The sequence below is a fragment of the Thermobia domestica genome, chromosome 10 (genome assembly GCF_964235325.1).
Source record: "Thermobia domestica chromosome 10, izTheDome1.hap1.1, whole genome shotgun sequence".
NCBI lineage: Eukaryota > Metazoa > Arthropoda > Insecta > Zygentoma > Lepismatidae > Thermobia > Thermobia domestica.
In genome coordinates this window covers 36,731,854-36,876,032 of record NC_137463.1, presented here as the reverse complement: position 1 = coordinate 36,876,032, position 144,179 = coordinate 36,731,854, and the positions used below count along the sequence as shown (strand labels likewise).

At 36.6% G+C, this 144,179-nt stretch overlaps 1 protein-coding gene and 1 pseudogene across 1 annotated transcript; both read right to left on the bottom strand.

Annotated features, from left to right (window-relative positions):
• Positions 1-44,407: 44,407 nt before the first annotated feature.
• Positions 44,408-51,861, bottom strand: LOC145661432 (farnesoate epoxidase pseudogene; annotated as a pseudogene).
• Positions 49,011-92,461, bottom strand: LOC145661963 (methyl farnesoate epoxidase-like). Its single transcript, XM_081727311.1, has 7 exons — positions 92,334-92,461; positions 78,538-78,786; positions 75,843-76,261; positions 59,436-59,541; positions 58,335-58,515; positions 51,841-51,954; positions 49,011-49,040 (listed from the first exon to the last, which is right to left on the bottom strand). Exons 1-6 carry the CDS (start codon positions 92,419-92,421, stop codon positions 51,930-51,932), a joined length of 1,068 nt encoding a protein of 355 aa, XP_081583437.1. The 5' UTR covers positions 92,422-92,461; the 3' UTR covers positions 49,011-49,040; positions 51,841-51,929.
• Positions 92,462-144,179: the final 51,718 nt, after the last annotated feature.

Here is a 144,179-nt window from a genome sequence, read left to right as displayed (position 1 = left end):
GAACAGAAAGAACTACCTCTTACCAGGCTATATTCTCCTATCTCCTAAGATCCAAAAACAGCTTATAATTCATGCAAATTTAAACATAAATTAATACAAATTAACATACTTGATTAGATTTTCATCCACTATTCAATCAATATGGTCTCTAGACATAATATAAATATTTTATCTACCTATCAATAAAAATATCAATAACCAATACTACAACACAACAAGGACACTCTGTTCTTTCAACTACCAGTTAAGAGGCCTCCCTACAATAATTCAAATATTTTACCTTTCCATCCTATTATCAAAAATTTCATCTATCAAAACATTCAACCCTTGCGTACGTGCATCCAGTCACGTAGGCATTCCAACGACATTCCTGTCCTAAACAAAAAAATTAACATACAGCTGCGCTCCCTAAACAATTCCTTCTGTGTACATGCACTCAGTCACGTAGTCATTCCAACTACTTCTCTGTCACAAAGGATAAAGGAAGCCGGCATGTCATTGACCCTAATTTATTACATATACACACATCTGCGGCATCCATTGTTCCCACCTGCGTACGTAAACCCTCAAGGATAAACCACATTCCTCTTAACAAAGACCTATTGTCAGAACCTAGCCTCATTTGCATAACAAAGGACGCACATTACGTCTATCTCCTACTCCGTTAACAAAGGAATTCCTAGCATTCTTTAATGCACCTGTGTCTCCTTCCTCCCTCCCTTTCAAGGTAGTTTCTTCAAGTTCATTCACCTGCTCTTCACCGCTTGAGGGAAGGACAAAAAAGGGAAGGAACAAGTTTCTTTAGAGGCTTAGGAAGTTAACTTTGTATTCTCAACCATTTGTGTGTTTCCATCAAGGGTTACCAACTTAGATATCAAAGTATATTATCAAAAATATTTTACAATAATTTTTTGTTGTATGGCAACACTGAAAATTACTATAAATATGGCAAAAATATGATAAAAATCACCAAAAAACAGTATAAATTTTATCATAAAATCACCATAAATTGTATAAAATCACCATAATTTATACCATAAAATAGGATAAAATTAGTAAAATTTTAATAAAATAGTGCAAAAACAGATAATTTTATTTTAGGGGTTGGCAACACATTTAGGACATATATGCAGTCTCAACTACTTAGAGAGTCGGGACTTGTTCCGTCTTCTTTCATTTCCCAACAGATTTCCAACGATATGCTACTTGACCCACTTATCTTTTGCAATTTTTCAGTTGGATCCTGCCTGGGACCCTACGGGTGGCCCTGGAATAACATCTATTGCTTTGGTATGTTGTAGTTTAAAAATGATCAAACATGTGTTTCCCTATTTTGATATCTGTCTCATCGTTTGTGATTTCTAAGGGTGGAAACGGATTTTCTGGACACCATGTATATTATGCATGTTGTAAACTGGACGGTGTTATGTGTCAATTGACCGAGTGCCATTTTGCGATTTTCGAGATTTTTACATCAGTGAGTAGGAAACAATGTAAATAATGTTTTTAAAAAATGGTTTGAAACCCTACTATTTGTTTAAACGTTCAGGAAAAGCTATTTGACCAAGCGCCAAGTACTGGATCGTAATGGGTACATGTTTTTATTTCCTTGAGTATCTCAGAACCGTGTTTTGGCGCTTGGTCAATTGATGCGTAACACTGTCCAACTGATATATGTTAGTAATAATTAGGAACATGATTTGAATTATATTTCATGAAGTGAGAGCTTATAGTGGAAGCCAATATAAATTAGCTGTGGAAGTACAATGTTAATATTTTAACAAACCGTTCTTAATAAATTTAATTCGGCATTTTTACAGTTTGTGTCTGAATAATTAAACATTGCACACATTGACGGTGTTCAATAACTAGTGTAGTAACATAATTCAATAGGAAATCAATATTTGGAGCGTATGTTCACGTATAGGGACTTGGGAGTTATATTTAGCAGGGAAATGTCATTTAATAAAAACATTTTATTGACCACACAAGATGCCTTCAAGCAATTGGGGTTTGTAATCAGAAGCACTAAAATGTTTACTTACGTAAATGTCATTGGAACTATTTTTAAAAAATCTAGTACTGCCAAAATTGGAATATGCGTCATTGATCTGGGCAGCTAAATGTAAAACTCAGAAAAACCAGATAGAAACAATACAAAAAAAATTCAAAGATACTTATAAGAAAACAGGACAGTTTGCTCTTGTAAATAGGATATCTTCCTGTAACTTAATATGTGAATTTAATTATATTAACCTTTCTGATAGGTGTATTACCGCACAAGAAGTTTATCTACACAAAATAGTAAAATACATATTTGATAATAGTAAATTTTTGTAAAACATAGAATTTAATATGAGAGACAAAACTTTGAGAACAAGAAATCTGCTGTAGTATAAAACATCCAAAATTAATTCATACAATAATTCACCGTTGGCCAGAATGTATAAGCTGTATAACAATATAGCACACAGTGTAGAAGAATTTGATCTTAATCAGCAAGCGTTTATTATAATGATCAAAAATAGATTTTTACCGAATAATGGTACAGAATAAAATAAAAAGCAATGGGCGTAATTGTGAACTATACCTATATATTGATATCTTCTTGCTTGCATGTATATGTGGGTGTGCCTATATATGTAAGCATATACGAGGGTAGGGTGAAAAGTTCTCGGCCTGACCCAGAGATAGCACTCCAATAAGCAAAATATTATTGGTTTTGCCTGGAGGTGCTTTTCAGTTGTTCGTACAACAAGTGTCAACTTGTTCTCTCAAGTAGTTTTGTGGAGGCATTGTTGCAGTTAGACGTCTTGATTGTTGTGAAAATGGATAAACTTGAATATCGTGCGGTAATCTTTTTTTTTTTTTTTTTTTTTTTTGATGGATAACCCCTACGGAAATTCATCCGAAGTTGACAAAAGTTTACGGGGACTCTGCTCTTTCTATGTCAACCGTTGAAAAGTGGGCAGCTGAATTTAAACGTGGTTGCACATCCCTCGAAGATGACCCACGTGAAGGAAGGCCGAAAACCGCAAACACATCGGAAACAATCGTGCATGATATTGTGCTGGACGACAGGCGAGTGAAGATGAGTGAGATACTGAGAGTGTGGGGATATCGAAGGAACGGGTGCGAAACATCTTGCACAAAGAACTAGGGATGCGAAAGCTCTGCGCAAGATGGGTGCCGCATTTGCTGACTGCTGACCAAAAGCAAATGAGAAAACGATTTTCGCAGCAACCTTTGGACCGATTCAGAAAGGATCCGACTGACATTGTGCGGTGATTTGTAACAATGGATGAGACATGGGTTTAGCACTACATGCCAGAAGGTGGAAGCCGGTGGTGCAGCGCCGAAGAAAGCGAAGACGATCGTATAGGCCGGAAAGGTCATGGCCAGTGTGTTTTGGAATGCGAAAGGGATCTTGTTAATTGATTACCTTGCAAAAGGGAGAACAATTACAGGCGAATATTATTCCAACCTTCTTGACCAGCTGGATGCCAAAATTCGCGAGAAGAGGCCTGGCTTGAAGAAGAAAATCATCTTTCACCAGGACAACACACCTGTGCACAAGGGTGTGTTGGCAATGGGAAAACTGCGGGATTTGAGGTACGATTTGATCGGCCATCCCCCATATTCTCCTGATTTGGCACCATCGTACTTCTATCTGTTCCCAAACTTGAGGAAATTTCTTTCTGGGAAGCGCTTCACATCGAATGAAGAAGTTGAGAGGGTCCTGGATGACTATTTTCATAACCTTCCAGACTCACACTTCCGGGAAGGAATACTGGTGCTGGAAAAACGCTGGACCAAGTGTATTGAAGTTAAGGGAGATTATGTTGAAAAATAAAATCATTTTTGAACTGAAATTTGCAGTCTTTCATTGTCAGGCCGAGAACTTTTCATCACGCCCTCGTATGTAAAACCTATATACGTGTGTGGTATGTACTTAAATATGTGTATGTGGAAATATTGAGAAGCACATGCCTAACTGTTGTTTATAGTGATATTTATTATCTAGCTTTGTGTATCTGAGAAGAATGTTTCTTGCCATTTTTACATTTTTGTATTTTTATTTTCATTTTTTTCGTTTTTACTACTGTCTTTTTTCTTTTATTTTTCTTTTTATCACTTATCAATATAGCAATTGTTCCTCTATGTAATAGATTGTAAGGACTTTCTGTAAATGGAGAATTTTTATCTGTTGAAGGTAAGTAAATAATTTATGCCAGTCCCCGTTATCGCAAAATTAGGAGAACGGGTCGCGGGCATAAGTTCACCGACAAAACGTTTACCGGACATGAGCTCACCTATATTAAAGCAAAAGCGAACACAAGCTAACTGGACATAAACTCACCATAAACAATATAATTATAACAATAATTATGTTGTCAGAATCTACCCTAGTAGGAAGAAAGCTTTCGGTTAGTTGGCGCGTGCTTGGCTTTTGGCTCCTTATGCTTGTACTTGAAACGCATGTTTTCATACAATCTGTGTTTTGTTGTACTTGCAAGCGATGCTTTAGACCCTTCGCAGAGCGTCATAGCATCACTGCCCGTTCATTGGCTATTGACTTGACTTGACTTGTAAAACGCTTGCGTTAAGCTTAAATGGATCACTAAATGCAAGGTTGTCCCCATGCAACTTCGTTACTGGAATCCATTTTGCGGCATGCTTGCACGTTTTCCAATCAAGCTTAATGCAAGCTTGGCTGACTTGCAATTCAAGCTTACAGCAAGCGGTTTGCAAATTGTCTCTGCTACTAGGGTAATAATAATCAGCGACATAGATACAGAGCCCCTTAAAAAAAATCTATCGTGGTGGGAAGTCTCAGCATGTCATACGAAACAGCACAAATGTTTTCTTTATATTTTTCCTATACAATTATAGAGAGTATATAATTCACAATACATTATTTTGTACTGTATACCGTTCACAATATATTATCTCTGTAAAACGTAAGTTAAAATATATAATTGCAGCCAGTGATGTGTCGTAAACTATAATTTTACGTCTACGCGATTGTCTACTGTAATCTATACGTAATCTACATTACACCTTTTCCCGTGTAGACTATGTAGACAACCACTATCAAATGTAAGGAACAATTTCGTTGCTCGTTTGTTCATATTTCCTCATTCAGTTGTTTTGCTTCGGTGCAGCGAAAGATTAGGGAAACGACTAACATATAAAAAGTAGAGGGAATTATCTAATCTGTATGTTTACTCTGCTCTGCACATACCACTTCCTTAGATTTTCCACTTCGAGCACTGCTTTTATAATGAAATTTACAAAACTAATTCTCACTTGTGGGCTTTTAGTCTTGAATCTGCTGTATTTGCCAATTTTTTCTTGCATATTTTACAAAATGCATAATATTTTTTCATTTTCCTTCATCAAGACGAAACTAAGTATTCGAAAGTTACTATTCGCTGGTCTAGGCATTTTATTTTGTACGCAATTTCGCAAGGTAAAGACAAAATGAAAATAAAGCTCCTTTATTGTCCACGATGCCATGTTAAATTACGTGTTGTTGACATATTCTACATAGTCTACGTTGTTTACATTGTCAACGCATAGTTGACACGTAAACGTAAACTATCGTTTTTTACGCGTAGATGCACATCTCTGATTGCAGCATCTTTGTCGAAGTAATGCAGCATAGCTTTGCGTGCATCAAGATAACATCTTAAACTTCCAGTTTCCGATGGACTCTTCGGCACCATTTACGTCATTTCTGCAGAAACATTTTCGGCATTTCGGCACAGGGCCATTTTCAGTAGGAGGAGCTTAAATGATTTTCCGAAATAATTTCCTTCGTTAATATTGCATAAGAAATATATATTTATTTATCCTGCACTCTGTACTTTTAAACCAAAATATTTTTTTTTTTTTTAAGTAGTGGAAATTCCCAGTACCCAAGGAAGAAAAACACTCATTTTCCATACAAATAAATGTTTTTGTCGTCTAACAACGTTACACGTAATATGCTTAAGGTAGACCAGATGCTTTGAGACAGACCTGCCTCACTTTTCTCAAGGATATTTTTTACTGCATGTGAAAAACAGGTTTTTACTTGCTTTCTTGTAGAGTAATGGTCATATCTTTCTGTCATTGCTATTATTATTTAACGACGTAATTTTTTTTTTTTTTTTTTAATATGGTTATGTTGGAAACCGTTGTTTATTGTAGTTAAACATGGTGCTTTAGAGCTTTCCATACGATTCCATTTAAAAAAAAGATAAAGAAAGAAAAAGAAAAACAAAAAACAGTTGAATGAAAGCAATTCAAAACTAAACTAGAAAAAGTCCTCTGCTATTTATTCTATCTACGCTGACAGGTAATATTAAAAACAGTTGTATTTGCTTTTTCGATTGAATAATAATATGAAATTATACATAGGCTAGCATGAATATAAAAAGTATCTTAATACAATTAAAATTGGTTGTTCACACATTGGAAATCCAATGTAGTTAACTTGTAGAAAATCAATGTATATTTTTTTTTCCTATTCTTCTAAATAAAGAAATAAATTTCGAAATATTTCAGCACTTGTCACTTCAACAGTGGCGGCTCGTAACTAAATACAGCATGACTCGTGCAACTCAAAGAAATTTACCATTTTCTTGGAGGCTTCCAACTACCAAGGGCGCCGATCCTGGATAGGCCGGGCTTCCCCCCCCCAAAGCTCATGTGGGGCCCCCTATTGTATTTATGAATATACACTATTTAGCATAATTTGAATGCAATTTGTCTTAAAATCCTCATATATATATATATATACCTTCTGCATCTGAATGCCCCTCCCCCAAGTTTACAGAGAAATGGGCGCCCTTGCCAACTACATAATTTTCTGGTGGTTTCCATAACTAATAGGATATTGACATATATTGTGTTGTTATATATATATATATATATATATATATATATATATATATATATATATATATATATATATATATATATATATATAAGATTTCGGTTACTTTCACTTAGACACGTGCTTATGGCAATGAAATACATGTCAGGATATCTGTTTTACATACTAATCGAAAGCTTTGTTCTGCTCCTTCTGGATATATAGGCATAGGAAATATCTCTGTAATTTCTTGTAAAGAATAGGATGCCATTTTCGCAAAAGAAGCGCCTAAACAGCTCGAAACATTAATGGGCTGTGACAGTGTGAGCGAATATGTAATGCAAATTTAGCTCCAGAAATTCTATTGTAGTGATATATTTTTGGAAGATAAGAAGTCGTTCTGCTGTTGATGATGACGAATTGAAAGAGATAATCACTGAAACAAATCTGCGGAAATGACACGAGAGGATGCAGAGGAATCCAGTGTTGTTTATTCTACCGTAGCACTGCGTCTGGAAAACTATAAATAAATGATGAAAGATGGATAAATGGATGCTACATGAGTTGAGAGATAATAAAAAAAACAGTGTATTAAATTCTACTCTGCACTATTTTTGCTCTTGGGGTACGAAAATGATCCATATCTTGACCACATTCACACAGGACTTTGTAGCTGCACTTATTTACTACTTCTTATTCAACTGGGGCCGCTGTGGCTCAGTGGTAGAGCGTTCACCTCTGGTGCTTGGGGTCCCGGGTTCGATCCCAGCCCTCGCCAAGTGAACTTTGTGGTGGACAAACACCGTGTGTGTGGGTTTCCTCGGAGTTCTCCCGTTTCCTCCCACTTTCTTCATTCCACCATTTCATTCATTACTCATCATCACTGTATCCTTTAGCCTCACCGGCATGACCGTGGGACGTAAAACTTAAAGATTTCATTTCTTATTCAACTATGACACTCTATCCATCCAACTATGACACTCTATTCAACTATGCCATCACTTTCGAGAATTCAGAATGTTGAAAAAAATGCAACCTAAAACTGAAACGTCTATTTCAATTATAATCACTAGGGGTATTTTCAATCATATTACAAGTCAGCAATGAGAATAAATGACGCTATAAAGGTTAGATACATTGTAATATGAAATGCTTTCTATCCACCAATCCTTTCACCACTGACTTCCACCTTTTCCAGCATCTGGATACATGGGCGTCTCTGGAGGGGGGACGAGGGGGACGCGTCCCCCCAATATTTTGAACAACAAAATGTTCAATAGGGTGGATGTGCCAGTCTTCGACCACCCCCTAGTTGCCAATCACTTTTGACTTTAAAACCGTATATTAGGCTTATTTTCCGATAGAAAAGCATGATTTTCCGTTATAATTGAATTGCAGCTTATTCTGAACCAATCCTAAAGACACTGTCAAAATATATTGCACGTACATTCGGTAATAGCCAATTAAATGTATGCTTTCTGAAGAAGCGTTGAGTTTTCGACAGCTTTAATCCGTTGCAAATGGGAACGACAACGATCTGTTTCTCGTGTTTTTCCGTAATTTTATCGCACCAGGTAAGAAATGCACATACTATTCTGTTGCATGGAACTGTAGAGCACATTTCAATAACAAAATTTTAGTGATAACTGTAAGATTTGAAGAATAAATCTATAAAATGTAGTGGTCGGCAATGACTTACGAAATATTCTTTGTTAACTAGTGCTCGACCATGGGGTGGTCGAGCACTGAAAAATTGTAGAAACGTCAATAACGACTAACTTTCGATTCATCTGCATGAAATGAATTCCTAGTTACCAATTCTGAAGTTATAATGGTGTACAAAAACATTTACTAGTGTTCGACCACTACTTTTCATTATACATCTGTACTGGTCGAGGATTAACTTTTTTTTCAGTGTCCGATCATGCTTTACGTTTGTATTTTTTCGCAGAATTCTTTGATTCAAGCATTAATTAAGTGACCAGTTTACATCTGTATAAGCATCTGCTGAATCTTATTGTTAGTAATGGAATATTCACCGAACGGCCGTGGTTCAATGGTAATAGTCTCGGACTTCGGATCATGAGGCGGCAATCCACTGAGAGTTCGAATCCCTCTGAAGAGCAAGGGCGTTTTTAACTGTCCTTGATATTTGTGTCCGTGTCCCTGTCATAATTAGATTACGCCAAATTGGCGGAGGAGCCTTAAAGCTGAATGTCTCGGTTAAGACGACCTTTAAAAAATGGTAGAGCATTGGCTTAGCATTCGGGAGGCCCTAGGTTCAATCCCAGCGGCCGACCATCCTGACTGAGGTTCTACAGGGTTTTTCCTGTCACACCAGGGAAACGCTGGGATGTTACCTACAAAATAAGCCCTGGCCGTCTACCTACATCATCCTCTCCTCACCCTATCCTGATTGGAACCTTAGATGCCTAAAGGCCATAAAATAAATTCAAATTCAAGTTAACTGAGTGCAGTTTCCCTAAATTTTCATGCAAAATTAACGGAACTGTTAAGGTATGACATTTCATTTAAGTAATAAATTTATATTTGGTCTCATTTGTTTAATACTGAACTACATCATTCTTGCTTCGTCGTGGAACTGCATTCAAATATTAGCGGAATAGCTACTATCAGCCTGGAATACGCCTGTTTTCCTTACATGTTCTTAAGAATTTTCCTGTTTCTTTCAGAAACAATGAGTCTAAGTAGATCCTCTTTGTTCAAACGAAGATTTACAAAAAGCTCTGGAGGCTTGTTGCAAATAATAGCACTCCATACGAAAGGCATCAGCAATCTATGGAATCCCTCGGATAACGCTGATGAATAAACTTCATGATTGCAGTCTCGAAGAGCGGGGAATGGGTCCAGAACCACACCTAACACAGAAAGAAGAGGGATTATCAAACTGGCTCATTAATATGAGCAAATCTAAGTTTTGGATAAAATATAGATAAAATATAGCTTTAGGAACACATGTGAGCTAGTTGCATCCTCCTAAGTTATTCCAGTCAGTGAACAGCGATTAGGGACCATACGAAAATGAGTTAGGTGGTCGAGGACTGGCACATTTACCCTATTTTATTCTAATTTAATTTCTTTACTAACGACAGAATAACATATAAATAATTATGTCTATTTGGAATGTAGTATTCAGGCTGTGAAAGTAATATAAGTTCTTGACAGGCATGTAGCCAGGATTTCGTGATAGGTAGGGGGGTTCGTGAAAAATTACTGTAGTTATCCATCAGGGGTTCGATCATTCTAAACTATTTTGCTGGCAACATATATGCGTTCGTTTAGTCAGGATTCCGAAATGGGGGGGGGGAGTGACATGAAATACTACGGTTTCACACCAGAGGTCGATCAATCTAAACTATTTTACTGGCAACATACGCATATTGGTTTGTTAAGACAATAAAATGAGGATATGTTAGTAAGTATTTAATTAAAAAAAACTATGAAAAATATTGAGTAAAAGAATATAAAAGAGTATTGAAAAAGATATAGTCTTCCGAGGTCATTCGAACTCGGTTCTTCTTGTATTTTTTCTTCTTCTTTTTCTTGTCTTCGTTTAATACCGTCAAGGATAGCAACGAGACCTCTTTCGGCAGTAATAACATCCTATAAAATGGATTAGTGTTGCAGTGAAATTCAAAATGGTTCATATTATTTTTAATATTGGGCATTTCTTAAGTGCTACCTGAGAGTCTATCTGATCGAACATGTTTATCGATTGTCATTTGTAGTCCATAGGGAATTCGGAATGCTTCGTTACAATAATATCCATTTTCAACTTGACTTCGCTCTCTGCACACAAAACTCCTCATAAGAAAGAGTAGGGCTAACCAAACGCTTGCTGTAGCTTTATATTTTAGACGCTGATTCATCTTTTTCTCGCTTCTTTTTGTTTCATCCTTCCTTAATATTTTTCATTTCTTGACTCGAAGGGGGGGGGGGCGGACTCCTAGACCCACCCTTTGGCTACGTGTCTGGTAGTTGATATACCTTAGGAGGTCCATGAAGATAATCAGAAAGGTAAGAAATGAAATCGAAGATAATAAACAGGTTGGGCTAGGTAGTACCATTTAAATCACTTTCTTTGATGCCCGCCCCCCAAATTTTACATGCCAGAGACGCCAGGGTCTGGATATGTTCTTCAATGGACACGTCTTCAACAACCAAGAAGAGCACCCAAGGTGCCTTTGAAAAATTTATTCGCTCCTTAATTGCAAAGTTTTATGTAGCTGAGATTCTCGTAAAGTGATATCTGAAATGTATTGATGACGGGTGCTTTTATTTCAATTAATTCCGCTCAGCTTTAGTCAAGTTATGGTAGTTTGAGTTTGTGATTTATTAAATTCAGCAATTAAATTTACAATTATGCTAAAAGATTATGTTATTTATGTCACTAATAGAGATGAATGTAACTACAGTGAAATCTGTCTATGTTGGCCACCCTTGGTTTCAGTAAAAAGTGATCAACTTAAAGAAAATAACTGTGGTTAGTGTATGTTTAGAAAAGAATTTCTAGTATTACTTGATTGTAAAATTTTAATAAGCAATGGCACGACAGCTACTTTTAAATAATGTATATAGAGTAAGCGTAACAATATACAGTACTAGAAAAAATAGTACGTTTGTTTAATATTGTACTCCCTAATATTGTTTTGGCCCATATATACATTCTAATTTTGTAGTTAACTACCTCTTGGTAATGAGCTATAAGTGTTTCCCTCGGAGAAGAACATGTTTAGGGAAAATCTTAAGGGAAATCATATCTCAAAATCTCAGCTACCTTTCGAAAAGCCGTCAGGTGCCAATAGTTACAATTGAGATGGTTAGCTTTAACCTTGAGAATTTTCCGGAATTACTAAATCTCCCTACTCATGAAAGGAGACGATATAGCAAATGGTTTTACCAAAATATACAGTGTAAACAAATACGTGGTTTGGGTACAAAACCTCGCGGCGACAACCTCGCGGACCAAAACCTCTACAGAAACCTTATACTAGAAATTCTTTTCTAGCGGCCCAAAATCTCGCCTGGCCAAAACCTCGCCGCCCAAAACGTCGCGGGCCAAAATCTCGCGGGGCTAAAACCTCGCCACCCAAAACCTCGCGGGCCAAAATCTCGCCGGGCTAAAACCTCGCCTTGCCAAAACCTCGTCTTCCAAAACCTCGCGCCTCAAAATATCGCCATACCCAAAATCTCGCCTGACCAAAAGCTCGTTGTAATGATCTCGCGACACAGAATCTCGCCTGGTCTAAATTAAGCGAGACGTAGTGTCGCCTGGGAAGAAATGTCAGGATAAAACCTCTTCACGACGATTTCTTCAATGTAGAATGTTCTATATATCACTATATGTATATATTTAGTAACAGCAGATAATTACATTAAAATAATGACAAGGATTCTAATGCATGCTTTGGAAATCTATATATATAAAAATTAAATGACTATGTTTGTTACATTATACCTCTTGAGCCATCCTACCGATCTCAATCAAATTTTCAACATAGATGAGGATCGAGCCTAGGATGTCTTTTATAATTTCACTTTGTCGGCACAACAAAAGGGAGTGGGATATATATATACAGAGCCGTAGCTAAAGATTTCGGCGCCCGGGGCGAAGTAGAATTCGGCGCCCCTACTCTCACCACACCACCCTCTTCCTTCCTTTTTTTTCTTTTTACTTATAAGAAAAGCAGCAGATATTGTTATAATACACTGAATTTTTATTAAGCTGCCGGCGAGATTTTGGGCGGCGAGGTTTTGGCCACGCAATGTTTTGGGTGGCGAGGTTTTGGCCACGCGATGTTTTGGATGGCGAGGTTTTGGCCCGGCGAGGTTTTGGCCACGCAAGGTTTTGTCCCGCGAGGTTTTAGGCGGCGATGTTTTGGCCGGCGAGATTTTGGGCGGCGACGTTTCGGCCGCGAGATTTTGTCCGTATCCCAAATACGTACGACCATTTCCTGAATTCCTGTACGTGCTGTTCCTTAATTAGCCCTTCCATCATTAGCCCTTTATCATGGTAGTGTTCTGGCCATTGACATCCAAGAACAAATCGTCTGCATCCATGCTTCTTTGTCTCCAGTCACAAATACAGAACATCTGTCTCTCATATGACAATTCGAAAGAGTTAAGAAAAATAACAAAACGTTATTTTGCGTGGCCAAGATACACAGGTAAATTAATCATTATCATCATAGGATAAACATTGCTTCAATGTGGCCAATTTCCAAGATAGACAGGTAGCCAACTTACAGAGTAATAAGTAACGAATGTTTTACGGGAAAATTCAGGCTCAAGACGAACCAGGCCAAGATGAGCAGATGGCCATCTTAGAGAAGTGGACAAGTTGACAGGGCTTTACTGTAATTAGATGTCTTAAAACCTGATACCTTCTTCTAACGTATCAGCTTTAGACCCAAACCATAAATAATTAGTGGGTGTTCTTCAATTCGTTTCTACCAATGTAGAAGTGAGGTGTGTTAAATACAACACCGTGGTATTTCCTCCTTGTTAATCACATTAATTTTCACATTACTAGAGTTACTCAATCATACATAATTCTCTTTGAAAGATCCAATTGTTCGTGTCATCTATAGAGCAATTTACATAGTAAGCAACTAAACCTAATGAGAAAAATAGAAAGGTGCAATTTGTATACATAAAGAAAAAACTATAGTATTATGCAATATGCATACTGACACATTTTAATAACACAGTTAATTTGCTAGAAACATTTTAATTTATGCTTTCAATCAATATAACGCATTAGCCTATACTTGTACATATAGCCTACACATGTTTGTATAAATCATTTCTTTCAAGGTAGATCAATTCAATCATGTATCATATAGCAAAGTAACATGAGATTAATTTATTTCCATTGTGTGATAACGACGTTCCGCTTGTGGTTTGTATAAAAATCATAAATTATTCTGGTAGAAGCCTGACAAAAGACCTTTTGTGAATACCAACATTCATAATACCGAAAGGAAGAAAAGAAATAAACCAATAAATAATCCATTTAAAAACGTTATTACTGTTCACTGAGCAGCGTTGGTTTTGATGGTAAATCTGTGCATTGCTTGTGCTACTAAGTTCTATTCTGGTATTCTACCGATATTAGGTTTGTTATGATACAAACAAGAAATACTTACATGTAAATAATAGAAATGGAGTCAACTCATTCTAAGTGATCAAGCCTGTGCCGCTCGATAATCTCCAAAAAATCTAATTTTTTCATGAATGTTTATCCTATATTAGTATACTTCAAAACCACAATTAATTATTTTTTACATCCCATGGCAGCGGCTACTGCCATTTTCCGTTTCTTTCGATTTTAGGCGTTTACGTTGTTTTGAATATCTCAGTATGTATTTGTCCTACCAAATTAAAAATTGTTGGACGTCTCCAACTCGAGCAGAGCTAAAACTTTGATCTCTTAACATTTTTAACTAAAACCACTTGAAGGGGATGAAATCATGGCCTACAATACCAACATGTTTGGACATTGAAGACATGTTTGTTAAGAAGAAACAACTGACGTAGAGGTCTAAATTTGTGTGTGCATGTGGTCCGGAGTCATAAGTTAATACACAAAACTTTACAGACCTGTAACTGCTCTCAAAGGCCTGAAAAAATCGTAAAGTTGGGTAATTATGCAAATTTAGCATGTTTCACTGTCCAATATCTGCAATGGACCTGGATTTAAAAACCTGAAACTTTCGCAATAGTTAGTCCTTTACTATACAATAACACACAACAAAGCGAGTTTTGTGTTCTTGAGCAGAAGGAAGTCAAAGATTAAGTAATGACGTAATACTCTAGGAGGTGTTTTTTTTTACAAATTTAACTGGAAATTCATTGTTGTGAAGTGAAATAAAGTAGGATGAATGGTTAGTCCAGTCAAGGCTCTCAAGCTCGCTTCTTTCCTCTAGTTGTAACACTGTCTTATCACGCTCACAGCAGCACTGGTGAAGAATGCCGCTATCAGAAGAAGGGCAGAAATGCCAAAATGCACGCTTGTCAAAAAGTCCGTAAGTACTCATTGCTCTTGCTGTTTTCTATATCAGAGATATTCAAGGAGAACGGACAGAATGGCAGGGGGACATAATGGCAGGAAATAGTGGCAGAGGACAAAATGGCAGAGGACGAAATGGCAGGCGGACGAAATGGCAGGGCACAAAATGGCAGTCAGACGAAATGGCAGGAGGACATTAAGGCAGAAAGTATAGTTTGAATTCTCGTTTTTTTGGTCGGGGGTGATCCAACCATATTATAGTTCATTTGCAAGCCTACCTTGAAAATTTTAGGGGGCTACAAAAATTTAGGGGGGTCCGGCTCCCCTACACCCTCCTGGATACGAGCCTGCCTGGTATATAATTAGTCATTCTTACGACTGCAAAGTGTCTTTATAGTCTATATTATGATATATTTTGTTATATAAAATTAAGGACTATGTTTTAGTCATTCTTACGAGCACAGAGTGCTTTTACTACTGCTGTCGAAATCGGTTTTTGGAAAAACCGAAAACAGCTTTTGCTGTTTCGGTTTACAGAAAACCGGTTTTCTAAAAAACCGAAAATCGCAAACGTCAGAAAAAATCGTCAGCACTTGTTTTTACAGTGTATTCTAGGATATGTGTTATGGGATGTTTAAGACACTGTAAGTAACTAGTCATTCTTACGACTGCAAAGTGTGTTTATAGTCTATATTACGATATATCCTAACTATATATAAAACTACATGAGCTGACAAATTATTGAGCACTTCCTTTAGGGCTACAATGATCAAATTTGGCATGATTGTAGGTTTCCGGAATTAACTCACAGGAAAATTGCCAAAAGTGAATATTTTTAATTTTTAGAGGGTCTAAAGAGGGTATGAAGAATTTCAAAATGTTTAAACGGACGTTTTCTTGGGATACAAAATCTTATCTTTTAGATAGTTGAAATAGGAAAAGAAACGATAGAATTATGGGTTTAAGAGATGCGAGGCCGTAGGCCGAGCAAAGACAGTGTGTGGGGTCGAAGCCCCCGAATGGGCAGATTCAGGAAATACGAAGAGCAAGTTAACGAAATTCATTGTTGATGCAAAGGTCGATAGATAAGAAATGCGAAGCCGTAGGCCGAGCAGACCTGGGGGTCTGGGGGCAGAGCCCTCAGCTAGCCAAAGACTAGATTTGTTATATAAAATTAATGACGATGTAAGTAATTGGTCATTCTGATGACTGCAGAGTGTTCCTTATAGTCTGTTCTACGATATCCGTTATTATTGAGAATTAAGAAAGATGTACGTAATTAGTCATTCTTACAACTACAAGCTGTTTTTATAATTTAAAGGATATGTTATAATATTTTTTTTAAAAAAGAACTTTGTCATTCCTGTAACTGTAAAGGAATTTTATAAGTCTGTACTATGATATGTATTAGTATTGAAGAATAAATAGTAACCATTCTTTCAGTTTTGTACTTACCTTGTTTGCTTTCAATCTATATTTTCTTGTAGTTAGAATGGTTATAAGACCAAGATATCAATTGGAAGATGGTTACAAAGAAATATTTTTTTTTTTTAATAGTTAAGATTTGTTGTTAAGTTTCAAGTTAAGTTTGAATAACTGATATTTACCCTCTTTTACGCTCTTGGTTCAATTTAGCCGTATTTATATGCTTTGGACATTTGAGGCAGAAATGACTAAATCGAGAACTGCTACCTACTAGCAAACACAATAGGTGAAACCTAAAAATACGAGCCCTAGGAGTTATAATTTTTGCTAGTTAACTTCCTGTCATTCTGTCCTGCCATTTCGTTCGCAACCATTTCGTCCTCCTGCCATTTTGTCCGCCTGCCATTCCGTCCGTTGTCATTTTGTCCTCCTGCCTTTATTTTCTGCCATTATGTCCCCTGCCATTTTGTCCTAAATTCATATTCAATCTTATTTATTCTTGTTTTAACTGTCAACTCATGAGTGAGATTGTTGTCCTTTCGTTTGATCTAAATTCTCAAGTCAATGGACACTTACTCGCTGTAAACACTGACTGCGAAATGAAGATCAAACGAAAGGACAACTGTCTCCTGCATGAGTTGACAGTAAAGAATAAATAGGATTAAATATCATTTGATATAGCAAACAGCAAGAGCAATGAGTACTTACGGACTTTTTGACAAGTGTGCATTTTGGCTTTTCTCGCTTTCTGCTGGTAGCGGCATTCTTCACAAGTGCTGCTGTGAGTGTGATAAGACAGTGTTACAACTAGAGGAAAGAAGCGAGCTTGAGAGCCTTGACTGGACTAATCATTCATCCTACTCTATTTCACTTCACAACAATGAATTTCCAGTTAAATTTGTGAAAAATAAAAACACCTCCTAGAGTATAAAGTCATTACTTAATACTTTGATCCCCTTCTGCTCAAGGACACAAAACTCACCTTGTTATGTGTTATGGTTGTGTGTGTGGTATGTAAAGGACTAACTTATTGCGCAAATTTCAAAATTTTTATCAATACTCATTGGAGATATTGGACAGTGAAACGTGCCAAATTGGCATAATTCCCCAACTTTACGATCTTTTTCAGACCTTTGGGAGCAGTTACAGGTCTGTAAAGTTTTGTGTATTAACTTATGACTCCGGACTACATGCACACAGAAATTCAGACCTCTACGTCAGTTGTTTCCTCTTAACAAACATGTCTCCAATGTCCAAAAATGTTGCTACTGTAGACCCTGATTTCATCCCCTTCAAGTGGTTTTAGTCAAAAATGTTAAGAGATCAAAGTTTTAGCTCTGTACGAGTTGGAGACGTCCAGCAATTTTCAATTTGGTAGGACAAATAAATACTGAGATATTCAAAACAACGTAAACGCCTAAAATAAAAAAATAAAAAACGGAAAATTGCAGCAGCTGTTGCGTTGCCATGGAATGTTGTAAAAAATAATTAATTGTGGTTTTCAAGTACCCTGATATAGGATAAACATTCATGAAAAAAGTAAATTCTTTTAAAAAGGTCGAGCGGCAATTTTTCTTTTTTCTCGATCACTTAGCCTGGATTAACCTAATATTAAACTTGTATATCGTTCATTATAGCTTAGGAAATATTCAGCATCTATATATTAAAATGGTAGAGAAATTTGGAAGATACATGTTAATACATACAGTCAGGCAGTTGTTATGAATTACAGAAAAAAAATTAAAAATAATAATAAAAATCTAGCTACCTTTTACAGAGTTACGCCCTATTTTAGGGAAGTGGTGTGGGAAGACGTAGGTTTCAAGGTCTGTGGATGGTCTAAGTGCTGTAGTATATCTTTATTCATTTAATTGCTGCACTTAAGGAACTTTGCGTTCCCTAACATTTGGCGTGGATAAGGAATGATCACAATTGACAAACATTAAATACAGTGATGAGAAATTTATGTTTGTGGACGTTTATATGATTGTAGCCAATCCTTTCGACAGTGAGTTCTAGGGAACTATAGGCTCTAGAAAGATGCCGTTTTCACTGCTCGGTTGCAAATTTTGTGTAGATTGTTCAGTTCTAATTGATTTTTTTTAATGGCTCTTATTTCTTTATTACATTTTTAGGCGTAAGATGGAAGTGTTGAAATTTAAAAAAAAATAAAGTATAATATGTACGAGTTATACATTGCAACACCACATATTTGTGTACAGGGCTTGTATATCTCTCAGGCATGTGTTTCATGGCCAAATGATAATGAAAACGAAGGATAACCACTTCTCCAGTTTAAGGTGAACCTTTACCGTATTGTTTGGAGTGTTTCGCCCAATGAGCACCATATATCACTGACATTATAATTAATTTTGTATGTAATGTATTTGCTTATTTCACACTGCATGCAAGAAGAAAGAAAACGCTGGTCATAGATGAATTAGAAACTCCAACCGGAAGTAGGCTCATATCTTGCAAACGGTGCTAGATATTGAAAAAATGATCGAAAGAATCTCCCCTTTATAGGACCCCTTGCCGATTTTTATCACTTGTGTCTGTAAAGGGACATGTACAGATGTGGTAAGAAATGGCCAGGAGATTTATGTCCATATGTGAATGACGCGCTATGTGGAGAGTAGAGGTTATACTAAAACAGAACTGACCAAAACACTAAGTATATTAATAACCTTGCATAGAATTGGAGAAAGTGTACAACAAACACCTATTTACGTTTTGTGCAGGTGGATGCAAAATGTGAAAGGAATAACTTGATAAGCTGTGGGAAGAATGAGTGTAATCTCCTTCCACATTGTTTGTATTTAACTCTCAATACGTCTCCAGGTTCTGTGGGACATTCTTCTCAGCATTGCTGGAGTAACCGTCTAAAACAAGTCTTGCACCTTCTTTCAATTCATCAATCGTAGCATAATGCTCTGCTGCAACAATATTCTTCATCAATTCTCAGAGCGAATTGTCAAAGGTCGTGAAGTTCGGGTATCGTGGTGGCCAATTAAGTGGAGAGGGCAATGAAGGCGATCTGCGGATCCACCCAGCGTCCTGGAAACATCTCTGAGATATTCTCGAACCGAATTGGCAAAATTAGAAAGACATGCATTGTAATTTCGTCTCATATATTTACAATTTATATAATTACAGTTTACATAGTTCGATTATTTTATACTAGGGGATACCACAAGACTTTGTGCCCATCCTGTACATCTGTAGAATGATAGAAATGGGTTACTATTTGTGGTGTCTTTGTAGCAAGTAGTATACGTGTGTAGTCAATGTTCTTCCTTATTCGATTTCATACTTAACTTTAGTTTTTGTGGATACAGTCAGAAATTCTATAGCGGTGTCTCTGAACAAATAAACTTCAGATCCAAATTGAAACTGACTATGTTTGTGACTCTTATTCTCTTGAACCACCTAATCGATCTCGATCAAATTTTTGACGGTAGATGCAGCTCTGATCTAGGAGTGTTGTTTTAGCTATTTCCTTTGACTGTAGAACTTAGGGGAGGGGGAGGAGAGGGAATTATAAAAGAAATAAATAAAACTTAATAACTCTTGAAACAAACGACCAATCTCGATCAAATTTTCAACATAGATGACGTTCGTGCCTGAGATGAATTTTGACTTGACATTTTACTTTGACAGAACAACGTCGGGGATGGGGAGGAGGGGGAGATATACAAAAACCAATAAATATAAGAATAAAAGTGACCATGTTCGTGAGTTAATAACTCTTGAACTGCCCGATTGATCTCAATCAAATTTTTAACATAGATGAAGTTCGAACCTGGAAAGTTTTTTTTATTATTATTATTTCACTTTGATGGTAGAACTTATGGCAGGGGAGGAGAGGGGAGAGTAAATATATGAAAATGAATAAAACTTAACTCTTGAACCACCCGACCGATCTCGATCAAACTTTCAACATAGATAAAGTTCGGACCTGGGTTGTTTTCATCATTTTACTTTGACGGCACAATGTAGGGGAGGGGAAAGGGGTACATATATGTAAAAATAAAATAAAAGTGATCGTCTTTGTGACTTCATCACGCTTAAACTACTGAATCGATCTTAATTAAATTATCAACATAAATGAGGTTCGGACCTGAGACGGTTTTTATCATATGCATTTGACGGTAAAACTAAGGGAAGGAAGAGGGGAGGGGACATATATATAAAAATAAATAAAACATAATAACTCTTGAACCACCTGACCAATCTCGATCAAATTTTCAACATAGATGACATTCGATCCTGGAAAGTTTTTTCTAATATTTTCACTTTGACGGTAGAGCCTAAAGAAGTGGGAGAGAAAGGGGAGATTAATATATAGAAATATAAAAATAAATAGAACTTAACTCTTGAACCACCCAATCGATCTCGATCAAATTTCCAATGTACATGACATTCTGGCCTGGAATAATTTTATCATGCCTTGCCCCGCAATACGGGGAGGAAAGAGAGGTATTAAAATCACCGAAAATGACCAATATCAAAGTAAAAACGGAACATATTACTATTTTTCCTTAATTTAACCAAGCGAAATCGGGGTGCGTCTTAGATGGGAGGACGTCTTAAATTCGAGTAATTATTGAGAATCTTAATTAAAGATATTATTAACGTGTTATTAAAACTACTTTGCAAGCCATAAATATTTTTAATTTTGTACCGTATTCAATCATCCAGACAGTAATAGTGTCCTGCGCTTGCGCAGGACGTGCGGGTTTGCTAGTAATGGTTATTTCTAAATTGTGGCTTTTTTCAGCCCATAAAAGATTCTGAAACCTGTAAAATGCGTGAATAACTCATGATAAGATAATTGATATGCAATATCCTTTTCTCAGATCTGTAATCTTAAGATCTGTCAAACGAAACAAATTCATTTTTCAGATCTGAAATCAAAGAAATTGTCAAACGAAACAAACTCTTTTCTCAGATTTGTAATCAAAGAAATTGTCAAACGAAATAAACTCTTTTCTCATATTTGTAATCAAAGAAATTGTCAAACGAAACAAACTCTTTTCTCAGATCTGTAATCTAAGGTACTGTCAAACGAAAAAAAAAACATTTCTCAGATCTATAATATAAGAAATTGTCAAACGAAACAAACTCTTTTCTCAGATCTGTAACCTAAGGGACTGTCAAACGAAACAAAAATCATTTCTCAGATCTATAATATAAGAAATTGTCATGCGAAAAAAACTGATTTTTCAGTTCTGTAATCTAATGAACTATCAAACCAAACAAACTTATTTCTCAAATCTGTAATCAAAGAAATTGTCATACGAAATAAACTCTTTTTCTCAAATATGTAATCTAAGGACTCGCCAATCGAAAGAAGCTCTTTTCTCGGATCTGTAATATACTCCCGTACTTATAGGAATCCGTATAAAGTACAGCTTGGGCAAATATTAATATGTTCTGTGTAACAATGCTCATGACCAAGTTTGAAAACTTCAAGGTTCTAGGTCACAATGGCGACTGTAAATTCTAGTCCTGAGCTTAGCTTTTCTTAATGTTAGTATTATCAGTTTTTCGTACCAGTAGTTTTGATATTTATATTTTTGTGTTTAAAGTTACATTATAATAAATCTATATATATATATAATTGAAAATCACTATGTTAGTGACTGTAAATCTCCTGAACCACCCGACCGATCTCGATCAAATTCGTAACATGGATGAGCTTCAAGGCTGGGCTGGTTTTAAGCTATTCACTTTGATGGTAGAACTGACGGGAGAGGTACAGAAAAATAAATAAAACTTAACTCCTAAACCACGTGACCGATCTTGATCAAATTTTCCACTTGGGGAGGGGGAGGAAGATATATATAAAAATGATCGAAAATGGCCACTATCAGTGTCGAATTTATAGTTTTCTGGGTCGCTTAGATGAACAGTGATACATTTGATCCCGTTTAAATTCAAATTCAACCCCGCAACTTGGGGGAGGGGAGGAAGAGATATTTAAAAATGATCGTAAATGACCGATATTAGCGCTGAATCCGCATTTTTTGGGGTCGCTGAGATGAACGGTGACACTTCCGATGAGATGGGGAGGAACAAATATATATGGAATATGGAGATATATATATATGAATTTGGATTTAACCCTTAACATACCAAGCGGGGTCCTCTAGGGACCCCAGAGGGTGATATTTGGTGATACTGCTGCAACTATAAGAACCAATTTATTCTCGATTTTTATATTTGCCCTGCATATTTTTGAGATATCAGCTACGTAATTAGATCAATGATACGGTCGTTAAGAAAAGTGCAAAAAATAATAATAATAATAATAATAATAATAATAATAATAATAATAATAATAATAATAATAAGTTGAAAAATTAAAATAATACTTGGGGTCTCTAGAAGACCCCAGCTTGATAAACAAAGTTGACGTTTTAGGCTTGGAGCGTTAAGGATTAAACAGCATCAGAAGTGTCACTGTTCAGCTCGGCGACCCCAAGAACTATAGATTCAACACTAATATCAGTCAAGTCAATTTTGACTATATATATATATGACTGGTCTTTATATATATATATATATATATATATATATATATATATATATATATATATATATATATATATATATATATATATATATAGTCGAAAATGACTGATATTAGTGTTGACTCTATAGTTCTTGGGGTCGCCGAGATAAACAGTGACACTTCTGATGCTGTTTAAATCCAAATTCAGCCCCGCATCTTGGGGAAAGGGGAAAGGGAAATACGTAAAACTAACCCAAAAATAACCCATATTAGTGTCGACTCCATAGTTACCGGGGTCGCTGAGATGACTGGTGACACTTCCTTTCCGATTTAAAACCAAATTCAGCCCAGCAACTTGGGAGAGGGAGAGATAATAAAATGATCGAAAATGACATATATATTAGTGTGGAATTCATGGTTTTCGAGGTCGCCGAGATGATCAATGATCTTTCCAATGCCGTTTAAATCGATGCCATTAAACACGAAAACAACGTATTTCACGGGTACTAAACACATGAGATACGGAGTTGTGCATTCAAATTTTCATTTAAACCCAGCGAAGCGGGTAATATATGCTAGTTCCTTATAAAATTCCAATTTAAAACTTGAATCTTAATATGAATGGCTCACTATGAGAGGATTTTGTTCAATTTTGAAAAGTGGGCATGTGCTATTTCAGTGCTCAAACTTCAAGACATGTATGATAGACATAAATCACATACTGTTGTTTTGTAAAACTTCACTTATATTGCCTTTAATTCCTGTTAGTTTTAAGAAGTAGTCCGTACGCTACAGTAAGTTTGTATCTTTAAAACCAAGTAAAATTTAAGGCCATAACATGTATACCTATCTATTAAATTGTATTTATATTATTTTGACGAATGTTTTCAGAGCTGGCGCCTAGGTCAGAATAAAATTTTTCAAGCCCTGCTCATGGCAACACATCCAGAAATTTTGCTTGATTTCAGCAGCAAGGGAGGAAGTTATATCTTATAAGATGTAGAATATCGTAATCATAAAAGTATAAACAAAATACTTTTTTTTCTTTTTTCAGATCCAGGGAAAGGCTGAAATCGATTACGATGGTCTGGTCTATAAAAATTGAAACTAACTCGATAAATCTGGTTGTAATAATAGCCATTTTCTTATACCCAAAAGGGATTGAAACCACCTTTAACTTAGAAGAATCTTCCCACAATGAATTCACTAGTAGAATGTGCAATTTTATTAGTAAATATTTGTATCAAACGATGTCAGAAGCAAAACTTATTTCAGTTCTTTCAAATGGACATTCGAAAATTGTAAATTTTCTACTTCGAAAAATATCAAATGATGTTGTAATTCCAGCATTTGTTGTAAATATAAGGGATAATATACTTAGTCAACAGTACAGCTTGTCGATAAGACCTATTCCCACAGAGAATGATATTATAGTAGTGTTTTTTGAAAGTCAGTTGTACCTTAAAGCAATTATCGAACAAGGAAATACAGTATACTGGAATAATAGAGCAAATTTTGTTCTTGTCTGTACTTCTGTTGTCTTTAAAGACGAGAATGATGTAGAATCTATTTTTCAGAACCTTTGGAAAACTAGAGTGTTTAAAGTTGTCGTTATTTATGCTAAGGTGAATGAACTAGCATTTGGAGATCAACTACATAATTTTTCAAGCTATGTAATACAAAGATGCAACCCTTTCCTCAAAAGTTGCTTTGTAGAAACTACTACATTGGATTCTTCCGTCATAACTCAAATAATTGATGAATTTACTTCTTTAAAAAAGGCATTGGTTAATTTTCATGGTTATGTTATGCAAACAGCTTATGTTCAAACAAGACTGATGCCAGATTTTGCTTATTGGAAAAGAGAAAACAGTAATTCATATGTAAAAGCTGGATATTTTATAAACGTCTTGGAAACATTGCGTGAATATCTTAATTTCACTATGGAAGTTACTGTTACACATGGTTGGCACCAAATTGGTTTCAAACACCAAAATGGTACTTGGCTATATGCTTTGGGAAATCTAGTTAGAAGAGAAGTTGATTTGATTTATAGTTGCTTAGCATTTGATACAGAAAGGCATAAATTCGTTGATTATACTGATTACGTTGTGGTCTCATCTGAGTCTGTTTTGGTATCGCGTAGCAAACCTATTCCGCCATATTTGTCTATGTTGTTGCTTTTCAGTCGTGAAGTATGGTGCTGGTACATTGCAACAATGGTGCTGGTTTTCGTATTCTTACATGTTTTTCAAGGTCTTGAGTTAGACAAGCAACAGTTTGGGAAGACATTTTTACAGCAATTGGCAATTTTCTTGAAAATATCAATTTCTTTACCAACTGGTGATAAATCTCGCATTATTTTCTTTACGTGGATTTACGTTACGTTAATTATGAGCGCCATCTATGAAGGAAGCATTGTAAGTGTTTTAACTATTCCGAAGTATTATAAAGACATAGATACTTTAGAAGAACTCGCACAGTTGGATATGGTAATCAGTGGCATACGATCATACAAGCATCTTTTGGATGATCAGTCAAATAAAGTTCTACAGACATTGTACAATAGATTTCAACCTCATGGGGACTACGAGGAGCTATTTAAAAGTGTACTTGATGGCCAAAAATTAGCAGTTGCTGCTTCTGATAATATGCTTAAATACCATGAAAATAAATTCTATTCGTGTTTAAGTTGTGCGACTCCTTTTCATATTTTAAGCGAAACTCTAGGTATTCGTCCAATTGGAATTGGTGTGAGTAGACATTTCCCTTTCTTATTCTTATTCAACGTTCTGCTGGAACGTATGCATCAATCAGGACTAATTTTTAAGTGGGTTAGTGATGTCATTAGACAAGCTAGTGTGGACAAGAACTGTGAAAATGCTTGTAGTGGCAATAGGGTGTTACGTGTACAACACTTGCGAGAGTGTTTTTTTATTTTTGGAATTGGACATGCAATTTCACTAGTTGTGTTTGTAATAGAGTCAGTTTCCAAGACATGAAAAAGCAATGACGAATCAATTTCCAAGCCTAAATTTGTTACAGAATCAATTTCTGATATTATACTTTTTTTTAAATTGCTGTTGTTGAAATGTAACTCCCATTTCAGCACGATGGTTACACAAGGAATGATCTAAAAGTAATGATAATTGGACATTTGCTATACACTTTTTCTTCTTCTAAACCTTTTTCCCAGTTAGCTGGGATCGGCTTTTCGGATTGCTGTTCCCCATCCGTTTCTATCTTGTGTCATATCCACTGCAACACCACACTATATCATGCCTTCTTCTCACAATCTCCCTACTTCTTCTGTGGCCGACCTCACACTCGTTTTCCATTTAGTTTTATAGCATCCACTCAATTAGCTAAGTATTTTTAAGTTCTTCTTACATGCCCAAACCATCTCAGTCTACTTTCTTGTAGCTTTTCTACTACTAGACTTACCTTTACTGTTCCCCGAATTACTTCATTCTTAATTCTGTCCTTCCACGTCACTCCACATATCCACAGCAGTATCTTCATCTCCGCATTCAACTTCTGTTCCTTTCTCTTCTTCATCGTCCAACATTCTACTTCATACAATATGGCGGGTCTCACTACTGTTTTGTTTACTTTTTTTTATAGCGTATTGGTATCCTATATGGTCACACAATACTCCAGCAACTACTCTCCATTTTGTCCACCTGCTGTTAATTCTACTGTTTACAACTTCTTCTATTCACACGTTTTTGCGCAGTATTGATCTCAAGTATTTGAATTCCTCGTAATTATTGTGCTGCCTAAATGTCTTGAGCCGTGGCAAAAATGCGAACTAAAGCTCACACCCTCACACACCCACGCGTTGAGCCAATAAGGGTTCAGGTGTTGCTAAGCGAGAGAAAGCGAGTGGAATTCCTTCAACCGATAGCAGCGCTTGCAACGGAAGACTAGGGATCAAGTCAATGAGGTATATCTATACTACCTCTTCTTCGTCAAGTCGTATTCTTGTATTGTCGATTACATTTTATTGAAGGTATTGTTGATAAATCGTAGTAGAATGCACAGTAGTTTCTATTTGACAAATATTTTATACGATATTTGTTAGAGTATTGTGATTACCTTCCACACGATTTTGCACCAAAACTACAAAATTATTAGAAAACAACGGGTGCGGTATCTGTCCTCGTGAGAAAGGATTGTTGCTCTAATTACAGAAAAGGAAAGCAACTTTAGGTTTCTGAGACTTGTATGGCATTTCTGAAGCTTGCTAACTAGTTCCTAGTCCAGTTCATCTACCCACACTGAAGCATCATATTGATTCACAGTCATCTTCATCAAGTACCTCACGACGTCTCTCACCTTCAACACTGAAACCAGAAACCTTACAAACAATTCAACAGACACCAACAGTAACTCCACAAACTCCATTCGTGTCCCAGAATAGTCAGAAAGAAGATATTCAAGCTCTCCAATATCTATCTGTAGTTCCATATCCATAGAAAGCCCCAGTAAGTACCTCCATTAGCTCAGTCTCATTCTAATGGTCCTTGCCAAGATAAAAGGTTCAGTCAATTCGGCTTCAGATTTGCAAACATGAAAACAAACAACTCACAATCAACTTCCAGGATCAAGAGAGAACAGACAGCGAAAGTTATAAAAAAGATTCAATTTGCGGCTAAGCGAGACATCAATAATTGTGTGAAATGTTGGGAAAACTACTTCTTCATGGCTTTCAGATCTAACTGGACCTAGTGTTATTTTTTTTTAATGAATACACGAAATCTATATCCTGTATGGGACACTGTGTGTGAACTGTGAAAGAAACAATATTCATGCGAAGAACTTGGAGAAATGACTCAATACGGCATCTCTCTTTGTGTTTCTCATGACACTCAAATTGTAATGTTTCTGTAATTTGAAAAATATGTATTGAAATTCTTCTAATGGATGAAATTTACTTTTTTCTTAAAGTATATAATCTGTACTTACATTATCATGCAAATAAATTTCCACAAAAATAGAGACTTTTTATTATTATGCAGTTGTGAAAACATGCGGCGTCTCTCCTCGTTTTACCCTATACATACAACGTTTCTAAGTGGTTTCTATTGACAAAGATACAGGTAAAATACAACAAATGTGCTCGATGATAATAAGTCCTAGTGTTTTCCTTCTGATATCTTCCATTGTTTATTGAGAAGACGTTGAAGATCGATACTATTACTTTCACCACTTTACCACATTTTCAAATAATCGTTTCGTAAGATTCTTGCATGTATTTGTCTTGAAAAATATTCTCTCAGGTGTCGTTTAACGAAAATGTAATTCCGCCATCTCTATCCAATTAACATCCTCTTGTTCGTCGTCGTTCTTATTTCCGAAGATTCTCATTTCTTTGAACAAGGTCTTGAAATCGACGAAGTCAGTGAACTCTAAAGACTGAATGCTGTTCGGCTGCTCACGTCTAAAACAGCGTTTCTCAACCTTATTTTCCTTTGGAGTACAGCAAAGTACGTTTCAAACTTTCATGACACCCCTGCATGTGATTTTTTTCCTAGATGCGAAAAAACAAACATATAAAAATACATACAATACATTTGTTTTAACTGTGGGACGACTATGAGATACAAATCTCACAAGCAAATTGAGTAAGACTCTTGAATAGAAACATATTAACATAAGAGATACTTGAAGCAGGAATATGAGAAAGAAATATTACCATCAGAAATATAAGAAGACGTCAAACTTAAAACTATAATGAGATATTTGTCCCTGGCGAGATTTTTCCAAAAGCATATCAATGCGTGGACAAACTCTTGAAAACCTCGCGACACAGCGGTTCAGAAACGTTGGTCTAGATGGGTACAAGCCCTGAAGTGGCAAAGAGATCACCACTTTCCTCTCTAAATGTTCAAATAGTACTGTGTACTGAATCCCCCTTGTATCGTCCTTGGTAAGCCTAGAAAAAAATGGAACATAATCTCCCTAGTATTGATAAAAATTTTAGTGTATACAGAAACATTGCAGCAACGATTCAATTTTTATTTTGTTGACTGCATCTGTCGAAGAAACAAATTAACAATTTCAAGTTCTTGAAAGTCATAATGTTTGAGGGATCAATACAAACACGTTGAAATATCCAATGATCCATTTTGCTAACTCTCTCCTACCAAATATAGGCTAACAGGAACTCACAATTTAATATTTCACAAGGTGCACTGGTTCTTTCTTTCTGGTAGTGGAAGGATAAAAGTTGTCCTTAAGTATCTATTCCTGGCTTTCCATGTTTTGGTTTTGGTTTGTTTGAGTTTAACGTCCCACTATTATACCTTGTCGGCTATGGAGACGGGGCCTATGGAATATACTGGAATCCGAACCACTTGTTTCGTTCAACTGTACTCCTACCGGGAATCGAACCCGGGACCACGCACATCAAAGGCAAGCGTGCTAGCCACTTTTTTCACTTTTATTTTTATTTCACATGAATATTAATAGTACATTGTACAACACAACAAATCAGGAGAAGTAAATCACTACAGAGAGAAAAATTAAAATACTACATTATTGTTGGACAAGCAAGATGCGTAAGAAATTGTCAAACTTTTTTGTCTCTATTTGAGAAGTTGCATTAAACAAATGCAATCTCCGAGTTTGTAAGTACCAAATAAAATCCAAATATGACAACTTAGTAGTATATTGTAACATATAGTATATATAATTTCCATTCAACCAATTAATCGCATTTAGTTTGTTCTGCGGGTACCAGCGATAGTTTGGAAATCGTAAGATGGAGGGAGAGAATGTAGATGGTGGCTGGCGACAAAGAAGTCCCAGCATCCGACACAAGGCATCCCAAATTTGTCTTGTGGAAATACAGGACGTGATGCGATGGAGTAAAGTATCAAGCTGACCACATAAAGAACACTCCTCTTTCACTACACGATGGATAGCAAATAATTTCTCATTTGTAGGCAATAAGTCATAAATAAGGCAGTACCATGCACTTCTAACATCGTCTGTCAGACACTCTGAATTACAGTTTTTCCAGATACGTGGCCAATTATACTGCGGAAATTTTTGACACACTATTGAACTAGTACTCGCATAAACTGGTTATAGTAACAGCGAATATAGTTGTTTGGAAGACAAATCACGGGAATGATCTTGAATACCACTGTAAGCCCAGTATTGAATAAGAGTACGTGCATAATCTGGGATCAATTTATAAAAACGTATTAAAGGCGGATTATTCGGAAATATATTTTCTGCCCAAAAGTGGAACCACAGATACGTATGAGTCGTTCGGTCCATGTAATAGTGGTAGGTTGTTCGCATATACAGTGTCTGACATTTTTTTCTAATATTCACTAAATTGAATCCACCCGCAGAACATGGAAGATAAAGAGTATTTCTATGAATTCGAAAGAACATGTTTGACCATAGAAAAAAAACACATAAAGAATCCAGTTTTTTGCATACAGTTCTGGTAACGGGTATATATGTGCGACATACCAAAGTTTGGAGTAAATATACGTATTCAGGAACCAAGTTTTCTGCAGTAAATTCAGTCGACGAAACTTATGTTCTTTAGTTAATAAGCGAATCTGCTGTACGATTGGATCCCATATTAAATTGTAAGAGCATTGCAAATCACAAGAGAAACGTAGTCCCAATATCTTAACACTATCGGCTTTAGTATAAGTATCCATTAAAGGAAAATAGCCCAGGTGGGCATCCACATAATAAAACATGTTGATTTCATATAATTAATCTTAGCTCCACTCATTTTGGTAGTCGCATAAACAGTCTTGGAGATAACAAAATTGTTTCGGTGTTGGGCCGTTAAACTCACATCGTCGGCAAAAGCTTGCACATTGAGTACTTGAAAATCATGTGACTGAGGTTCATGGAGTTGCATCAGTTTTCGTAGTAAAACGTCTATAGCAAGACAATATAATCCCATAGATAATGGAGATCCTTGTTGGATGCCACAATTAATATTGAGAGGGGAGGTGAGATGCCCATTTATTTGAACTTTTGCTGTAGCATGTGTATACATTGACTGTACAACCTGGAGAAATGAATGAGGAAACCATATGCACGAAGGACCGCAAATAAGTAGTCATGAGATAGACAATCAAAAGGCTGTTTAAAATCAACGGATAAAAGAAAAGCAGGATTCCGTTTAAACTTATAGTATGCTGAGAAATCACGAATTTTACTAAGCACTGCAAACACATTATACTTCGGATTTAATGCGGCTTGGTAGTCACTAATAAGCAAAGGGTAGATCGCTTTAAGGCGATTATCAAGAACTTTTTGGAATATTTTGATATCTGTGTTAAGTAGCGTGATGGGACGATAATCATTAACAGTAACTGCTTTCCCTTTCTTTGGAATTAGTATTATTATTCCTGGATTATCGGATATGTTAGGTTGACGGAGCATTTCATTATATGATTCGCATAAAATATCCTGTAAAATCCCCCAATATTGCTTGTAAAGTTCATAAGGTATGCCATCAGGCCCTGCGCATTTGCGATCTTTACAACTGTTAAGCACACAATAAATCTCTTCTTTCTGTATAGGTGCCATAAGGGTATTAAATAAATGTGCAGGTACTTGAGGGAGTGACACTTGTAAATATTCACTAATAGTGCGCTGATCCTTGGTAATCGTTCCATACATGTCACTAAAATGATTAAATATAGTCTGATGAATACGATGAGTGTCTGTGAAAATCCTACCATCTGTCTGAAGAGAGTTCACATATTGAGAAAGTCGCTGTTTTTGGTGACGCACATAATGGTAAAGAGACGGTTGATCATTGGGAATTACATCACTCGTGTCCATTGTGACATAATATTTCTGAAGTAATTGTGATTGTATACTGAGAATGCGTGCTTTAATATGATTGATCTGTTGACGATTGGTAGGGGGGCTACTAGGATGATTCCAGAAGTCATTTAAAACACGGTAATAATATTCCAGTGTATTGTGTATATCCTGCCTTCGTTCACGACCTTTGGACTTGAAAAAAAACACCTATTTTCGGTTTAACATAACGATTCCACCATTGAATGATATTTGAAAAATATTTTCTTTGCTTTTGCCAATATGTCCAACGCATATGAAAGTCGGTACGCACATCACTATGTTGTAAAAGGGTAGTGTTTAATTTCCAATAGCTTGATCCGTATGTTGGTCTAATATAGTTCCGAAATTTTATAGTACAATAAAGGGCAGCATGATCACTGAACGGTGGAACAAGAATATCAATTTCGATTACCTTATACCAGGGACTAAAATTGAGTGGAGTACTCCACACTTTGTGGAACTATAGGAAAGGAGTGTGGAACCATAATTCTTAAAGTGTGGAGTGGTATTAATGTGAGTACCTTACTTTTCTCGGATTATGCATTTAAACGCGTTTAGGTGTCAAACTAAGTCTTACTGATTCAATACATTCATTATGCAATGGGGGGTTACTCAATTCCATATAACTGCCAGTATATGACATTAATCCAGAGTTAATACGTATAGGTGTCTCCTAGATGGCAGGGAAAACCATTGCCAATTTTGAGGTGAAGGAACTTTTTTTATTTATATTTAGTTTTCAAACGTTTTCGGTTGCATTCATATAATTTTAAAATATGCAACTAACTGCACGTTTATCTGTTGTTTCAAGAGGACATTACACTTTTCCGATATAATGAAATGTGTTGTTTTGTAGATAAAAATTGCACGATCCTTACAACCCGTTATAGAAATATGTACTACCAGAGATAACATACATCAATAACCGCCAAAAATTTAGCCGAAGCACAGCGTTACAAAAATCAGTAGAAAGAGTAATGTTTCCCAGAGTGACTTCGATAGGTACTGATAGTGAAAACATGAATACAGGAGAACACAAAGGAATGTGGAAATTGTTAACTGATGAAAGAGTGCTTCAGGTAAAACGTTGCCTCTGTTGAAACTTTGGTGTGCTGCCCATCGCATTAATTTAGCATGGAAAGATGTCACCAAGAATGTCCAAGAAGTTTCATCTCTCATACAAGCAGCATCTGGACTGTGTGCTTTCTATCACTCTTCAGGACAACGAACGAAAGGTTTAACGATGGTAGCTTCAGAAAATAATTTAGAAGTTTTGCACTACCCAGAATATTTTGACGTCAGGTGGACAAAATTTTCATTCAATATGCTCACTACTCTCCTAAAAAAAAAAAAATGCTATCCAAGCTGCCTTTACTTGTAAACGGAAAGCCATGTATGTAATGAAGCCAATGGTTATCTGCGTAAATGGATAGAAGTAGATCGCCTTCATCTTTTGTCTTGTGACAGACGCTCTATATATTTTCAAGAACTGCCAGCAGAAGTTCGAGAGTGATGAAATGTTTCTTTTGGACGTAATACCAAACAAAATAGAACTATAGCACAATTGGAGAGTATGAAAGAGAAACCTCTGTTAGGCGGGTGGGAAAAAACGTTTTTAAACGAACGTGTGCAAGAGAACGTCAACGGAGAAATACAGTACTCATTACATGATATTCAACTTCATCGTAACACACGTCGCAATAAATCCCATAACAAATATGTCAGTAAGAAAGAGATTTAACTGTAGTACGCTACGAAGACCTGGATTCCATAATTAACTTCATTAGTCAGCGTTTGATGTATGAAGACAGTATTGTTGCTTTGGAGCCTTGCGTGTTTTGCAAGAGTATGTAACTGATGATGCTCTAAGAGAATGCCACAAAGTTATTTGTCTTGATACAGATCTTCTGCAATTCGCAATGCAATATAGAGAGCATCATCGTGCAGTATGTTGAAAGGTCTGGACTCTAAAAGCCTTCTCATGAAAATCTGTGGAAATCAGTCATTTCATGCTCTGTCAACAAGTCTAGCCCTAGTTGTTGCTTCGAAACCATCTTCTTCCGATGTTCAAAGACTTATAAGTGACTACAACATATTGAAAACAGATAACAGACTGTCTTTAGCTCCCACTACTGTGAAAAATTACCTTCACGTTAATATAAATATGGGTCCGTTGGAAGATATTAGTCCAACCTCTGCTGTTATGAAATGGCTGGCCAGAAAGAAAAAGCGTTTTGAAATTGGTAGGAAGTCAAAGAAATAGCCCTGGTATAACGGTGTATTTGCCTCGGCAGAAAACAGACTGAGACAGCGTGATGATCACAGAAAAATGACAGTGAAATTCTTTTGTAAGAAAAAGTGACTTTTTTTCTTCCAGTGTGACTTTTTCTTACCGGTTTTTTTCCTGTATTTTATGGTTTAATACAATACAATTAAATATGTATCCTAATGTGCCTTTAATTTTGTTTGCTCTGGATGCCAAAATTTTCCTAAATAACATAATAATAATAATAATAATAATAATAATAATAATAATAATAATAATAATAATAATAATAATAATAATAATAATAATAATAATATATTTTTTGGTCGCAGGTAAACATGATGTACTGGACATAACACTGATTCTAGGTCTAAACAAATGCTGACTAAACTAGTTTTTCTATACTATATAAAATTTTTACCAGTGTAGAGCTGTGATTTCGTTGAATTTTAGGCCCTGCCTTATACATGTGTGTATCCATGGTATAGAACCTATCGAGCCTGGACATCATTTCCGAATTTTTGTACGTGAATTTAGGGAACTGCCAATGGAACCACCATACATCTCGAAGCGATAAAGATTTCACAAAATTCAGAAATGCCATGCTAGGACGGAAGTGAGAAGTCATGTTCCGTTGTTGTTCCAATGTGTTTAGGTCATCACCCACAAGAACGGAACTAGAATCTGCCGGTAATAGGGACAATATATCTTCATTATAAAAACGTTCATGTGCAGTACGTTTGTTATTGCCTGATGGACCATACAGATTTAACACATAGATGCCATCAGTGTAAACACTGATACCACGTCCGGATGGAATTCGTTTCACTTGAGAGTAGTCAATACCATCTTTCACTAGGATCGCAGTCCCACGGGCATTGGCACCTACATTTACAATCGCACTGTATGTGGGAAGAAAACTGAAGTCAGGAAAACTGACTTCTTGTAGTAAACGTAGTCAAAATTATGTTGTTGAATAAATAGTTTAAGACTCTGCTTATAACGGTCAGACTTTATACCATTTATATTTAAAGAACAAAATTTCCTTGCATTTGTTTGAAGGAAAGGGGGAGGGTCTGACATCACAGCAGGATTGAACTGCGGAACCTCATATACGATGTAAACTTCGGTAGAACATATAATTGACATTATCGGAACGTAACTCCCTCCAAATCGACATAACAGAAAAAACAATAATAGTAAATAAAGAAAGAAGACACTGCTTCACAGAAATGTATTCCATAGTTGTAAACAAAAAGATGGTCGCAAAATACCTGTAACAGACACGCACAAAAGGGGAGGGAAATACTCCAAAGCTGGTTATGTAACAGACTGCTTCGTTGCTTGGACGTGTTGTTTATCGCCTGAGGAAGTCTCCTGGGTTTCCAAGCTTGGTTCAAGGTCGCTATTCTGAGTCAATGACTCGATTTCACTTCCACTGTCTGTAACCGTACGGCTGTCCTTGGACAACACTTTCCTCTTCTAGGGGGTTGAAAAGAACTCGGCTTCAAGTGTTTTTTCGGAACGAGGGGAGGTAGCATTAATATCAAGTGAAGCAGAAGTAGATTTTTAATTCTTCGTATTTTGGAGGGACATGTCATATGTATTTTCACTAATTGATAAGGCAGCCTTCGGTTCAATATCTGAAGTATGCACTAAAGGGTCTGGGTTCGAAGTCGACAACAGAGGTTCTGGGGAAGTTTCTTCACATGACGGCGGTTTGAGAGCAGGAAAGGCATTAAAATCGGCAATTGCAGGCAGGATATTATGAGAGTCATGATTGTTAGATGTAGAGGGAGGAAAATGGTTAGAAGACTGACCTAAAGCATGCGTTCCTATTTTTCGTTGTGTCGGTAATCCGCCAGTGGATAAATCAGTCGTTTGTAAAGCAGTCGGTCGAGAATCTGGTCGAGGTGAAGCACGGGAGGGTACTTTACACTGAGAGAGTACATAATCAGTCCCCAGACATCGGAAATACGTTTTAGGTTGATTAGAGTAAGCAACGTATGCAGAGTGTGACATCACTTTAAGTTTTGAAGGAATTGGTTTTGTGAGAATCATATATACAAAGCGAATCCCATTCAAAATGGCATATTTATAAGTAGCACTCCACTTTTCGTTAATAATTTGCTTGATTTCATCATATTCACTCAACACATCATGAAGAAAACTATTGTCTACTTCAAGAGGAAAATCAAATACCCGAACTTTGATGTGATTGATTTCAGCATTCGAAATACGAACAGTGCTGCGTACCCCATTTGAATGAACATAAGGAACAGGTGAACATAGGGAACTGATTCATCACTTCATTAAACACAATATCATTTTCAAATTTCCCATATAAAGAAAAGTCCTCATTATGCAGCTATAAAGCGACTGCTTAGTTCACAACGTCACTGAAGTTTTCAGATAACCAAATATGTATATCACTCGGACTAGGTTTTATATATCGCATAGAGCGGTCGAATTCAAATTTCACAGTATTTTTACGAATTGAAAGCATGTATTTTTCCAATAATCACAATCCACAAGAAAAAAGCTTGTAAAGCACACAAGTGTTAGTCACTTATCGTAATAACACAGTAGCAGGCCGAAAGCACTTCCACACCTTTCGACTTCCACCGGTGCACAGTGGGCCAGAATCAGAATCTGACTGGAAAAAAGTAGTTTTGGCAACTACGTCTAATCTACATTCGAACAGCATAGTTGTGTTAAATAATAAATAAGGTTTCTTGCTGCGTATCAGTAAACACGGATAACAGCATATAGTGGCGGCAGCAGCACTTCAAAATTGATAGTTCATTATCTGTTTTATAGCGCGCTGAATTGGGGTAGTATGAACGTAAGGTTTGCGGTTTAATTGCGCATGCGAAAAGGCAACGAACAATCGCAAAATAAGCTATGAGTAAAGGTATGTATATGTACTTGCTGTTTGACTAAAGTTTTGATTGATTGGTTTACGTTGCTGTTCTGTAGAAGCATTTCTAGAGAGTCGAAGTATTCACGTATTGAAGAACTGCTATTGGAAATTGAAATTGAGATTTAAAAATGTACGTTCATGTCTGTATTGAGATCTTTCGTCATGGTGTAGTTTGATATATGTACTTCGAAATACAGTTGTGATCTACTGCCCGTTCTTGCCCGATTTTTATATTTATCGTCTTTTCAAAGTTAGGTGTAGAAAGCCGGATACGCTCTTCGTGACGTGAAGAACCTGTACGAGGTATTGCGTTCTAAACCATCAAACGAAGCACTTTATAATTATGATACGAACAGTTATGGAATGGAAATTCTTTCTCTGGATGTTCTTCGCAGTGTGAGAGTGGCTTTAAATGCCTTCAAGGAGTACGTTTGAGGGGGAAGTTTCTGTAACAGAGTTTCACATCTTCCCTTTCACCATTGTGAACACAAGTTTAGGGATATCATTTACTTCCTTCTCCTGAATTGGTACATTAGTAGGCTTTAAATTACGTATTTGCGTTTCCATTGAACACACCTCTTTTCTCGACAGTTCAGTTCTCTTTTCTGGTACAATAATTTAATGGGTCGACAAAATCTAGGCGACGATGGTTTGGGATTTTGCTACAAAATTGCTTTGTCAACCTCCCCATCTGATGTTGAATACAACTGTAAGGGAACGAAGGAGATAGCAAAAATATCTGAGCCACTAGTTCAATTTATCTTCTGTTTGAACTTTCTGCTTATATACATTATGACAACTGCTTCCATCGCAACCTCACTCACACACTAATTTCATTATGTCTCCATCTTTGATGCACTGTTTAATATAATCTTCATGTAAAATCACGATGAGCTCAATTGTCTGATTTACTATTGCTTGTAAATTATCTTCGGCTGACGTGTCATTTACTTTAATATTCTTTTCTCTGGAATAACGCTTTAATTTTGCTTCACACACCACTTTATATAACGGATATATGTCACAATGTTTTGCCTTTTACCTAGTCTCAAATGTGCATACTTTCTTATTGTCAAGTTGTTATCTATACTAAGTGCCACGACTTCACCCGGAGAATAAGTGTTTGAGAGAATTTTGGCGAATGATAAGTCTTTCTGATTTTCGTTGCTCCCTTAGGTGTCGTTTGAGTGATTTCTCCTAATACAACCGCGGTATCTCTTTTTTCAGCAGCTCTCAATGAACATTGGGTAGCCAACACCAGCTCTTACTCAGAATGCTTTGTAACCAGTAGTTGTACAAGTTTTTTCTTCGACTTTGTTTCCGGATCTTCGAAGAGTTTACTAGGTCTGCCTGATTTGCTTGTCAAAGGCCTATGCTCTTGGCTTCAAGAGATCGTTTTGAAACCAGTAAATACTTTATCAGAGAACTTAATATGTCCTTCCAACCAATCATTATATTTGGATAAAAATTTATCAGTCATTCTATTACACAGCTTCCAACGCTTCTCGAAATCACTTTGAGGGCACTTAATGTCACTCTCACACTGCGAAGAACATCCAGAGAAAGAATTTCCATTCCATAACTGTTCGTATCATAATTATAAAGTGCTTCGTTTGATGGTTTAGAACGCAATACCTCGTACAGGTTCTTCACGTCACGAAGAGCGTATCCGGCTTGCTACACCTAACTTTGAAAAGACGATAAATATAAAAATCGGGCAAGAACGGGCAGTAGATCACAACTGTATTTCGAAGTACATATATCAAACTACACCATGACGAAAGATCTCAATACAGACATGAACGTACATTTTTAAATCTCAATTTCAATTTCCAATAGCAGTTCTTCAATACGTGAATACTTCGACTCTCTAGAAATGCTTCTACAGAACAGCAACGTAAACCAATCAATCAAAACTTTAGTCAAACAGCAAGTACATATACATACCTTTACTCATAGCTTATTTTGCGATTGTTCGTTGCCTTTTCGCATGCGCAATTAAACCGCAAACCTTACGTTCATACTACCCCAATTCAGCGCGCTATAAAACAGATAATGAACTATCAATTTTGAAGTGCTGCTGCCGCCACTATATGCTGTTATCCGTGTTTACTGATACGCAGCAAGAAACCTTATTTATTACTTAACACAACTGTGCTGTTCGAATGTAGATTAGACGTAGTTGCCAAAACTACTTTTTTCCAGTCAGATTCTGATTCTGGCCCACTGTGCGGTGAACTCCTCGAGGCCAAAGAGGGTCCTCTGGTTTTCCATCTTCTCTAGCCCTTAATATACATAGCGTACATTTTAGGGATATTCAATTCTGGATTCAGATAATCTTTGAATGTACTTTATCGATAGTAATGTGATTCAACTCGAGTTATTTTGTTAATTAAGTTCAGTTACGGTTTTTTTAATTTTAATATCCCTTATTATTATTATTATTATTATTATTATTATTATTATTATTATTATTATTATTATTATTATTATTATTATTATTATTATTATTATTGACTGGTCCTTCACCTCGTTTATCACATTCAACCTTACTAGTTTGTGTTAGCTTTGCAACTGCTGACCTCACTACTTTTGTTAATTGACTGTGTATGAAGGAAGAAAACTTTATATACTTGCACTTTCTCGCTATTAAAGGAAGAAAAAAGTGATTGCTTTTTGGTAGTATTGATGTTTTACTCTTTGCAGTCTTCTGTTTTGGGTTAGAAAAAAGTAATGTGTCTAGCTATGTGTTATTCTCTTTCAAATTGCAGTTTCAAAGAACCATATAATGCTCTTAATATGTCTTTCCGTTGTTCATTGGTGAAAGAAGAAAAGGTACAGTATCACCACACTCAATTGTTCTGTTTTGAGCAATGGAAGATCTGAAGAAGACCACGAACTTGATGGATCTTCGTAAGCTGGTTTACACATTTCATGAGAAGAAATAGTGTCGCATTTGTGTCCTGTGTCGCATATGTCCAAAATACCACTTGTACCCAAATCTCATATTCACTGACAAGCCAGTAGTAAAATAACGAAGTTCTGAAGAATGAATTACATAATGTGATCTGTCGTTTCACTTCATTAGGATTAGGAGCGGCTTTAGGATTTTAATTTTTTGTAAGCTCGCTCCATAGTTTATGGATACATATACGCATTTCATTAATTAATTACAGTATGAAATTACTTTTACAGTAGTGGTTGATGCTATCTGTTAAATAATTATCTACCATTAATATAAATAGTGTAAAATATATATATATATTTACTCTTTATTGTGTCTTTTAGTGTTTTTATATTTTTCAAAATTTTTGGATAGGCCCGTCCCTACCCGGCCTACCCGCTAAAGCCGCCACTGATTAGGATATATATCTTAACACCTCATCGAGGGATTCCCGGCGGGAGCTCATGTGGTTCAGATTCCACATTAATCAATAGGTCCACGTCTCAAATAGCCTCGCTGCTGAACGGGATGTTAAATTCAAATGTCATCCTCATCGAAGGATACAAAAGCAAGTGAAAAGCAATAAAAAACGAAGTCTTAAAACAGTTCATTTGCGCGGTTAGCAAAAACAAATCAAAAATATTCAGCACATAGCTAATTCGTTTTTGTCCTGTTACGGCCAAGTAACTTTTTAACCTTTGTTATGGAAAAAAATTTAAAAAGCATAAATAGAAGACAAAAAAGACATCAAATAGTCTATTATATATAAACACTACACCTTCTTTTAATATTACACAATGGTTTATTGTATTCAAAAATCAAAGGCGTAAATCAGTTTACACTCTCTCGAGACCCAATTTCCAACACCACAAATAAGCGTAACTTCATTTCTGCCTTCTTCTTATCTCAAACATGGTCGTTTGTTGAGATATGTATTTCCTCTTTTTATTAGCAACTCTCGCATTAATAGGAACTGAGCATTGGCGATTTGATAGCAACAAGATATCACCGTTTTACATGCTCTAACCGACTTACTTCAAGAATGCATTTTTTGAGTTACGTCCTTTCATGGTCTTGACAACAAATTATGCTTAGATATTCGGTGACGATAATATTCTAATAAATGAAATGGTAGAATGAATAAAGTGGGGAAAAAGCAAGTGAAACCTGAGAAAACTCATGCACATGGTGTTTGTCCACCCAAAGTCTACTTGCATGAGCTGGGATACAGCCAGGGATTCCAGAGGTAAACGCTGTACTACTGAGGTCCCCATGGTCCCGAATACTAAGCATACTTATCCATTATAATTTTATAGTTAACAACTATCTTGAAACAAAATACAAGTGAGTTGTTGGTTTAAGGTTGTAGTAGCAATAGGATTGATACAAAAGTAAAGGAAACCAAAAATTAAAATCACAATAGATATAAAACTTTATATTACAGATCTTTATTTGGCAAAAAGCAGATAAATAGGCACATATAAAAATTTAATAATATTAATAATAATAATACTTTAATACATTTACAAAATATCTACATGAACTAGTATGAAAGTAATGCCTCCAATTTTTAAACTCGTCTGTTCCTTCTCATCAGTTCATTTTCCCAATCGAAACACTGCAGGATATCACGACTAGAAAATTGCATGCAATCATGGAAAAAGAATTCTGTTAGAAAATTATAGATCCATATGCTAGGGCGTAACCAAAAACAAAGAGAGAAGGGGTGATAATTACCATGTCAAAGAATAGCACTTATATATAGTACATACATATATAGCCCTACAGCATTATGTGGCATTATATAGTGTCACATATACTGACCTTGAAAATACAGAAATCAAGCGAGTTAAAAGTAAGCTTCTGACAAATATGTTTGTTTCAACAAGACTGAAAATACTTATTTTTTGTGACAAATTATTTTTTTTTAAAAAAATCATATTAATGGAAATCGCAAATGGAACATAATACTTGTACGCAGAACCCATTTTTGATATTAGGCCTACTGTACTAAGGAGGTATTAGAGCTGGGTTAGCCTTCTCCCCTGACTGCACCACTGCAGATACGTTACAGTATGTTCCCTACACGTTGGCAGATAATTAAAGAACAGAGATTATAAGTACGTGCTTCCTTTTGGGCTGCCAATTACTGGATGATTGATATTTTAATTTAATACGTGGCTTCACGGTTCCAAATGTTTGTAGACTTCGCGAAGGGACTCTTCAACTAAAAGAATGCAGTTCACAATGTTAACCCGATAGTGAGTTTTATATAGTGATTTGTTGAACGGCGAAAGGAAACAAAAGCATATATATCTCAACGAAGATTTTGTTTAAGAGTACACAGGTCTATTAAAACGTGCGGAATAATGTAGTACTTCCATTTTATATTTGTTTCCAATAGTATTCGAGTATGGAGTAAAAAGTAGTACACTATTTGCAGACAACGCCGCCGACTTTCCAAAATTTATGTGGGTGCATATCAATGGCGGGACGTGTTAGCCTATATATTTTCAGGGAAGCCTTGATATTTGATTGATTTATTTTTAGTTAAAAACTTTTTATGAACACTGTCATAAAGGGCTGTGTTGTGATAAAGTAAAATATACCGGTAATATAAGGATAAGTTAAGGCTGTCCTAACTCAGTCGGTAATACAGCTGACTTAAACGCAAGAGAAATGGGTACAAACCCGGGTACAAACTAAAACTTTTCTGGTTGCGCCGCATCCACAAGATTATTTGTTTGGGTACCGGAGCCCCGGCGCACCCACGTAGTCAGCACGCATGTTTCCAGATGACATTGAGTTGGTAGCACAAAATAAAGAGGGAACTTACAAGACTTTTGAGCAAGAAACTGAAGAAAAGATAAAAATGAAATGAAATGAAATCTTTTAAGTTTTACGTTCCACGGTTATTTTCTAGGCTAAAGGAGACAGTGATGATGAGAAATGGAGCAAATGGTGGAATGAAGAAAGTGGGAGGAAATTGGAGTACCCCCCGAGAAAACCTATGCACACCTGAAGAAAAGACGTCCTAAAATAGATATTCAATTACATAATAGACGTGACTGTTTGTGCATAAATGTGAGGTGACTGCTGCAGAGGGGTTGTGCAAATTTAGATTACTCATAGTTCGTGTGTTAATTTTATGGACTATACAGTAAATAAATGTAAATATAAGCTGACATCGAAATACTGCACCCAGTGCTCAAAGTACTTGATAGACGAGAGTGGTATTCATTTCTATAAAGAAACAAAAGTATCACTGGCGGAGTGTTGATATTCTGCATGCAGAATATACTACATGTATAGTAATTTTCCTTTTTAATGCAGGTCATTCCTATCTATTGAAACAAAAAAAAAGTGCTTAATTCATATCCTGACTGCTAAAGGTGCAAGTAATGCAATAAGAATATAAAATATCGTGAACTCAAATAATTTGTTGTGGAGAAAACAAGTAGTTCACCGGGTCAATGATTAATGACAAGGTCATGTTATACGAACTGGATATTCTGTCTACTGTGCTTCATCACAGATTTACTTTCAAACTTCGGAAAGTATTTTTTTTAAATCCTGTCCGTTATGAAGAGGTTACCAAGACGTTAAAGGGTGGAGACTGTCCATATCTATATCTCACAATGCACATAAAAGGGAGAGTTCTGTCCTATTATGGAGGTGTCCGTTAAGGGGGCGGACTACTAAATATTTTTCAAAAGTTAACAATTTTTCTTTTGCCAGTTTTTCGTAAATGAAAAGAGATAATGAAATGTAACTTGCCTCAATAATAGATAATGTTATTCTACACTGGAAAATACGAATCGGAAGAATTTTCAGTGTTATCATTCATAGAAATTACAGTGTGATCAGAATTTGAATTACCCAAAAATCTAGGTTAAGACAACGACTATAAAAATGAACTCAACGATAATCGATGACTTATCATGCTGTCTATGTTCCTTGTTAATTACCTTTTAAATAATATTTGTATTTATTTTGTAATAACTTATTTACTTTGTAATAACGTATGTAAGTCATTACAAAATAAATACAAATATTACTTAAAAAGTAATTAACAAGGAACACAGACAGCATGATACGTCATCAATTACCGTTGAGTCCATTTTTCTAGTCGTTGTCTTAACCTAGATTTTTGGGTAATTCAAATTCTGGTCACACTGTAATTTCTATGAATGGCAACACTGAAAATTCTTCCGATTCCTATTTTCGGTTGTACAATAACATTATCTTTACTGAGGTAAGTTACATTTCATTATCTCTTTTCACTTACGAAAAACGGGCAAAAGAAAAATTGTTAGCTTTTAAAAAATATTTAGTAGTCTACCGCTTTAAGGAAGATTTCGTTGTATCTGAATGACACTAAGAAAAGATAATCATTTAAGCAGATAAAACAATCAGCACTGAATTTAATTCCTCCAACTTACCCGCGAACCTTTAATTGAGGGAACAAATAGTAACCGAAAAAAAAGAAGAAGCATTACTTTTTGATCACTCCTTGTAATATGACAAGAATACTTAAATACGTTTTGAATTAATATTTGTTTTATGATCACAGATGAAGTTTTTAGAGACCTCTAATACTCGAGTCTCTTTCCTTGATGACCACGCGGAATGGTTGAGGTCTCATTGCTGCTCCTTCGATGGCTTCAGTGCAAGGGGGTGGCTGATCGGGAGGAATACTGAAGTTGTACTTTTGCAGAAGGGTTGTAAAGAAAAGGTAAACAGCATATTTTGCAAAATTCTCTCCAAGACAACGTCTTCGACCTAAAATATGAAAACAAAATAAGAACAATAAAAAACATTCACCTTTACAACAAAAAAGATCTTAACAATTATTTCATAACCAGTACGTTATAAAAGTATACCAATTGTAATATAATGATGCAAGAAGTAAGCGCAATTTCATTACAGCCAAACCTCAAACCTCAACTTTTAACTACGTAATATATATCATTTATTTTTTCATGAAAGGTAATTTTGGTCAGGGTTGTAACGGATGGTATACAAGGGTATACACTAAGAAGAAAATCGTAGTGACATACGTAAAAACGTAGGTTAGATGCATAAATCCGGTAGTTTTTGGACTTAACGTACAACCATATGTAACATACTGCAGCAAACGTAAAACTAAAAACGTATGTTTTATACGTCTGGCCACTGTTCGCCTCAATTGCTACCTGAAGATCTTCATTTTATACATGCATTGGTCTTTCGGCACGTGGTGCGTTTTCGAGTGTTTCGTCACCGTCCTTAAACTTGTTAATCCACCGCTGCACTGTCCATGTAATCACTAGGGATGGCCAGAACCGGTTCCTTCGGGTCTGAACGGATCCAGGTCTGGAACCGTTTTTTCGGATCTAGGTCCGGAACCGGTTCCCAAGATTCGGTTCTGGAACCTGTTCTTCGGGCCCAGGTCAGGAACCGATTCTTCGGATCCAGGTCTGCAACCGGTTCCCAAGATTCGGTTCTGGAACCGGGTTTTCGGATCCAGGTCTGGAACCGGTTCTAAAAACCGAATTTTAAGGAACCGGTTCCCCGGTTCCGCTGGAACCGAAAATTTGTGACCATCTCTACGCTAAACCCGAGCTGCTGGCAGGCTGTGAACAATGTGCTAGATGAAATGGTGAAATCGACAAGCAAGAGCCCAGGCGGCGGCCACTTGTCTTATTTGGCTAAATAAACTGGGTAACTGGCAAACTCATTGGCTAAACAGGCAAATTGGCCAACTCATTTGGCTAAACATCCACTGGTGGACCAATTTTTTTTCTGGAAGCACAAGCGGGTCTGGGCGGGGAGGGCACAAGCGCATGGTCCTCTTTGCAGTGTTTTGAAGGTGAACTTTGTGCCTCCTTTACGGTTCTTTGGGGGCTTTCGGATCAAGGTTTGGAACCGTTTCCTAAGATTCGGTTCTAGAATCAGGTTTTCAGATCCAGATCTGGAACCGGTTCCTAAGATCCGATTCTGGAACCGGGTTTTCAGATCCAGATCTGAAAGCGGTTCCTTAGATCCGGTTATGGAACCGGGCCTTCGGATCCAGGTCTGGAACCGGTTCCTAAGATCCGGTTATGGAAACGGGTTTTCGGATTCAGCTCCGGAACCGGTTCCAGAACCATTTCTGAAAACCGGAGCTCCGAGAACCGGTTCCTCGCGGAACCGATTCCGCTGGAACCGGAAATCTGTGGCCATCCCTAGTAATCACGACACCCTCAACAAAGGCCTGGCATAACTTCCGTTTCGCTACAGTGGCGTTTGACCCCAGTTTGAACTCGTACAGCATACACGCACTTATGACTCTCTGTGGAGGTCCCATGTTCACTCTGTCCTTACGCAAGTTCACGGTATATCAGAACTGAAACAACCAGGTAGTATGTTGGATATACCCACACCAACAACCGATTTTCACCTTATCTCCATTCGCATTCCACTTACGGTGTTAGGGCCAATGGAACACAGACCTCCACTAAAAAAACGACAGAACTTTCTTAGTTACCTTTATAACATCAATATTACCCTTTTTATTTAAAAAAAAACGTACGACATTCGGTACATAAACTCGAAATTTAAGAAAATACATGTTTTATCGTTTTGAGACATTCTGCTTGTAGCCTAGGGGCGATATGGGACCATTTCTATAATATCCAAACTTCCCGTTCTATATTTAGAAAGTGCCGAATGTAAGGACTCATCGCTTGTTGCAGATGTAAAATTATGCATTTAAACTCATAATTAAAACCAAGGAAACGCGCGTTCTCAAAAATTTCACTTCTGACGGAATAAAGGAAGCAATTTCTACAATCTTGCAATTACTAGTTTCATATTTATTACATGTTATGCTTCCCGCAAGGAAAAACGGGCATTTCTGCTCGTTCTTTTTGTAAATGCTATTCTATAAGTACACTACGCATGCAATTTGATCACATGCAATGTGTCTTATTATTACCCCTTGTGCCGTCAAAATTAATCAATTTTGCAAGTTATTTCTACTGAATAATGCCCATATGCATATACATGTTACATGGAAGATATCGTCATATCTAATAGGGTTTACACAAAGTATGCCTATCATGTACGGAATTAATACGTAAAAATACACTACAAAAGAGTCGATAAAATAAAAGTTATAGTAAGACACTGACAATCTGAGAGAAAATGTTTGAATTATACAAAATTATTCGCGTTTAATGGGAAAATGAAAATGAAAATCTTTGAGCTTATTGTCCCACGATTAAACCCTTTAGGCTAAATGAGACGGTAATTAAGACCCTGACTTACTAAAAATAATTTTAAAAAGTAACCCTTTTTCTTTTGCTTGTTTTTCATATGTGAAAGGAGATATTGAAACGCAACTTATCACAATCATAGATAATGTTATTCTACAACAGAAAATATTAACCTGAAGAATTTTCAGTGTTGACATCCACAAGAAATACAGTGTTGCCAGAATAACATTTACCCCAAACACTAAGTTAAGGCAGCGACTAGGGGAACGAACTCAACTGCATTTGATTACGTATCATGCTGTCTTAAAATCCTGTGAACTACATTCTAAATAACATTATTATTTAATTTTAACCATTTAGTGTGCAGTGTTGCTCTCAAGCAACATCGCATTCTGTTGCGTTATCCGCACGAATTATAACTACAGTGATAATTTAATTGGCATTATTGCTTTCATACAGTATTCATACATGCACATGATTTTAGAGTCCTTTCTTTACATATTTCTAATCTTTATCAACAGGGGACAGTCAAAGTTAGTCTTGTAGAAGCTTTATCTCCTAAGTTCCGCGAAAGTTTCATTTTTTATTTTTTAATTGTGGTTTCTTGCTCTGTAGGAAATATTTAAACGAAACTGCTGGTAATTATTGAGAGTATTCTTATGATATTTGACCATAATAGGGCAATGCTGCTCAGTAGCTAAACATAAGACCTATTTTATGGCAATGTCGCTTTGAAATAAACACCCTGTATTTTGTAACCAAACTACAAAAATACTTTAAAAATTACGAAATTATGATCAGGAAGACATGGTTGAACCATAAAAGCAAACTAAATATTTTAATGTTATGCTATCAATGCTTGCCAATTAAAGGGTTAATAACTGCATGTTAAAACTACTTTGTTTATTACAAATTAAATACAACTTCTATTTAAAAAGTAGTTCACAGGATTTCAAGACAACATGATACTAATCAAATGCAGTTGAGTTCGTTTCTCTAGTCGCTGCCTGAACTTAGATTTTGAGGGAAATGTTATTCTGGCAACACTGAAAATTCTTCAGGTTCATATTTTCTATTGTAGAATAACATTTTCCATAGTTGTGATAAGTTGCATTTTAATATCTCCTTTCACTTATAAAAAACAAGCAAAAGAAAAATGGCAAAATTTTGTAACAGAATATTTTGGCGCAGCTTAACAGAGGTCATTCGTAGCACCAAGCAATGGCTCACGTACCACAGGTTAAGACACTATGGCCTAAAGCAGGGCGAAAAATTTCCGGTCGCCATTGCCGACTAGAAATTCAGAGCTGGTGAACAGTGTCCAGTAGGAATGGTTTCTGCCTAAACTCACAGGACTGCGCAGTGTCTGTTTCGCACAAAAATAATAATCACTGAATGGGAGAAAACACGAAATGTAAAGTCTTCACAACAGACATGGAAAGTGAGGTATTCACAACGTTGAAATTCGCCCCTCTTTTCCCACTCTCAATGAAAAATATAAGAAATTTTAAACATATATATGGATCGTCCAATTCAAAATTCATTATCCTGAATGTAATCGTCTGGTTTGGAAATTTTATACCCTGATGTAAACTCTTTCTTTGTCAAACCAAAGGCCGTAGGGCGGGAGAAGGGGGATACCTCTCATAATTTGTACATTGAGAGATATTGGTGACCATCATTTTTGGATTGGAGAGTGTGTCTGTCTTTGAAATTTTGCGGCCTTTCCTAAAGTAAACCTGATCACCATTTACTCAGCACACTGAACAGAGGTGATTTAAATTTAATTCTGATCTGTCACAAGTTTTAGTGTAATAATGAAAAACAATATTACTTACCACCTCCAAATTGGCATAACCAATCGTCTTTAATAAGTTGACCATTTTCTAGAAACCGTTCTGGTTTGAAGAGATGTGGTTCTTTATAATGATATGGATCCATGTGCACGCTGTAAGTGTTTACAAAGAAACCTGTACCCTGAAAAATAATGTTTAAAACATAGAAATTAACGTTCAAGGAAAATTTCTTGTTTGAGACCGTAATTAGAGTTTGTTTTATCTTGGCATACTTGCCGCCAGTGCTCTTGGTTGGCCTTTAAAGTATTTTCTGCTGGCATTCACTTGAACGTTTTAATCCAAGAGATGTCTTATTGGTTTTGTCGTGTAGGTGACGTTATTTGTCAGCCAGCCAATCAGATAAGGGCATTGCTATTTGGCGGCTACTTGAAACGCTTAGTTGCCACACGCGAACAAGTGTATTACAGTGATTTGTGAGTAGTGTGGCGTTTTCGCTATGTCTCCTAGGATATTCTAACTCTCAGCTTAACTGCAGCGTGGCAACAACACGTTGCAGACAGTGGCGGATCCAGGACCGACTTCTGGGTGGGCGGTGGGTTGTCATACTGCTACTTTTAAGGGCTCCAAACTTTGGGATGGGTTTTATTTATGTATAAAAATAAGAAAATTTCCTCTTCTGGGGGGACGATTGCCCCGATCGCCCCCCCCCCCCTGGATCCGACCCTGGTTGCAGACTGATCCATCCTTTAGGAGGAAAGCGTGCCAAGATAAAACAAACATACTCTAAGTAGTTAGACTTATTCGACATTCGTGCAATGGCGCATCTAGGCCAGGATTGGGGGGCCTAGGGCCCCCAGTTTTTTCAGTGACAAAATAATTTAAGCTATTATTCATATATTTTTCAAAGTTTATATATACCTATCATAGTCTGGGTACTGGCTGCCTCCCCTCCCCCAGTTTTTACCTTCTAGATCCGCCACTGAATTCGTGTTTATTCTTGAGTAACTTAGTTGATTGTACCTGCAATTAGTGAAGTCAGTGGTCGAAGTGAGACGGTATGCGGTGGTATGTGGTGGTATGTCATACCGCCTCTGGTTTTTCAGTGATCAAGACATACCGTCACTGGAGAGTAGATGCTAAATACCTTTAATAAATCCATTTCTATATACAGTAATTGACGAATAACTTTGCACGCATAAAGATTTTATTTCTTATGAAGAAATCATTTCCAAGTTGACAACACCGATATTCTTCTTATCTTTCTCCTACATTTTGTTTTCAAAATGAGGTGTCTTCAAAGAAATTAATTTAGTTTATATTTTGATGTGTCATATTGAATTTTCTTTCTTATGTATGTGCGTGGTCTTGCCTTAATGCATATAAATGTCGTGCTTTTAGCATGGGCGGATTTAGGGTTTGTCCACTGTGGGGGGTCGGATCTTTTGGGGGTTTGGATTACCTCTCAGTCGAGTGAGGGGTCCGGCAGTTTTCTCGCAAGAAATAGTTAATATAAAAACTCGGATTTTAAAGCATTTTCGTGTATAATTCTCTATAATACAATATAAGAGAATTTTCTAATTTTTTTTTTCAGAAAGTTGTTGGCGGGGATCAAAGTCTCTCCATGCTCCCTCCCCCAATAACTACAAAGAAGCTCTCCAATCATTTTTAGTCATTATGTAAATAGAAATACAATATTTTAGGCAATATACCCTTACTGTACTTCAACATTTAGATAGCTGGTATATCCAGTCAGAATCGTAATAAAACATGCCGCCTCTGCTATTTTTTCACTTCGAACTCTGAATGAAGCTATTCGTTTAACTGCACTTAAAGGATATTCCACGGGGAGAGTAAAATGACGTGAGAGAAGAAATCATTAAGAGTCCCTATCACTGCGAAATTAAAATACCGCTAATTTTTCAGTAATTATGTGATATCATCAAATAGATAAAATATAATCAAAAAGTGGATCAAGACCTCCCTAGACGATATTATTTTGCATGGTGTACCGTTATCACGAGTCACCTAGTAGCTTTCCGTTTGCAGTTATTTAGAAACGCGAAAATAAATGCCGATTTTCTAAATGGCGGGAAATCGAAAGCAGATAAATGAGTCGTCATAACGGTATCTCACGCAAAATAACATTGTCTAGGGAGGTACTGTTCCACTTTTCGATTATCTTTTATCTATTTGAAGATATCGTATAATTACTGTAAAATTAGCGGTACTTAAATTTCGCAGTGATGAGGCCTCTTAAGCGTATGATAGAAACAGGAATAAAGGCCCTAAGTTTCCTCAGAGTGAAAAGGACGAATCAGAGGCGCAACCACAGGGTCCATTGAGCCCGAAACCCCTCCCCAAAACTTCTTAGCTAAACTATACTTGTTTAACAAGGAAATTATTGATGTAGCGTGAAAATTTCATCTTGCACTTCACCTGTACTCTTTCTCTTATAAAAGCAACCTAGTTTTATTACTTTTTTTTCTGGAAATATAGGTGGAAGTATTTTACATTACTTATCGTCTTCGCGGATGCAAAATAATACTCGTTCAATATTATATAGATGTAATGGCTTGTCATAGTATTTGACCCCAGAAAGTTTTGACATCTCCCAACAAAAATTCCTAGGTCCGCGCCCGCGACGAATAATGATACATTTCTGAATAAAATCTCATCTTATTGGAGGAAAATGATTAGAAATCTGAATTTCCTATTGAGAGGAAAGTTTAGCGTAATACATGTGATAAAGATGTATTTTCTGAATTTGAATTTTGGAGCTTTTTTGTGGCTAAGCGGTTAACTTACGCATCTCTGGCGTGAGAGACTCAGGTTCGGTTCCGGCGGGAGTTCATGTGGTTCGAATCCCACGTTAAACTGTAGATCCATGTTTCATATAGCTGAAGGGACGTTAAACTCAAAATAAATTTACACTTTTTTTCGAAAATTTACTCATCTTTCGTTCAAAACAAAAACGAACTTACCTTTGGTATTTTATATCCCATAATTTCAGTGTCTTCAACTGCAAATCGCGGCACAAGAGGAAGAACACTGCTGCTTCTGTAGATTTCATTTAGTGTGCTAAAGTGTAAGGTAATCTGAAAATTTGTAATACATGTTTTAGCGCGTTTTTCACAGTACAACTTTGTTAAAAGTAATGGCAATGTTCTACATACACATTGAAATTATTTTGTTACTTGTTAATTATTCGTATACCATCTTGTTACATGACTTCAGAAGCGTGGATCTCATCATGCATAGCTATAGTGGGAAATAGTATAGATTATCATTTTGAAAATGTAGAGAGTCGAGACTAGAACTATGATATTTAAAAAAAAAGCCATAAACTTTCATTATGTTTTAACAAAGAAATGATGGTAGCAACCGAGTTTGGCTGTACAATCTAAAATGTAGCATGCTTCTTTATTGTTTGCGATAGGCTAATGCACTAGAGACTATTCACACATTAGGCAACAAAGCAGTTTTCCAAGTTCTAAAATTGAAAATTTTGGTATGTGAGTTGATAATTTTTGATAGGGGAAAAGCATGAACTAAACATTTACTTAAGATTTCACTTCCAGTATACGACTTGTATCCCTACTACATTCAAGTATATTTTTTAAACAGATATTGAAATCGTATTTTAAATTTATTTATTTTTATCAACATGAATGAACGATTAATCTTATAGCCAAACTTTATTCTGCTATTGCTATTTAGTCTGAGATTGATAGCAATTTCACCTCTTCAGAAGCTAAGTTGGTAAAACTATGGAATCCTCAGTATCATAGATTACAGCAAAATATACTAGGTGTAGATAGTATCACCAATATACTTAACAAAGAAAATATTATATACGGAACCAACACTTAATACTACAAAAAATTTCGTAGATTTCGAGCTTTCTTGGCTTTCACTTGAAAACACTTTAACATCAGATGCTGGACATGTCCGCCAATTTGTTGGAGGCATAATTTCATCAAACTCGCTACCATGACCATCACTTAACTTCGAGCATCAATTAAGGTAGGATAGAATAGCCCTGTTGAGAGTACATAAAAAAGTAGTATGATGAGTTAAGATTTAGGTAAGATTTTAATAGAAATTGAAGTCCCAAGATGTAACATGCTATTCTAACACAAGTAATACGCAGATTGTTATTTACATACTCATTACTTTGGTTCGTCATCATAGTTCTCCTTCAATTCAGTGATGTTTCAAAAATAGGCAATATATGAAATATTACCTAGTTTATATATGAAATAAGTCTTTACCTTCACATTTCACAGTTTTGTCTATAGACTAAAGCTAATGGATTATAGACATGCAAATGAATATTATGAAATAAAATTTGGGAAGAAGCGGAGGAAAAACGAAAAACCGCGGAAAGAATGACCATCTCAATCTCAAATGGCCATCAAGCAAAGTCTCCTCACTCCAAAGGTGAGCACTCTAAAAATGAGAGACCGTGGTTCTTCTTTCTCTTTATTGATAATCGTTGTGGGTTTATCGCCATAAGCACATGATCTAAGACATTTAATGAACTGTTTCTCTGTTGGCTTGGTACTTAGAGTTGGTGTACTTGGTAACAGCTTTGGAACCTTCAATATCTGCGTGCTTGGCAAGTTCACCAGGCAAAAGAAGGCTCATAGTTGCTTGGATTTTCCGACTGGTGATAGTTGAACGCTTGTTGTAATGGGTCACACGAGAAGCTTCAGCAGGAATACGCTCAAAGACATCGTTGACAAAACTGTTCATGACACTCATAGCTTTGCTGGATATACCAGTGTCAGGATGGACTTGCTTCAAAACTTTGTAGTTGTAAATGGCATAATGTAAATCTACCTCTGCTCCCTATTCTTATTCCTATCTTCCTTAGAAATGTTTTTATGGTCTTTACCAGCTTTTTTGCTGCCTTTCCGATGGCATAATGATTCTTTCAGCGAACTTCTATATGAGTTACGAATGTCTATACCTTAAGTTTTTTGCTTCAGGTAAAGTAACGATTAAAATCTACAAACGCAACATTGCGAATAGATCTTCTAGCATTGCAATACTGTTGTACCTTGCAGCGTTTCGAGGGCTGACAGTGTCCTCATCTTTAGGCAAATGTAATGGGGCAATAAATTGTGTGGAATATGTACTTCATGTGTGTGTGATTGGACTCTTCTGATTGCTGGTTGAAATGGCGGAATATGATTGGTGTTCATGTTTGACTCACAAGGGACATGCTTCGGTTCGAACGCGAGGATCATCATAAAACTTGGTAGACATATACAGGACTAAGTACTGAACACTGTACGGGGAGTTATTTCCGTGTAAAATTCGTTTTCCGCGGACAGCGCTACCTATCCTTCGAAACACGAGCAGTTAGATTCCGCGTTGTAGGCGCTGAGTGAAGATCAGTTAGGTGCGTTAGTGTGTGGTAGTAAGCTCCAATTAGTGTTAGGTATGGTAGACTGTGTGCAAAAATGGAACGAGCTCTTGGCATTAACCGCCTTCATGTAGTCGGACTGTTAAAAGGCAAACTAACGCGCAAATTTAAAGATCAGACGTCAGTTGGAGTGAAAGATGAGTCATTTGCTACATTCCAGTGCAATGTAATTGTTCGTGATATAATTTTTGCTTGTTTCTAAAGATTTTCAATGAAAGTCGGCGACATTTTGAACTCCGATAATCCAACTTCTTTTGTCGCTTGGAAAGCCCAGCACTGTAAATGCCAGTAATGTACTGATACACCATGTTTTCTGATGACTTCACATTTCACTGTTTGGAGTTTCATTTCCCGATTCTCTCTGAATGAAGCAAAGTTCGTATACAGCGCGTATCCATAATCCAAATATTTTTGCAGTCATTTAACGAAATAAGTTTCTTATGTCATTCCAGAAGCTTTCTATATGAGTTGCATCCTCCTTCATGAAAATCTTTTTAGATACTCTGGATTTTCTCTTCCGCAAACTGCGAAAAACATCTGTACTTTTCAGTTTTCGTGCTGGAGATACGTCGTACTCGCTTTGACTATTGTCTTATTCCCGCTATGGAATACTGTCTTAATCCGGTTCTGAACTGCTATCATAGATGTCTTCCTGTGCCTTGCCATTTTCTTCATAATATCTGTAGAGCGTCGATGATACTTAAAGTGCACAAAATGTCTCCATGACTCAACTTCTCTGCCGTTTGATCCATAATTTTGCGCCTTAGTTTGCTTTTTTAACAGTTCAATTACAGGAAAGGAGTTGATGCCAACAGCCCGCCTCATTTTTCCACACTGACTACCACGCATCATATTAATTGAAGCTTACTACCACACACTGACGCACCTAACTGACCTTCACTCAGCGCCTATAACGCAGAATTTAACTGCTAGTGTTTCGAAGGATAGGGGGCGCTGTCGGCAGAAAACGAATTTTACACGGGAATGACTCCCCCTACAGTATTCAGTACTTAGTCCTGTATATGTCTACCAAGTTTTATGTTGATCCTCGCGTTCGAACCGAAACATGTCCTTGTCAGTTGGAATTCTGTGTCTCTGTTAAGGTTCGTTTTTTCTTGCTTGATTTCAACATCTTCCTTTATCCTCCTATCGCAAACTCTTGAGCACTTTGCTATTATTTTAGTATCTGTGAATAAAATCTTATATTTCTGATTGATGCCAGAATTTTTCTGGTTGGTTTAATCTGATGTAATTGTTGTGTTCTTTGCAAATGGCTTCAATGGTCCTTCCTGTTTGTCCAATATATGCCTTGCCACATTCACATGGAATACGGTAAATCCCATATATTTGAAGGCCCAGATCTTCTTTGGCTGATCGCAGTAAGTTTTTTATTTCTGCTGGAGATTTATATATTGTTCTGATATTGTACCTGGTGAATAGTCTGCTAAGCTTTCCAGGAGTATTGCCAGTGCAAAGGAGACAGATTGTGTTCTTCCGTTCTTCACTTGTAGAGTTTTCTGTACTTTTTTCCTTGTAGTTAATATCTTTTGTTTTGGCTCTTTCCAGGGCCATATTTATACCTCTCATTGAGTATCCATTCTGGAGCATGGGGGTGCGAAGTCGCTCTATTCCTTGTTAGACAATCCTTGTTGGAAATGTAGAACGCTCTATGTGCTATGACGCAACGCGATCTTCCAAATACGACCGAAAATGACTTAGTTACCGCTTAACTGTTGTTGTTTAAGTACAAAGTTTCTTTCAGCACCGAGACTATATCAAACGTGGATCTGGAACCCAAATCACCGTAAAATGCGTTGAAATTTCAAGGCTCCTCTACCGCAAATCGAATCCAGGACCTCAAAAACGCGCTCGCTATACCAGCGAAGAAGGTTGTTACTGCTTAACATTCTGAAAGAAATCATGAATTGATTATAAGTCTGCATTGAGAAGTCGCGCATAAATCGCTTTTGTGTTTGTGTATATGAATTTGAAATTGAAGTAACTCTTATGAGCTCTTGAAAGTTTAACCTAGTCAGAACAACCTCTGAGGAAAAGCTTCTGTAGTCAGTTATTCCCGTTTCAGAAACCTATGGTAAAAACCAAAGATAGGATACGAAATATATTTAAGCTTTCTTTACATTAAATAGGACAGGAAATTCATTTAAGCTTTCTATGCATTAACCTTTAACCTTACCCAGGAAGCGCAATATCCTCTCTACTTGATGAAGTAAAACCCAGAGAGGATATTAACACGAGAACAGAAACACGAGTGGTCACTGTTCAACATGATTGGACATCTCTCAAATACTGTGTAGCTTTTTGCTGGAAAGTATATGTTTGTAAAATGTATTATAAAAATCCAATTTAGGATCAAACAAATATACAGTAGTGTGCAAAACTTAAGGATGAAAATACGTTTCGCGTGCTGTGTCACTTTTAAGTGGCATAGATTGGCGATACTTGAACCATATATAGAACGTAGTGCTACAGTATGATACATGAGATATCAGGAAGAAACACGTGATTAGAAGAACAAAAATGACACCTTCATACAGAGATAATAACTCATTCTGAAGTCACTGCGACTCATTTTAGTCCTGACATTACAGGATTAAAATGTCCTTAGAATAGTATATGATCACAACAGATAGCAATACATGCTTTGCAACATGCTCCCATACTGCTTACAAGGGTGATAATGAGTTGTCGTGGTATAGAGTTCCATTCCTCTAGTAACACTGTTGACAACTGTTGGATAGTCCTTGATGCGTGTGGACGTGCTACAAGATATATCTCCACAACGTTCTCGATGGGATTCAAATTGGAGGAGTGGGAAGGCTAGTCCATTCACCGAGCTCGGCCACCTGAGCTGTTTGGTGCCGTTACTCAATACCATCCGTAAAGATGAAATCAAGACTGATTGCATTTCTGAAACGACGCACGTAAGGAAGGAGTATAATCACAATAATCTTGACCGATGAATGTACCGCGTTTAAAACTTTGGAGTTCGCTATGTGCATGCAAAATTTCAAGGACAGTGAGGCCCGGTCTCCCAATACAAGAACACCTAGACCCCCAAAATTATCATATTTGACGATGTTCATTGCTCCATTGCGTGTTCCCACCTCTCCCTAGATGAGTGCACGTCCAGAAACACCATTCAGACTGAATCTGATCTCGTCTGAAAAGAGAATGCGAACCCACGCCTTCTCTGTTCAGTTCTGGTGTTTTGGCACCATCGCAAACGGTTCCGGTGATTGCGGATGTCAATAGAACGTAGATCGTCGATCAAAGAGACCACATTAATGTAGTTAGTATGTCCTGTAAAGTGTGAGATTGAACGCCTTGCAGGTCTGTTAGTGCTTACAATTGCAGACGCTGTTTGAAGTCGGTTTCTTCTTCCCTGGAGTGCAATGCAGAGGTCGTCTGCTGCTGTAGTTGACTATAGTCGACCGCCATCTTTCCTTTGCATAATATTGCATATGGTTCCGAACGCTCTTCACGTGAAGCAATGCTGCGGACAATAACAAATTCCTGGACCACAGTTGTTATACGTTTGCCTTCTTCCAATTTTCCGGTAATTTTACCCCGCGTGAAGTCATTCAAATGTTGTGTCTGAAGCGTTGTTGTGAATAACTCCACCACAACGCACCTTAACAGTTCTCTGACTGAGACAATTATTTCATATCTTTAATTCGAATTCAACCGCTTAGTGTTGAAGGAACAGTCCTGTTCGGCGCTACGATCAAGCTGACGTCAAGCCATGCAATGCCTTGCTCCGTGCGTACGTTTAGGAGACTTCTGGCAGCATATTGCCGGGCTTTCTTTAATTTCGACAGACTACCTAATATTTTATATTACTTTCTCTATCTCGTCCTTAAGTTTTGCACACCAGTGTAGCACTTTTAAAAATAATTTCGTACGTGTCCGTTCACATTTACAGTATATTATAAAACACTCCTCTTTTTACGTTAAATTTAGAGTACGACTTTTACTGTGTCTTGCTGCATTCTGTGTCTTCAAGTCCTTTTTTCAGTAACATACCTGCTCATATCAGCTACAGTTGGAAGAATATCTCTGCCTATTTCATTGTCTATTTCTTCCTGCACTTTCGATTGTACTTCTGGGTTGAGAATCATGTACATTATGCCAAAACTCAAAGTGTTGCTCGAAGTATCCACTCCGCCCAAGAATAAATCTAAACATATGTCGTTGATGATGGCATCTGCAACATAGAAATAGTGATTGGATAATTCTAACAAATTACAATCGTCACCATCTATAACATCACGTTAACGTGAGCTTTTCTTACTACAAGGTGAGCCAAAAGTCACAAAGGGGATATAATTGTGAATATTTTTTATTTATCATTATTTTCTATAGATATTTTACAGTTTTAAACGCCAAGAATGGGACATTGTTTACACTTATGCGCGGAATATAATCTCAGGTGAGTGTTCACCACTATGAACTTCACAGATAGGAGCCCCGCATAGCACATGATTCATGACAGGGATTAACACTTCTGGTCCGAATGCCCCTTATTTCTGCACAAATATTACCCTTGAGGCTATTTGAAGGACAAAGTGTATGTGAACAAACCCTAAACAATTTATAAAAGTACACCATTTTTGTATTATATTATAGAAAATGTAAAATACTCTTCTAATTTGAAACTAAATTAAAAATAAAAATTTTGATAAAAGTATACACCATTTTGGTAAAACAGTAGGACGTCGATAATCTGAACATCAAAAATCCGAACTCGGTCCCTAGAAGCTTTTTACATTTTGTGTTAGCGCTAGCGATAAACAAACAATAGAGGTGTTCGTCGGCGTTGTGTGAAGTCACTGTTTTTACAAAAGCTTATTCATATGTGTTTGTCATACATATTTTTATTTTTATTTTCCCTTAGGCCTATACAAGTTAAATTTTAAGTGTGAGTTACACGCACAGTGTAATTTAGTGTGCCTGGAGGTTCTTCAGAAACATTAAATGTAAGTTTCTCAACTCAAATATTTGACTTATCTTCTGATAAAAATTCTTGAAGTTTAAGAACACCTATATAATAAAGTCTTTGTATCATTTCAATCCAGCTAAAGGTAATAAATTTATATGTATTAAACTAAAATTAAAAGTATTTACCTGTTAATGGTGTATCCTTATTCTCTTCTCGTTCTTGTAATAAGCCATCGACAAAATCTCGTGTAATGCCCTTTCTGTAAGACTTTTTGTGACCGTCTAGTATCTCCTACGAAACGAAATATTTAGTTTAACGTCCCAATGATCATCCTCTTTTACATCAGTGATAACTCAAAATGAGTGAAAATGGAAGAATTAGGACAGCAAAGACAGATGGTCAATCGAGAAAACTCATAGCTACAAACTACCATGGTCTGCGATTCAGGATATCTTTGTACCAGAAGTAATTAAGAAAAATATAACATTTCCAAATCAAGATATACTAGTTTCTGTAAGTCTTTACCAAGCCTTATCATTCCTTAAGTAAATATAACTATTCAAATTAAGATTTATTGTAATCAACGTAACATAATCTGTATTTCCAACGAACTTAAAAAGCTCGTTACTGAATTTTCTGTCTGTGTGTCTGTTTGTCTGTCCGTCCGTTATTTGTGACATTTTCAATTTTGAGCCCTGCATTCGATAGAGCATCAAAAACTATCAGAGAAAGTGATTAAATTTTTCGTGTCACTCTTACTGTTCCCGAGATATTGGGCAAAAATGGCCGATTTCCAGAGATTTAAGGAGTCATATCTCGTAAACCGTAAGTCATAGAGAGATCACATTGGTGTTGATTAATATCTAAAAGGATGCTAAATATTTTGGTACCAAATAGTAACCGGTGGACACTGTCCAACTGACCACTGGTATGGCCAATGGCCACCAATTATTATCGGTTTACCATCCTCTTAGGTATTGATTAACACCAATATCACCTCCCTATGATTTACCGTTCCCGTGATATTGACCAAAAATGACCAATTTCTAGATATTTAAGGATCCATAGCTCGGGAACCGTAAGTTGTAAGAGAGATGATATTGATGTTGACCTAAGAGGATGGTAAATATTTTGGTACCAAATAGAAACCGGTGGCCACTGGCCAATTGGATAGTATCCATCAATTAATATCGGTACGAAAATGTTTAACATTCTATTAAGGATTGATTAACACCAATATCATCTCTCTATGACTTACCGTTCCCGTGATATTGGCTAAAACATAGTTCCGATTTCAGGAGATTTAAGAAGCCAAATCTCGGGAACCGTAAGTCATAGAGAGATGATATTTTGCTATTTTTTACGAGAAAGAGAAGAAGGTGCGGATAAAAAGATATACTTTTACATCTAGGAACAATGACAGTTATCCTTCCCACTCCATCTCTCCATTCTCTTTAAGTTCGTCCTGGCAATGCTCTTGGAGCATTCTCAACTGATATTATTCTATTACGTAAACGTTTAGCACTAGTATTGCAAAGTAGGTTCCATACGAGTAGTTCTTTAAATGGACCTATAACTTTTAAGTTGCATCTTAGAAACAACTTCACTATTCTTGATAGTTCAATTAAATTATTTGAAAGTGCGATCATGCGAGCCTTTTTTATGTAAGAGGAAATCGCTATTTATAACAGACAGTCATAATTTTGACTCCTAATTCTTTATTGCATTTCAATATCCCATGTTCAACGTATTACACACTCTGAGCTATTAGTTGTGTACCATTGTACTGTACCAACGTTTCCGTAATTCTCTTTCTTGCGTGTTTAATAGGGGTGAGAAGCAATATTAATATATCACATATTGTAATCAACTATATTGTATAATAAATGGATATGTATTAAGTTATGTAGGATTTTTTATGCCCTTTAGTATTTCCTTGCAAAACGCAACTACTGATATTAACATTACATATTACTGTTGCACCAAGTTCTGCAAACTTTTTTGGTTCCATAGTATTCACGAAGATAAGATAATTATTTAAATTTGTGTTCAACAAATTATTTTATTAAATAGTGCAAATTATTGGCGTTCTGAGGTATTTCTTAAGAAAAGAAAAATTGAACATCTAAAATTAACATTCATTTTTAGTATCCCTCAAGGAAGGAAAAGTTTTAAAATATTGCACTAAATTCTGTAAGACTTTTCTTTGTTCGTTAGAATTTTCTAAGAAAACAAACCTACTTAAGTCCACATTCAATAATACTGTTGTGTAATATTCTGTAAGCTTTTCTTTTCTATAGTATTTTCGAAGACAAGAAAAGGAGAATTATTTAATATTCAACAAATCATTACGCCAAGTTCTGTAAATTTCTTTGTAGGGAAAATCCGGGACGCTACTAAATTACGATAATATCTGTAATGTTTAAATTGAAAAGAAGTTTCATATATTAATTTACTTTCTTCCATTAGATACAGTTGTTCAAGTATTACCTAATCAAGTTTTTAGTCATTTTAGTAGATCTCCTCCCTAGTTAAACAAACGTAAGCAGATGATTTACCCTCTCTCCCCAAATAAGCAAAATATGTTTTTTGTTTCGTGACTTTCAGAGTCTGTTTTAGCTCATTCAAGTTATGATGCTTCCTTTCACAATACATTTTTCTTCTTGAATGGTCAGCGGAAAATTACCAAAAATATCGGTCAGGGATTATTGATTAGAATATTTCAGAAGCAAGATGCAGATTGAAACAAATTACTAAAGATAACAATAAGATTGAACTGTAAAACCTTTTGCCCTTTTCCCAATGAAACGAATGTTTCGTTCAATGTCGAAGTAGTTAAATCGTGAACTTAATTAAATCCATGTTTGATGTGTTCAAGTTTGCCATACTCACGTCAGAAGTTGAAGAGAATAATTATATACCTAATCCTGTGGAAAAAGCAAACTTTAATATTCCCTTCCTTTCTTCTTTGCTGAAATCCGGGACGTTTAAGCGTCCCGAGAGATATTTTCGGGACGCCGGGACGCAGATCTCGATTCCGTGACAGTCCCGGATTTTTCAGGACGAATGGCAACTCTATTTCTTTGCTCTCGTGATATTTCCAACAAAGAGACATTCTATTAAAATTAACATTCAAGTATATTATTCTACCAAATTTTGTAAGGTTTCTTGTTGTTCTCTAGTATTTCCTCAGAAACAAAAATATTTTAACTATTCAAATTAACATTTATCAAAATTTTTGAATCAAGTTTTTATAAGAATTATTTATCTCCAAATTATATTTGATAATAAATAAAAGTATTTAAATTAATATGCAACAACACTATTCCAACAACATCTGTAGGACAATTTTGGTCTTTAGTTTACAAATTATTCAAATTAACGTTAAATAATGTTGTTACAAGTTCAGTAAGGCTTTCTGTTTGTTCTATAGTATTTAATAAGACAAGAAAATAGAAGTTGTTCAAATTCACATTCGATAAACTGTTTGTATAAGTTCTGTACATTTCTTTGATTGTTCTATGGTACTTCCTAAGAAAAGAAAAATGGAACTTTTTAAATTAACATTCAACAATGCTGTTACTTCATGTTTTCTCAGATTTATTGATGTTCTATAGTGTTTCTTAAAAAAAAACTAAACTTCTCAAATCAACGTGGAAAATATTATGCCATCAAGTCCTCTAAGATCTTTTGGTTATCCTTTAGTGATTCGTAAGCAAACAAAACTATTAAAAGTTACATTAAATAATACTTTTGTAGGTTCTGTTAGCCTTTTGATGTTCTGTTCTTTAAAAAAAATAAATAGGAAAACAGGAATAATTCAAATTGACATTTAACCAATTGTAACATCAAGTTCGTTATGTGTCTTTGTTATTCTCTAGTATTTCCTAAGAAGAGATCAATTCTTAACAATTACTAAATAAAGAGAAAAGTAAGTAAAAAGTAATTAACATGCAACAATACCACCATGTTCTGTACGATCTTTAGTTACCATTTAGCATTTTCCATGAAAGCGAAACTACAAATTAATATTCATTAATACCGTTGCACCAAGTTCTGTAAGTCATTTTGCTGTCCTATACTAGATATTTTCGAAAATAAAGAAAATAAGAATTAATGAAAGGAATCTAACAAATTACACAAAATTCTCTGGATTTCTTTGTTGTTCTCTGGTATTTCCTACGCAAAGAAAAATTCTAATTATTTTAATGGTATTCCTACACAATACCATTCCTCCAAGTTTGAAGGCTTTTTGTTGTATTTCCATGAAACGAAAAGAATTGAATTATTCAAATTAACATTTAATAATACTCTTGTATCAGGTCCTGTAAAGGTTATTAATGTACTACAATGTTTTGTAAAAGTGAAACCATTCTAATTAACATGCAATGATATTGAATCAAGTTTCTTGTCCGTTAGCACTTACAAAGAAAACAAATCTATTTAACATTCAATAGTACTGTGTCACGAAGTTTTGTAACTTTATTTGCTGTCCTACAGTATTTTCGAAGGCAAGAAATTATGAGTTATTCCAATAGACAGTCAAGAAATTGTTACATCAGTTCCAGTTAAATTTCTTTGTTGTTCTTTGGTAATTCCTAAAAGAAAAGTTCTAATTATTCTAATTAACATTCTTCAATACCATTCCCCCAAGTTTTAAGACTTTGTTGTATTTCCTAGGGAGAAGTTGAACTGTCAAAATTAATATTCGACGGTACTCTTCCACCAAGTTCCACATGGCTTTTCCTTGTTCTCTTGTATTTGTAAGAAATGAAAATTTTGAACTGTTCAAGTTAGCATTTAACAATGCTACTGCATCAAGTTGTGAGATTTTTTTTTACCCAATAGTGCTTTCGAAGGCAAGAAAATGGAAATTAATCAAATTGGCATTCAACCAATTGTTACACCAAGTTCTATAAATTTATTTGATGTTCTGTGGTAGAGCTACATCCCAAGAAAAAAAAAACTCTATTATATATGCAATAATACTGTTTCACCAAGCTCCATAAATGTGTTGTGTCCTCTCATATTTCTAAAGAAGAAACGAAATCATTTTGATTAGTACTCAACAACTGGGCCGATCAGAACACAAAGGAACACAAAGTTCAATTACCAAAGCGGTAAGAAAAATTAGGGAATTAGGAATTAAGAGTCTTCATCCCGGCGAAATTAAAATACCGCTAATTTTACAGTAATTATGTGATATCTTTAAATAGATAAAAGATAATTGAAATATGGAACAAGAGCGCCCTAGACAATATTATTTTGCGTGAGGTACCGTTATCACAAGTCACCTAGTGGCTTTCCGTTTTCAGCCGTTTAGAAACGCAAAAATAAATGCCGATTTTCAAAATGGCTCGAAATCAAAAGCAGATAAGTGAGTCGTGTGTGGCATGTGTGGTAATGTTAGCCTCTCAAGTATGAGGGATGACATACCTCGACAATCATACTATCAGAGGAAAGGGAAGAAAGAAAGGATTGGGAAAGAGGAAGGAAGCGGTCTGGGACCTGTATGTTACGTACCATCCCGGCATTTGTCTAGTGTGAATGAGGAAAACCTCATTCAGGATGGATAGTCTGCAAAAAAAAAAAATAATAACATTTTTTCGACCGAATTTCCTCACTGGAAATCGAACCCGGGACCGCTCGGGTGAGAAAAAGAGACATAAAGTTTTCACATTGAAGAATTAACACTTTTTTTTTACATTTTTTAATTCTGAAAGGAGCTTGAAATAGAAGAAATACGTCCAAACTGACGAAAACTGGATTTGATTCCCTTTGGTGGCCTTTAGTATTCCCTAATAAAACGAAAACACGAGTTATTCATATTAGTATCCAGTAATACTAGTGCGACAAGTTCTATAGTTTTTTTCTCTCTTGTCATTCAGTGTTCATTTTTCTTTAAAAAAAAAACAGAAAAACAAGAACTACTAAAATTGACACTACTAGAACGATAGAAAAAAAATTTACAGAAATTGTCACAATATACAATCGCTGGATACTGTACTAAATTATCTGTTTGCCTTTTGTCATCTAGAATATTGGTTCTCAACCTTTTTCAGTCTAGCACCCCAATAGGTGAATGCGATTCTCCTGAGCGCCCTCTGTCATCTTGGATAAACCACTGTTGAGAGCCAGAAAAGCTTCGATTCTTAAGATCAGCCTTGAAGAATATTACATAAAGTGAAAGGAAATTTTATTTGTAAAACTTGTCTTACATTAGCTATATTTTCCCTTACACTTTTCCCGTCGAAAAATGGAATTTTTCCATGTATCTTTTTAAAACATAAGCTTACCTTTCTCACATTTCAAAAGTGGGAGACCAAGTAGCGTTTCTTTGACCGACTTTTTTTTTAAGGAATCTAAATGAAAATGAAATCTTCAAGTATTACGTCCCACGTTTACGCCGACTAGGCTAAAGGAGACGGTGGTGATTTAAAAATGACAGAAATGGTGGAATGAATAAAGGAGAAAACGAAAGAACCCCGAGGAAACCCACGTACACGGTGTTTGTCCACCACAAAGTTCACTTGGCGCGAGCTGGAATCGAACAAGGGACCCCATGCACCAGAGGTGAACGCTCTACAACTGAGCTACCGTGGCGCCGCAGGAACAAGGGCGCCGATTTCTCTGTAAATTTGGGGGGACCCATTCAGTTGCGAAGGTATCTATATGAAGATTTTGAGACAAATTGCATTCAAATTATGCCAAATATTGCATGTTCATAAATACAATAGAGGGCCCACATGACCTTTGCGGGGGGGGGGGCACAGGATCGGCGTCCTTGCCCAGGAATCTAAAAGGTCAACCTATTATTATTATTATTATTATTATTATTATTATTATTATTATTATTATTATTATTATTATTATTATTATTATTATTATTATTATTGCATAAAGCCGAACAGATTAAAGATTTGGGTATAGTGTTTGACAGAAACATGAAATTTACCTATCATATAAATGATACAATCCAAGGAACTAGAAGAATAATAGGGTTTATTTTCAAACAATGGTCTGAGTTTAGAAATGCTAGTTCATATGCATATTTATACAAGATGCTAGCAAGATCAAAATTAGAGTTCGTTGTAGTTATTTCGAATAGTATAGGTATAACATTGGCAAACAAAATTGAATCAGTACAAAAATGTTTTATTAGGTTACTCTGCTATAAAATGAATAGAGATTACTACTCACGTAGTTATGAATACTGGTGTCAATTTTGGGGATTGCAGGCACTGAGCGACAGGAGAAAAGTTATTGAAAGAGATTTTATTAAGAAACTACTAGACAATAGCTATCATAGTGAATATTGCTTGCATAATATAGGTATAAGGGTACCAATGTATAATACAAGAAATATGTCAACATTAGTTTCTTTGAATCCGAAATCTGTAATTTTAAGAAGATTGACCAATTCTTTTAATTTAGTTTAATTTATTTTTATCAGTATAAAAGCATGAATTTTACAGCTTGACAAATATTATTTTTACTATTTATGACGACTATTTTGATACTAAAAAAAAGGTATTAATTTGACAAGGAATTATTAATCAGATATTATTTTACTTTATTTTGTCATTATATTTTATTGTTTTAGTATGTAGCTTACCTTGTATGTAATATATGTTTAGCTTGCCTGATAAAGTGCTGTATTTTTGCCGTTAGGCTGTTCATGGCACAGAAATAAATATTATTATTATTATTATTATTATTATTATTATTATTATTATTATTATTATTATTATTATTATTATTATTATTATTATTTGTGACATGTCTTAAACTCTCGATAATTTGCAAAATGCATAATGACTTTCGTCCACAATAGTAAGGAATAAGTCCAAGAGGTTATGAAATCTCAAATGCCCCTTAAATAATCTGTCACTCCCCCAATTGCTTTTTTTTTTTGAAACAAGAACGCCCACTTTGAGAATCACTGATCTAGAATAGGGAGTGTTCAGATTAGTATTGTAACATTGTTCCGTAAATTATTATAATGCGTTTTGTTGTCCTTCAGTCCTTACTAAAGAAAAGAAATGCGGATTTGAAAGACACATTATTGTCCCATGCTATTTCCTAAGAAAAGAGATATATATTATTTCAATTAACATTTAACAGCGCTATTGCCTCAAGCTTTGCAAGGCTCTCTGTTGCCCTCGAATATTTCCTAAGAAAAAGTATTCAACAAGTTACTGTTACACCAAGGTCATGTTTTTCTTATTACTCGCTACTAAAAATACAATTAAAAACTGAGGGCTATTCCAATTAGCATTATATTAATATGTTACTGAGTAAAGCAAAAGAAATTGTTATGTTAAGTACGGTAATTAAAATGCTAACAATTAAAAGGACAAGTGCCATTTATTTGGAGTATTTATTACAACCCTTATTTTAGATGATAATAATATAGAAGCAAATAATACTACAAGATTATGATATAAGACATAAGAAGTATAGTGGTTGGAGTTGTACCAAGGAAATATTGTGTGTGTGTGTGTGTGTGTGTGTGTGTGTGTGTGTGTGTGTGTGTGTGTGTGTGTGTGTGTGTGTGTGTGTGTGTGTGTGTGTGTGTGTGTGTGTGTTTAAATGTTATGTAGTTTTTTTTACGACAATATGTTATGTAAAAGTTTATCAGCACGGTGCATATTTACAAACTTAGGCTTTTTTAAAAATATAACTGTTAGTTTTGGTTGGTTTATCTTAGATGTTTTGGAGTTTATAGTCACCGGATGATGCAGATTGAATACACCAAACTATACTATTAGCGGGTGTAGGTTGAATGATAATTATTGTTTTAAAACGCCAGCTTTTATAATATCACAAAAACTATTTTGGATTTAGAAAGGAACTGTTTATGCTGGGATTTTTTATTATATGGAAAATATTTTTATTACTTTTTTTTAAATAATTACCTTGAAAGTTTTTATTTAATATATTTTGATACTATTACCTTGAATATACTTTGATACCATTACTTTGAAAGATTTTATTTAATATATTTTGATACTATTACCTTGAATATATTTTGATACCATTACTTTGAAAGTTTTTATATAATATATTTTGATACTATTACCTTGAATATACTTTGATACCATTACTTTGAAAGTTTTTTATTTAATATATTATGATACTATTACCTTGAATATACTTTGATATCATTACTTTGAAAGTTTTTATTTAATATATTTTGATACTATTACCTTGAATATACTTTGATACCATTACTTTGAAAGTTTTTATTTAATATATTTTGATACTATTACCTTTAATATACTTTGATACCATTACTTTGAAAGTTTTTATTTAATATATTTTGATACTATTACCTTTAATATACTTTGATAACATTACTTTGAAAATTTTTATTTAATATATTTTGATACTATTACCTTTAATAACTGGGCCGCGGTGGCTCAGTGGTAGAGCGTTCACCTCTGGTGCTTGGGGTCCCGGGTTCGATCCCAGCCCCCGCCAAGTGAACTTTGTGGTGGACAAACACCCTGTGCGTGGGTTTTCTCGGGGTTCTCCCGTTTCCTCCCACTTTCTTCATTCCACCATTTCATTCATTACTCATCCTCACCGTCTCCTTTAGCCTAACCGGCATAACCGTGGGACGTAAAACTCAAAGATATTACCTTTAATATATTTTGATGCCACTGGAAAATCCGTTCGCGTATTAGTTCTTTTGTAACAATGTCATAGGACGTGACATCTGTCATAGGATGTCATAGTGTGACCAGAATTTGAATTAACCAAAAATCTAGGTTAAGACAGCGAGTAGGAAAATGATCTCAATGGAAATTGATGACTTATCATGCTGTCTGTGTTCCTTGTTAACTACTTTTTAAATAATATGTGTATTTATTTTGTAATAAAGAGTACAAAATAAATAATTTTTAATTATCAGTAGAATTAAAATACAAATGTTATTTTAAAAGTAATTAACAAGGAACACAGACAGCATGATAAGTCATCAATTGCCATTGAATTCATTTTTCTAGTCGCTGCCATAACCTAGATTTTTGGGTAATTCAAATTCTGGTTACAATGCAATTTCTATGGATGGCAAAACTGAAAATTCTTCCGATTCATATTTTCGGGTGTAGAATAACATTATCTATTACTGAGGTAAGTTACATTTCATTACCTTTTTTCACTTACGAAAAACTGGCAAAAGAAAAATTGTTAACTTTTGAAAAATATTTAGTAGTCTGCCCCCTTAACCCTGTTAATATAGAGAAAATCGTAGACTCGCAGTAAAATAGCTATTGCCTCAATACTGTTTATTGGAAAGTCATGGTTTATAATTCAGCATGGTCTCTTCAGCATGAAACAAGCTTCCCAGAGGAGCTACCGTATTTTACGGACCATAAGACGCGATTTTTTCTTCAAAACATTGCCTCCAAAATTCAGGTGCGTTTTATACTCAAAATTAATATAAAAATGTCCAGTGTTTGATTTAAAATTTCCGCCAGCCTTTAAGAAAGGCCATATATTCGATGCCGTGGGAAACCTATCTCTATTTGGCAACATTGGATTCAACTGGTAGAAGCAGTGCACCGATGCGACGAACATGAGTTGCTGAGATTCACAAGCTTGCAATAATAGGGAAAATTGGGAGAATGTCGGAGAAATTCTCTCCAGAAATCCCTACCATCAACTTTACCCCCTCTAGAGCGGCCCCGAGTAAAAGCACACAATCCAAATGTACCTCGAAAAATACTATTGGGGATTAAAAAAATGAGTGTATGAAGTTCTGTTTTGATAGACGGAATAGGTATGAGGGGGAAAGGAGGTATACAATACTAACAGGGTTAATGGGTCGCAGGGACTTATTCCATTGTCCACGGCACCTAATTTTTGTGTGTGTGTGTGTGTGTGTGTGTGTGTGTGTGTGTGTGTGTGTGTGTGTGTGTGTGTGTGTGTGTGTGTGTGTGTGTGTGTGTGTGTGTGTGTGTGTGTGTGTGTGTGTGTGTGTATGAACATATCTTTGTTATGCTTATCGAATGGACTAGGTTTAATTCGGATGTCCGAACGACACATTCATATCCGTTGCTTGTAAGTAATACAGTTGTGTTTTATGTTTACAATTGTAGTGCTCTTTTGCCCTCCCCCTTGGGTAAAATGTTCCGAGTGTACCTAAATTTGATCATTATATATCATATTTTTATTATGCATTTTTCCTCAGGGTTTGCTTTTAATTTAAGGTGAGTTTTCAAACGATATCTAAACATAATAGATAGCAAAACGTTTCCCCTTTCTTTCCAACGTATTTTGTTAGGGAGCGACAATATTATCAATAATATAGTCAAAATATACAGATGGATTTCGAAATTTTGTCCAAAAAGAAAGTGAACCAGAACATTGCTCAACATTTTTTTCAAAAGTTGAATTTTACAGATTAATGAATATAATTAGTGTATTTTGGATTGCTAAACACGAAAATGATACTTACAAGTAAACCTTACGTTTGGGTGAATCGAGTTGCTGACTGAGACACATATGAGAAAGCAGTACTAAATGTGGTCAGTATTTCAGTGAAGTTGTAGGTGCGAAGCTCCAGGGGTTTAGGAGATACAGCTACCAGAACATCACATGGAAGTACAGAATAGTCTTCATACAGTTGGAGGTAAAAGCTCTGTAAGACCTCTTGTAACGACAAAAGGTGAATAACAAATATATGGGTACATATTAGGACTAGGGGGAAGTCATATAGTAAGGGTATACCTGACGGCGGCCATCTTGAAATCCGCCATTTTGAATTAAGTTTAAGTTTTTAAAATAGGAATATGGTCATGTGATACATGATTTAAGGCGCAAATTTAATCAGAAGAACAATGGTCACGTTAATTTTGAGTTACGCACAATTGGTAAAACGTTACAGGGAAATTAAATATTGTTGCAGCATATGTATTAGTCCTTTACCCCACCTTGTAAATTTTGTTTTAATGATAATAATTAAATAAAAAGCAGGTGGATAAATATTAGGTCTATGGTAAGAGTTGCCTTGATGGCGGCCATGTTCAAATCCGCCATTTTGAAGCAAACAAAAGTTTTAAACAAAACGCATAACATTGACACCTTATTAATAGCAAATTTTACCATAAATCCAACGGTATAACCATTTTTGCTTTATCATGAACCAGCATTTGTTATCGCATAAACAAGTTGCTAATTTAAGGAAAAATTACCAAAGAGGAATTGAGTCATAATTGAACTTGGGTCTTTCTTCCAGAAAAGTCCTCAATTAGTACAATCAATATGTAGTTCAGAAAAGAGTGCATGACTTGCACAAATGCTCTGCTTACAGTGAGCACACCTGACAAAGGCAATCGAGTTACACTTGACACATCTGTCGTTAACAATTCCGTCAAAGCAGTAGTCGTAAGGAGCGATCCATTTAATTTTGTGCTGGTTAATGATAAAGCAAAAATGGTTATACCGTTGGAGTTATGGTAAAATTTGCTATTAATAAGGTATCACTGTTATGCGTTTTGTTTAAAATTTTTGTCTGTTTCAAAATGGCGGATTTGAACATGGCCGCCATCAAGGCAACTCTTACCATAGACCTAATATTTATCCACCTGCTTTTTATTTAATTATTATCATTAAAACAAAATTTACAAGGTGGGGTAAAGGACTAATACATATGCTGCAACAATATTTAATTTCCCTGTAACTTTTTACCAATTGTGCGTAACTCAAAATTAACGTGACCATTGTTCTTCTGATTAAATTTGCACCTTAAATCATGTATCACATGACCATATTCCTATTTAAAAAACTTAAACTTAATTCAAAATGGCGGATTTCAAGATGGCCGCCGTAAGGTATACACTTACTATATGACTTCGCCCTAGTCCTAGTATATACCCATATATTTGTTATTCACCTTTTGTCGTTACAAGAGGTCTTACAGAGCTTTTACCTCCAACTGTATGAAGATTATTCTGTACTTCCATGTGATGTTCTGGTAGCTATATCTCCTAAACCCCTGGAGCTTCGCACCTACAACTTCACTGAAATACTGACCACATTTAGTACTACTTTCTCATATGTGTCTCAGTCAACAACTCGATTCACCCAAACGTAAGGTTTACTTGTTAGATTAATTGATTAGCTTTTTCTTATTGAGATAATGACACCAATAATCTGTTCTATACTAGGCATATTTGGGGTACTACATTTCTCATAATCTATGAACAATGTTTAATAAAAGTTTTGTATGGTGATTCAAATCACCAAGGAGAACAATCTTACCTATAGATATATATAGATATATACACTATGTGAACAAAAGTATCAGGACACCTGGCTGAAAATGACTTACAATTTCGTGACGCCCTCCATCGGTACTGCTCGAATTCAATAGGGTGTTGGCCCACTCTTAGCCTTGATGACAGCTTTCACTCTTGCAGCCATACTTTCAATCAGGTGCTGGAAGGTTTCTTGGGTAATGGAGAATGGTAGTCCATTCTTCACGAGTGCTGAACTGAGAAGAGGTATCGATGTAGGTCGGTGAGGCCTGGCACGAAGTAGGCGTTCCAAAACATCCCAAAGGTGTTCTATAAGATTCAAATCAGAACTCTGTGCAGCCCAGTCCATTACAGGGATGTTATGGTCGTGCAACTACTCCGCCACAGGCCGTGCAGTATGAACAGTTGCTCGATCGTGTTGAAAGATGCAATCGCCATCCCCGAATTGTTCTTCAACAGTAATAAGAAAGAAGGTGCTTAAAACATCAATGTAGGCCTGCGCTGTGAAAGTGCCACACAAGACAACAAGGGGTGCAAGCCCCCTCCAAGAAAAACACGAACACACCACAACACCACTACCTCCGAATTTTACTATTAGCACTACACACGCTGACAGATGACGTTCACCGGTCATTCGCCATACCCACACCCTGCCATCGGATCGCCATATGGTGTACCGTGATTCGTCACTCCACACAACGCCTTTTCACTGTTCAATCGTCCAATGTTTACACTCCTTACACCAGGCGAGGAGTCGTTTGGCATTTACCTGCATGACGTGTATCTTATGAGCAGCCGCTCGACCATGAAATTCAAATTTTCTCATCTCACGCCCAACTGTCATAGTACTTGGAGTGGATCCTGATGCAGTTTGGAATTCCTATGTGATGTTCTGGATAGATGTCTGCCTATTACACTTTACGACCTTCTTCAACTGACGGCGGTCACTGTCAGTCAACAGACGAGGTCGGCCTGTACGCTTTTGTGTTGTACGTGTCCCTTCACGTTTCCACTTCACTATCACATCAGACACAGTGGACCTAGGGATGTTTAAGAGTGTGGAAATCTCGCGTACAGACTTCTGACATAAGTGACACCCAATCACCTGACCACGTTCGAAGTCCATGAGTTCCGCGGAGCGCCCCATTCTGCTTTCTCACGATGTCTAATGACTACTGAGGTCGTTGATAATGAGTACCTGGCGGTAGGTGGCAGCACAATGCACCTAATATGAAAAACGTATGTTTTTGGAGTGTCTTGATACTTTTGATCACAGTATATATATATATATATATATATATATATATATATATATATATATATATATATATATATATATATATATATATATATATATATGCATGCTAATGTTCATGAATGCAAAAACAATTTCGTACAATTGATCCTATATCCTCACCAGCAATAGTCAAATAACGAAGATCAATGAAGTCAGCAACGTTTCAGAATAAAAGGAGCCACAGCACCACAGAAGACATCATTCTTCAGCAATTGATCGTCATCTTACCACTCTCTAGGACGCTTGGTCTTTGAGAGCTTCCCTTCGCTTTTATGCCTGGTCTCTACAATAACCTCACCAATCTCTAAGTTGTTTGACATTTAAGTTTTTCCCCTCTGTAAATAACTTCAGACAACAACCACGACGACATCGTCAACCATCGCCAGCAATCATCAAACAACGAAGATCAATGAAGTCAGCAACGTTTCAGGATAAAAGGAGCCACAGCACCACAGAAGACATCATTCTTCACCAATTGATCGTCACCTTAACACTCTCTAGGGCGCCTGGTCTTTGAGAGCTTCCCTTCGCTTGGACGCCTGGTCTCTACAATAACCTCTCCAATCTCTAAGTTGTTTAACCTTGAAATTTTATTCCCTTCTGTAAATAACTTCAGACGACAACCACGACGACATCCTCAATCATCGCCAGCAATCGTCAAATAACGAAGATCAATGAAGTCAGCAATGTTTCAGAATAAAAGGTGCCACTGCACCACAGAAGACATCATTCTTCACCAATTGATCGTCACTTTACCACTCTCTAGGGCGCCTGGTCTTTGAGAGCTTCCCTTCGCTTGGATACCTGGTCTCTACAATAACCTCTCCAATCTCTAAGTTGTTTAACCTTGAAGTTTTATTCCCTTCTGTAAATAACTTCAGACGACATCCTCAATCATCGCCAGCAATCGTCAAATAACGAAGATCAATGAAGTCAGCAACGTTTCAGAATAAAAGGAACCACAGCACCACAGAAGACATCATTCTTCACCAATTGATCGTCGCCTTACCACTCTCTAGGACACTGGTCTTTGAGACCTTCCCTTAGCTTGGATGCCTGGTCTTCACAATAACCTCACCAATCTCTAAGTTGTTTGACCTTGAAGTTTTATTCCCTTCTGTTAATAACTCCAGACGACAACCATGACGACATCGTCAACCATCGCCAACAATCGTCAAATAACGAAGATCAATGAAATCAGCAACGTTTCAGGATAAAAGAAGCCACAGCACCACACAAGACATCATTCTTCACCAATTGATCGTCACCTTACCACTCTCTAGGAGACCTGATCTTCTAGAGCTTCTTTCACTTGGACGCCTAGTCCTCACAATGACCTCACCACTCTTTATAGTCCTTGAGTTTTATCCCCCTGTCTAGAACACTCCTTAGTCACAAGAACCTTGAGTCCTATTACCCTAGAACGCTCGGTCTCTGGGTCCCTCCAATCTTGCTGGCAAAACTATAAAATATCTAAAAGAACTTAGTATGAGATTTTAGAGGAATTTTATAATAAAATATGATTGGGAAGGTCCAAAAATTCATGTATACCATTTTTAAACTCTACCATAAAGCGAACTTTACTATATTCAAACCTTAATTTGATTTAATTATTTGGAATGTTATGCTCCTTAAAAAATACATTGGAAAAGTAGTGGACACATGTTTCCATCTTTTGACAATAGTCGAACCTTTACACTCATGTATATATATATATATATATATATATATATATATATATATATATATATATATATGGAATATATTCTGTACTTCAAAAGCGGAATTTTAGATGCTCAAATTGAGGTGTGTATTGTCTAAATACAAGTTTCTGAAACTCTGAGCTAAGCATCCCAAAGCATCCAAACTAATGTTCTTTGAAAATTAATTAGTTACAAATGTTGAAAAGATGTGTTTTTTGATTCACGATTCTCGAGTTTGATTCATTTCATATGGGGTGAGTTTAGTGATATTACTCTTTCCCTCCTTATACAAATCATAAAATACAGTATTTTTTCTTAACAACTTACCTTCATATAACTAGCAAAAGAATTACCGAATCGTAGAGATGCGTTGTAGCCAGTAAATTCTGGTGCTATGTATCTCAGTGAAGGAAAGGCGTCCAGTATAGCTCCTGAATCCAACACTTTCTTCTCATATTCAGCTAATAAATGAAGAATGTTGAGCAATAAAGGATCATCATATTGGAATCTCGTGCTTCCAATCATATACCAAAGAGTATTTATGATTGGAGCGTAGAATGCATGGTCCATAGGAATTCCATCTGCCCCATTCTGTTTGCTTTTCTCCTTTAAATACTGTACAAAATACGAAGCTTCGTGTATAATGGTAGATTCCATGCTGTGTTTCCCGAAACCAAATTCTTTGAGGATTTTTGTTGACAGTTTTCTGTTGCGGGACCATTTCTCTCCTCTTGAAAAGATTAAAGCTGAAATATAAAATTTAAAAAAAAAAATGTTTATTATATTTCGTTAAAAGAGAAAAAAATACTGTGGTGCGATGAATCTGTCCTAGGTAGGGGACATGGTGGCTCAATTGTAGAGAGCTTAGCTCTGGTGCGTGTCGTTCCTGGTTCGATTCCCCAACAAGTAAGTTTGTAGTGGACAATATCGTGTCCGAGGATTTTCTTGGGGTCCTCCCGTTTCCTTCCACATTATTATTCCACCATTTTTTCCATCAACACTTACTTGCCTTAATTATACGTTTCCTTTAGCCTAAAGAGCACAATCGTGGAATGTTAAACTGAAATATTTTATTTATTGTTTTCTGTCGTAGATGTTTTTTCCGTAAAACCGACTTCTTTTGTAAAATTTAAAAATTAATATTGAACGTTGACCACGCAACAGGGACGCCCGAAGAAAATTTGTCTAGGGAGGGACCCTTCTCCATAGTTGCTATATTGTCTGGTATTTAATATACGTGGTTTGCCATATTACGCATACATTTTCGTGAGCCAGAGGGGGCCCGCTCCCCCCCCCCCTTCGGGTGCCCATGCCACTCAACCTATTAAGATGGAACAATTTTGACGTATATCCTATCCAAGTTTTTTCATCATGATACTAGCAACACAACAGTGCAAAATATCATTAATAAGACATAGCCCAAAATTCTAGCTTTTGTTACTATTTTGGAAAAATAAAATACACATAAATTCATAGTTCAGATCCAACTGAACATAATGACATGTTTAAGAGTAAGTTTTCAAGTGTAATTTTCGACAAAATGAAGAAAAATGCATTTTTAAAGCGATAAAAAGTACGTCGATCATTACTAATCCAATACGGCTTTTAATTTCTTGTTTGAATAAACAATTTATTTTTATACATCTTCAGCATATAAAAAGTATACACTACGTAGTAGATTGTACTTATTGCTATTCGATTTCTCCTAAACAGTGACACATAAACTCCCAATAGTGACACATATAATTATAGCGGTTACACACATGCTCCTAGTAGTGACACGTATAATCGAAGCAGTGACACATATAACCCTAGCAGTGACGTACATGCTCCTAAAAGTCACACATATATTCCTAACAGTGACATACAATCCTACCAGTGACACGTAGAGGTACAATCGTAGCAATGACACATATAATCCCAGTAGTGACATACATGCTCCTAAAAGTGGCACGTATATTCCTAGCAGTGACATACAACCCTAGCAGTGACAGGTATAATCGTAGCAGTGACACATATAATCCTAGCAGTGAAACACAACTCCCAACAGTGGTACACACACTCCTAGCAGTGATACATATACTTGTAACAGTGACATATATTACCCTAGCAGTGACAAGCACAATGTTAAATGGTGCGCATACTACTTGTAAGGTTCACTTAAAGAGAAATATCAGTTGCGATCTTATATTCCAGAAAGTGATCTCAAAATACATTGTACGAGAGTCTAATCGGGAGGAAGTATTTTAATTCTATTTCAATAGCAAATATTATTAAAAACACTCTATGACTAATGTCTTTCCCACCCTGGCATCCAAATATCACTGAGGAACCAATTTTTGAGACTTGGTTTTTCATATAAACCTTGATATAAACAGTTTAAAGCCTGCGCAAGGCTTAAAAATTACTTTCACAAAACACAATTACGATATTTTACGATAGAACATTATTTAACATTGAAAAAATTTTGGTTGCAATTCTCATTTAAAGTTGACACTAGCACCATCTATTACTGTAATTATCGATGTAACTGCTTAATGGGTTCGTACAACAATGCTACAGGTTCCAAGTTGATCTACAACGTTGCACATAGTGATTTTTTTTTATTTCCCATAGTAGCTGAAAGAGGCCTCGGACAGTTTACTATTATATATCAATTATCTTTATTTTGACTTGAACAATCGCTATGTTCTCCATGGGCGCCATTTTTAGAACATCTGACATATAATAAATCATTCTTAATTACAAAGCAAAGTCCTACAGAAAGTACCAATTAAAAAAAAATAAGTTTACACTTAAAAATTCGGGTCTTTCTATTTCATAATTAGTTTGAAAGGATTGCTATCAGTTGCTTAAAGCATGCCCATTACTGTCTAAAAATACGTTGTAATTCAAGTTATCTTTGGTACTGTCTGATTACGCAAAATAAAAGATTAATTCATCTCCTTTTACAATATTTTGGAAAAGGTTAAAGAATGTTATGAACACTTTTTAAATATAAATAGAATTCAGTATAGCTTACCTCCTCTGTCTTGGTACATATGTCGAGCAGTATGGACATTGGCTCGCCCCTCTGTTGCCCTGTTGGAGAATACTTCCTTCACTGCCTCCCTACCATTGACACATACCTGTAGTAAGTCACCCTGTTTAAAAGTAACCAAGGGTCCATACACTTTTGAAAGCTCACTAAATGTTGTTTTCCAGGAACCATATTTCAAACGAGCAATTAGGAAATAAGGGAAGTTTCCAAGTAGAGGAATATCCAATGGACCTGTTGGAGAGACAGAAAAGAATCATATATATTAATTTGTTAATAAACAAGAAAGAATCAAAGGGGAATAGTCCCCATATGACTCTACTCTCTAGACTGCTGAATTCCATAGTTGTATCCACTACGATTCACTATAATACTGATCATATCTGAACAAATCTATACCTGTTGTTATAGTTCCCCCATTTTAAGCATTAATCCTTAACGTCTACCAATATTGTCCCTCCACTTTAAGCATTAACTCCTAACGTCTACTGGTATAGTCCCTCCAGTTTAAGTATTAACTTCTAACGTCTGCTAATATAGTCCCAACCCAATCACTTTAAGCATTATCCTTAATGTGACAAGGAACCCGATAACATACTGTTCTGGCGATAAGACACGGAGGAAAGTCCTGGAAACGTGTAGGCCACCAAGTAGATTACGTACCAGTGTGTACAGAGCTTGACAAATGTTTATCTCTGACGTACGAAATTGGAGGTTAATGCTTCGTGAGCCAATTGCATTGTGTGTTTGCGCAGTGGAACGAGGTGATAAGGTAATCTGGTTGAAATTATATAGAATAGACTTCATATAGGCTTCAAAATGTGGTCAGTACCTTCTACATAACGATTAGATCAGGTGTCTTATTAATTATTACAAACAGGTAAGTTTATTCTCGTTTGTATACCTGTATGCTTGTCAACTCATATGTTCTCAATTTTGCACTGAGAGAACGTCAGCAAGGAACCATTGTGTAAAACAGCGTAAAATACTAATGAAACTTGAAAATGACCTTAGATGTCATGGTGTCCATTTCCATCTTAAGAATTTTAGTTCTAACATCCGTGTTATGTCCTGAGTATCCTTTATTGATATACTCACAATGCTAGGAAAATGGATACTAGCTTGTTCTTCATCACATGCTTTTATGCCCACAAATTCGGAACAAGGCGAAATGAAATTTCTTATTTTTACCTCCCGTAGTTAAGTACTTTAGTGATAATGAGAAATAATAATTATAAAATAACTGCTGCATTGATAGCGTGGGAGGGAATGAAAGAACCTCGAGGAAACCCAATGTTGTCCACCACAATCTCACTTGGTCGGGGATCTAACCAAGGACTTCTTGCACTGAAGTTGAGAGCTCTATAACTGAACCACCGTACACTCATAAAATGACAACGAATAGCTAAGTTTGACTGTTTTTCTCGCAGATAGAATATAATTCGCTGTACGAGATTGAAAGTCACAAGTAAATCGATCCATTCGTTTTAAAATTATTGACATAACGCATATATATATCGACAAGAGAGTATACACATTTCCTACTGACCGAACGTTAACTTTGAAAAAATTACGAGTGTCTGGTATATGTGTATATAATATATATTTATTAACAGAAATGTACCTAATCATTAATATAAATTTTGAAAGGTTTCCGTGATCGAATATTAGATTGGTTGACAGGTTCATTTGGGCTTTAGCGTCCCTTTCAGTACCAAGTCTTCGTGGACCCAAAGTGTAGCGTGGGATCTGAACCACCTGAACTTCCACCGCTAGCATACGCTAACAACATAGGGCCGTATGCAGAGTTGTTCTGACGCGTTATTAGTGCCATACTAAAGAGTTCGAGTAACATATATTTCCTGCAGTAGTGAGGCCTTTAGTATGACGCTACTCATACGTCAAAACGACTCTGCATAAAGCGGATAGTCACTAGGAAACTCTTGAATACTACAGATCCCTAGATTATTATTACGTATATTCATGTGTAATATGTTCATTTTTGACAATAATCATTCACTTCCCTTGAAATGCGAATCACAATGATATGATCGCACTCGCCTCGCTGCAGAAACACACTACATTTGACTCCCGTAGCATTGATCTCAAATTGCCTATGATTATAACAAATAATACCGTAGTGCAGCACAGACGGAAAATCCGATTGGTCGTTTACCCATTCTTTGGATATTAGCCGGAGTTATCTCCAAAGCTGAATCGTTATCGGGTTATCTGATACGTTAAAGGATGACGCCTAGAACGAACAGACTATATGATAGATACTCTCTAACGCTCTCAATCTGAATTATTTTTTTGTAATATCACTACAAAAGCTACCAACAGTAGTCTATGATTAGAATATTAGAACAGTTTACAAGATTTGCTATGCACTGTACTTGTTTAAATCAGTTCTGGTAACAATTTCCAGTAGAATTGTAAAATGTATTCATTACTTTCAAGTAGAAGAAGAAAGTAATGTTAAATCAAAGAATCGAACTTTTTACTTCTTAGGTTCACAGTTCAAAGCCATCAGAAATTTATATAATTATGCTTCGTTATCAGCGTAGTAACGGTAACGTTATCAGTGTATAAACAGTAAAAGAAAACTAAGCATAGATTGTTGTTTTATCTTCAGCTGCTACCAAGGATGTTATAAAATAAAGGATCTGCCCATACGTATCTTCATCATATGAACTCAATGAAGCCGAAAAACAATCTAGCATCGTCTGAGCCGGCACGTCTGATTGGCTACTCTGGTTTCCGCCATGATTGTTGGCTCGAAACATTGCGATCTTAGTGGCGGTGAGTGGGCAGAGTAGTTGAGTTGAGTTGATTTTAGTTTAGCGTCCCTTTCAGCAGTGAGGCTATATGAGACGTGGACCTGCTGATTAACGTGGAATCCGAACCACATGAACTCCCGCCGGGAATCGAATGGGCAGAGTAGGTGTGGCGAAGCTGTGACGTATGACTTCACGATTTTGTTGCATAGGCAGATCCTCTATTTTATAACATCCTTGGCTGCTACAGTACGCAACAAGACATGGGCCCTATATTACTTGGTTTATTGGTTTAGCGTGCTATTATGGTTCATAAGACGTATTATAAGTGTGAAAATAAGGTTTCACCGTTCATTAACTCGAAATATTTTTCGTTATTGATATTGGTTGCAGACGAGTATCCCCTATTATTATTATTATTATTATTATTATTATTATTATTATTATTATTATTATTATTATTATTATTATTATTATTATTATTATTATTATTATTATTATTGTGTTTCATTTAATTTTTCATATAAAAATTAAGCACAAAAATATAATTAGTATATTTCGTACTTGATAGATAAACTCCATCCGATCTTGCTCAAATTTGGTGTGATGCTACACCTTCCGAACTTAGTATCCATATCAAAGATTATGATGTGCAACCTTTGCTTGCCGATTTATAGTGTATCTTATTTGGGGTTTGGAGTTAGTCTAATTTTAACAGCTAAAAACAAAAAATCTCTAGTTGCTCTTCACAAGTAGATAAAAATATATCTATCGAACAAATCTTTCATTAAACTTAATTTTTGAAGCATAAAAAAAAGTAAATGGCACGATTGATTAGCTATGTTCTAAAAGCAATGAGTGCTTATAATAAAGATTCGCTTTCCTAAAAAGTCACATAGGATTTTTTTTTTTTTTTTAATTTTCGCAACAAGGAAAGAGCCTACCCGGTTTACCAAAGGATCAGATTGTGTCACGTGATCACGTTAAAAGTCACGTTGTGTGCTAAATCAAGTCTGGAGATTCCAAATCCAGATGTGAAATATTTCAAGCACCTAACCTGCGCGTGGACCAGACCGATTATCTTGGCTGAGTTCGCTAATAGAGTCAATCTGTTAACATCTTGACAGGTAACGGTGAATTTAACGATCGCTATCCTCAGCGATTACTTTGGCCGAGTTCACTAATGGAATCAATCCGTTAATATCTTCACGGATAACGGTGACTTACACGATAGCTATCCTGAGCGATTACTTTGGCCGAGTTCGTTAATGGAGTCAATCCGTTAACATCTTCACGGGTAACGGTGAACTTAACGACAGCTATCCAGAAAGATTACCTTGGCTAATTTCGTTAATGGAGTCAATCCGTTAACATCTTCAAGGATAACAGTGAATTAACGACAGCTAGCCAGATGTGAAATGTTTCAAGCACCTAACCTGCGCGTGGGGCGCCCTGGATAATTCGAAGAAAATACATATACTTTATCATTATTATTGATTTCACTCACTCAACTTGACTTTTGATAATGTTCTATCCATATTGACCTTACGTGTAAATATCGTTTTAAACTCTTCACTGTGTCTTTGCAATAAGGTTTCAATTACCATCTCCTTATTTTAGTTTTGAGATATTTGAACGACTTCATTTTCTCATTGATTTCCCATTGACTTCATATTTGGTTCCTATGTACTATGTTTCATCCATTTTAGGACAATTTCTTTTTTGAATGTAGAATCTTTTTTGAATGACTGTAGTCTGTTCTATATTTAAGCTGCATTTCAGCCATCTCTTCCAAAGTCTGTTCACATCACTGCAACCGGATATTCCTTTAGCTGGTATTATCATGCATATAATCTCTTAGTATGAAAAATACAGTTTCAGTTTTCTTCTGCAATTGAATTCCTAATTATTTATGAACGTGCACTCCATTATTTGTTGGGGCCGCGGTGGCTCAGTGGTAGAGCGTTCACCTCTGGTGCTCAGGGTCCCGGGTTCGATCCCAGCCCCCGCCAAGTGAACTTTGTGGTGGACAAACACCGTGTGCGCGGATTTTCTCCGGGTTCTCCCGTTTCCTCCTACTTTCTTCATGCCACCATTTCATTCATTACTCATCATCACCGTTTTTACTAGTGCATATAATAAAATACAAGGAAATTTCTTAGGATAACGCTAGTGGAACCCGTAATATTATAATGTTAGCAAGTCTAACGTACCTCAGTTAGTCCACACGATAATTCTCGAAAGAAAGCTAATTTTTGAATTCTGCTTTCTGCAATAGACAGATATACAGAGTTAGTTAACGAAGTAAGTTCGTTAATACCCTACGAGTAACGGTGCTTTAGTCCGTCTTTACTCCACAAAACAAGGTAGCTATAAAGTGATTATGTTAGCCGAGTTCCTTAATGGATTCAAGCCGTTAAAATCTTGACGGGTAACAGTGAATTTAACGATAGCTATCCTGAGCTATTGTTTTGGCCGAGTTCGTTAATGGAGTCAATCCGTTAACATCTTCACAGGTAACTGTAAATTTAACGATTGCTATCCTGAGCGATTACTTTGGCCGAGCTCGTTAATAGAGTCAATCCGTTAACATCTTCACAGGTAACGGTGAATTTACCGATTGATATCCTCCGCGATTATATTGGCCGAGTTCGGTAATAGAGTCAATCCGTTAACATCTTCACGGGTAACAGTGAATTAATGACAGCCATACATAGCGATTATCTTCGTCGAGTTAGTTAATATAGTCAAGCAGTTAACATCTTCACGGGTAACGGTGAATTTAACGATTGCTATCCTGAGCGATTACTTTGGCCGACCTCGTTAATAGAGAAAATCCGTTAACATCTTCACAGGTAACGGTGAATTTACCGATTGATATCCTCAGCGATTATTTTGGCCGAGTTCGGTAATAGAGTCAATCCGTTAACATCTTCACGGGTAACAGTGAATTCATGACAGCCATACATAGCGATTATCTTCGTCGAGTTAGTTAATATAGTCAAGCAGTTAACATCTTCACGGGTAACGGTGAATTTACCCATTGATACCCTGAGCGATTATATTGGCCGAGTTCGTTAATCGAGTCAATCCATTAACATCTTCACGGACATCGGGAAATTAATGACAGCTATACATAGCGATTATCTTGGTCGTGTTAGTTAATGTACTCAAGCAGTTAACATCTTTACGGATAACGGGGAATTCAACGATCGCTATCCTCAGCGATTATTTTGGCCGAGTTTGTTAATGGAGTCAACCTTTAATATATTCATGGCTAATGGTGAATTTGACGATTGATATCCTGAGCGATTATTTTGGCCGAGTTCGTTAATTGTGTCAATCCGTTAACATCTTCACGGATAACGGGGAATTAATGACAGCTATACATAGCGATTATCTTGGTCGAGTTAGTTAATGTAGTAAAGCAGTTAACATCTTCACGGGTAACAGGAATTTAAAGATAGCTATCCTTAGCGATTATTTTGGCCGAGTTTGTTAACGGAGTCAATCCGTTAATATCTTCATGGCTAATGGTGAATTTGACGATTGATATCCTGAGCGATTGTTTTGGCCGAGTTCGTTAATGGAGTCAATCCATTAACATCTTCACGGACAACGGGAAATTAATGACAGCTATACATAGCGATTATCTTGGTCGAGTTAGTTAATATAGTCAAGCAGTTAACATCTTCACGGGTAACGGGGAATTTAACGATAGCTATCCTGAGCGATTATTTTGGCCGAGTTCGTTAATGGAGTCGATCCATTAACATCTTCACGGACAACGGGAAATTAATGACAGCTATACATAGCGATTATCTTGGTCGAGTTAGTTAATATAGTCAAGCAGTTAACATCTTCACGGGTAACGGGGAATTTAACGATAGCTATCCTGAGTGATTATCTTTGCCGAGTTTGTTACTGGAGTCAATCCGTTAATATCTTCATGGCTAATGGTGAATTTAACGATTGATTTCCTGAGCGATTATTTTGGCTGAGTTCGTTAATAGAGTCAATCCGTTAACATCTTCACGGCTAACGGGGAATTAATGACAGCTATACATAGCGAGTATCTTGCTCGAGTTAGTTAATGTAGTCAAGCAGTTTACATCTTTACGGGTAACAGGGAATTTAATGATAGCTATCCTGAGCGATTATCTTGGCCGAGTTTGTTAATGGAGTCAATCCGTCAACATCTTCACGGGTAACGGGGAATTTAACGATAGCTATCCTGACCGATTATTTTGGCCGAGTTTGTTACTGGAGACAATCCGTTAATGTCTTCATGGCTAATGGTGAATTTGACGATTGATATCCTAAGCGATTATTTTGGCCGAGTTCGTTAATGGTGTCAATCCGTTAACATCTTGACGGATAAGGGGGAATTAATGACAGCTATGCATAGCGCTTATCTTGGTCGAGTTAGTTAATGTATTCAAGCAGTTTACATCTTCTAAAGGTAACGGTGAATTTACCCATTGATATCCTGAGCGATTATATTGGCCGAGTTCGTTAATGGAGTCAATCCATTAACATCTTCACGGACAACGGGAAATTAATGACAGCTATACATAGCGATTATCTTGGTCGAGTTAGTTAATGTAGTCAAGCAGTTTACATCTTCACGTGTAACAGGGAATTTAACGATAGCTATCCTGAGCGATTATCTTGGCCGAGTTTGTTAATGGATTCAATCTGTTAATATCTTCACGGCTAATGGTGAATTTGACGATTGATATCCTGAGCGATTATTTTGGCCGAATTCGTTAATGGAGTCAATCCGTTAACATCTTCACGGATAACGGGGAATTAATGACAGCTATACATATCGATTATCTTAGTCGAGTTAGTTAATGTACTCAAGCAGTTAACATCTTTACGGATAACGGGGAATTCAACGATCGCTATCCTCAGCGATTATATTGGCCGAGTTTGTTAATGGATTCAATCCTTTAATATATTCATGGCTAATGGTGAATTTGACGATTGATATCCTGAGCGATTATTTTGGCCGAGTTCGTTAATTGTGTCAATCCGTTAATATCTTCACGGATAACGGGGAATTAATGACAGCTATACATAGCGATTATCTTGGTCGAGTTAGTTAATGTACTCAAGCAGTTAACATCTTCACGGATAACGGGGAATTCAACGATCGCTATCCTCAGCGATTATATTGGCCGAGTTTGTTAATGGATTCAATCCTTTAATATATTCATGGCTAATGGTAAATTTGACGATTGATATCCTGAGCGATTATTTTGGCCGAGTTCGTTAATTGTGTCAATCCGTTAACATCTTCACGGATAACGGGGAATTAATGACAGCTATACATAGCGATTATCTTGGTCGAGTTAGTTAATGTACTCAAGCAGTTAACATCTTTACGGATAACGGGGAATTCAACGATCGCTATCCTCAGCGATTATATTGGCCGAGTTTGTTAATGGATTCAATCCTTTAATATATTCACGGCTAATGGTGAATTTGACGATTGATATCCTGAGCGATTATTTTGGCCGAGTTCGTTAATGGTGTCAATCCGTTAACATCTTCACGGATAACGGGGAATTAATGACAGCTATACATAGCGATTATCTTGCTCGAGTTAGTTAATGTAGTTAAGCAGTTAACATCTTCATGGGTAACGGTGAATTCAACGATCGCTATCCTCAGCGATTATTTTGGCCGAGTTCCTTAATAGTCAATCCGTTAACATCTTCACCGGTAACTGTGAATTTAAAGATTACTATCCAGATCGATTATCTTGGCCGAGTTTGTTAATGGAGTCAATCCGTTAATATTTTCATGGCTAATGGTGAATTTGACGATTGATATCCTGAGCGATTATTTTGGCCGAGTTTGTTAATGGTGTAAATCCATTAACATCTTGACGGATAACGGGGAATTAATGACAGCTATACATAGCAATTATCTTGGTCGAGTTTTTTAATATAGTCAAGCAGTTAACATCTTCACGGGTAACGGGGAATTCAACGATAGCTATCCAGAGCGATTATCTTGGCCGAGTTTGTTAATGGAGTCAATCCGTTAATATCTTCAGGGGTAACGGGGAATTAATGACAGCTATACATAGCGATTATCTTGGTCGATTTAGTTAACGTAATTAAGCAGTTAACATCTTTACGGGTAACGGGGAATTTAACGATAGCTATACTGAGCGATTATTTTGGCCGAGTTTGTTAATGGAGTAAATCCGTTAATATTTTCATGGCTAATGGGGAATTTAACGATCGATATCCTTAGCGATTATTTTGGCCGCGTTCGTTAATGGAGGCAATCCGTTAATATCTTCACGGATAACGAGGAATAATTACAGTTATATGTAGCGATTATCTTGGTCGAGTTAGTTAATGTAGTGAATCCGTTAACATCTTCATGGTTAACGGTGAATTTAACGATCGCTATCCTCAGCGATTATTTTGGCCGAGTTCGTTAATAGTCAATCCGTTAACACCGGTAACTGTGAATTTAGAGATTACTATCCAGATCGATTATCTTGGCCGAGTTTGTTAATGGAGCCAATCCGTTAATATTTTTATGTCTAATGGTGAATTTGTCGATTGATATCATTAGCGATTATTTTGGCCGAGTTCGTTAATGGTGTCAATCCGTTAACATCTTCACGGGTAACGGGGAATTAATGACAGCTATACATAGCGATTATCTTGGTCGAGTTAGTTAATGTATTCAAGCAGTTAACATCTTCACGGGTAACGGGGAATTTAACGATGGCTATCCAGAGCGTTTATCTTGGCCGAGTTTGTTAATGGAGTCAATCCGTTAATATCTTCAGGGGTAACGGGGAATTAATGACATCTATACATATCGATTATCTTGGTCGAGTTAGTTAATGTAGTCAAGCAGTTAACATCTTGACGGTGAACGGTGTATTTAACGATTGCTATCCTAAGCGATTATTTTCAGCGAATTGGTTAATGGAGTCGATCCGTTAATATCATCACGGCTAATGGTGAATTTAACGATTGATATCCTGAGCGGTTATTTTGGCCGAGTTCGTTAATTGTGTCAATCCGTTAACGTCTTGACGGATAACGGGGAATTAATGACAGCTATACATAGCGATTATCTTGCTCGAGTTAGTTAATGTAGTCAACCAGTTAACGTCTTGACGGATAACGGGGAATTAATGACAGCTATACATAGCAATTATCTTGGTCGAGTTAGTTAATGTAGTTAAGCAGTTAACATCTTTACGGGTAACGGGGAATTTAACGATTGCTATCCTGAGCGATTATTTTGTCCGAGTTTGTTAATGGAGTCAATCCGTTAATATCTTCATGGCTAATGGTGAATTTGACGATTGATATCCTAAGCGATTATTTTGGCCGAGTTCGTTAATGGTTTCAATCCGTTAACATCTTGACGGATAAGGGGAATTAATGACAGCTTTGCATAGCGATTATTTTGGTCGAGTTAGTTAATGTAGTCAAGCAGTTAACATCTTCACGGGTAACGGGGAATTTAACGATAGCTATCCAGAGCGATTATCTTGGCAGAGTTTGTTAATGGAGTCAATCCATTAATATCTTCAGGGGTAACGGGGAATTAATGACAGCTATACATAGCGATTATCTTGGTTGAGTTAGTTAATGTAGTCAAGCAGTTAACATCTTCACAGGTAACGGGGAATTTAACGATAGCATTCCTGAGTGATTATCTTGGCCGAGTTTGTTACTGGAGTCAATCCGTTAATATCTTCATGGCTAAAGGTGAATTTAACGATTGATTTCCTGAGCGATTATTTAGGCCGAGTTAATTAATGGAGTCAATCCGTTAACATCTTCACGGGTAACGGGGAATTAATGTCAGCTATACATAGTGATTATCTTGGCCGAGTTAGTTAATGTAGTCAAGCAGTTAACATCTTCACGGGTAACGGGGAATTTAACGATAGCATTTCTGAGTGATTATCTTGGCCGAGTTTGTTACTGGAGTCAATCGGTTAATATCTTCATGGCTAAAGGTGAATTTAACGATTGATTTCCTGAGCGATTATTTAGGCCGAGTTAATTAATGGAGTCAATCCGTTAACATCTTCACGGGTAACGGGGAATTAATGTCAGCTATACATAGTGATTATCTTGGCCGAGTTAGTTAATGTAGTCAAGCAGTTAACATCTTCACGGGTAACGGGGAATTTAACGATAGCATTCCTGAGTGATTATCTTGGCCGAGTTTGTTACTGGAGTCAATCCGTTAATATCTTCATGGCTAAAGGTGAATTTAACGATTGATTTCCTGAGCGATTATTTAGGCCGAGTTAATTAATGGAGTCAATCCGTTAACATCTTCACGGGTAACGGGGAATTAATGTCAGCTATACATAGTGATTATCTTGGCCGAGTTAGTTAATGTAGTCAAGCAGTTAACATCTTCACGGGTAACGGGGAATTTAACGATAGCATTCCTGAGTGATTATCTTGGCCGAGTTTGTTACTGGAGTCAATCCGTTAATATCTTCATGGCTAAAGGTGAATTTAACGATTGATTTCCTGAGCGATTATTTAGGCCGAGTTAATTAATGGAGTCAATCCGTTAACATCTTCATGGGTAACGGGGAATTAATGACAACTATACGTAGCGATTATCTTGGTCGAGTTAGTTAATGTAGTCAAGCAGTTAACATCTTCACGGGTAACGGGGAATTAATGACAGCTATATATAGTGATTATCTTGGCCGAGTTTGTTAATGGAGCCAACCCGTTAACATCTTCACGGGTAACAGTGAACTTAACTATAGCTATTGTTTGTCGAAAAAATATATGACTAAAGTTACTTTTTTGTATGTAACGCTGAAATCCGTCAGAATGTGAGCTATGGCTATTCGTGTCTCCATCACAAAATTTTCGACAAACTTTTTTTTAAAAAATAGAATATAATAAATTGTATAAATTATATTCACACTCGTATCTTAAAACAAAAGAAGTAATGTTTAGGGTAATTAACTTAATAAACACGTTTATAACTCAGGATCTTATCTACATATGAAACCATAACACATGAGTTACCTCTATTAAAAGTTTATTTAGAAAGAGTTGATAATTCTATGAAATATATTTCTTTAAAAGTGTATGAGTACCTGTTGGGTATTCTCTTCTCTAATTCCTTAATTTTTCTTTAGTTTTAGTAAACTTTATTAAGCTAAGGTTTCTATAATTATGTGCCTGTGGCAGACAGAAGGGTTAGCCCTCACTAAAAGACGTCCTCTGTCAACCTTAACTTATAAAAGGCATTGACTCAGTACATCAAAAGCCCTGGCCTACGACCCTATTTCGTGTACTCCCTTAAATAGGAGATGCACTAGAAGGATATCTATCTAAATTCTTATTATAAGGATAGGTAGGTAAGGAGAATGAGTTCGCCTTATAGTAGCGAAAGATCCTTAAATAGATCTGGCAGGTAAAGGTTAGATAAGAACCATACTCCCTGAAATAGGAGATGTGATTCAAAACAAAATCTAAAAACTCTATCAGTAGCCTCTCACGAGTCCACTTCAAGGGATCGAACCCAGGAATCTGTGTTCAGAGTATTCTTAAAACCTAGTGTGTCCTGCAAGAGGAATAAATTACTTTATAACCGGCCAAAGCCGTATACAGCTTCAGTTTTGAACACGTACTCAAAAATTCTAATATCAGGGAATTGTTAATCTAAATGCCATATCTACCTAAATATGGAATGTAGCATTTCAAGGTTCAAATCCTGTCCCTATTCTACAGGGCCTAATTCCCTAGCAAAAATCTGTTTCTTGAATTAGTATAAGAATTATTTTTCTATATCCCTTCTTCTCAGAAGACCTCATTTTAGTCCAAGAAAGAAGTCCCTTAAAAATGAAAACCTACTAGAAGGTAGAACCTAATATAGCTCATGCCTTCTACACTATTTAAGACTCGGAGAACCTAACGAGTCCAAGCAAGACCTCCGTAATACTCCTCCTCTCGAGTCAATTTCACTCGGTCTTATATACTGCTGAGAGAGTAGAAAAAATGAAAACGAAGTTTTTTAAAAAACTATGGGAGAAGGAACTCCAAAAAGAAGCTTTTTTAAAAAAGACGTTGCTGTCGTGTTTCCATTTAGTTAAACTGAAATATTATAGAGGCAAAAAATGTTTTTCAGAATATATGATATATGCTAAATAAGATACATAACATTACACTATTAATACATTAATATATCAAATTGTAAATACACTTAACATATAATATTAAACTAAGATAAAAATAAATAATATTAACCAGATCTGGCCAATTTCCCAATTACACTATTCAAGCATTTTACACAATATAACTCAGCAAGTGACCCAAAGTGACACTTGCACTATCCAGAGCATTATCTTGGCCAAGTTCGTTAATGGAGTCAAGTCGTTAACATCTTGACGGGTAACGGTGAATTTAACGATGGCTATCCAGACCGATTATCTTGACCGATTTATTCGTTAATGGAGTCAAGCTGTTAACATCTTGACGAATAACGGTGAATTAACGACAGCTAGCCAGAGTGATTATCTTGGTTGAGTTCGTTAATTTAATCAATCCGTTAACATATTCATCTGTAACGATGAATTTAATGGTAGCCATCCATATCTCATTTCTACTGTTGAAATAGAGGTAATAGAAGTTACGCATCTCGCCACTAGACGGTAGCTAACATCTTCGAATGGCTGACATCTACCCGATGAAATTGAAACTTGTAGTGCGTTATCCTTTCTGCTGTCTTGCAGAGTTTACTTTTCGTTGCTTTTGCGGGAATTTGAAACTACTTTCGTATCCACACGTAGAGTACAGCATCAGTAAAGCGGAGCATCCTTTACGCTTAACCCTTTAAAAAGGTAAAGAAATTGATCTTAATTCTTACGCTTGTATTGAGAACACTTTGCTCACAGTCAGCAAAATTCCATTCTTAAATATGTCTCTTATCTAAATGACTATTATGTTATATTATCTAAGGAAACCTACTTACCTGGTAAAGACTGTTTCCTTGGTTTTCTTACATCACAGAAAATATAGACCAGAAACAGAATAGCCACAGTAATCCACAGAGAAATCATCTCAACATACGCTATCAATGGAAATCACTCTGTAAATAAAACAGTTATTATTATTATTATTATTATTATTATTATTATTATTATTATTATTATTATTATTATTATTATTATTATTATTATTATTATTATTATTATTATAACTAACTCTATGGAGTATGGAACCCGGAGGTTCAATTTCCGCGTTCACAAATGCTCTCCACTGACTTCTATCCTTAGCTAACTGCATCCAGTTTCTACTTTGTATTCCAATCTCTGCGAGATCCATCTTAATATTGTCCTCCCATCTGCGCCTAGGTCTTCCTAATGGTCGTTTTCCGATTGGTCTTCCAGTCAAGACTTTGAAAGCGTTTCTACTTTCTTCCATTCTAGCTACATGACCCGCCCATCTAAGCCTCCTAGACTTGACGACCCTAACAATGTTGGGTAGACCATATAAATTATGTAGTTCCTCGTTATGAAGTTTCCGCCATTCCCCATTCCCGTTCCTCTTGGGTCCGAATATTCGTCTCAGGATCTTGTTCTCAAATACTTTCAGTCTATGTTCTTCCTTCAGAGTAAGTGACCATGTTTCGCAGCCATACAAAACAACAGGCATGATTATTTTTTTGTATATTTTAAGCTTCAAATTCCTCGACAGAATTCGCGACGACAAGAGATTTTGAACCGAATAGTAACACGAATTCCCTGCTTTCAGTCGACATTTAATTTCTCCGTGAATATGATTTTCCTCTGTTAATATTGATCCTAGATATTTGAAACTATCCACTTTATCAAAAGTATTATTTAATATTTTAACGCATCCATAATTTGCTGTATTTCGGTCCCGACGCACTTCCATGTATTTAGTTTTCTCTGCATTTACTTCTAAACCCATGTCCCTGGAAGTGTTTAATAAGATCTCTGCATTTCTTTCTATTGTTCTCCTATCATCACCTATTAAATTTACATCATCAGCATATGCCATAACCTGGTGAGTACCGTTCAACTGTAGGCCCTGGTTGGTATTGTAATAAAAGTGAAAATATTGCTGAAATTTAAAGTTAAAATATTATTTATTTTTATTTTAGGGTTCTGTAGCCTTGGGCTTTTGTTGAGCCTTTGTTTGTTGCTAGTTTTTTTTTTTTTTTTATTTAAAATAACTTGTATTATAACTTTATTTTGCTTAACAATAAATTTTGGTTAATGAAAATTTTATTGTTTATTTAGCTATTTTAATAATTGAAATGAGAGATAAAGCAAAATTTACAAATATAAATATAGTTATTACGATGTTGAATAATAATGTTATTTGTAGAATATTAGCTTTATGTTAATTGCAAAATTGTATTTAACTTTTATTAAATTTACGGGTTGATTAAAAATATTTATATTGCACCTAACATAAGAATATAAGTTGGCCGCTTTTAACACTAATAATTACATTGATTATGTAAAACAAAAGAGAGGAAATTTAATTTTATACAAATTACAAATTACTTTAAATTGATGGTGTGTTATTTGGATTTTTAGTTTTATTGCGCACTGTATTTAAACTTTAGTTAATAAAATGTTTGCCACTTTACCTTTTTTTGATTATTGCCCATTGAACATTTTTTAGCAAGGTAGCTTTGTTGTTTTTTGTGGAAGGTTTTTGTGTTGCTTTGTGTTTTTGTTTTCTGGAAAGTTTTTAGACAATTTACATTTTTGGAAAGTTTTTAGAGTTTTAAACGCTTATTCCATTTACTGAGTTTTATCACTACTGGCAATGTTGCATTTTTATATAACGTTTATTAAAATATTATACTTATTATATGTTTTTTTGGTATAAAATGGAATTGCAACTACTGTTCTTTTGTTACAGCCCAAAGATAACGTAATTTTGTGGCTTTTCGCATTTTTACCGCTAACTGCTCCACTAAAACTGTTTTTTAACGCTCAGGGCGCAAAAATGCCTTATTCAACGGGTTAATACCCCTGAATGAAAGTTTGGACTTTGCGATTTGATGATTTTGACCACTTAATTTTTTTAACCTAATAAAACTTCCTATGATTTTTTCTGTTTTCCTTTTTTATTATTTTACACTAATTACTTATTTATTTTTGTTTTTCCTTTTTTATTTGTCTTTTACACACTTTGACCATTTCTCTACGTTTTGACACACCCCTTGTTTAATTTAACCAATAATTGTTTTTTTTTTATTTTGTTTTAGTAACTTTCATTTGCTGCCTTATTGTTTTTTCTTTTCTTGATCACCCTTTTTTATTGTTTTTTTTTTTTGTTTTTTAAGAAAGACTTCCCCTTTTTTTAGTTACCCTTTTTAGCCAAAAACACCCTGCTGAGGTTACCGTACTACCAATTTAAAATAATCCTCCAGTGACAAATGTGAATGGATTTTTGTTTTTCCTTTCCTATTTGTCCTTTACACACTTTAACCATTTTTCTACGCTTTAACACATCCCTTGTTTAACCAATAATTGTTTTTTTTATTTTGTTTTAGTAAGTTTCATTTGCTGCTTTATTGTTTTTTTTTTTGACCACCCTCTTTTTTCATTGGTTTCTCTCCTGTTTCTTAAGAAAGACCTCCCCTTTTTTCTTTTTTTTAGTCACCTTTTTTAGCCAGAGACACCCTGTTGAGGTTACCGTATTATTAATTTAAAATGATTTTTCAGTCACAAATGTAAATGGCTCATGAAATTCTCTTTTTTTAAATATAGATTTTAATATTTATTAAATTTGATTTATTAAATATTATATTCTTTTGTGACAATTTAATTTGATGTTTTCAGATGTTACTTACTTGAATACAAATATTTTTATTTTTATCGTAATTTTGTCTTGATATAATAGTGATGGTATTAATAATGTTGAATAAAACAATATTTTTATTACGATATTTTCAGCGTTAATAATAATAATATTTGTTCGTTAAATAAGGCGAAAGTTAAAACATATAAGCTATGTATATATGTAATGATAATTAAAGTATTAATATAAAATATTTATATCTACTTGAATATGTTATACTCTTTAAAATGATTCTTCTTTTTAACAATTCTTTTTTTATGATGTTGCAAAATACTAGTTAATAATAATAATAATAATAATAATAATAATAATAATAATAATAATAATAATAATAATAATATTTATTTTATTTTAAATATTTCACCCATTATGTATAGCTTTTAACTAGGTTAGGAATGATCTTTTGCCTTATAATTATATGTAATATATAGATTTTATATACATAAGAGAAAGAGAGAGAAAAAGAGAAAAATAAACAGACAAATAGACAAAGGGAATTTTTGTTTAAAAAATAGTGCTTCATTTATTTGTTTAAATTTGTATGTAAAACATACTCAACTTTAATCATTGTTACGTATTATAGTAATTTTAGTTAAGAAAATTCCCCCACTTTTCTTCCTGCGCATTTCTGCCCCCTCTTCTCTTCGTTTTCCCTTGTTTTGCTTTTTTTTATCTTGGGGTTGCTCTTGAAGACCTTTTTTTTCTTGCGGCTGTAGACTGATTGTTTTGGGGACTAGTTCTCTTTGTTGTACATGTTACTTGTTTTAATAAATATTGAGAGACGCCGGAGAGTTTTGAGAATTTTTTTTAAAATGACCACACAACTTAGTCGTGTTACTTTTCTGTCACCATGCGGTTTGTTTTTCGCTTATGTGTTAAACAATTAAAATACTTTTTAGCGTCATGGCAAGCCATTCTGAACCCCTTACGTGGCCGATTCTGTTTGTTTTTTTAAGCAATGTGTTAGGTTTACAACGTTGGGGCAGCTTTTTTTACCATATGTTTAACTGTTGCCAAATTTCTACACGTTTAATTCTAATAATCCATTATACAGCTTATTATTCACGCTTGTCCCTTTACTAAATAGTATTATTCCTCTCTCGGCAATGTTACCCATTTCATTATATACTCTTAATAGCGAAGCTTTATTTATACATTAAAATTTTGCATGCTTATTGCTCTTATAAATTTGGCAACGTATTGGTCATTTTTGGTTTTGCTTATTTGTTTTCAATTAATCTAAACTGTGTAAATGTTAGCTAGTTTTAAAAAATGGTCCACCCACGGTTTAAAACCGCACTCCCGTCTGTTATATTCATGATCATTTTCTCAAAACTGTCTTAATAACAACCTACAAGTAACAATCTTACAATTAATAAATAGTTTATTTCGTATCAGTCAATAAATTGTCTATGTTAAAATTCCTCTCCAGGGTGATAAAAACGCTACACAGTCTAAAATTTTATTTAAAAAAACACAAAACTTACAAGCTTGTTAACTTTTTTTATCTCGTGTGTGGCCATAAAATAATGAGGACTATCTTCTTTCTTTCTCTCTAAAAGGTGAAAAAGATTGCATTATGCAGCCGTCTTGTTTATTTTTTTTAACCTTAATGAATGTAGTTAAATAATATATATAATTAAGCATATTACACTACCTATGATTTTCCTTATAGGGTATTCCAGAACGAAGTTAAATAATAATGGCGACAACGCATCTCCTTGTTTCAGGCATTATTATTATTATTATTATTATTATTATTATTATTATTATTATTATTATTATTATTATTAATAATAATAATAATAATAATAATAATACTCATTACCATGAGTAATATATTAACTTCTTAGTAAATCACGTGCAATAAATATTTCTTCTCGTTTATTTCTAATAGTAACAGTGGAATATTCTAATTAACACCAATGTTATTTTCAGTGAAATGCACAGATGTCAAAGGGATGTTTGACTCTCTTCAGACACGCTATGAACGAAATCTAACTGAGCCATTGGACGCATAAATAACTAACGTACTTCATCTACTTTTTCAGGGCGGAGGTCTTCCTTACTTAAAACTTTAAGAACTTCCGATATACAGTTTTAAATTATTGGGTCGATGCATAAGTTCGTATGATTCTTATATTTTATATTTTATTTTCATTGTGCTGTTTTGTTAATTCAAATAGAAATAGGGGTCAACAACATAGACGTAACATTAACATATTCTACGAGTATAACAATACATTGCATACATTTTATTCTCACTCACATTAACTCACAATCACTCAGTGATGTATTCGCCTCCACCTTCTGCCAACGTTCAGGTAGGAGTTCAATGTCTCGCCTGTAAAACTGTTTTGGTTTTGACTGGAAGAAATCTGTTAGCCATTGGTCAAGAGAAGCTTTTCTGTGCTGTTCTTTAGCAATTGCTTCATTCTCATAAACTGTACAAATTGTTCTCGCAACTTCTGTTGCACTGGGTCCTGGGTTAAACTCGAAGAGTAAAATGTGACGGAAATGAACATTTTTCTCAACTTGACATTCCGTGTTAGTTTGTCTGAAATATACACAATAATATGTTCACAATCAAGAAAACCTGTGTTTCACAACACACAAACTCCAACTATGGTATAATAAAACAACGGAATAACGATAAACAATCGCTTCACTCCGCATTGTTGCCAACCAAAACAATACCACAGGAACTTATGCATCGTACTATTACTTTCTTACTCCATTTCCAAAACGTGTCTATTTCTCTGGGTCTGAAGAAATCAATATTGTATTTCTTTTGAACACCTTCATTCATTTTATTCGATTACTACTAGCTTCCATCTTTTCATTTATTTGATACTGATAAGCAGAAATATTTTGAAATAAAAAGTGACAGGAACCAATTTTACTACCTAAACAAATTCCAGAAGTCATTAAATTTTCACATACACACTCCTATCGCAAAAGTGTGTCCTTATCATCTGTTCCATTCCTTGGACATTCACCTTAGAGGACGCCAGTTCAAATCCCTAGTAGAGGTGCAAAATGATCGTGATACTTACTTTGTTTGCTTCACGGCCCATCGAATTCTACCGCGATGGAATCCATGGCCTTCCAGAACGTTGGCAGAAGATCGTAGATGTTGATGGGGACTAATTGTGATGTTCCAGGTACGTCTTAGGAGACATATCGATGTTCAAAAGTCGTGAGTGAAAAAGCGACAGGACTTTCTTGGTTACCTTTATATAAGAATGGCATAATATAATATTATGGAGAACTAACTCTAGAAATCAAATAATTTGTTCTCTCGTGTAGATATTTCTGAAGTATACAGTTTCCTTCTATTACGTTTCTTGACTTCATGAGTTGATTTTAAGTTTAACGTCCCGTTCATTAGCGAGGCTATATGAGACGCGGACCTACTGATTAATGTGGAAACCGAACTACATGAGCTCTCGCCGGGAATCGAACCCGGGTCTCCCACGTCAAAGGCACGTATGTATTACGTTTCTTATTATAGATTTATTGTATTATAGCAACTGTACACAATCTTAATAATAGGAAAGTGCTTTTGCTGTAAATAAGATTTAACAGTTTAAAAGCTGATTATTTATAAAATGTGTTAAACATATCTTATTTTTTCCTTTTTTCTTACCATTACAGTAAGAATTAAGAGGGAAAGGTGGTAATATATTTTTAAAAAACGTGGATGGCAAATTGTTCATGATTCTCTCTTGAAGGCAGTTTTGAAATTTGATTTCTGCTCTATTTCGCTCAGTATCATTGTGGTACATAAATCGATGGACTTGTGTAGCAAAAACAACCCTTGTCGAAGCAAGATTTTTTCAGAAAAATGAATAGAAAGCTGCAGGTTTATACATGTTTTAGAAAGTATCAGAGACACGTATAAAGAAACATATTTGAGAGTTCTTCATACTGCGTACTAGAGAAAGCTCTCTTTTCATTCTTCAAAGAAATTTTGTACTTTGACAAGAGCTATTTTCCGAAAAACCCTCAACTGATATTAAAAGTGGATATTTTTAATTAGATTATGGAGAGACTTAATCATTAGGATTACATACTTGCAGGCAGACAAGATTATATATGTATTAATCATCATTAGCTGCTAATATCTACCGTTTGTGGGAAGGTAACTTTTGGGCCGCACTACGATCAGTTTCGCACACGACAGAATAAAATCGCTTATAACTCAGGCACTATTAGTCCTGCACTAATATAAGTATACATTTTTTGAAAGAGCATAAAATGACGAAAAACTTTTGGAGGAAACGTTTTTCCGAATTCCGTCTTGTAAATAATCTGTGGCTAAAAAGCTGACGTCGTGCGCAACCAAAACTGAGTAAAAATAAAAATAACAAGAAAACCATTATCTCATAAATGCACTACAATTAAATTGTAGAAGACAATTAGAGAAACAAAACAAAAGAAGTTTGGATGCTCTAACTCCAATGGTTGCGGGGTTACAGTGAATAATAGAAACGGCTAAAATTTCAACTTTCTTAAAATAGGCCTACTCATATTTTTGCGAAAAGCTCCTTTGCTCTGACTTTTGTTTGTTTGTAGCATTTTTAGGCTAATTTCGCTGTTTAATATACAGATGGTGATCAGAAAAATGGAAACACCTGTAATTGGCAACACGTCAGATGTATGGGTTGGCAGTGGTGTCGTGGCGCCCGCAGCGCCAGACCGCTGGTGGTGGTGTGTTAGGTCGGTCTCCATACTACGTCAGCCGCAGTGGAACAGCAGTGTCCAGTGGCTGCAGCAGACGGAGATAGAGTAAAATGGGAGACCTCTCAGATTTTCAAAGAGGGCAAATTGTTGGTGCGCGGTTATGTGGAGTGAGTGTGACGGCAGTGGCTACTGTGTTAGGTGTGTCGCGTGGGACAGTGTCGAAAGTGATGACGGCCTACACAACACACGGGAAAACCACATCGGGGAAGCGGAACAGTGGGCGGAAGAAAATCATGAGTGACAGGTCACGCCGGGTATTAAAGCGCATTCTCACACAGAACCGTTGTGCCACTGCGGAGCAAGTGACGGAGGAACTCAATCAGCACCTCCCCCACCCTGTTTCGACAATCACAGTCCGCCGCGAATTACATGATACGGGCCGTGTTTACGGGGTCGTGTTGCACGGGCCAAACCGCTCATCAGGGACCATAACGCTTTCGCACGCCGCAAATGGTGCCGCGACCATGCAACTTGGACCGTTGAGGACTGGAAACGTGTGATATGGTCGGATGAGTCATCCTTCACCCTATTTCCAACCACGGGCCGTGTTTATGTGTGGAGAACGCCCAAAGAAGCTTATGATCTGGAGTGTCTCTGCTCAACTGTGAAACATGGCGGCGGCTCGGTGATGCTGTGGGCCGCCATATCATGGTTTTCATTGGGTCCTGTGGTCACACTTAGCGGAAGAATCACTGCCAACGATTATGTCGCAATTTTAGGAGACCAGTTGCATCCTATGGTCCGGATGTTGTTCCCGGACAATGACGCCATCTTACAGGATGATAATGCACCCATTCACACAGCTGGCGTTGTTGCAGCGTGGTTTGAGGAACATCGGGATGAAGTTCAACACCTCCCCTGGCCCGCCCAATCCCCAGATCTCAATATAATTGAACATCTGGGGTCCGTCTTGGAAACACGACTCCGGCGACGATTTCCACCTCCATCCTCTCTCACAGAACTGGCCGATGCCGTGCACGAGGAATGGTGTAAAATTCCACTTGCTACCATTCACGACCTCTATGCCTCCATCCCACGTCGCATCAAGGTTGTTCTGAAGGCGAAAGGTGGCCCGACACCATATTAATCTGGTAAGCTGCAATTTCGTTCAGGTGTTTCCATTTTTCTGATCACCATCTGTATATTAATACTAGAATATTGTAATATCATTTCTTAGTAAACTGATAACTGAATCATGCGTTCAAAGACATTGTAATCTTCGAACAGTGCCTGTTCCAGCAGGAAGCGTGATACTCGCCTGCCCCTACTCTTTCCGAACATCACCAGCGCAAGTTGGATAACATTATTTTTTTTTTCCTTGTGGTAGCATATATGTGTAAAAATTTGTAACTCTTGATACAATTGAGAGTTTCAGATAATGGATCATTTTAAAATTGGTAAATTGGCGTTACAGGTATATGTAAGACAACCGCATTTAGACGTTTTCTTTTTAATGACCCCGTATTTTTTGAGTGCACTTAGCGTAGATTGATAGAATGGAGCAATTATAGTTTATGTCAAACGAATGGGATAAATTAAAAAGTCCGGTTTAAACTTTACTATATCGTCTGTACTATACTCTTACCAACATTCATATGCTGTAAGGTAATGGTTAGGTTAGGTTGTGTTTACCTAATCAATGAAAATGGTTCTATGCAAGAAAATTATTTATGTAGAGGGAGAACATAGAAGCAGCGTGAGAAATGAAGAAATTGAAATCCAAATCCACTTGTAGTGATTACTAGCCCAGGCTGGTGTATGCTTTTCATACCTGTCTTTCTTTCCACGCATACCCAACTTCACTGATCCGCCTGCTCTGTATATTCTTAGATGCGCTCGGACTTCACGCTGACCTGAATCACCATAGATGCAGTGTTACAGAAGTGACCACCCAGTATAAGTTGGTACGTGTTTTCCTTATGAGTTTTAATACAATATACTGTATATGCTGGCATGTTACAAATCTGTACGGCGTTCGTGGCAGACGCAAAGAAAATAATTCATATAACATTAGAAGATTAGGTAGCATAGTTAGAGAATTAGGTCTATACCTTTTAAATAATTATTTCTGGGACGCATTTCAACTTTATACCAGTACCAAGCAGGGAATGGACACCCGCTAACAAAAGAATGAAGAATAAATTAGGAAAGTATTTTCACGAAGAGGTGCTAAGTTTCTGAGATCAAATATTCATGATTCTATGTTCTAAAATGCATTCGTTATTCTAGCATACCTTTGCTCCGAGTATATGATCACTATTTGAGAAAAAAAATCAAGTTTCTTCCATATTAACATTTTCACTGAAACTAAACAAACAATATGACAAAAGTATGTAGCACAATAATTTTTAATAATTTTAATTAAACTCAATCTAAAATTATTAATAAGGGGCGTTCCTGTATATGCTTGGGACTCTCACTTACTTATTGTCCAACAAGTTATTGAGGATTGCAGCAATTAAAAATGTAGAGTAATTTTGTTTCATATTATGATAAATATAGGCTTCCTATACGCATAAGTATATTCACTGCTATTCGTGAAAAATCTCAACTTTTCTCGTAATCTCAATTTTTTCACAAGACTCACAGTTGCTACATACAACGCCATTGAAACTGCCTTAGCGGCCACCCTAGCAACAGTTTGTTTGTAACCATACGGCTTCGTCCAATAAAATTCACAGTAGACGACTTCAGCAGCGAAGTGTTACAGAATTTTCTTCAGTGAAACTGTAATTCCTTTTAATTCCAGGAATTATTAATTGACAATCGACGTTCCCATTCCAGTATTTCATCATTTTTGCCGAGACATTCCTGCTATACAATTTTCTGGGAGAGACAATCCCCTCCTAGAAAATTTCTGGGGGGACGCGTCCTCCTCATCCCTCCCGGCTGGCACGTCCATGGGCTTCAGGTTGGACATCGCTGATATAGATTCACTGATTCTTAGTCTTCTTGTTTAATGAACAGTGATAAACAAAACTAATTTCACACAGTAACAAAAACGGAATGGAAAAATGCAGATAATACGTATAAATATTACCTGATATGAAATATGCCGTGGCAACCAATACGTTACTCTTCTTAAATATCTTGTTACGGCTTCAAGCACTTCGACTAACTTTGGATCAAATTGTATAAATAATGTACCACACTGAGAACGAGAACTTAGATGTGCCTATGAGAAACTGTGTTCCTCGATCCAAATTCGCCGACTGTTTTTGAAACACTACCTGTTAAAAATAAGTGTACATAGAACAAATATAATAAAATGAAGGTCATTATAATTGGTCATTTAGTATTTATAAGGTAACTGGAGGAAAACAGAAATAAACAGTGTTGTTTACATTTTGATATGTATGAATTAATCAGATACAGTCATTTCAAGAACAGGAAGGATATTTGTATATACAGAGGAAAAAACGAGACAGAACCTGTTTACGAATAAGATAGTATGGTCAGTCAGTGACCTTGTGAAGTTATATAATGCGAATAATTCGTCCATAAGTCGGTACAGCTTAATAACTAATAAGAAAAAAAAAGTAGTCCCATTATTTTGTGTTTTTTCTCTCTCTATTTTCTCACTTGTTCCTTGAGGTAAACTACCGTCTGTGATGCGATTTTTCCGGCAAGATTTACAAGTGTTTCTTTTCTTTTTTGGTTTTCTTTTTCTTGTAATCACAAACCCTACCTCCAAAATGTGCGCCAGTAGTTTCAAGAAACAGGTTATTTTACGCAGGCATTTATACAGGGTGTCTCAAAACATTACCGACAACGTTTGGGAGGTGATTCCTGACACGAAGATAAGACAAAAAGTATAGACCAACCTGAGTGCACAAATGCTTCCTTTCAGAGTTATAGGCTGCCGAAAACATGAAAAACTTCACTTTAAAAGTCCATAGCTTCAAAACTATGGAACCTACCGTAGTCGGGTCAAGACCTCACTTAGGAACTGTGTACTACCCAAAAATGCATGTTTCAGGATCCTAAGGCAGGGGTTTTCAAACGTTTGGAAGTTGAGGCTGCCCTCAACCACCAAATCTGAACGTGCCTCCCCTGTCAAAAATGAAATATGTCAACAACATAAATACATGTCCCTAAAAGAAAGATTATCACTATGATAAACTATGTTTCATTTATATTTTAGACAATTGTGAAAGGGTAATCCTTGATCTATGTGGAACAGATATGATACAGTCTTAGTTCATTATTTATTACTAAAGAAGAGTGCAGACTTAAGTATGCGTGTTGCATTATAAATATAGCAAAAAATATTCCTCTGTAGGCTCTTTACTTAAAGTTCTCGCGCCTTCCCTGACAACCTTCGGCGCCTCCCCAGGGAGGCGCGCAGCATAGTTTGAAAACCCCTGTCCTAAGGTATATAGCCAACAATTTTTATAGAGGGAGTTTGGCTACGGGCATACAATTTGAAGTACTCACCAGCTACCGCTATGAAAATTGTTGCGAAAGTTCTGCAGGATTGATGACAACACTTCACAATAACGTAATACACGATTGTTGAAATTTCTCGTTAATTTACCTCCCTCTAATGACATCAGAACATCATACTTGGTGGCCATTTTACATGTTTGTTCTCGATATTTAATAATAAACGGAAAACATATTAAGAGTCTTCATCCCGGCGAAATTAAAATACCGCTAATTTTACAGTATTTATGTGATATCTTCAAATAGATAAAAGATAATTGATATATGGAACAAGAGCGCCCTAGACAATATTATTTTGCGTGAGGTACCGTTATCACAAGTCACCTAGTGGCTTTCCGTTTTCAGCTGTTTAGAAAACGCGAAAATAAATGTCGATTTTCAAAATGGCTCGAAATCGAAAGCAGATAAGTGAGTCGTGATAACGGTACCTCATGCAAAATAATATTGTCTAGGGCGCTCTTGTTCCATATTTCGATTATCTTTTATCTATTTGAAGATATCACATAATTAATGTAAAATTAGCGGTATTTTAATTTCGCCGGGATGAAGACTCTTAAGTGGTTTGTTATGGATTCTAAAAAGTTGATCTGTTTTCTGTGGATGCATGCACTTCGGTCGCTGTAGCCAAACAAATTCCTACCGACCACGTGGATTTGTTTCGATGGGGATAACTCTAATATTGAACATACTTTTGTATTGTTTGACTGTGCGATATCTAATATCAATAGGGATGGCCAGAACCAGTTCCTGGTGGAACCGCTTTTCGGTTTTGAACGGATCCTGCTATAGAAGATCCTGTTCCGGAACCAGTTTTTCGGATCCAGGGCTGGCACCGGTTTTCCGGATCCAGGTCTAGATCCGGTTCCGGAACCGGGTTTCGGATCCAGATCTGGAACCGGTTCCGGACCCAGTTCTGAAAACTGAATCTCCAAGAACTGATTCCGTCGGAACCGGAAGTTCGTGGCCATTCCTACGGTAACCCGAGCTGCTGGCAGACTGTGAATAGTGTGTTTATGAAATGGAGGAAGCGACAGGCAGGCGCCTAGACGGCGGCTGCTTGTCTCATTTGGCTAAACAAATTGGGTAACTGGCAAACTCTTTGGCTAAACAGGCAAACTGGCAAACTCATTTCTCTAAACACCCACTGATGGACCAAAAAGTTTTTCTGGGGGGCACAAGCGGATCTGGGAGGGGAGGACACAAGCGTGTAGTCCTTTTGCATTGTTTTAAAGGCGAACTTTGTGTCTCCTTTACGGATCTTTGGGTTCTTTCGGATCTAAGGTTGGAACCGGTTCTAAAAACCGGATCTCCAAGAACCGGTTCCTCACGGAACCGGTTCCGCCGGAACCGGAACTTTGTGGCCAGCCCTAATCTCTTTCCAGCCTTAGAAAAAAGTGGATGTAAATAAACCCACGACCTGACTACTAGTGGATCGATGACCAGTGATTGGTTGTTGGTGTCACTGCACTAATATCCTACCGGAATATAATCCCTACTAAAATAATAATTTCAACTGAAAATATCCGAATTTATCCTGTATTTTGTGATAATAAACGCAATATATAGTATAATATTTAACAACAGATGTAGCTTTATTTCAACCTTACCCGTCCTTGGAGATATAGTATTTACTGCGCATGCGTATGCGTTCGCGCGCCGACCCCACCCATTTGAAATTGTAGAATGCAGAGTGTATCACGGCGAAAAAGTGTTACAATAATCCACCTTTCTCTCGTGTTAAAAAAAAAACACACAAAAGAGAACAACAGAAACAGAGACAATTTCGTTTATATAACGATTTAAGAAAATATTTATTTCCAACATAACAGTAGTCAGTGTCAGTGCGTTAATTATATACCAACCAACAGAGCCTTACACTTTGGAAATTATGCGACGACAATAAGCTAGCAGAAGATCTTGCTGTTCATGTCTCTCGCTGCCGAAGCACGTGTAAGCCGCGGAGAAATACATTTCGCTTTGTTTACATCTACTTTTTTTTAAGGCTGGAAAGACTTTAGTATCAAGTCTGCCAGGGTAAAGAGAAACACTACATTTTCTGCAGTACTACTTGGTTTCATTGATTGTTTTATTTTTGAGAAATACTCAGCACAGTTTTGTGGGCGTTTTGTCAGTTTTTACGGTAGAAATTTCAACAAAAATTCACTACTTAAGTACACATCTAACTTTCCTCACTTACTGATAGAATATTTTGAAAATAGATCTTAAATAAAGACAGTGATGCCAACCTCAAAAGGGTGTCACGTCAGAAGGGCCCGGACAAAAGGGCGAGGACAAAAAGGCCCGAGTCAAAAGGGCCCCGGTCATAAGGGCCCGAGTCAAAAGAGCCCCACGTCAAAAGGGCCCGGGTCAAAAGGGCCCCGCGTCAAAAGGGCCCCGGTCATAAGGGCCCGAGTCAAAAGGGCCCCGCGTCAAAACGGCCCGGGTCAAAAGGGCCCCGCGACAAAAGGGCCCGAGTCAAAAGGGCCCCGCGTCAAAAGGGCCCCGGTCATAAGGGCCCGAGTCAAAAGGGCCCCGGTCATAAGGGCCCGAGTCAAAAGGGCCCTGCGTCCAAAGATGCCGGGTTAAAAGGGTCCCCGGCAAAAGGGCGCGAGTCAAAAAGGCCCTGAGCCAAAAGGATCCCCGAGTCAAAAGGACCCGGGGATCAAAGGGCCTCACATCAAAAAAGCCTGAGATATAGCGTGAAAGGCATGAGAAATATAAAAATGCTTATTAGATTAAAAGTATTCAGTGGACACCACCTGCTTTGTGTTGAAAGAACGTACATGTGGATCTGTATACAGTGTTAGTCAAAGCTATTACGACAGCCCAGTTACGATTCATGTGAATAGAGAAAAGTGTTGGCGGTAGGTATTGATCAGTGTCGTGTCATGGTGCGGGTGAGCGGGGCAACGACCCTGGATGCCGAAGTAAGGTGGCGCAAAATTCGGGAGTAAGAAATAAAAGGAAAGAAGGAAAGAAAGAGAAAGAGGAAAATTACTTGGAATATTTTAGATCAATAGTAGATAGTGTTACTCGTGTTAGGAAAATCTATGTACACCCAACAACAAAAGTCTCTCCACCCTAAGTGCTCTAATTCCATAACTTGGGGTCCAGGTAATTTGCAGTTGTGAGAACGCCTGGACAGATGCAACCCAATTTACACGTAACTTTCTCGGCACTGACAACAGTTGGTAGCACTGAATCCAGTCTTCATGCAAGTAAAATTGTGAGTAGATGACGCATGAAACATTTCTCCATTCTTGGATGAACCTCTCTGGTTTAGAGCGTGTTGTCCAATGAACATCATATGTTAATCTCAATATTGTTGTGTATGTAATGTATTATTTCACTATATACTGTATATTCAAAGAAATAAAAACACTGCTCACACATAAATCAGAAAATGCTTGAAAGTAGACGAAAATATCAAATCTAGAACAACTGCTGGAAATAAGTTAGTAAATGATTGCCTTCATTGAGAGACCTTCTCCAATTCTCCTCATTCCAATATTTTTTTTCTTTCTGGAGGAGAGAAAATCTTGGTTGTCACACTGAGTATGTATTGAAATTGAAATTGAAACATTTGAAAAAGTTAGAAAATGACCGGTATTTGAACGCGGGTCCGCCGAATATAAGTTCAATGCGCTAAAAACTTACCCACCTCGTCACTTCATCTTCCGCCTAAACTATTAGCTAGTTAAAAGAATTGCATGTAAGACTATACACAAAATACCCGTACTAATACTCGTATAAGGAGATGTTCCTTATGAGTGTCACAATGACTTATTCGAGGTTTCCTTCTTTAACTCAAAAACAAGTGATATAGACCTTCGTCAATGAGGAAAATATCGCGAAGCGTTCTTCAAGATGAGGCTACCTCATTGTTTTTAACTGGTCCCGATTTATATTACTGCAATTCTTCCTCACCGTGACTTCTAATTTCTAAAGAAGAAAAGCCGGCAGACATTATTTTCGCATTCTTTGAATTGCATCAACACGTGTAGAAATAGTGTGTGCTATGTTTATGTAACATAGCTACTAGTTTATTTTCTTATCTTTGTATCAAGTGTGAAAGCAGAGAACTGCCATTTCAGTGACTCGGGTTCGAATCCCAGCGTGACAGTTATTTTTTCTTTATTCGAAGGTATTGTTTATGTAATTGATATTGTAATTCTATTATTATTATTATTATTATTGTTGTTGTTGTTGTTGTTGTTGTTGTTGTTTTGCGTATAACTGTATGAATTTCGATGGCAACTGTCGCCGAATATTAAAAAGTGAATATGGTAGAACTATGAAATAAAGTAAAGAGATGCGCGTAATTTTATCATAAAATTATATGGCGCAACGAATTTTATCTTATCGTAAACGGTTATCGTCGAATATACACGGTTAAAGGAGCACTCTGTTGATCAAATTAATAGAAGTTGCTAGACAAGTATTGACCACCGACAGAAAAAAATACCTTTAGAGACCTTTAGAGAACTATCTTCGTGGCTTGGTTCACAATTTTAATTTGCGATCCACGCAAGCAGTTTGATACAAATGTCAATCGTATTTGGCATTTGGAAAGTTAAGCAAAAATGATAATAAACTTATGTCCAATATAAGTTGGAAGAATTTCAAAATAGATTAAAGCAGCCAGAATTTTTCAATGTAAGTTCACATACTTTATATATCTGCGACTTGGTACTAAAAGGGCTAATGTCAACACGAAGTAGTTTGCAGTATATATACTATTCACATTAACATTTGCTTTTCTTGCAAAAGAAAATATCCATTTATAGGCGTTAAAATTTGACGAACATCTCATTTTTTTGCCAAAAAGTGACACTGGCCCTTTTAGACCCAATTTAATCGACAAGATATGAAGATTTTTCTTTGTAAGGATTCATGTTTAGTAAGTACTTTTCAAATATAATAAATGTAATATGTTTATCTCAAAAATACTTTTTGTTAGTAATGTCTTTTTTCACTCTTTTTATCTTACTCTAAGGCTTTATGCAAGATTGGTACTTCTAAAATATAATGATCATAGTGTAATGTTAATCAAAGTCAAGTTGTTCAAAAAATATACTGTAATGTAAAATAATTATATACGTATAAAATCTGATCAGATGCAACAGAAAATACAAACAAATGCTATTTGTTTGTAATGTTTGTCATTTGTCTTTCAGCTGTTTTTAAATCCTTATTATAATGCTTCGTGTTAGGTTAGCACCGTTAATATATAATAAGAATAATGTAATGTTCACCAAAGTCAAGTTGTTAATATTATATATATCTATATATATAATTTGATGAGATTTAGTGGAGAAAATATATATAATAGTTTTCAGTAAGGATTTTTTGTTTATAATATACTTCTTGTTTCATTATTTTTTATTTGATTCCATGTCAGTAAGGCCTAGACAAAGAACGACGTGTACAGAAGGGGTCGTTCTCAATGCAATATCGTATATCAGTGGCTCCCAATCATGTTTACCTGGCACCCTCTTACCGCTTGTTGGCTACACGTACTTTTTCTGATCTTTTACCTGATTTTAGATACACAATTGAATTTTCAATTCGATAATAATAATAATAATCTCAATATATTTATATTTCCTCTAGCAAGACTTCTGAATACCTTTGTAGTCCAATATTATTATTTACCAGCTGTATTCCTAATTAAACCACAGTTCGTATTCAAAAAATATTTTGCATTCCTACTTTTAATTTAACATATCTCTTATATCATTCGTAATATTTCTAATTAAGAATGTAGTTTATTTCTGTCAGTAGCTTCTGCACTTCTGTTCTTCGAAATAACATGCCATCAATGTGGGTTTTCATCACTCCAATAGTGATAATTTTTTCGGTTCACCAGACCATATAAGGTAAATATCACTTCATCAAAGAATACCGGAGGGAGGGGCACGGTGGTTCAGTGGTAGAATGCTTAGCTCTGGTGTGTAGGACTACTGGTTCGATTCCCGGCCAAGTAAAGTTGTGGTGGACAATATTGTATAGGTGAGTTTTCCCGGGGTACCCTCGTTTCCTTTTGATTTCACCCGTTCTTTCATCATCATTCACTTGCTTTAATAATCGTCATCCTAAAGGGCATAATGTGGGACGTTAAACTGACAGTCTGAAAGTTACCAGAGAATACCATGTCATTTATGACAATATTGCTGTCATCGATATTTCATATCATTACTTCGCAAAACTCAATGCGGTGATCAAAGTCGTCTTCCGTTATTTCATGCACTAAACGCATTTTCCTAGGGTTTCAACTTATACCGCCTTATGCAGAGTCGTTTTGACGTATGATTAGCGTCATACTAAAGGTTTGACTACTGCAATTAACATATGTTAATCGAACTCTTTAGTATGGTACTAATCATACTTCAGAATGACTTTACATAAAGAGCATAGTGTACAAAAATTCATTGCGCTGAACTCTGGGAAACACCTAGCTTGTTAGCAACTCTGGTTATCAATGAATGCGGAATTTCCACAAAAGATTGTAAATTAAAAGAAACTGCCAAATTGCTACATTGTTTCGGCCTTCCTGATCGCATGCAGCACCTTTCTGCAAAACATTCAATGGTCTCTTAGGCAGTTGACTTCGAAATTGGGTTATGGTCGGAAAATGTACCATTAAATAACTGTTGTACCTCTGTATATGATCTCTTCCTATCCTATAACCGGTGTCACGTCAGAAGGGCCCGAACAAAAGGTCGAGGACAGAAAGGCCTTAGTCAAAAGGGCTCCAGTCATAAGGGCCTGAGTCAAAAGGACCCTGGTCAGAAGGGCCCCGGTCAAAAGGGCCCTCTAACAAAAAGGCCCCATGTCAAGAAATCTGAGATATAGCCTGCAAAACTTCAGAAGTATAAAAATACTTATTAGATGAAAAATATTATGTGGACATACCTGTTTATTTGTGTTGAAAGAACATACATGTGGAAAAAATATAGGGTTAGTAAAAATGTTACGACAGACCAGTAATAACGATACGCGTGGACGGAGGTAAAGTAAATATTGCAGATGGTGGATTCTGCGATATTTGATATCACACAATATCTTTTGAATGGAAAGAGGTGGGTTTGACACATCAATTTAGGCTAGAATGTTCCCACAGATGAGAAGAAGAACTCATTTTTTAAAATCTATCTTCATTCGTTTGCGAGATAGGTAGCTACGTTTGACATTTGTATCTAGTAGACCAAAGTATCTAGACAGCCAAAGAGACACGTAGACGTAGAAAAATAAAAGGTTGCAGGTTGATGCGAAAACTACACTGAGTGAGGGCGTGGACATAATGACAGCCATCCTAGATTCGCCATATTGGATATCACATAATATTTTTAAATGGAAAGGAGTATGTTTAGCACATCAATTTAGGATTGAATTTTCCTACAAACGAGAATATGATTCATTCTTTACCAATCCTCATTCTTTTACGAGGAAAGTGTGCTATGTTTGACATTAGTGTGTAGTAGACAAAAGTATCAGGACAATAAAATAATAATGTGGCGGAGGAAAAGCAAATGTTGCAAGTGTGTGTTGTTGCAAAAACTACATTGAATGGGGATGTGGACACTGTTGATCACATAAATATTCAGATATTATTAAAAAAAACTACTATAAAATGTCCTCTAAAATTATTTTATTCCTCCAAGTTAATACAGTTAGTATTTAATAGCAAACACACAATGATTTATAACTTTCTTTAAGCATTTCGGCATCGTTGTTACAATTTTCCTGGTGTAGTGTTGGGAAATATTGTTCCAATCTGTATGTAATGCTTTTCTCAAATCTTCTTTCACCGTAACTCGTATATATTGACCTTACGTTGCAATTCGCTCCAAAGATTCTCAATGGGATTAAAGCCGGTACTGTGTGGTGGGGTTTAGCGAACTTTTGGGCAGTTTTAAAGCAATCTTTTCTTTACAACATATACTTTGTTTGGGATCAATATCTTGATAAAATTAGAAGTCCTTCTAAGAACGTTAAGATATATTTCTTCTGTATTTTAAAGCAGGCTGGAAGTTCTTGACATTTATTTCTGTATTTACTTGTCGAAACACTATTATTCTACCATCATATTCATGCAGGTTTAACTTAAATTCGTCGATAAAAATATTCCCACCAGTTGTTGGGTTTATTTTCAAAAGCTCTAGAAAATTTAAGTATCTTATATTTCTTAATTTGGGTAATACATGGTTTCTTTCTAGCAATTCCACCATTATATCCTTCCCGTATTAACTCTACATGGTACAATACACTGACCAGAAGAAACATCGTTATCACCCACTACTATTTGAACGACGTTGAGCTCTATCAAATATTCGAAACTGCACATTAAAGCATTCTATTGCTTTATAGTCGTAAAGTAACAATTAATCACAAATATACTTACTATTAAAATATGTTATACATACGTGGTAACTTCTCAATATTTTACAAACGTAAGCAAACGAACAGAAACGTTAAGAACACAATGAAGTACTATTTATTAGTTACCTGTCTAAATACTTTCTTCTACTAGAAACAAATGTCAAACTTAGCACACACTATCGCGTAAATGAATAGAGATCGGTCAAAAGTCGACTCAGTAAGGGATGCGCACGAGACGAGTCGAGACAGAATTTTCCTGAGAATATCCGAGTCGAGACAGCTCTTCCAATAAAAAATGCACATTCTTCGAGTCGAGACATCACATTTACAGTACATTTTTGAGACGAGACAGCCTCAAATCTTGTCTCGTGCGCATCCCTAATTCAGATTATCTTTTGTAGCAAGATTCTAGCCTAAATTTATGTGACACAAGTACCTTTGTCTATTTGAAAATATTTTATGGCATATAATATGCGGAATTTAAGTTGGGTGCCATGATCATTTAACGCAGTTTTAACACCAATACCAACCTGTAACATTTACTTTTCCTTTGTCCATTTGTTTCTTTGTTACTGCCCTGTCATTATACTTTTTTTCTATTAGATACATATGTCAATCACCCTGTCTCATAAACAAATGGTAATGTGTCAAAAAAGAGTTCACCTTCACATTTGTGGAAATATAAAGCCTAAACTGAAGTGTAAGATCATAGCCTTTTCCATTAAAAAATGTACGATCCGCAATATAGTGTAATTCAAAATGGCTTCCACGGTGACCACACTCCAAGCCAATGCAGTTTTTGCAATAACACCAATTGCAACATTTGATTTTCCCCCATCCACACGTGTCGTTATTATTGTTCTGTCCCAATACTTTTGACTAACCCTGTATGGAGATCCACATGTATGTTCTTACACAAAAATTAAAGAAACGTTTTCAAGATAATATTATTCATATAATACTATTTTTCTACTTTGATTCAGGGGCAGAAATTGAATTTTAGAACTAAGGGAACAGTCATTAATAGATAGTCTGACTGGGCTAGGTCTCGAGAATACAAACTTAGAGATATGATATGATATGATTTTCACTTTAGCATCCCTTTCAGCAGCGAGGCTGTATGAGATGTGGACCTACTGATTAACGTGGAATTCGAACCACATGAGATCCCGCCGGGAATCGAACCCGGGTCTTCCACGTCTACAAACTCAGAGAGACGCGGTTGAAAGCAAACTTTCATCGAGAAACGACTTAAGCGATAGGGATTGTTGCAGAACAAACAGCAACCAAACAAAATTAAGATCACCATTCAAGTTTCCTTTTTGTCTCTAATAACCACTGATATTCTTCCTTCTATTAGACAATCACTTCTACTTACTAAGGTGGCACTATCCACTCGTGCATCTTTGATTTCCACTTCTGTTTTGGTTTCAGGCTTTCTGGCCGTGGGACTATTTCTACCCTTGCTCTTTCCACTCAAGCCCTTTTTCGCGGGACCCTTTTGACATGAGGCTCTTTTGACTCGGGCCCTTTCCTCGCGGGGCCGTTTTGAGGGAGAGGCCCTTTAGACACAGGCCCTTTTGTTGCGGTGCCCTTTTGACCCGGGCCCTTTTGACCGGGGCTCTTTTGACGCGGGGCCCTTTTGACCCGGGCCTTTTGACGCAAGGCCCTTTTGACCCGGGCCCTTTCGACCGGGGCCCTTTTGACGCGGGGCCCTTTTGATCCGGGCCCTTTTGACGCGGGGCCGTTTTGACGCGGGGCCCTTTTGACCGGGGCCGTTTTGACTCGGGCCTTTCTGTCCTCGCCCTTTTGTCCGGGCCCTTCTGACATGGAATCCCTCAAAAGTTATAAAATACCATCTCTAGAGTCAAAAAGTCCCATTTTGCTTTTTAATTTCCCATGTTATTCTAATTATAAGATGATAATAATAATGATAGCATGGAAATAAAACTATTTGATCTTTCATGAATATAGAATAATGTGTGTAATAAGTATTCCTTAATTGAAAACAAGTAATTTTTGTTATCAGAAATGCAGTGTCTTCCTCACGCATTTATCCCATCAACTCATGCTGAGCCTAATGATGCAAGAAAAATGTCATTTTCCACATATTTTGTGTGGAAAATTTCAGAAATTGATTGTTTTCTGTTTTGATGTTTTACTCTCTTTCTTTCTATCATATGTTTCTCGTTAATATTTTTCTTTCTTTCTTTCCTCCCTTAGTTTATTTCTTCATTAGTTTATTTTACCAGAGCACAATTTTCGTTTCTTGGCATTCTTTTTTATCATACACTCCACAAACCACCCTCTCACTAGCGCGAACTGTCGAGATAAAAAAAAAAAATAAGTTCTCGTTAAAATTTGAGAAGTAACACTAATTTCACACTCTTTTTTTTCTCTCATTATATGTATTTCTCGGCTCTAGAGAATTTTGTTGGTGTGGATTATGTACATACGAAAAATCCCATATATATTGTCAATTTCGACGAAAATTCCCTTTATTTTCTTTGGAAAAGCTGGTCAAAAAATCACACAAAATGTTTTTTTTTTCATGGGCTGGCATCACTGAATAAAGGGAAATAACATTGCAACACGTAACTTCTTAGCAGAAAGAACTTTTATCTGTCATCTCTGAGAGTTAGCACAAACTAAACCACATGGTATGAATTTTAAAACATAAAATTATCGAACATCCTCAAATTTGGCTTTAGTCGGATCCAGTAATGACGTTAGAGGGGATCCAAGGGAAACGGACGTCCCTCTGTAGCATTGTCTGTTCCCCCAGACATGTTTTATTGTAAAATAGGTCAAATAATATTGTATAAAGCTATTATTTTCGGTACACAAAAAAAACTGCCCCTCTCCCAAAAATATTCTTTGCCCCTCCACTTGTTCCGCCCCTCCCCCGCAAGAAATTAAAGCTCGTGTCGTCACTGGTTAATTAGCCTATGCTAGGCTAAACATGTCAGTTCAAAGTCGTCCAAGATAGGATATGGTATCAAACATGTTAAGAAATTTCTTCTACGATAGTTTTCGGGAAAAAAAAGAAAGAAAGAAAAGAAAAGAAAAAAAATCATTTGATAGAATACTAGGTAGTAGGAAATGTGATTCTTTCCAGGGGTGCACCTACAGAGGAGGACTTAGCTATAGCTCCAGATCCTGTCCAATCTTAGTAACTCGACAAATATGTGTATACTTTCTTAATAAAACTACACTTGCTTTGGCAGAGAAATAATTGATGATTCGAGACCGGATGTTTAGGCATTAAAAAACCTGGAAAATAAGCAGGCAAGTAGGCACTTAAAATTTTAAAAAATAGGCAGTAAAATAGTAACTCGAAATAATGAAGATAAATGCAATTAAAAATAAATTCAAGCCCTAGATAATGTTCAAAGAATATAGAAACATATGTGTTTGTTAATATGTATAAAAACGAAGCTTGACATGTATTCCATGTATATTTGGTAAATACATTCTATTTATCACTTCACATAATAGTCCAAATTTTATACGCTTCTCAGTACACATAGCAGTCCAAAATTTTACGACATCTTATCACTACAAACAACACTTATGTTTCTCAGAAGAGGCAGAATCCTTTTTTGAAATACTAAATTATATATTTTATTTTTCCCCAATATAGTTATATTTTGAAGAAAATGCATGGAATAGGCAACATTAGGCACTAAAGCAATTATTCAGGCAAGAAGGGGCGAAATAGGCATGATAGGCAAAATAAAATTGCCTTAAATTGAAACTATAACTCTCATATAAACTTTAAAACGTTGTTTTTGATCATATCTTTAATATTGAAGAATAGAAATTTTGCCTAACATCCGGTCTCGATGATGTGGCCTAAAGATTTGAAGTTATTTTTAATGAAACTGTCCCAGTTTCTAATTAAAATTATCCTACTATGTGAATAAAATTTAAATTATTCCTATTAAAATTACTATGTGAAACTATGTTTGTTATATGTAAATACTGAATATCATAAATCTTCCTTTTTCCTTTTTTCTTTCCTTTCCGGATCAAAAGATCCAACGTATTTCAGGCAGAAATTTTCTTGTACACCTTATATCTGGAGAACTAAAGTCTTTCCAGCCTTAGAACAAAGTAGACGTAAACAAAGCAAAATGAAATACTTCGCGGCTCACACGTGCTTCGGTAGCGAGAGACGTGAACAGCAAGATCGTCTGCTTACTTACTGTCGTCGCATAATTTCCATTGTGTAAGGCTACGGTTAATTAATAAATAATTAACGAACTGACACTTACTACTACTATGTTGGAAATATCTATTTTCTTAAATCGTTATATAAAAGATATTGCCTCTGTTCCTGTTGTCCTCTTTTGTGTTTTATAACACGAGACGAAGATGGATTATTGTCACTCGTCGTCAGCATGGAACTCTCCATTCTGCAATTTCAAAAACGGAGTGCGCGTGCGAATGTATACGCATGCACAGTAAATACTATATGTCCTGATACGGGTGAGGTTGAAATAAAGCTACATCTGTTGTTAAATATTATATATATTGAGCTTATTATCACAAAATGTAGGATAAATTCAGATATTTTTATTTGAAATTATTATTTTAGTAGGGATTATATTGCGGTAGGATACTAGTGCACTGAGACCAACAACCAATCACTGGTCATCGACAAACTGGTAGTTAGGTGGGTTTGTTTACATCTACTTTTTTCTAAGGCTGGAAAGAGAATACACACAATATAGCCAAACCCAAACTATCACTTAACTCAGTATGATGTGTTTATTGTTAAAAAAAAAAAAAAAAAAAACGAAAACTCGATTTAGGGGCTATACAAAAATTTTATGGTCCCTAATCCAAAAACTAATTTTTGGCCAAGATCGCAATCTTTTGATGCATTTTTTGGATCACTCCGAAAATTCTTGGTCAAGATTGCAATGTTTTGATCCATGTTTTTGGATTATTCCTAAAATTCTGGTTTACTCTGAAAAATCTGGCACCCGTAACTCGGGATGACAAGCAGATGTAAGAGGGCTGATTGTATGTAGTACAAGAACTTCCGTATTTGAGCTTAGCTTAAAAGTATAAAAGAGTTCATGTAACATTTTTATCAAATACACTGTACTAAATATTGCATAATTGCGTTATATATATTTTTATTTCTTTTTATTCATATAATCATCTTTTTTCATACATCAACGGTACTCCTGATGCTATGCTTCATTCTATTTCAATAATTATGTAATTGTAGTACCGTTGCCTATGATCTGTTTCACTTTAACTGCAAAATTTAAAAAAAAAATCTTAAATTATATGTGTGCATTTACCTAGGTATACGTATAATAGGCAATAAAACAATTTTTTATCAAGACAACTTTTTTTTACAATTCTCAAGAATATTAAAGTGTCAAATTGCTAAAAACAAAAAAACAAAAAAAGTAGCCCTTTGGGCAAAAAGCTCATGTTTTTCTTAAACTATTTAAGATTGAAGACTTGATAGCCTGACAACTACTATAATTAACTTGTAAAATTATAGTTGTTATTTGAAAATCAGGTACACCTTGAACATTACTTACAGAAATAATTACATACATATTTTAATATTCTAAGATTAATTATTTGATAAGTATTTATACAGTATTTTCTATCTTACTTGAGTTGAGTTGAGTTTTTATGTTTTGTGTTCCTATACAGTTTTAGGGTTATCAAGGACAGTAGACATGCGCACGAGATAAAGAATTCAGGATGTCTCGTCCGTGCTTCGGGTCCTCGGCACCCACACAAATAATCTTGTGGGTGCGGCGCACCCACAAGAGTTTTAATTTAGACCCGGGTTTGAACCTGTTTCTCTTGCGTTTAAGTCACCCGTGTTGCCGACTGACCTAAGGCAGCCCAGTCTTATCCTTATAGTACGGTATATTTTACTTTGTCACAGCACAGCCCTTTATGACATTAGGTTGCTAGTGGTCTACTACTGCCACGCTTAGTTGCATGCATGGAGAGCATGCCCGCGACCGTTCGGTCTATTTAATGGACGGGTACCGCAAGAATGTAGTGCACCCCGCCCGTAGTTGCACAATATACGCTTATTGCTCGTGCACGAAGTGCACCGTCAAAATTTGTCCCTTAACCTTGACACCTAAGTGTGTCACCCCCATTCTCTGAGGGAGTGGGATACGCCCACTGCGCGGCCAGACCTAAGTCCTGAGTGCCTACCAGTAGACCTACTGGTTGAGGCAGACTGCTAGCGAGTCAGTCCTACCATACTCTGCAGGCATGGCGCCCGAGCGTCATAAGGCAAGCTCTACTCCCGCCCGTGTTCACCGTTACCCAGATTCCTGGGATTGGCTCCCACAAGCTACCGAATCCCACGGTATGACCACAGCCCGGCAGAGTCCAACCCAATCCGGGACCCCAGGCAACGCCCGAGGGGGCTTATTCGATCCCGGCCCTGCCTACCTCTATCGTTCAACTGGCAACCGCCTTGTCGTGTAGAGGTACCACGCACACGTCGAGATACTCCCGTATCTCATCCCGGACCCAATGATACGTGTTGAGTCACCATTTGGGTTTGGTGCCGGCCCATGTCCCACGGAACTTCCTCCCTTTAGCAGGATCAGAGCCGTTACCCAGATTCCTGGGATTGGCCCCTCCCCCACCTCCGGTTGGTCCTCCCGCAGGCTGGAATCCGACACTCCCCCCCCGGTCGTGTCGCCCAAGCAATTCGGGACTTCTTCTAGTTACGGTAGAGGTACACCGTACATTACCAGAGCCAATAACTGATGTAGACCGTTTGCTCAAGGCAGACATTGTCATTTGGGAGCCGTGTCTCCCCTGGTAGGCCCGCCCAAACAATACGGGGCTACCTATCTTTAACGTGTTTAAGTACCACGTACACGTTGTAGCAAAGCTACCTGTCCGAATCCCAATGGTACGTGTAAGCCACCATTAGAAGGGATACCCACACCCTTCCTTCGGTAGGGTCGTCCAAACAACACGGGACTACCTCTTCTTACGAGAGAGGTAAACCGTACATTACCAGACCCAATGGCTGATGTAGACTGTCTACCTTTAAAGACAATGGCCATTTGGGAGCGGCGGCTCCCCTGGTAGGGTCGTGTGGACGGCCACTTCCTCAGCACTACTGAGGTACGAGTATGCGTTAGGATACTAAGTATCCCATCCCGGACCCAAGAGAACGCATAGCACTCCCTTTGAGGACTCCCATCTCCTTCCGGTAGGGCGCCGGATCCGCCCACACTCTTGGACACACCAGCTACCCACTCTTGTTTAGCGTGTTGGGGTACCACGCAGCCTTATCTCCCGGACCCAAGGGCACGGCCTATTTGCCCATTTCGGGGGATACTAAAAAGCTCACCCCCGCCGGTAGGTGCAGCAGCCTAGGCTGCCTACCCCACTGAAAACGTGATGGGGTCACACGCACTCTCCCGGATCCAATGGCACGAGTTAGTCGCCCATTTCGGTGGATACCCAAAGGTTCACCTCCGCCGGTAGGTTGTTGTCCTGCTGCATTAGGTTCAACCCAATGCGATGGGTTGTCCTTGCGGAGCAGGTCACTCGAGCGCAACCAAGGCTCCACCCGAACCTATCTCTCCGCTGGCGCATAAGCCGAGAGCCATTAGTATGCCCCCGGAGCGGAACAGCGGGGTCCCCTCCCCCTTTCTCAGCACGGGCTTGGGACCGGCCATGGCGGGGTTTGTCCTTTATGACAGTGTTCATAAAAGATTTTAACTATAAAAAAATCAATCAATCAAATATGAAGACTTTCAAAACATATAGATTGACACGTCCCGCCATTGATATGCACCCATATAAATTTTGGAAAGTCGGCGCCGTTGGCGTCGTCTCGAAAATGCGTAGTCTAGTGAAGTCCTGTCTCTGAAAGAGAATCTGTACCTATTAGCTCTGTCTCGTCTCGAATCTAGTCACAAAAATCTCTATCGTCTCCTCTCGTCTCATCAGCAACTCTGAAGAACAGAGCCTGCTACTGAGCTAAGCTCCTAACTACGACTGAGTTTTGAACCCGGTCTTGTTGGTGATGCACAGACCATCATGCCAGATCAACACTTATAGTGTAGGCCAGAGATTGTCAACCTATTTCCGTCTTTCATTTCAGAAACCACTGACGGTCTACTGTCTGGTCAAGGCACCTGCGCGACTAAAACGTAGCGTCAATGCGTAGTTAGCTCCTGCAATGGAACAAAGCTAGAAAATGCATTAATTTGATTAATTTCACATGGTCTCGTGATCAAAGAGTTGCAAGTAACTAGGACATGAATCCTGATGTAATCACGTTCCGATAGAAGAAAATGCACAATCCAACGATTGATCCAAGTACCTGTGTGTCGCTGAAGCAGCTTTTGACTTTCGGGAAAGAAAACTTGTAGCTCCAAAGACAACATTTTAAGTTGAAGAAAATTATAAAAATGTTCGTAAAGAAATAAAGTTCAAAATTGTCCCTTTTAATCGTAAAAATTCGAGTCCAAAATTATATTGGCTCCAAGTACGCTATGAAACAACAATAATTTATAAAAACAGTACTACACAGACTACCGCAGGCTACCTCTAACGACTTTCCGGTAGACTAATAGACTACGATCAGCAGGTTGGCCACTCTTCTAATAGAAATGGATACATTTTTCTAGACGAGACAAGAGTTCTTCTAATAGAAATAAATACATTTTTCTAGATAAAACAGAGTTCTTCTAATAGAAGCCAATACACTTTTCTAGACGAGCAAGAGTTCTTCTTATAGAAATAGATACACTCTTCTATACGAGACAGAGTTTTTCTAATAGAAATAAATACACTTTTCTGGACTGAGACAGAGTTATTCTAATAGAAATAGATGCACTTCCCTAGACGGGACATCACTCTCATGGCACCTTATCGAGGCAAGAGGAGTCATCTTGTGCTATTTCTGCAAGTAACGTTTGTAGACCTTTCTGTTTTGAGAAGGAAATTGTGGCTGAATTGTCGTACGTGACGTGCTAGAAAACCAGTTGATCATCCAAATTCAAGAAGATTTGAATGACTTCATTTTCATATAAAATAATGCGCATCCTCATTTCCACTCGGAGGACCGGTACTCGGAGGACCGGTACATATTTATCGTTCATGACCTCCTAGATCTCCAATCCTATCTGTGAGGATACATTTTAAAAATAGTATATATTCCACCTATTCCTACTAATCTTAAAGATTTGCAAAATCGAATTGTGGAAATCGTAAATTAAGTAACTAGAAATTAGTTAACTCGTGCGTGGTAAGAAATGAACCACATCTTGAAAGTTTGCTTCGCTACAAGAGGTATTCGTGTTAATTCAGCTTAATGAACCATAGAGCAAACTATGGACTTTCCGGCATCCAGTGATGTGCAGAATTGGTTTCTGTCTTACATAGTGTGTATGAAACGAAATTCTTGAAATCTGTCCTTTCTTCTTGAAACTCCTGTCAAAGACGTATGGTAAATAGAGGCTATGACATAATGTTATGTCATAATTTTCTTCTGCAACTATCTGTAACTTCCTGTGTTAGGCTCAAACATTTACCTGAACACTTTGTTTTCAATGTTCTTAGAATGGTTCATCCCAAACCACTGAGATTGTCGATGTCGACTTTAGTGAAAGTAAAAGCTTTACCCTGCGCAGAAATGGTGTCGCTAATAAGTTGGTTCTCTCAGATAAGCAGGATTTCGATTGGTTTGACGCAGCTGTCCTCTCTTCCCTATCCAGACCCAAAATGTTTATTTCCATGTGCTTTTTTCCCTGCATCTGTATTATTTGGTCCGTGTATTTCAATCGTGGCCTTCCTTTAGGTATTTTCCTTCTCTAATTTCCTCCATGGCTAAAAGTGTGATTTCTTCAAGTCCACAACCTACACCAGCACTGCTCCACAAAACTTAAGCAACCCGAGAGAATGTGGAGTAAGTGATATGTAGGCTCATTTAAGACTGGTAGGAGGCATGCACATACAAAAATATGCAAAGACAAGGCGAGAGCCCGCTATAGCACGTGCGTAGCACCGTTGCAACTGCGGTGAACAAATTTTGCCATGAAACATTCACGACAGCCCAGTTGTGCCCGAGGCTGCAAGCAGTGAGTTGGTGGTTCTTATGGAGAATACCAAGCGTAGACATCTTGGAATAGCTGGCAGACATTTGAGTGACGTTGGCCGCTGAAGAATAATTGGGCGATGGGAACTAGGCTGATCCCAGGTGGACGTGGCGCAGGAATTCAATGGGAACAAATTTTGTGCCAAGGCTGTGGAGTCGCTTCCAAAATGGACATACAGTCAGTAGACGTCATGGAGGAGATCGTTCGAGAGAGACGTCGGCCCCGATGACCGGTTTCTGACATTTGCTACCGGACGTTACCGTCAAGGATCATGGTTTCAACTGGCAAATGGTTTGTTTCAGGTGACGGGACGTGTTAGTCGTGAAACTGTGCATCGGCAGCTCAATACAACAAAGCTGTATCTCAGGAGGCCTGTGTTGTGTGTGGAATCGAAACGGAAGCACAAACGTGCGCGTCACATGTGCTGTCAGGAATATGTTGCAGAGGAAGAACACCAGTGGGTCCGCGTTATGTTCTCCGATGAGTCTCGATGCAGTCTGTTGTTTTACTCTGGTCGGACATTAGTATGGAAAGAGCCAGGAACACGCTATTACCCTTTGCCGCTGGTTCCGTCAAGGTGTGCGGGGGGATCATGATGGATGAGAAAACGGACCTCGATATTGTGGAACATGGCACTTTGACGACACACTGGTATCGGGACTAAATTCTCCATACACATGTGCACAATTTCCGCTGAGCATTTGATCCGGACTTCCTGTAAATGGATGACAAACCCCGCCCATATCGTGCACATCTGGTGTCAGAGTATCTGGAGAGGGAAGACATCACGCGCATTGCATAGCCTGAATATTCTCCGCACCTGATTCCTATCGAGCATGTGCGGGATGCTCTTACAATTGTTAGGTGACGAATAGCACAGCTCAATCTTCCACCACGCGCTCTTCCTGAACTGCGAATAGCTCTCCTCGAAAATTAGCGTCATCTGCTGCAAGACTTGATCAACACTTTGATTTGCTGCATGAAGGCCAGATGTCGCACCTGTGTATCTGTTCGTGGTGGTCACCCGCCATATTGACTGCCTATGTCCTTTCACAATCCAGTTTTTACATGTCGAGGTGTCGTGGTTCTCAACTTTCTGGCCACCCTGTACATCTTAAATGTATTATTGTCCTTCATTTGTATTGCATTGTGCATCTGTACTATCTTTCTGTTGATTATACAGGGTGGAGTGATCGTGTCGTTTTATTTTCTACTATTTACTTCGAGTTGCTTAAATTTTGTGGAGCAGTGTATGTCTATAATTAACTTTTACATTCACTAGTTTGTTGAAATTTAGCGTCTGTTCTCAGCAGAGAGGTTATATTAGATGCGGTATACAGTTTGAAGTGGGATCTGAAACCAACGTAATGGATTCAAATTTCAATACTCTCCTACTGGGAATTGAACCCGGAAAGAATTGCGAAAAAAGGAGTGCTCTGGCTACCAGACTAGAGGGGCGGGAGAACTTCCGCATCCACAGAGTGTGAAATCCTATATTGTTCTATATTTTCAATTTTAACTTCTATATTCTCGACGATAAGAGATATTACACCGAGTAGTACTATAAATCCCTCCGTTTGTTGTCATTAATGTAAGTACTTTTCATTTGCTTGCGAACTTCATTTCTACTTATTGCAAAGTAGACTTAACTATTCAAATCTGTTCAGTTTCGTTTCTTCAGATATTATTGCGAGGAAAGACTTGAATTATAAACATTTTTCTTGCTTGATGTTCTGTGCATCTCCAAATTGCAACTGGATTAAAAGCCTGAATAGTACTTAGAAGTCCACATTAGTAGGTTGGTAGTAGTTAAAAATCCACATTAATAGGTTAGTAGTAGTTAGAAGTCATATTAATAGAACAATAATAGTTATAAGTCTACATTAATAGGCTAGTTATAATTCTGCATTAATAAGCTAGTAGTAATTAGAAGTCCACATTAATAGGCTAGTTAGAAGTCTAGATCAATAGGCTAGTAGTAGTTAGAAATTCACATTAATAGGTTAGTAGTAGTTAGAAGTCCACATTAATTTGTTAGTTAGAAGTCCACATTAATAGGCTAATTAGAATTCTACATTAATAAGCTAGTAGTAATTAGAAATCCACATTAATAAGCTAGTTAGAAGTCTAGATTAATAGACTAGTAGTAGTTAGAAATTCACATTAATAGGCTAGTAGTAATTAGAAATCCGCATCCTAGACTAGTTAGAAGTCCATATTAATAGGCTAGTGGTAGTTAGAGATTCACATTAACAGGCTAGTAGTAGTTAAAAGTCAACATTAATAGGCTAGTAGTAGTTAGAAGTTCATATTAATAGGACAACAATAGTTAGAAGTCTACATTAATAGGTTAGTAGTAATTAGAAGTCCATATTAATAGCGTAGTTAGAAGTCCACATTAATAGATTAGTAGTAGTTAGAAATTCACATTAATAGGTTAGTAGTAGTTAGATGTCCACATTAATAGGCTAGTAGGGCCCACCCTTCATAACCTCGGTGTTAGATAAAGACGGAAAACGCAAATAGAATAAACACTCCCACTTCTCTATTTTCATTATTGGAGGCCGTGGTGACTCAGTGGTAGAGTGCCCACCTCTGGTGCGTAGTGTCCCAGGTTCGGTCTTAGCTCGCGTCAAATGAACTTAGTCCTGAGCAGGCAATATTCTACGTGCGTTTTCTGGATTCTTCCGTTTCCTCCCATTTTTTCATTACACCATTTCATTCATTATCATGTTCAATTTCTTCCTTTTTCTCGGTGCATAACGTGAGATATAGAACTTGGTGTTTCATTTCGTTTCACACTTCCATTATTTACAAGTACTGCCATCTTAGTTAATGTGGTTCTTACTTGTCATCATGCGCTTTGGAGTTTTTGTTTGCTTCCAGGCTGATTTCTTTCCATGCTTTTATAAAGGAAAATTGATGTTTTCTTGAATCATTTCCTATTAAGCATACGTGCATATGTTTACCTGATTAAGTTCATTCAATGTTAACCTAGAGTGTTTGCCTCCAAGGTGATTTCTTTCCATGCTATTATAAAAGAAAGCTTTTTTTTTTTTTTTTAATCATTTCCTATTAAATGCACGTGCATACGTTTAGCTGATAAAGTTCATTCAGCGTTAACCTCCAGTGTTTTGTTATACCAAACAGATTCTTTGTTTCTTTGTTACCTTCTCTTCTCAGCGCCAAGGTTACATAAATTAAGGGTCTTCACTACAGCGAAATTAAACTACGGCTAATTTTAGATATTTTCTGTAATATCTTCAAAACAAATACAATTATTCGAAAAGCAGAAACGTAGTGAACTAGACAATACGATTTTGCATGTGATACCTTCACCAAAATTCTCTTATGTGCTTTTGGTATGCCGCTATTTACAGAACTCGCAAAAAAAAAAATACTAAAACTAGCTACAGTTGCAAATCGTAAGAAAATAGATGAGTTGTGATAATGGTATCACATGTAAAATAGTATTGTCTAGTTCACTACGTTTCTGTTTTTCGAATATTTGCATTTGTTTTGAAGATATTACAGAAAAACTCTAAAATTAGCGGTAATTTAATTTCGCTGTAGTGATAAACACGGATCTATATCTCATCATCTACCTTAACGTGTGCGAAATGCATTTAATGAACTGTTTAATAGTTGTTTTCAATATCTAACGTGTACTGAAGTAATTCGTGAGACCGATTATCATGACGTCATAAGCTACGCCCCACATTTCTAGCCCACAGGGAAAGATCTGTAAACAGTTGCCAATTACTTTAATAATATGTGAATGCTTTGCACGCATGGTTAATGCTAATTCCAAGAAACGTGAGCGCTACGTAAATCCGTGTTATTTAACATCTGTTTCCAATTGGTTCAAATTGAATTCGTTCAACATAAAAGTCTAACACAACCAGGGACGGCGCCAGAAAAGTTTAATGGGGTGCGCGGAAAAGGGCGGACCACGTATGTGAAGTTGGCCCCCCCACTTTCAAATTTCGATTCGAAACTGAAGCCAATCGATTGTTTTTCGTTTGTTATTGATTGTTTTGAAGAAAAAATCGTTTGTTTCGAAAAACGTACAGAAATATTCAAAAACTAAAGTTGGGGGACCAACTTCACACTAGCCCCCCATTTTGAAATTTCGATTCGAAACCGAAGCCAATCGTTTGTTTTTCGTTTGTTATTGATTGTTTTGAAGAAAAAATCGTTTGTTTCGAAAAACGTACGGACATATTCACAAAATAAAGTTGGGGGGGGCAACTTCACGCTGCCCCCCCACTTTCAAATTTCGATTAAAAACTAATGCCAATCGTTGGTTTTTCGTTTGTTATTGATTGTTTTGAAGAAAAAATCGTTTGTTTCGAAAAAGTTACGGAGATTTTCACTAAATAGAATTTGGGGCTTGGCAATTTCCCGCTGGGCTCTCTAGTATAAAATGTCGACTCAGAACTGAAGCCAATCGTTAGTTTCTCGTTTGTTATTGGTTGTTTTGAAGAAAAAAATCGTTTGTTTCGAAAAACGTACAGTCATATTCAAAAAAAAACATGGGGGGAAACTTCACACTAGCTCCCCACTTTCCAATTTCGATTCGAAACCGAAGCCAATCGTTTGTTATTGATTGTTTTGAAGAAATGATCGTTTGTTTCGAAAAACATACCGACATATTCACAAAATAAAGTTTGGAGGGTCAACCTCACACTAGCCCCCACTTTCAATTTTCGACTCCAAACTCATGCCAATCGTTTGTTTCTCGTTTGTTATTTATTGTTTTGAAGAAAAAATCGTTTGTTTGGAAAAACGTACAGAAATATTCAAAAATAAAGTTGGAGGGCCAACTTCACACTAGTCCCCCACTTCTAAATTTCGATTCGAAACCGAAGCCAATCGTTTGTTTTCGTTTGTTATTGATTGTTTTGAAGAAAAAATCGTTTGTTTCGAAAAACGTACAGAAATATTAAAAAATAAAGTTGGGGGGGCCAACTTCACACTAGCCCTCACTTTAAAATTTCGATTCGAAACCGAAGCCAATCGTTTGTTTTTCGTTTGTTATTGATTGCTTTGAAGAAAAAATCGTTTGTTTCGAAAAACGTAAAGAAATATCAAAAAATAAAGTTGGGGGGCCAACTTCACACTAGCCCCCCCACTTTAAAATTTCGATTCGAAACCGAAGCCAATCGTTTGTTTTTCGTTTGTTACTGATTGTTTTGAAGAAAAAATCGTTTGTTTCGAAAAACGTACGGACATATTCACAAAATAATGTTGGGGAGGGCCAACTTCACGCTGCCCCCCCCCACTTTCAACTTTCGACTCCCAACTGATGACCAATCGTTTGCTTTTCGTTTGTTATTGATTGTTTCGAAGAAAAAATAGTTTGTTTCGATAAACGTACAGAAATATTCAAAAAATGAAGTTGGGGCCAACTTCAAACTAGCCCCCCACTTTAAAATTTTGATTCGAAACCGAAACCAAAAGTGTGTTTTTCGTTTGTTATTGATTGTTTTGAAAAAAAATCGTTTGTTTCGAAAAAGTTACGGAGATTTTCATAAAATAAAGTTGGAGGGGGCCAACTTCACGTTGCTCACCCCACTTTTAAAATTAGATTCCAAACTAATGTCAATCGTTTGCTTTTCGTTTGTTATTGATTGTTTAGAAGAAAAAATCGTTTGTTTCGAAAAACGTACAGAAATATTCAAAAAATAAAGTTGGGAGGCCAGCTTCATCACACTAGCCCCACCCCACTTTAAAATTTCGATTCGAAACCGAAGCCAAAACTTTATTTTTCGTTTGTTATTGATTGTTTTGAAGAAAAAATCGTTTGTTTCGAAAAACGTACGGACATATTCACAGAATAATATTGGAGGGGGCCAACTTCACGCTGCCCCCCCCCCCCGACTTTCAATTTCCGACCCCAAATTGATGCCAATCGTTTGCTTTTCGTTTGTTATTGATTGTTTAGAAGAAAAAATCGTTTGTTTCGAAAAACGTACAGAAATATTCAAAAAATGAAGTTGGGGGGCCAACTTCACACTAGCCCCCCACTTTAATATTTCGATTCGAAACCGAAGCTAATCGTTTGTTTTTCGTTTGTTATTGATTGTTTTGAAGAAAAAATCGTTTGTTTCGAAAAACGTACGGACATATTCACAAAATAATGTTGGGGAGGGCCAACTTCACGCTGCCCCCCCCCCCCCACTTTCAACTTTCGACTCCAAACTGATGACCAATCGTTTGCTTTTCGTTTGTTATTGATTGTTTCGAAGAAAAAATAGTTTGTTTCGATAAACGTACAGAAATATTCAAAAAATGAAGTTGGGGCCAACTTCAAACTAGCCCCCCACTTTAAAATTTTGATTCGAAACCGAAACCAAAAGTGTGTTTTTCGTTTGTTATTGATTGTTTTGAAAAAAAATCGTTTGTTTCGAAAAAGTTACGGAGATTTTCATAAAATAAAGTTGGAGGGGGCCAACTTCACGTTGCTCACCCCACTTTTAAAATTAGATTCCAAACTAATGTCAATCAATTGCTTTTCGTTTGTTATTGATTGTTTAGAAGAAAAAATCGTTTGTTTCGAAAAACGTACAGAAATATTCAAAAAATAAAGTTGGGAGGCCAGCTTCATCACACTAGCCCCACCCCACTTTAAAATTTCGATTCGAAACCGAAGCCAAAACTTTATTTTTCGTTTGTTATTGATTGTTTTGAAGAAAAAATCGTTTGTTTCGAAAAACGTACGGACATATTCACAGAATAATATTGGAGGGGGCCAACTTCACGCTGCCCCCCCCCGACTTTCAATTTCCGACCCCAAATTGATGCCAATCGTTTGCTTTTCGTTTGTTATTGATTGTTTAGAAGAGAAAATCGTTTGTTTCGAAAAACGTACAGAAATATTCAAAAAATGAAGTTGGGGGGCCAACTTCACACTAGCCCCCCACTTTAAAATTTCGATTCGAAACCGAAGCTAATCGTTTGTTTTTCGTTTGTTATTGATTGTTTTGAAGAAAAAATCGTTTGTTTCGAAAAACGTACGGACATATTCACAAAATAATGTTGGAGAGGGCCAACTCCACGCTGCTCCCCCACTTTCAACTTTCGACTCCAAACTGATGCCAATCGTTTGTTTTTCGTTTGTTATTGATTGTTTCGAAGAAAAAATCGTTTGTTTCGAACAACGTACAGAAATATTCACAAAATGAAGTTGGGGGGGGGCAACTTCACGCTGCTCCCCACTTTCAAATTTCGATTCCAAACTAATGCCAATCTTTTGTTTTTCGTTTGTTATTGATTGTTTTGAAGAAAAAATCGTTTGTTTCGAAAAAGTTACGGTGATTTTCACTAAATAAAATTTTGGGGGTTGGCAATTTCCCGCTGGACTCTCTAGTATGAAATGTCATCTCAGAACTGAAGCCAATCGTTAGTTTTTCGTTTCTTATTGATTGTTTTGAAGAAAAATGGTTTGTTTCGAATAACGTACAGTAATATTCAAAAAATAAAGTTGTGGGGGCAACTTCGTTTGGAAAAACGTACAGAAATATTCAAAAAAATAAAGCTAGGGGTGCCAATGAGCCGTTTTATGCTGTAGAATACAGTCTGGTCGTCCCTTGATGTTATTCTTAAACTTCTATAACTTACTCTCTAATTAAAGTAAGAAGACAACTTTGGTGACAATGTGATTATGAAGGATGAAGCATCCCACCGATATGTATTTCGTGTATCTGACAGTAATTCAACGGACGAGGGTAGGAAACTCTCTCTCTCTCTTTTTTTTTTTTTTTTTTTTTTTTTTTTTTTTTTTTTTTTGCATCAGGATATTGGAGATGGCATTTCTTCCCCCTTGGGGTGCACTCATAACAATTTGTTTAGAAAGCGTGTTGCTTGTATGGGGGAGGAGGCCAAAGTTGGACAGGTTTTTGAGTTTCAGTTTTTTTGTCGTAAATTACATTTACTTTCAGAGCGACTTTTTCTAAGAATATGGAGGGAATTGTACAAATATTACCTCGTTGAGATCTGCGTTCTTTAGAGTTTCCAACGATGTATGAATCATTACTCTGTGGTAATTAAGTGTGTCACCAGAGTTCCCATTGTGAGTGTCTACGATTTTGTTCAAATCAGTACAATTACGAACACAAAATGTGCATCATCAGAACCAAGAATACAAGTTGGCATCATCAAACCACACCCTTGGGGTTTCATATAATGTACTACTTTATTGCTTGACAACAAATGTTTTGAGTGTACCCCGAAGGGGGAAGGACAGGGGCGTCATTTAGGGTGGCCAGGAGGGGGCAATTGCCTTCCCAAGAGTGTGAGGAATACATTTACTTTAATCAATTGTCTACTAATATACTAGTACAAAACGTTAAAGTCTCATGTCGGTGGTGCTGTTGCCCCCCCTCAAGCGAAGTCTGAAATGACGCCCCTGGGGAAGAAATGCCTTCCCCAAAATCCTGATGCAAGAAACAAACAAAAAAAAACACGTAGAGTTACCCTCCCCTGTCCACCGTGGTACCCTTCTCATACATCAGTTTGGAGTTGGAAGTTGAAAGTGGGGGGGCAGCGTGAAGTTGGCCCCCTCCAACATTATTTTGTGAATATATCCGTACGTTTTTCGAAACAAATTATTTTTTCTTCAAAACAATCAATAATAAACGAAAAACAAACGATTGGCATCAGTTTGGAGTCGAAAGTTGAAAGTGGGGGGGGCAGCGTGAAGTTGGCCCCCTCCAACAGTATTTTGAGAATATGTCCGTACGTTTTTCGAAACAAACGATTTTTTCTCCAAACCATTCAATAAAAATAGAAAAAGAAACGATTGGCTTCGGTTTGCAATCGAAATTTGAAAGTAGGGGGACAGTGGGAATTTGCCCCCAACTTTATTTTTTGATATTTCTGTACGTATTTCGAAACAAACGATTTTTTCTTCTAAACAATCAATAACAAACGAAAATCAAACGATTGGCATTAGTTTGGAATCGAAATTTGAAAGTGGGGGGCAGCGTGAAGTTGGCCTCCCCAACTTTATTTTGTGAATATGTCAGTACGTTTTTCGAAACAAATGATTTTTTCTTCAAAACAATCAATAACAAACGAAAAACAAACGATTGGCTTCGGTTTCGAATCGAAATTTTAAAGTGGGGGGGGCTAGTGTGAAGTTGGCCCCCAAGTTTATTTTTTAAATATTTCTGTACGTTTTTCGAAACAAACGATTTTTTCTTCGAAACAATCAATAACAAACGAAAAGTAAACGATTGGCATCAGTTTGGAGTCGGAAGTTGAAAGTGGGGGGGGGGGGGGGCAGCGTGAAGTTGGCCCCCTCCAACATTATTTTGTGAATATGTCAGTACGCTTTTCGAAACAAACGATTTTTTCTTCAAAACAACCAATAACAAACGAAAATTTAACGATTGGCTTCAGTTCTGAGTCGACATTTCATACTAGAGAGCCCAGTGGGAAATTGCCAAGCCCCAAATTTTATTTAGTGAAAATCTTCGTAACTTTTTTGAAACAAACGATTTTTTCTTTAAAACAATCAATAACAAACGAAAAACAAACGACTGGCATTAGTTTGGAATCGAAATTTGAAAGTGGGGGGGCAGCGTGAAGTTGGCCCCTGCAACTTTATTTTGTGAATTTGTCAGTACGTTTTTCGAAACAAACGATTTTTTCTTCAAAACAATCAATAACAAACGAAAAACAAACGATTGGCTTCGGTTTCGAATCGAAATTTTAAAGGGGAGGGGGGCTAGTGTGAAGTTGCCCCCCCCCAACTTTATTTTTTGAATATTTCTGTACGTTTTTCGAAACAAACGGTTTTTTCTTCAAAACAATCAATAACAAACGAAAAACAATCGATTGGCTTCAGTTTCGAATCGAAATTTGAAAGTGGGGGGGCCAACTTTACATACGTGGGCGGACCTAGTTGCTGGGTGGGCGGACAATGAAAATAAGAACTGGGCAATGTAGACATTTTTTTGGACAATAAATAAGTTTCAATCTTTAAACTTTTTAGTTAGCTAAGGCTCAGACCGAAATAGGGGAGGGACAAGGATGTGGAAAACAGCTGTCTTGGCCTTATAGAAGGTACAATTCCGGCATTCGCCTGGTGGGACTGAAGAAATGCAGGACTTAGGATAGGCTGCGGGAGTTCGTGCTATATGCTCGACCTACCGAATTCCGCGTAGCAGACACACTACCTCTACTTCCAGTTTTTTTTTTAACAATAATAACGGTGTGTACTGTGTAGTCGATGAAGTTCAAGACAGCTTTACCTTCTCTCCCTCCAATAATGCACATGAATGCATAGAAATAAAGAAGGTTCAAACAACACAGACTAACAGCTAATACTCTACCTTTCGTTAGTATCATAAAATACACAAGTAAGTAAGTAAAGTAATACAAGAATAAAATAAGCTATTGCAAACTTTTTTATCTTTGAAGCATCTTTTACAAAAAAGCAAGAGACAAAAAATATAAATCATTTACATTTTCTCTCGTATATCCTTAATTTGTGCGCATTAAATTTTTTGACATAATCTCTGTATGCAACAGCAAAAATCTATGTTACTAAAAGAATAGGGAAATTCGACAGCATAATTGTTTGATCATACCTTACACAGAATCCTTTGAAAGTGAAATTCAAGTTGAAGAAAAAAAATAAAACAATTATAAATTGGATAAAGAAGTAAATAGCAATTAACAAAACTTCATCATGATTCACAGAAACAACAATGCATTTTAAACTATGAAGGGCTGATCACATGGTACGAACAAACTCACAATAAACTTTTATACCTGCACTTTAATGGAGTACATTGCGTTGATTGTTATGTCCAACATCGAATAATTTTACCACATTCTCTACAGCAATAGTCATTACAAGTTTTCTTTCTATTGAAAGGAAACAAAGATCGCTTAGGCTACAGTTTGCCATTCAATTTCTTAGATATGTTTTAACCCGTCTAAGACACGAAAAAGAACTTTCACATGGTGAACTAGATAACAGGAATGGCGACAGCAAATATGGCTAATTTGTGAATTTCATGAAAAGCAATTTTGAAACGATCCATCACTTCAGTAAACTGAGAAATGGAGGTAATTTTGCATTGCTTTTCCTCCTCATAACGTTTCAAAAGTTTCGGGAGGTTTCATTTCCACCTCTACACTATCGACATCACATTCATAATGACTGCAAGTGGTTCAATTTTCTCAAATAGAGGAAATGTTCACTTTTAGGGTGAAGACTGCTTATTCCAGTGTAAATTGGCGTTCAGCTGTATCTGAAATTATGTTTGTAAATAAAATCATTGTTCATTGCAGAGTTAAACAGGGTCCTAGAACCTATTACATTACAATCAATAGTAATACCTATTGCTTTTGAACTACAGGATGTCACCTTCATTATTCTACTTCTGTTGGGGTGGGCGGATGGGTAGGCAAGGTCATTCATCGGGTGGGCGGTTGCCCACCCCCGCCCACCCTTAGTGCCGTCCCTGAACACAACACAAAATAATAAAGAAGTTTAACATTTTCAATCCTAATTGTTCCGTTTAGCCTTGCGTCTGCTCAATTGTCGTGTTTCTTTTAACTACGTTCAGTTAAATTATATCTTTTATCCACAGCAGAGCAGATCTCTAACCGATGCGCCCTGAAAATCCAACTTTTGTGCTGGTAGTTATGACTTGCGACGGTTAGGCGATTTCTATTTACATTGTAGCACAGCGTTTCCCAACCGGTGTGCCGCGGCACAGTGGTGTGCCGCGAATGGGTCGCTGGTGTGCCGCGAGGAAATCGGAACAAAATTATTAATTCTATAGCAATCAAATTGCAAGACATACAGAAAAAGGTATATTTGTATTTCAAATACTACTATGAATCTAAAATTTAAAGTTTCATACTGTGTTACTTTTCTGTAGAACATTTTTCTGTACATTTCTAATTTTGAAAAAAAGTATTTGTTATCATTGTTATGACCATTATTGCTTCTTTATTGTTGCAGACTATTTCGTAACTTGAAATTTTAAAATATTATTCAATCCTTCCGGCAAAGTAAACATGCATACGAATTACCTATATTTGTGTTTTAAAAGTAAAAGAGATTCGTTTGTTCGTTTGTTATTTAGTGATCCTCCTTCTTAATGAAAGGTTGGATACAGTTTTCGAAAAAAAGGTGTATTTTTAACAACTTGAGCCCTATATCTGATTGTAATTGTTTTCTATTTTTAAATTAAAATGAAAAATAAGCATAATGATTTACCACGGGGAAAAAACAGTGGTCTAGCTTTCTTCTCTGTGAGAAGGATGTCAGTAATCAGAAAAAAATACTACAGTATTTTATATTTTCAAATAATAATAATAATAATAATAATAATAATAATAATAATAATAATAATAATAATAATAATAATAATAATAATAATAATAATAATAATAATAATATGTGTGCCACGAGAATTCAAGTTACCCTGAAGTGTGCCGCAAGTTGAAAAAGGTTGGGAAACGCTGTTGTAGCATATGCAACCTTTTATCCACAGCAGTTCGGATTGCACCGAAGACTCGTTTGAGTCAATGTAGTTACAAAAAAATGCAGAAGTTGAGCAACCGCTCCGTCTCGTTTCGTTTAGAATTTAAAAATCTACTTTCGTCTCGATTTTGAGATGAGGATCGAGACAAGATGAGAAATTTCTAGTCTCGTCGGCAATATTTCCAGAGACCCCCACGCACCACAGGTAAGTTTCTCAGTGTTTGATGAAAGGTGCCCTGTAATTGAAACGACGAGGGTGATAGGTAATGAATTGTTTAATGATGGAATGAACAAAGTGGACGTGAAAATCAAGGATAAAATGTTGTGTACGTACCATCAGTGTTTCTCCCAGACATGTTTTTTTTTTGGGGGGGACATTACCCCCCTGAGCTCTATGAATGCATCCGGACGAGACCAAAACAGTATGTCTATGATATAATAATAAAATAATACCAGCAGTACCCCCCGGAATACTACGTGTGCCCCCCTCCCGGAACATTTTTCTGGAAGAACGACTGCGTATCATAGTCTTACATTTCCCTAAGAAACAAACCTTTCTTACCGAATCTGACATCTTTATAGTATATTTGAAGCGCCGGATACAAAAATTTAGACAATAAAAATACTCAAACACTGAAGACAAAAAAGAAGAAGAAGAAGACGAAGTTTTCAAGTGACTTGCGTAAACCAGGGTTGCTTCTTAGTTTAGTCAGCCTAACTTAAATAACTTCCTAGTCGCATTATTATTATTATTATTATTATTATTAGTAGTAGTAGTAGTAGTAGTAGTAGTAGTAGTAGTAGTAGTAGTAGACCCTAGTAGTAGTAGTATTAAAGGGTTATTCAGAAAAGCGCGCTGGTTTTGTTACATCAAATTTTGAACTTTATTTATTCGAAACACACTAACAAAATTCATAAACATGTTCATCACACGTTCCGATCTCAGATGTGGTGAATGACGTCGGCCATATGACCTCCTCTACTGCGCTGGCATGTCCAATTCTTAGGAACGGTGAAGAACCGATTTCATTGCACTAACAGCCTCACTGTCACGAACCACCGCAATGTTTTGCTCAGAATGACCACAACGATGACGCCCAGGACTTTTGAAGTTCACTGTTGAACCCGTTTCCATGAACTTTTTCATAAGTCTGCGATCTGTTTTTTGATTCATTCGGTGCATCATTTCGCCCTAGAATAGAGGTCTGCATGGGCTCGAGCCGAGCCCGCGGGCCGGACTCGGACCTACAAAGTATATATCACTTCGGGCCCGGGAAGAACTCGAGCCGTATATTTTTAAATATACAACCATATTTGTCGGGCCTTTTCTGGCCTAACTTTGTAAATATAGTGTACAACGATATTCATTGGACCATTCTTTCTGGATAACTTTTAAATCACAAATTGAAAAATTAAACCTCTAATTGCTGTAAATAAAAATACAATTTTGCGTTAATTATTAACTTTCTATAATTCAGGTTTATTTCGGGCTCATTTGATTATCACACGAGCTTGGACCTAAATGCTAAAACATATTTGGACTCGGGTCGGGCCTCATATTACAAATTCACGGGCCAAGCCGGACACGGGCTAAAAATTGCGGACCGTGCAGACCTCTAACCTAGAACCGCGCGAAGTTGCCTGATAGTTCCTGCATAACTTTCTCCATTCTGATAAAACGTTTTCACAATTAGCACATGTTACGCTATAGTAAACTGCTCCGTGGCTAGACACAGACTGAAGAAATGCGAGAAATTCAGACTAAGGCAACATTCAGACTGAAGAGCAATCATACAAAACAATGTCGGCAACCGAAAAACAAAAATTTGCCAGACGATCCAAAACCGGCCCTGTTTTTTGAATAACCCTTTATTATTATTAAGTTTAACGTCGCTCGATTATCACCGAGTCTAAGGGAGATGACAATGCTTGTAATGAGCGAAATGGTAGAAGTGGGAGAAAAAGGAATCCGAGAAATCCCCCCACACGCACATAATATTTGTTCGTCACAAAACTCACTTGACGAAAGCTGGGATTAAACCAGGAACCTCCATCATTGACGTGGCCTCATAGGTGGATCAATACAAATAATGTAACACAGTATTTTGTGTCCATAGGTAAATCGGAAACGACTGCATATGTAAATTGGAAAGGATGGGGCTCTACCCAAAAAAACATGTTATGACCATCCTGATAAAAGCTTGCTAACGATCCCTTAAAGGAAATACTAATTGCTTTTTTAATATATAATCTGTAGGAGCTTTGAGTTTTCTAAGGTCACGGAACTAACGAAACGAATGGTCAAGTGGTCACTCACAAAAAACGAGAGAAAAAAATAGCATGCCCTTGTCCTTGAAAAAGCAAGGTGGACAGCTTAGTAATCTACCTACGGCTACCACTGCTTGAAATTAACATTTCGCCATCTGCATTATCTTCTATATTTCTATAATGCATCTTTAGTGTACAGTACAATAAGATCGTTGGAAGCCTGCGCACGTGTCATTTCCGCGATTATTGTAATTAATAACACTCTCCTTTTACGTTCGTATGCAACTCCAAGGTCACATTTATTTTACTTATGGTGAAAAGATACATTATAGGATTACAACCAATTATAGTGTCCTGACTTATTACACGATTGTATGTGCATTTACGTACATAATTATTTTTTTCTTTCACTTTTCTGTGTCTAATAGTATAACAAATGAATTAGTCCTAGAAGCGACAGTCCAATTAGCGAAAGGAACTGTTATTTGTCCTATGAGCGACCGATTTATTTACAATGAGATGATGGAAGGCTATATGATTCCCTCTCGTAAAATATGTTTGCCTCTGGCGTTATTAGCGTCCCAGCAACCTTGCTATGAAAAATGTACTTGCCAGTGATACTGTTCGACTCTACTGTAAGTGCAAATAAAACTTATCTTGAGTTAGATTTGACATAACACTTATCAAATAACTTAACGGGACAACAAGTATATTTCCGTGAAAAGTATATTCCTATGTAATTAATTATTGAAAATCCAATTGTAATATCCACTTTCTTCAAAAGCATTGCTTTCTGTACTTAATTTAATTCAATTTAATTACTTACTAAGCAAAACAATATATTTTATTTTGGAAAGTTTAAATGTGTAACAGTTTCGCCAATAATCTACTTTTTAGACTTTCTAAGACTCTATGAATAAAATGAAAAAACATTTCAATAATAAAAGACAGCCTTTGAAATCTCTTACACCTTATTGGCTATTCCCAATCAATCCCACCAATTACAATGCAGTACACTTTAAACAATCCAAAAGGTAAATAAACTCTTAAATTACCTTCCCCCTTGTAAACATCCCAAACGTAAACTATGAGACGTGCCTAATCGCTCCTCAATATTATTTAGCTCGTCCCGATAAAAAAAAAAAAAAATTGTTTTAGTTGTTTTCCTCTTCTCATAATCCTTTTTCATATTTCGCTATTTTATCCGCAAGTTTATTAGTTTATGGGATTCCGTATAATCGCCCTTTTTGCGTTGCGTTACCGCGAAATAAATTTCTTCTTTTTCTAATATAAAGATTGTATATACTACTTTTGCCAGAGTCTGTGTAGTTGCCAACGTGGAAGCAATACAAGAAACAATGTACTTCCGTCAGAGAAGCTTCTAGAACATCATTCTACTTGATAACATTAATATTTCACGTTCTTTTTTCGACTAAGAATTCCGTGTTAATAATAATTAACTATATTAACCGCTATTAAAAATATATTGTAATCGTTTCATTAAATGTATATTAATAGTTAGTTTAATAAACGCAAATATTCTAGCTAATGAGTATAGGTAAATTCGGTGGTGTTCCGGAAGAAAGAGAAAAGGCACGAGGAGAAGAAGAAGAAGAAGAAGAAGGAGAACGAGAGACACTTAGTTGACAGTATGTAGCTGCTGGTAATTCTTCCTCATTTTAAATTTCTCAAGGAGGAATTAGCTTCAGATCACCAATACTAAGGACAATGTAAATATGTTAGAACTACTTGCATAGATATAAAGACCTGTTAAAACGTGCGCTGAACCAGGATGTCGTAAGGTAAAAATACATTTGAACTTGTTCCCAACGATAGACTGTTTCCTGGGTTCCCCTCTTTGTGGTTGCAGGTAGGAGAGAAAGATGAAGTTAACTCAGTGAAGGAATACTCAACTTCCATTACGAGTCAGTATTAGTGAACATAAGTTATGTCGAACGCTGAGTAATACAGGCCAATCTTATTTAAGCAGTATTAAACTCTAAATTATGAATACAAATATATTGTTGATAGCGGGGCAGTCCGATGGTTTAGCCATGTGCTATCTGTAAAGCCTTACGTCTCCACACAAATGTAGCAGTAGCTCGCTCGTCCTCCTTCTCTCTTCTCCGTAGGCCGTTTCAATGTCAAGGATCTTATAAAATAGAGGATCTGCCCTTACAACAAAATCTTGAAGCTATACGTCACAGTTTCGCCACCCCTACTCTGCCCAATTCGCCCAATAAGATCGCAATGTTTTGAGCCAACAATCATGGCGGAAACGAAAGTAGCCAATCGGACGATGGCAGAAATGAGAGTAGCCAATCAGACGTGCCGATTCTCGGTTGTTTTTTGGCTTCATTGATTTAATAGGATGAAGATATATATGGGCAGATCCTGTATTTTATAAGATCCTTGTTCAATGTTAATACATAGTTGTTTATTTTTCATAGCATTTTAACCAAGTTTAGTAAAATGAATATAGTTTAGTGTTGCGTTATAGCGCTGGTTGTATCTACGTCTGGTCTAAGAACCATATGATCAGTTGACGTACGATACTTGTTTATAGTAGAATCGTATACTCGTATTTAATTATGTAATTATTGTTTCGTCGTGTCCTACGTCTGGTCGTACGACAAATCTCTGTTGACGTACGACACTTATTATTATTATATATATAAAGTTTTGCCATCATGTTAATAGTATATTATGTTGTTGTCACTGGATTTCAAGGTTGTTAATTTATGTCTGCTATGTTCAGTCGTCAGTATATCAACCGTCCACTTCGCTCTGTCTTTTACGTAGTAGTATCTCTAGGCACTTGTCTTGAATGAAAGTCGTCCGCTTAAATGCGATAATTGTACCGCTTCCTCTGTCGCCTGCTCAACATTAGCAGTTGTAACTACAAGTAATCTGTAATACTCGTTTTGTTGTAACATTTTCTTCCGTCATATCGAGAGTGAATTAATAAAATTTTAATTGGTGAGATGGGACTATCTAGCACTAGTTAGTTAGACATGCTGGACTGACCTGCACGCCTACGAGCTAAAGTGAGTGTAATTAGAATTTTCCGTAGTGCTGTAGTATATAGGTAAATAAATGAATAAGTAAATAAAAATATATAAAAAGTAGGGATGGTACCGAGACCGAGACGGACATTTATATACCGAGACGAGACCGAGACCGAGACGGACTTCTAAACACCGAGACGAGACCGAGACAGACCTCTATAAATGGAGACGAGACCGAGACGAAACTTAAGTCAGTCTCGAAAGTCTCGGTCTCGTCTCGAATATTGATATTAATAGATACTAAAATTGCCTTCACTCAAAATTTGTTTCGTTGCTGTGTTAGATAATATGAGAACGGTTGACTGATGTACACTGGCGCATTTAGGGGGTGGTTATCGGTCTCAACCCCCCCCCCCCCCCGAAATAAATTTGTGATAATTTTTTGCATTGCACGTACAACGCAAATGTTTCTTACTCGTTCCTCGAGCCTCCCCGCAAACAAAATCCACTGCTGAGGCAAATAGAATTTTCTCTTTCTGCTGTCTGTGTCTCTCTTCCTCTTCCTCCCTCTCTCTCTCTCTCTCTCTCTCTCTCTCTCTTTATATATATGGTCGTGGTGCCACCCAGGTCCGCCCTGCATAGGTTCCCGGGGCCCAATTTTAATTTTAAATGGAAGCAAGGGGTGAGTATTACCTCGTTCGATAGACCTTGAGAAACTAAAAAGCGTTGTGGCAAGAGATCTTTCATATCGGGCACTGTATTCAAAATGGCCGACAAGACATGTTGCCTCTATCAGGTACAGTAAAACATGCAGTACCACTAATATGAAAACGGTTGAACATAAATGAACCGAACAAAAACTCAAATAGAAAATGTCATGTGGCACATCGATTGATATTGTCGCGGAGGCTCCCATGGCCACCCTTCATGGGGGCCCAGTGCGCAACCTCAAAACTGTAAATGGAAACATTGGGTGAGTGATACCTCGTTCAACATATCTTTAAAAACTAAATAGTGCTGTTGCTAAAGCATATGGGTCACCGTTTTCAAAATGACCACCAAGGCATGGTACCTGCATTAGGTAAAACGTCCAGTATCACTAATATGAAAGCACCAGAACAAATATTCGAATAGGAAATCACAGAGGGTATTTATCATTCTATAGCTCGGGAATGTTGCAACAGTCGAAAAGATGATTAGTGTGAAAGTGCCATAATGGAAAGGAAGAAATCTCTATAGCTCGGGAATGTTGCAACAGTCGAAAAGATGATTAAAGTGAAAGTGCCATAATGGAAAGGAAGAAGTCTAACTCCTAGAAATGTATTCTAACCTCACTCCGTACGTGAGTGAAGCGGGAAGGATCGGTGAAATTGCAAATGAGAGCCTTAGTTTTTACAAATTGTATCTACGAAACAAAGTTATTTGAAATGTGTTTTTATAAGGGATAAATGTCTCTGTAATGGGATAAAGTATGTAAAATTCTTGTTAAATAGTACCTTCTATTTTGATTGCGGGCAATGGTTTGATGCAAAAATGAATCAACTGAAATGCGAAGCCAATTTGTCGAACAATGCAATTTTAGAACAATGTTTTCAAACGTTGGTTTTGTTCAACAGTCGTCTACATGATATTGGTTCGCTTCTTTTCCTTCTATGTCTTCTTGCATGTGATAGAATATGAGTTTCACTGAGAAGTCCACAGTTACATTCCGAATAACTTTCAACGGTAATTTCAGTTGTGATCTTTAGTAACGAAACGGTGCATACGTATGCAGATATGTCCCAAAAATCCTGCACGCATTGCGTTAAATTATCAGGGGCGGGCAAAATGTTGTTAAATTTGAATTTCACCTTATTTTTATTCATCTTATTTCACTTTATTTTTATTCATTATAGTACCAGTCATTTGTACACACAAGTGTTTCAGACAAACCATATCTATTGCAAATAAAAGTGAGGTTCTCATTTGAGTTTACCATTCATTCCCGCTTCACCCACTTACGGACAGATCGGAAAGATAATTTTCTATCATTTCCTCTTTTGTATCATGTTAATTATACTTTAATAATCTCCGTTGCATTATACTCGAGCCGTGGAATGATAAATACGCTCTGTGCTTTCCTATACGAGTTTTATTCTGTTAATTTATCTCCAACTAGTTTCATATTAGGGGTCAAGTGGTATTGGACGTTTTATCTGATACAGGTACCATGTCTTGGCGGCCATTTGGAAAACGGTGACCCATATGAAAAATCTTTTGATACAATACTGTTTAGTGTTTCAAAATGTATCCAACAACGTATCACTTGACCCATATTTCGGTTCAAAATTTCTAAGTTTGACCCCTTGAAAGGCAGCCGTGGGAGCACTGCGAGAACATTACTCGACGCGCCACATCCCTTTCCTGTTTCACTTTCTGACTGTTCGTTTATCTCCAACTGTTTTCATATTAGGTTACTGGACGTTTTATCAGATATAGGCACCATGTCTTGGCGGCCATCTTGAATACGGTGACCAATATGAAAAATCTTTTGCCACAACGCTTTTTACTTTTTAAAGATCTATGGAACGAGGTATTACTCGCCCCAAGTTTCTATTTAAAATTTTAAAGTTTGGCCCTGGTACCCCATGAAGGGCGGCCCCGGGAGGCGCCGCGACAACACCATTCGGTGTGCCCCATGGCATTTCCTATTTGAGTTTTTGTTCGGTTCATTTATGTTCAACCGTTTTCGAGATATCTCCGTGGAAAGATTAAAATGGGCCAAAAAAGGCTATATATATATTTAGCCGCGGACCCAGTATATGATCAAGGGAGGGGTTAAACCATGGTTTGCCGCTTTATCCAGTGTGAAGGAAGTAGGATTGAAACCCATTTTATCCCGTGTATACCTGAGCGTTAAGAGGGCTAAAGTCCCTATAGCCCTCCCCTCCTATATATATATATATATATATATATATATATATATATATATATATATATATATATATATATAAATGCTGAAATTTTGTACCAAGTTGGGAAATTCTTCTAGATGCTCTGCAATATCACTAGATAAACAATGTTGCTAAAAGCAAAATAAAGTTGTATTTTCTCAAATTGCGCTACGTAAAGTATTACATATTTCTAATTTAGTTATTTAACAAAACCACAATAGCCCATACATTATTTAGTGTAACAAAGGACAATACAGTATCATTAACATCAACAATTTTAAAATCTCTAATAACTCAAATGGCATGGACGGTGCAATGCGCATCAACTGTATTTTAGCGTCAAATATTGTGATCATGGTACAATATATTTCGAATGAATGAGGGAATAAAGTTACAAGAAACGGAAAATGTAAACGTTTCTAAAGATTTTACTTCGAAAACGCGCTGACATATCAAGTCTGATCATGCAGATGCTTCCAAAAGACTTAAATGCTTATAACGCCATTTACAACAATTGTTATTTCAAATCGTTTCAGATATACCAAACACATT

Excerpts from the sequence above, each read along its gene's own strand:
- LOC145661963 (XM_081727311.1), bottom strand. The coding sequence starts at position 92,421 with ATGATTTCTCTGTGGATTACTGTGGCTATTCTGTTTCTGGTCTATATT. Across the intron at positions 59,542-75,842 it reads CTTTTGCTAGTTATATGAAG|GAGATACTAGACGGTCACAA; the intron begins GTAAGTTGTTAA and ends TTCGTTTCGTAG. Across the intron at positions 51,955-58,334 it reads ACTGTAGCTGATATGAGCAG|ATTACCTTACACTTTAGCAC; the intron begins GTATGTTACTGA and ends ACAAATTTTCAG.